Source organism: Peromyscus californicus, unplaced genomic scaffold (genome assembly GCF_007827085.1).
Source record: "Peromyscus californicus insignis strain IS unplaced genomic scaffold, ASM782708v3 Scaffold_11__1_contigs__length_118956290, whole genome shotgun sequence".
NCBI lineage: Eukaryota > Metazoa > Chordata > Mammalia > Rodentia > Cricetidae > Peromyscus > Peromyscus californicus.
The window spans coordinates 44807636-44951814 of record NW_026294402.1 but is presented as its reverse complement, the minus strand read 5'-3'; positions in this window follow the sequence as shown (position 1 = coordinate 44951814).

The window sequence follows — 144179 nt, the reverse complement described above, 5'->3', positions numbered from 1 at the left end:
CTGGAGCAACTCTGAAGTTGAAGCTTTTTGATATTTAAAAATTTTATTGCACTTATTTGCTTATCCTGTATGTATATATGTATCTAGAGGGGCACATAGACCATGGCACAAATGTGGAGGCCAGAGGACAACCTGGAGACTCCATTATCTCCTTGTACTGTATGGGTTCTAGGAATCAAACTCCAGGCATCAGTTTTGGTGGCAGTCAGCTTTACCTGCTGAGCCCAGTCTGTTTGTTTACTTTTGAGATTGTGATTTAAAACATTTCTCCTTTCCCTTTCCTGCCTCAAAACCATCCTGTATACCCATCACCTCTCCTTCAAATTCATGGCCTCTTTTTCATCAACTGTTATTGCATGAAAATACGTATTTGTATATGTATATAATACGTTCCTAAATATAACCTGTTGAGTTTATATGTTACTTGTGTGTTTGTTTTCAGGGTTGACTGTTTGACACTTAACCTCAGTTTTTTATTATTTTTTGACTGAATGTCCTTTTTAAATGAAATCATATCTATTGTAGATGAAAGATTTTCCCTCATTTCAACTGTTTATTTTTTTAATGTCCTTACTTGGAAAAATAAAAAAAAATTGGTGCCATATCTAGATCTTTGATATCCACAGTCTAGACACCAGGAATCTAAAAGGTTTGCCTTGCATTGTGGTGTTTGGAAATGCCCTGTGTTGCTGTGGTGAAAACAGGCATGGGTGGCATTTAAGGAAGATCTTGACCACTGTGTCTCATGAGGAGTATACACTGTCTGAGCATTTTCCCAAGGTTAGACTCCCTGGCCTTCTCTAAAGCAGAAGTTGATTTCATTCATTTTGGGCAGACATTGAAGTGTCGAAGACACTGGTGGTCCAGTGAGAGTGGGTTGGCGGGTGAGGAAGTGAAATAAGACACAAAGAGAAGTCACGGCTCCTGTTTCCCATCTCCAAACAGAAGAGGAAGGAGGAGAGGTGTCTCCCACAGGGGAGTAAGAGCTAGGGTGGGGGTGGGTGCTTGGACACTCCAAGGCCAGTTCCCTGAGATCTCTTCCCTGAGAGGCGAGAATGCAAGAGGAGCCCATTGCCGTGCATTTCCGAATTACTGAAAGCTAAGCAAAATGGGGGGGGGGGCGGTCGGGGACGGGGGAAGGGGCATGGGGGAGGACAGAGATGGGGGGGGTAGGGGGGTGGGGGGGAGGAAGGATGGGGATGGGAAGGGAAAAGCAAGGCTCCTCTTTGTTCCCATTCAGCTGTGCTGAAAGGTATAGTGCTTTATTAAAACATTCTGGAGTATTGTCCCTACTGTTTAAGCTGAAGGCTCCATAGTGAGAAAATACCTGGCAGATCGATCAGCCCGTGTGCATTGGAACTCCCGGGATGAGCTGTGTGTTAGCGGGGTGGTCTGACAAGGTCGCGACAGAGACTCCTCTCCAGGCGCAAAATCAAAAGTGTAGGCTTCTCCTGGGGTTTCCCTTATTCCAATTCTTGAAAAGAATACCGATTCTCTAATACCCTACTCTATTCAGGTAGTGTCCTGCTTAGTTCTATGTCAACTTGACACAAGCTAGAGCCATGTGGGAGGAGGGACTCCCATTTGAGAAAATGCCCCCATAAGATGGGCCTATAGGCAAGTCTATCTGGCATTTTCTTGATTAATGAATGATTGATGTGGAAGGGTCCTGCCCATTGGGGGTGGTGCCACCCCTGGGCAGGGGGGCCTGAGTTGTGTAAGAGAGCTGACTGAGCAAGCCATGAGAGCAAGCCAGTAAGCAGCATTCCTCCACAGCTTCTGCTTCAGTTCTTGCTTCCAGGTTCCTGCCCTGACTTCCCTCAGGGAGCTGTGAGCAGAAATAAACTCTTTCCTCCTCAAGTTGCTTTTAGTCATGGTGGTTTATCACAGAAGCCCTAACTAGGACAGGTGGTGTTTGGCTGTCTTAGAGAAACACCAGATTAAAAAACTACCAAATTAAGGGTGTAGGGAGAAGAAAGGTAGAAAGAATAAGGACACGAGGGAAGGATGGGACTCATCCTGTCAAATGTTTGCCAAGCATCTCTGTGTTTGGTACTATTGTTGGCCCTGGGAGAAGAAGAGAGAGAAGCCCTGGTCCCACGAGGTGAGTGATGTCATGTACACACACTTCCAGGTGGTGGCCCAGTTATTCATAACTTGGCTATGAAAATCAGCCCTGAGCCCAGTCCAAACCATCTCTGCTAAGTATCATTTGATGAACTGAATCAACAGGAGGACCCTGGATTCATTTTATTCCCTCGAGGTGCTGATGTGATACTGGGGAGGAGCATTCAGATGTCATCACTGTGTGTGGTAGCTTATCTTCCCTGGGAGCCAGAACAAAGGACAGCATCTACTCTCCTGATAACAGAGCCATTAGACACTTGCACAGCTGCAATTCTGCTATGTGTGTAATTTGTTATGGATACACCAACTTCAGAATTACTTGTAGGACTGTTTCTCCAAATATTGAGAAAGACATACTTACATTAAAAGTCATATTATGAACGTGTCCTTTGGTTGAAGATTACCACTTAAACAGTAAGTTTTTTGTTTTGTTTTGTTGTTTTTTTTTTTGGTTTTTTCGAGACAGGATTTCTCTTTGTAGCTTTGCGCCTTTCCTGGGTCTCGCTCTATAGACCAGGCTGGCCTTGAACTCACAGAGATCTGCCTGCCTCTGCCTCCCGAGTGCAGTAAGTTTTTTAACAACATAAAATATTTAATAATTTCTTCAAAATAACTATTTATTCAAATTATTCCTTGTAATTTTTTGATGCACTTAAAGCATTACTTTTTAAAGACATTGCCATATAACCTATGTCTATCTTTACTCACTAATGCCATAAGATTTTTGACTAATCATTAAACATTCTGGCTGAGGATATAGCTCAGTTGGTAGAGGGCATTCTTAAGAAGCCCTAGGTTTGATCCTAAGCAAATAAAGAAACTGATCATGGTGGTGCATGCTTATAATCCCAGTACCACTTGGGAGGTAAGGCAAGAGGATCAAAAGTTCAAGGTCATCCTCATGTACACAGGGAATGCATAAGACTATCTATCTATCTATCTATCTATCTATCTATCTATCTATCTATCTATCTCTGTCTATCTATCTATCTATCTATCTATCTATCTATCTATCTATCTATCTCTGTCTATCTATCTATCTATCTATCTATCTATCTATCTATCTATCTATCTTTCTATCCATCCATTCATCCATCCATTCGTCCATCCATCCATCCATCTATCGCCACACAAGTATACAGACATTTTAATGAAATACTTTTAAGAATGTGGTGTACTGATTTACATAGTCCATTTATAATTTGCTAATAGAAAACGATTAATGTTACATCACATTTTTAGAATTAACACAAATATTATACTATCAACTTTTAGCATCAATAAAATTCCATGGAAGATAACATGTTAGCTTATTATGAATGAATAGATCAATTGTTATGCTATGTACCCTCAAGCCAGAGATTCTGACTTAGTTCATGTTCACCTTGCGGGTGGTAGGAAAAGACTCAAACAAGCCAGAAGTTCCTGATGGCCTCAAGAGTCTGGTGACAAATGGGAGGAGGGGAAGAAGCAATTGTTTCCAAGACTTCCTGAGCCAAACTGCACTAAACATTGTATTTACCCACCGTATTTATTGAGGTGAGCTGAGCAAAGCCAGTGGGGACAGGGATGACAGTTAGAGGCTTATTTCTGCTCCACTTCTTTACAGAGAGCGACTTGGGACTATGCACTGGAATTTGAACCCAGGTCTGATTGCCTACACAGTCCCTCTAGCTGGTGACATCTCGTTGTGAAATTCCCTATTTGGTTCCAGACAATAGGAAGGTTTGTCTTGGTTTTCTGAAATTCAGGCTCTGGGACTTAGATGATGGTTCTCACTTATCAACTATGATGAGGGCTATTTGAGCAGAGATAGAAGTCCTTTTCTTGCTGTTTTATTCGATTTATTTATTTACTCTCAAGCAATAGTGCTCAATTGTGAGGGTGATTTTTTTTTTCCACCAATGGGGCATCTGGTAATGTCTGGGGGATATTTGCGGCTGTCATCTATGGGGTGTCTGAGGGTACAACCGACATTTAAGACATAGAGGTCGGGGTGTTTTAGTACACAGAACAATCCTTATGACAAAGACAGATCTGCCCTAAAATGTCAGTAATGCTGAGATTGAGAAACCTTGCTGTAGAGGAAAAATAGTCTTTTTTTTTTTAATCACCTGATGAACTATAATTTTAATAGCAGCCAATCAATCACACTTATTAAATATGCCTCAGTTTGTCTGCATTGTGTTCTTGCTGTCACTCCCAAGACACCATCAGAAAGTGGTTTTCAACCTGGGAGATGCATGCTCTGACGGGAGCGACGAGTTCAGGTAACGGGGGCGCCATCATTGTCCATGCAAAGAAGGAGGACGGCTCCTGAGTGGTTGGTGACAGCCAGATCTCTGAAGTGGAGTGTGTCTGTGTCTCTGTGACTCTGTCTGTTACCTGGGTGGCCTCCAAGCTGCTCACGGTTCTGTTTCCTCTATCAAGTTAGACAATGGGATGTGTGTTGGGAGCTTTTAATGATATAATATATGCAAAGAGAAGACAATGAATGTTTGTTTTTCTTCTTACGACCGACCGGAGAGAGTCAACCACCGAGGTGTTATCTGTGAGCTATCATTCCTTCCCCGGAGGGGGACCCCAGGTTTCCCAGGCTTCTTTCCCTTCTTGAGCAATGAAGGTGAGTCAGGACTGCATGTGCTCCTCACAGACACCCGGATGTGGCTTACCCTGTTGGTGTCCTCTACTGCAGCTGACACGGGGTGTTGCTGGCTAAGGGCAGGTGGAGAAGGAGGACAACAAATTCCATTTCCTTGTGAAACTCTGTCAACAAAAGGCCATTATCTCAGTTTCAGAGGGAAATGGGGGGTGGGCAGGTGTCTGAAGGTCTCCACTGGTGAATGAAGAATGTGAGCAGGGCTGAGGTTGTTTACAGGCTCCAGGAATCTTCTGGTCATTCCCCTTCCCCAGGCAGGAAGCATCTTCCCTGCCCCTGGGACCATGGGTTTTAAAGTGAGACTATGACACAGCTTGAGAGGGTGAGAAGTTGGCTTGGATGCCACTGAATTGAGTAAGGACAGAGGGTGGGATGTTTCTCACCACGGACCTCTGGCTCTTCACCTATGTTTGGCTTGGGGTTTACCAGAGAAGGGGACCTTATCCTTCTCCCTTGTTATCTGCAAACCCCCACCTTCTTTTGTGTTTCATAGACATAAATGCTAGCTTAATTTTCTTTGGAATAATTCCAACCTAATATCCTTGTCTCCTTTACCCAGAAGCAGTCATCTTCCACCTAGGATCTCTGGAGGAAGGAGTGCGGGGAGGGGCCGTGTTTTGATGTGTGCAGGTGTGGGGTCATGGGCTCTAACCACCTCTCTCTTTCCCTGCTGTCTCACAACGTTGCCTGTTTTCTTGGTCTTGGGGCTTCAGCTTTCTTCGGCTTGTCTTCCTCTTGTTGGGGAAGGCTGCTGGGAAGTAGGTAGGAGAGGTATGGAGTCTTCTCAGTAGAGGCTGAGGGACGGCAGCTCCTGTCTGCACATGTCCAAGTGTGTCTCTTCTGTCACCTGGATAATCTGGGGACACTCCCTGCCATGAGCTATACTAGGAATCTCCTGGAAGCTTGTGTCAGAGAGGTGAGGCCTTCTTGCTCAGCAAACAGAGGTTGAGTAAGTGCAAGGGAGAAGCCGGTTGTGATTCAGAGTCGGGGATGTCTATGGGCACACTGGCTGTGCCAGGGCCTGCAGCATCTGTGGTTGGGTGGTGAGTAGGCCTGGTCTGGTAGTTTAGTGTCTTGGGGCTCTACCTAGAAACAGTAAGGTTAGCTGGGTATGGTGGCACGTGCTTGTATCATGTGGCTGAGGCAGGAGGATCACAAATGCCTGGCCTGCTTGGGCTACATGGTAAAAAAATCTGTCTTTAAAAAAGGAAAAAAAAAAAAAAAAAAAGAAACCCACAGTGCCAAGCCCACAAGTCTGTATTCTCTCATTCTCTAGAATCTTCCTTCCTTCATTTCGTTAGATTCCTTGTCAGGGCCATCTTCCTGAGTCGAGGCCCTGGCATCTCAATTTCATTTCTAGCTTGTGCCTGGCTCATGTTTCTCAGGTTAGCCCTGAAAGCACCCTGACCTTCAGAGACCCAGTCTCTTCATGTGTAACACTACCTCGTATCCTTGCCGTAAGAATTACTCGATTTCGTGTTCTTGAGGGCATAAGATAGGTCAGGTACTACAGCAACTCCTGTAAATCCTCCTTTTCAATAGCTTTTAGTGTGATGTTGGAACACAGGTCCAACAAGAGGTAATTTCAAAATAGCAGAGCAACACTGAGGTAGAGGTAAGCAGAGAATGCCTCGGGAGTGCAAGGGAAGGGCTGTGATGCCTTTTAGAACAAACAGTGGATGAGCTGGTTTGAAGGATGGGAGAGAAAGGGTGAGTGTCCCTGAAGAGAGAAGCGCGGCAGCGTTGGAATAGCATGGTGTGAGCGGGGAGTGACTAACGAATATTCGGAACAAAGAGAGACGTGCTGGTGCTGGTGCTGGTGCTGGTGAATGAAATGGTCAATGCCAGAGACTTTGAATCCTATCTACAGACAGTAAGGAGTTTTAAAGCAAGAACATGGCATCTCCAGATCCGGGGTCAGATGGCTATACACCCTAGTGACTGTGTATAGGGAAATAGGTGTCAGAGCGCTAACTCTGGAACCGGGGGTTCTAACGACGAGGTGGTGGCAATACTCCAGAGGAGTGATTACCAAATAGTCAGGGAAGAGCAGAACACTGGGAACTGAGGGAAAAGAATAGGGCTATTCAAAGAGCAGATCTTAGCGGGAGACTGCAGGCCAGAGGGTGCAGCTGAGGAGGACTCAGGGTGTCCGGTTTGCCTGGATGGGTGAGTAGTGAGCAGAGCTGCCGAGTAAGACAGGGATCCCAAGGAGGAGCAGGGTTAGGGCCAGGGTGGAGACGGTGAGTTCATTTTGAGGTGGTTCAGTTTGAGGTGACCTTGGAAAGTACGACAGGGAGGTGCAGCTTGCAGGTGTGTATGCAAATCTGTCATTCAGGAAGGATTTGCAAACTCGATGTGCAAATCTGGGAGTTAGAGGTAACAAGGAAAACTTCAACAAGAAGTGCAATGGTCCAGAAACAAAAATCAGTGGTGTAAGGACTGATTGACAGGAAACCCTGTGACTGTGTAGCAAGTGCATGAAGTGTTCAGAAGGGACCCACAACGACAGAGTAGCATTATAGTTACCAGAGGGTGGACAGTTCCAAGACAGAGAGAGTGAGGAATACGGTTGACTGAAGGGGACTTCCCCAGTGGATCTGACAGTGCTGGGTGTTGGCCTTGCCATGAGTGATTATAAATTCAGACAGCTGTGGATTGAGCTGGTAAGCTGAGATGGGGAAGCAGGGAGAGCCGGTGTGGGTTATAGAAGAGGAATGAGGCAGCCAGTGGAGTGGGGTTGAGGATGTAACAGCCGACAGAAAACTGCAGAGGTTGTAGCTACTGTGACCCCATGACCTCGTCCTGTGGATGATGGAGAACGAGTCCGCAGACTCCAGAGCTGAGTGCTTCAACCAACTCTGTTGAAGCTGTTGAAGTTAATTAGAAATGAAAGGGAAAGAGAAACTCCCAAAGCAGGAGGGGTTCCAAGAGAGAACGCCACTCAAGTGGAAAGGGCTGTGTGTCTTTAAATGGTTACAGAACAAAGAAAACAATAGTGGGTGCCCAGTGACATGCTGATTTGTCTCCTGGTGCACAAGATGAAGTGTACTTACCCGCATTGGAGCTCATATAATTATCGAAAGTCTATTGAGCAGAGGCGCCTTGATCCATGGAGCACCTTAAACAGGGGGCTTTGATCCATGGAACATTTGAAATTGGCGTCAGGGGAGTTTTCCAGATGATTGGGGTCAGAGTCACACTGGGGCCAGTCCCTAAGTGCCTGAACTCCCTTCCTCCCTTCCTGCATTCCATTTCCTTCTTTGGGACCTACAGGAAGGGAAGTTCTGACGTACTTGATCTGCCTGTCTGTCCATTGGCCCATCCATCCATCCATCATCCATCCATCCATCCATCCATCCATCTATCCATCCATCTATCCATCCATTCATTCATTTTTGAGATAGGGTCTTGCTCTCTAGCCCAGGCTGCCCTTACCCTCCCAATCCTCCTGCCTCGGCATTATGAACACTGAGATTGCAAGTGTACTTCACCATGTCCAGTTATACTTGCTTTTTTTTAATGAATTTTTAAAAAAGGTTTATTTATTTTATATGTATGAATATTTTGCCTGAACGTATGTCTGTGCAGTATGTGCATGCTTTCAGATGACAAAAGAGGGCATTGGATCCTCTGGAACTGGAGTTGTAGATGGGTGTAAGTTACCATATGGGTACTGGGAACAAAACCTGGGTTCTCTGCAAGAGCAATAAGTGTTCTTAACTGCTAAGCCAGCTCTCCAGCTCCTGTACTTGATTTTAAGTGTTGTAAGCTGGAGCATATCTCTAGGATACGAGGCAGGAAGCACGAGAGAAGGAGAGATTGAAAGATATGAAATGAAAAGTGATGAAGAGTGATTCAAAGCAGGGAGAACACAGGCCTGACCTGGGTTGGATGGATGCCTAATGATGTCCTATGAGGTCACAAGGATATGGTGCCTAGTGCAGGGCTGGTGTGGTTGAGGGTGGCGATGATATGCACTGGCACCTGGGGAGGTGTGTGAGTGTGTTATCAGTAAGAGAGCTTCATTTTCTGCTGAGACATGTTATGGGATGGAGCATGATATTTCCACACTTTTCACTTTACTCAGGGTCACGCCCCTGGGAACTGGCTTCTGCTCTGGTGGTCTTCACTCTTCGCTCTTCCACAGTCTTCTTAGTGTTGCCTCTGTTGCAAGCTTCTCCAGAAGGGGGGTGTTTACCACACCCAAGAGGGATGATGTCGCATGTGAGGCATGTGTATGCCTGGAACCTCAGGCCCTTTGTCGTCTTCGGAGCGGACCAGGAACTGGACACACAGATCTGCCTGACTCACCTTGCGACCTTCAGTGGACTATTTTGCCAATAGGGGTTGATGCCTTTCCTCTGATGCCGAAGGCCTCTCAGGTAGAAGAGGAAGAAAGGGGTGACAGAACAAAGCTGCTTCTGCTCACATTATTATTTAGCTCTCAATCGTATTTACCTTTAGAAAGTTCTTTGTTTTTAAATTTTATGTGTGTGGGTGTTTTGCCTGTATGTATGTCTGTGTACACATACATGCATGCAGTGCCCTTGGAGGCCAGAAGAGGATGTAGAATCCTCTAGAACTGGAGTTACAGAGGGTTATGAGCCACTAGGTGGGTCCTAGGACCCTGGCTCCCTTAATTGCTGAGCCATCATCATTCCACCCGCTTATTTATACTTTTAAGTCGGGTTCCAATCGGGCCTTAGTGGCCAGTCCTTTCCACCCCACCCTGATCCCCATTTCCCTCTCCCCTCCTTATCCGATGTTTCTGTCATTCTAAGCAGTGGAGCACTCACTGAGCCTGAATTAAATGTTTATTTAGCAGGCTGGTCCTAGAGGCAGCACATTAGTAAGTACCTAAGGGGAAACTTGGGGGAACATCTGTGGTGATGTGAGACATGGTTGAGAGAAAAGAGACCCTGAAGGGGCTGGGCCACAGTGGCTCTGAGAGGACAGAGGGATAGAGCTGGGAGATGCCTGGACAAGCTGAGTGAAGGGGGGATGGGAGGGAAGACATGGGACACTGATACGACACAGGGCAGTGAAATGGACTTGGTCCGAGGGTTCTTTTCCTAAGCACTCTGCTGAGAATCACGTGTTCCAGGAGTCCCAGCAGGGCAGGGAGCTGTGGACATCAACAAATGATAAGAAACAGTCAAAACCAGAACTCTTAATCCCCCGGAATCTGCAGCATCAGCAGCTGTCAGATGGGAATGCCTTAACTCTGCAGGGTGAAGGGTTTAGCCAAACTGAAGGTTAATGCTGTTGATGGTCACTTGATGTCTGTTGCTATCACATAATGTCTGAGTATCTGGTCTGTGCTCCCGGTGCTCTCGGGTGTGCAGTGAGCTAATAATACGGGAGTGGGCAGCAGGGAGTGGGTTGAGGACATGACGACCTGTCCCTCGTGTACATCACTGAGTAATTAGGAAGGCATTAGGAAACCACTCACAGACGTGCTGTGACCTATCTATGAGTAAGATGCCATCCCTGCCCCCGAGCTCCCAGGTGAGGTGAACAGACACATATGGACAACAATAGTGGTTTAAGGTTGATCCAACCCGGCCGGCCATAAAGGAGCTGGAAACTCTGTCCATGATGAGAGGGTAATTAAGCTTAAAACACCTTCTCCTACCACTGTTTTGTTTTGTTTTTCTACTATTTTTTAAATTCTTGGAGCGTAGATGCTGAGTCTCCTTTTTAGTTCCTATGGTATTTAGGGTAAGTGTTCCGTGTACGGTAGGTGCCCAGTATTTGCATGCTTATACTCATTTTAATACCTGAAAAGTTCAGAACATTCCCTGTGTGTTAGGTGGTTGCTTTTTTTTTGTTGTTGTTGTTAGATGAATAAAATTGTCTTTCTCTCAGATCACATTCCCTTAATTTTCCCATCCCTCAAGGATTGTGTGTGAATGCTTATTAAAATGAATTATGAAATGGTCAATGACTTTAGAAAAAAACTTCTGCTTCATCAGGAATCAAGAATTTCATTCATAGCTTCAGTTGTGAATGAATTTCAATACGAATAAGACAATTCTCAACATTCATAGGATTGCAAACAAACGGAACACTTATAAATTGTAAAAGGAAGAACATCCATCTAATTGTGTTGATACTGTTTGTCAGCTGTGTTGAGAATACACAAACCCTTTGACCGACATGTTCAGCCTCTGTGAATTTGCTCTAAAGAAGTAACCACTGCTGAGTAGAGAGAATTACAGGGGAGGAAGATAATCACAGTCCTTTCCACCATAGTGAAGGTGGAAAACATCTCAAATGCGGACCAGTCAGGGACTATGTGGGCAATAGCTAGAAGCCATTTGTAATAATGTGGCATGCAAGTATTTGAAAAGTGAGACTTTGCTGTTCAAGATGACGTCAGCAAATGTTACAAAAGAAGACAGCACAGAAGGCTGGCTGGGGTTCTGGTCTGCCCTTTACTGGTCCTGTGGCTGCAGGTTCCTTAGGCTGTGGTGTTTCAGTCTTCTTTCTTGTCAAATGGAGGCGTGCATCTCTCTGTCCCTTGCAGTGTTGCTGTGAGGGTTGGTGGTATGTTCGTGCAGCACTGTGTTCTGTCTCAGTGGTCACAGATATGCTGGGCTCTGGGGGTTAGTCCCCAATTCTCTGTAGAGCGCGGGGAACAGGACACAAGAATACTTGCACAGTCCAAGGCCAGAGGCAAACGGCAAGCTGTCAGGGTGCCGTCTCTTACTGGTTGTTACTGGGATGCTTTTCAGTCCCTCCCTTGAGCTCTCCCTTGTTACCAATGCTTTACCATTCATACCTGTAATACATCAGAAGAGCACAGTATTTAGAAAAGAAATAGTCCTTACATTTAAGAAAGCAAAAGAATTAAGGCTGAGGATTGTATTAAGTACTTGCCTAAGGGCAAAGCCCTGGGCTTGATCCCCAATCCTGCAAGGGGAAAAAAAAACATTCCAAAAAAAATCAAAGAATCAAAGAGAGAAGTGTCTTATATGTGTGTGTTAGAATTATGGGGACTGTCTGTGGAATTTTGTTGTACAGTTCTACCCACTCGGGGAGGGCAAGTGGCTCGTCTCAGGGAATGATGAGCAGGTTTCGAGCATGTTCCTTGAGCTGGCGTTTCATTTCTCCCACTTCTAGTTTATATCCGAGGACCTGGGGCTGCAGAAGAGGGTCCCTGATAGTCCCAAATCCCTGGAGGCACATCTCTTCCTGCCTCTCCCAGGAAGAAACTTCTGCCTCCTTCCCTCCTCAGGCAGGTCAGTGCTGGATAAAGCCCACAGCTGCAGTCTCTACAGGTTTGAACAAGTTACCTCGGCAATGTCTATTTTAAAAAAATTCATTAAGGGGGGACAGCAGTGACACTGAGAACTGTTTGTGTTGTTTCCAGGCCAGCCCTTTTTCCTGGTGCCAGCCCCACCTGTTCATGTGATGTGGGTGTCCTACGAGCGTGACCAACTTGGTGCGTCTAAAAGGCAGCTACTGACTTCCTTTCCAAACCCGTTTCTCCTCCTGTATTCTGCCTGGGAAAATGCCAGCTCCAGGATTCAGGAGGCCGTCTCCACCCTCCACCTTCTAAGATCTCACAGAGCAGTGAGTAAGTCTTGCAGGTGTTGGCTTCCGGAACCACCTTGGGTTCCCCCACAGCACTTTATGTGGTGTTTGGTGTTTTTAAAGTATTTGGTACTTCTTGCTCAGTCTACATAAGAGTGTCTCCTAACTGGTTTCTCTGCGTCTACTCCCTTCTTGTCTCCCACCCAGACTCAGAAGAGACCATCTTCCAAGGCAACACTGCTGGCACAGGCCCTGTGAATCCTGGAGCCCCACAAGGTCTACAGAACCATCCAGATACTGGATAACGTCAACAGATCCCTTCACCAGCTATCTCTTGCTAGCATCTCCCATCTCCCAGAGATCTCTTCCTCATGCCTGACCTTCAGCTCCCAGCTCAGACATCTCCTCCCCCCCAGAGTTCTTTTGAAATAGGGCAGCTGGATGATAATTCACAGTGTGTTTAGCCAAGCATTAGGGAGCAGGGTGTCTGCTTGTGACATAGACTTTAGTCTTCAGGCCAGCTGCCTCAGCTTCTTATCTGCAAGGATCTCTGCCTCTCTAAGAACAGAAAAAGCAGAGCCATGTTTAAGAGCAGAAAGTAAGGTATGGAAATTATATTTTTATATAATCACTGAGTCATCTTGGGGAACAATCGGCTTTCTCACCCTCATCGTGAGAGTCAGAGTTTGCTTGCTTTGGTGAGTGGCTCCAAGTATGATGTCATTCTCATGGGTATTTCTGTCTTAGCCGATGTTTGCCTCAAGGTAGGTCATCACCAGTGTTCTGAGTGGAGGACGTGTATGGTCATTTCCTGGTTAGGATAGGGGGTAAAGAGGGGCTCTGCTGATGTTATCAAATTTGAGACATGTACAACTCAGCCCTGCTTCCTCCAGCGGGATAAGCTTAGAAGCTAAAGTCTGCCTTTGCACTAACAGGAAGTGGCAGCCAAATAACGAAGCAGAAAAACAACAGAAGAATGCCATGGTTCTTAAAAGCGTAGATGAAATGACTGACCCCTTCGTTTCAATGGTCAACCCAACAGAACTCCCGTGGCTTGACTTCTCGGCCCCTCGTGTGTCAGGCTGATGCAAAAGAAGCTGCAGATGGGGCATAAAGCTAGAGAGGCACATGGAAGGCTGGATGAACGCTCACTCTTGGAGATTCTGATCGATCTGATCAGAAGGAGGTGCCAGCCTCTGAACTCATTTACCCGGCGACTCTAGGTTCCTGGTTCCTTGTTGGCTAGAGTCTTGATGGGCAGACATCGTGTGTGCTACACAGGAGGTGAAATGCCAGGGAACGGATGGGTGCTAAGGAAGTAGTCATGTTTTCGTGGTTCTTCTCCAGTCTGGTTTCAAGTTCCAAAAGTCGGGGGTGCGTGGACCTCAGGCTTTACTGCCTGAGATACTGCCAGCTTCCCTTTGGGCCACCAGCTCAGCTCGGTGATATGTCCCCAAAGCTTTCCCCAGGTCCTGGGTCTATACCAGAGCTCTTTCTCAGTACTTTCCCCAGTTTCCTGGACAAACATGCCTAGCTTGTTATTGTTTTCTGGCACTCAACTTTAAATACAGTAGATCCTCAATAGATAATGTGAAACAAATAAATGGCCAGGCCCTGGAGTAGATCAGTAGGCATTTATTTGCTCATTCTCTCATTCAGCCCTTCCCAGTATTAATGAACGCAAGACTGTCCACATGGCTAGTGGTTAAGGTGGGAGAAAACAGAGAAGCATCAGTGCCTTCCTCAAGGAGCTTGTCCTTGGGAGCGGGACATCTGTATTTAGAGAACCATATCTCAGCACTTGATATTAATTAGCCCAGAGGCCAGGAAGCGATGACTATATCACTGTTTCTGTTCATCTCCTTTATTTTGTATACCTTAATTTCAGAATAACATGAACACAGAAGCACAATGCTCAGCATCCCACCTCATTGTCAAATTTGGAAGGGGACAGGGCTTGAGTTTCTTGCTTCCTGCTTTGGACACAAGGCCAGGAGTTGAAAGCAACACCAATAGCCTCAACAACCACAAAACAAACATCAAAACCTGTCAAACCCATAGACGTGATAGAGAAAGCCCAGTGGGACATGGTGTTCCAGGGTGGACGCAGAAGACGCTATAGAGACCCAAGGTTTCTAAGCAGAACTTCCCAATTGTCTTCATGTGAAATACACCTCCAAATACCAGGGTCCTCCACTGCCACTCTCCTCTGTTACCACCTAAGTCTGACCTGTGGTAGGGTCCTTCACTTGCACCAGGCTTAGGTGTTTTGAATTTGTGATTTTGGAATTTAAGAATTTATTTTATTTTTGACTAACACATATTAACTGTACATATTAGTGAGGTCCAATGTGATAGTCCAGCACATGCACAGATTGATCAAACCTGAAATCTAGCCTCCCTTTGTCTTGTAAGACCCCCATTCCCAAAATCATGACTCCACACCATGTGACTACTTTATATTTTCTTTTTTAGTGCATGTTTGTAGCCCAGGGTGGCCTCAAAATCTTCATCCACCTGCTTCAGCATGCTGTGTGGTAGGTTTACAGGTGTGTGCCATGGCACCTAGCTGGATTTGTAACTGCCACATATGAGAGATCATGTGATATTCATCTTACATGCTTAGTTTATTTTTTTAAAAGATTAAATTATTTATTATGTATACAGTGCTCTGCCTGCATGTTTGCCTACATGCCAGAAGAGGGCACCGGATCTCATTACAGATGGTTGCGAGCCACCATGTGGTTGCTGGGAATTGAACTCAGGACCTCTGGAAGAACAGCCAGTGCTCTTAACCTCTGAGCCATCTCTCCAGTCCCCATCTTAAGCTTATTTCACTTAGCACAATGTCTTTTGATCCCATCCATTTTGCTACAAAAACAAAACAAAACAAAACAGGATTCCATTCTTTATGGCTGAATGCTATGGAATCTTTTTCTGAAGAGAGGAAGGTCCTTTATGTCGATTGGGTACACTTCAGGTCTCATGTCACCTGGATGCTACTGGCTCTGTGAGCTGGAGAGTGAGGCAGCAGGGAGGGACACGCTTTGACAGACCCATCAACACATACGATTTCTCTTTGTCTCCCCATGGCATTCTGCTTGGCAGTGTGAGACACTTTGTTTCTTGTGGCTGGTTAGCCACATGGCTCTTCTCTTGGTTTCTCCGAAGCTCAAGGCCTCCTCACACAGAGTTCTTGGAAGTTCTTCCCTGATCTTCTCAAATAGAAGACTTCTCAGTTTTCAGAGCTCTGGTTCAATGCCACTTCCTCCCAGGAGTGACTGAAGTACTCCAAAGCTTTCTTAATTCTTGGAATTAACAAAGACTTTAATTTTTGGAAACCCTGTGCATAGTAGTATCTCATTATTTAAAGTGAATGTCCTTTACACTAGTGAATACTCTGAATGTTCTCTGCCGTAGGATGTTGCATTTTGGCTTCCTGTTTCACAAGGCACATGCCTTTGTTTATTATTCTACTTGAATGCTAAACACTAAACTTTTATGCGTTATCGCCTTCTTTAAAATGTGGCTAATTCATAGGAGTCAGAGGACCAGGAAGCCTGCTGCCAGTCAACATGCCGATGTGGATGGGGGAAATTTCATTAGGCTCTACCCCTAGATGAAGAGCTGTGGGCAGTAAATGGCTACTTAGAGAGGGATATGAGCCCCCTGATGATTCTCCAATCCCAAGTGGTCAGCCTTAAACACACATGCATCCAAACAACACTAAATGGACTCAGTGGGTTGTGAACACACACACACATACATATACACATACACAAACACACACACACACATATACGTGTGTGTATAACAATACTAATAATTATTAATTAGTTAATAATTAATTAACAGTTAATACTAATAAGGGAGAAGTCATGAATGGAGAAGAACAAGGAAAATAATGTAAAAACTGTTCATACATGAAACTGTAAAAAACTGAATTTATGTGGCTTATTTTTACTTTTCTTTGTGGCATATATTTTTGAATAAGCATTTTAATTCCCACATAACCACATTTTTAACCTTTAATTTTATGGTCAGTGTTGTTTTGGGTTGTACATTTTTTCCTTCAATGTGATTTTAAAAGTTATTTCCTTCTTTACATTTTTTGTACATAGGGTAAAGGTATTTCCTTCTTTACATTTTTTGTGCATAGGGTAAAGGTATTTCCTTCTTTACATTTTTTGTGCATAGGGTAAAGGTATTTCCTTCTTTATGGTTTTTGTACATAGAGTCTTGTGTAGCCCAGGATGACTCTGATGTTTCCCTACCCACTGCTAAGTTTGTAGGTGCACACTGTGGAGCCTGGCTTCTGTGGTGCTGGGAATAGAGCCTTGTGCATTAGTTAAGTACTATATAACTGAGCTATACCCAAGCTTCCTCTCTCCATTTTCTTTAAAACATTTAGAAATTTCACTTTCCAGTTAGACCTTGAACTTACTAGAGATTAACTTTTGTGTTTGGTAACTGTGGGGGAGAAGACGCTAATATTGTCTTCTCTGGGTAGCCAATCAGATCAACAGCATTACTTATGGGACGTTCTGTCTTTTCCTCACGCCAGTGGCAGGGCCTGGGGTGGGCCATTTACACAGGATAGGAAGGCCATTTCTGGTGAAGGGATGTGAAGCCCTTGATGAGGTGAGGGAGTTCATGCAGTGGTTCGGAGGCTATTTCCCTTGGGCAGAGGGAAACCAATGGCAAATACCCTGAGATGGAGTCAATGCAGGCTGGAAACTCAGCCCAGAACTCCGTGCCGCGGAGGAGCTGAGCTCCTGTGGGCTAGTGAGGTGTGGGAATGCTCGCCTTAAGCCAGATCATGAGGGAATTGGGGAGTGTAGCTAGAGTTTTCCTGCCTGGCCCACAGTCAGGACAAATCTCTCTCACCTGCCAGTCCCACAGCCGCTCAGACCCAACCAAGTAAACACAGAGACTTATATTGCTTACAAACTGTATGGCCGTGGCAGGCTTCTTGTTAACTGTTCTTACAGCTTAAATTAATCAATTTCTATAAATCTATACCTTACCACATGGCTCGTGGTTTACTGGCATCTTCATATGCTGTTTGTCATCGTGGCGGCTGGCAGTGTCTCTCTGACTCAGCCTTCCACTTCCCAGCTTTATTCTCCTCCTTGTCCCGCCTATACTTCCTGCCTAGCCACTGGCCAATCAGTGATTTATTTATTGACCAATCAGCAACACACTTGACATACAGACCATCCCACAGCAGGGGAGCATTAGTGGATTAGTTACCTTTGCCTAGCTGTGACCAAATACCTCAGCAAAATGATTAAAATGATTTCTTTGACTCACGGTTCAGTTTACCATGTGGGGGGAGGGGATGGGGCGGATCTGGCAGAGTAGCTTTTACCCCAGCAGACAGGGTTCAGAGAAGAGCAGTAACAGGAAGGGACCAAAGGAAGATGGAGTCCCCAAAGACATGTCCTTGGTGACTGACTTCTTACAACAAAGCCCCCCCACCTTCCAGTTTCATTGGCTCCTACATACATTCACATTTTAAATTTATCAGTGGATTAAACCATTCATCGGGTCAGAGCCTTCTAACGTAGTCATCTCTGGATTTGCCTTTATAGATATGCTACAGCAGCTCTCCATCCAATCAAGGTGATGATCAAGCATCTTAAAACATTTTCTTTTCTTATTTTATTTTGGGCATAGGAGCTTCGCCTGCATGCAGGTCTGTGCACCATGTGTCTGGTGCTTGCCGAGGCCAGAAGAGGGCGTTGGATCCTCTGTAACCGGAGTCACAGACAGTTCTGAGCCGTCACGTGTGAGTGGCTTCCAGGCCCTCTGGAAGACTAGCTATTCCCTTTAACAGCTGAACCATGTCTTCAGTCCCTAAAATCAAAATCTAACTGTCATAAATAGACCCAGACTTTGTTCTAATGTGATGGACAGTGTAAGAGGGCTTAGAGAAGAGAGCTGTGACCAGAATTATGTTTCTAAGCAGCCATGTTGGCTTCTGTGTGGACCCTGGACTGGAAGGGGGCTGGTGACCACGCAGGCAGCAAGATCACTTTGGCAGCTGATGGGGGAGACGTTGTCCAACTTAGAATGCATTTTGAAGGGCGAGGTGAGAACATCTGCCAGTGGGTTGGACATGGTGTGTGAGGATCTTCCACATCCTTTCATCGTCTTCTGGAACTTGTACTGCATGGTTGTAGGAGCCTCTTAGTCCACCCACCACTTTCAGATTTTTCTTTTCTTTGGAAGCTGGGTGTCACTTTGTGCCTCCCACGTGCTGGGATTATAGATGCGACCAATCTTGCCCAGCTTAATCTTTCATACTTTTACCTCCTTGATCCCGTGGTGGCGTTCTGTGTAATTCTATAGTTGCCTATTTTATTTATTCATTTATTTTATGGTTAAAATTGTGTATATGTGTAACATGTTCACATGAGTTTGAACACCCTCAGAAGCCAGAAGAGGGCATCAGATGCCCTGGGGCTGGAGTTATAGGTGATCTTGAGCAGTGGGATGTGGGTTCTGGGATCTGAACCCAGGTCCTCTGGGAGAGCAAGTGTTCACTCGTAACCACTGAGCTATCTCTTAAGCCCTACTTTTAAAATATCAGTTATTTCTTTGATTGTGACCAATTCAGAGTTTTTGTCTTTTTTTTTTTTTGAGACAGAATTTCTGTACATAGAGTCTCTGGTTATCCTGGAACTCACTATGTAGACCAGACTGGCCTCAAACTCACAGAGATCTGCATGCCTCTGCCTCCCAAGGGCTGGGATTGAAGGCGTGCACCAACATCACCTGGTCATTGTAGAAATCTTAACAAACTATTTTGTTTTTAAATTTAATAATAATTTTTTTCTTTTCCAAAATTCATTTAAAAAAATTTTCGCCGGGCGTTGGTGGCGCACGCCTTTAATCCCAGCACTCGGGAGGCAGAGCCAGGAGGATCTCTATGAGTTCGAGGCCAGCCTGGACTACCAAGTGAGTTCCAGGAAAGGCACAAAGCTACACAGAGAAACCCTGTCTCGAAAAATCCAAAAAAAAAAAAAAAAAATTTTCCCAGCCAGTCGGTGGTGGTGCACACCTTTAATCCCAGCACTTAGGAGGCAGAGGCAGGTGGGTGGATCTCTGTGAGTTCGAGGCCAGCCTGGTCTACATAGCGAGTTCCAGGAAAGGCACAAAGCTACACAGAGAAACCCTGTCTCGAAAAACAAAACAAAACAATTTTTTTTCCTGTTTTATTAATGGTTACTAAGCCAGAAGGCTAAACTTGCTTAAGTTTGATCCTTTATAGATGGACCTCCCAGAAAAGGAATTCACTTCTGACAGGGAGCCATAGGAACTGGCACTGTACTGTGGCAGACAACCCTGGATGACAATAAGGACTGTATCCTGCCCTGTGCCCTCCTCAGTTGCCCATCATATCTCGAGGGGAACCAATGCTTCCCTGTGCCGTGCATCCCTGCCACAATGTTGCTACACCATACAGCTGCAACAACAAGGTCGTTCTTTAGTATCTACACTTTGGAGGAAATGTTTGCACTTACCCCGCCCCCCCAAACACTGGGCCCAGTTCTACCATCACCTACAGATGTTGCACCCTACCTCCAATTATTCCAGGAAGAGGCTGATGTTTGCCCAGTCAACAGCTTCAAAAGCCCTCAATCCGAGAGTTAGGGCCATGCTCCACCTCCCCATGCCCCCAATAGAAATGGACCATGGGGACCAGGCCCACCTGTTCCTGGTCCTCTGAGTGGGTGGGTTCAGCCAATGGATGCTGCTCCAGCAGTTAGCTGTGTGTGCTGTTTGCAAGTACATTTGCATGACAGAATTAAGTCTTCATTTATGACCCAAACATCCTCAACACATTTGGATATGTTTGCAGGCTGCTTCCTAGACAGAATTCATTTCATCTGGGTTGGTTCAAGTTCCAACTGCTGATGGCTGTTGGCTGTCACACTCAGCAGGATCCATGTGTTATGTAGGACTAAATTTGTAGGCTCATATTTAGTTATTTATTTTTAGACTTATTCATTTCATGGGTATCAGTGTTTTGCCTGCATGTATGTGTGTACACCACATGCATGCCTGGTGCACACAGAGGTCAGAAGAAGGTGTCTGATCCCTAGACCTGGAGTCGCACCCCCGTGGTTTTAAGCTGCCGTGTATGTGCTGGAAACGGAACTTGGGTCCACTTCAAGAGCAGCCAGTACTCCTAACTGCTGAGCTATCTCTCTAACTCCCTATGGGCTCATTTGAAATGGAAGAATTGTAGATTTTTTTTTCTTTCTTTTCTTATATGTTCAGCTTTACCTGTCTGGAGGTTTTGAGGTTTCTTGGAACTTCAGTCCTCCTAGGCACAGGCCTTCCTGGTGATTAGTGGTTGCGACAGGCAGTGGGAGTGCACTGTGGACAGCTCGGCTCTGTTCCTGGGAAGGACGCTCTGCCCTCTTCCTCCCCAGGCTTCTCAGGGCAGTGAACCCCAGGAGGCACTGGCCGCCCTTTGGTTCACTCTGTCACGTGTATTGGAGGTAACCCCACCCAGAGCTGACATTAAGGAATGCAGTGATCTGCCTTTGTTTGCTTGAGACAAGTTCTCACTCTATAGCGCTGACTGGCCTGGATCTTAAGAGTAATCCTCCTGCCTCTGTGTCCTGAGTGCTGGGGTGACAGGTGTGCCCACCCACTGGGCCCCAGTGGAGTGCTTTTAGATCCTTTCTTTTCTCCCCTGTCATTTTGTCAAAACTGAGCCCGCAGACACTGCTGTGACGTCCAGACCTGCAGCCCAGCCATCCTGCAGCATCAGCCAGTCCGGGTCACTGCTTTGCTTCTCATTGCAGAACCACAAATACATTTTGTTCATTTGCTGTGTGCATGTGTGTGCATGTCCGTGTGGAGGTCAGATGTCAGCCTGGTTTCTCTTTTTTTTTTTTTTTTTTTGAGATAAGATCTCTTTCTTTATTGGCTTGGAGCTCGCTGGTCAGGTTAGGCTGGTTGACTAGCGAGCCCCGGGGACCCACCTCTTCCATCCCACCCACCCAGTGCTGACATTGGGGACTGGAACGCTTTCTTGCATGTCAACCATTTTGCTGGCCAAGCTTACTTCCCAACCCTTTAATTAGCTACTTCTTTACTTTTTTCTCTTTCTTTCTTTCCTCCCTCCCTTCTTTCTTTCTTTCTTTTTTTTTGTTTTTTTCTTTTTCTTTTCTTATTTTTTTTTGTTTTGTTTTTCGAGACTCGGTTTCTCTGTGTAGTTTTGGTGACTGTCCTAGATCTTGCTCTGTAGACCAGGCTAGCTTCAAACTCACAGAGATCCACCTGGCTCTGCCTCCCGGTGCTGGGATTAAAGGTGTGCGCCACCACTACCTGGCTCACTCCTTGCTTCCTTGCTTCCTTCCTTGCTTCCTTCCTTCCTTCCTTCCTTCCTTCCTTCCTTCCTTCCTTCCTTCCTTCCTCCCTCCCTCCCTCCCTCCCTCCCTCTCTCTCTCTCTTCCTTTCTTTCCTTCTTCTCTGTTTATTTATTTAGCATTCATCCACATTTGCAATGTGTTTAGAAAGCAGTAACAGTCAGCTAAGCCGTCTCTTCACAGTGGGTAGTCTTCTGACCGAGGACGGCCACCTGTCTTTCAGATGGGTTGTAAAGCCCCCATAGCTACGGCTTCTTTTGGAGCAGCTGTGCCCCCTGGTGGTAGATGATAGTATGGCCTGTGAAGACCCAAGCAAGAGAGGGCCCAAGGTCACACTCTCCTGTGGCTTCTCAGAGGTCCTGAGAAAAGCCTCCACAATCCAGTCACAGCGCCCTCATGCCCTGTACTGGTTACTTTTGCTTAAGTGGGATGAATACCTGACGGAACAGCTTACAAAGAGGGTTGGTTTATTTTGTCTCGGGGCTTCAGAGGGTTCAGAGAGAGGGGTGCAGCAGGTGGCCGAGCCGAGCTGTTTGTGTCATAGGCAACAGGAAGCAGAGGCAGGGGGATGTCTTTGCAGCTTGCTTGGCTCTTGTCCTCCATTCTTTCCAGGCCTTCAGCTCATGCGATATGCCACCCACATTTAAGGCGAAATTTCCCCCTCAGTTAACTGCTCCCTGGAACCGCCTTCGCAGGCACACCTGGAGGTGTGCGGCCATCACATCCTGATTCAAATCCAACCAAGCCGATCATGATGATTACCATCACATGCCCCCTCTATTCCACGCCCAAACGGCCTGCGCCAGCCTGCTTAGCTCTCGGTTCAACAATGCCTGTGTTGAGCAGCCGAGATCCCCCCTGTATCTCTCGGCTGTAGGTCTAACTGGGCTGCAGCAGCAGCTGTAGGTGACAAGGGACCCCCTCCCTAGGTCCTCTCAGTGGTTTGAAGGCTGACTTCTCGCGGATTTCTCTTTCTTTTCTTTAAAATATACTTTTCTTTTATTTGTGTATGGGCAGTGTGTATGATGTGTGTGTATATGGTGTGTGTGTGTGTGTGTGTGTGTGTGTGTGTGTGTGTGTGTGTGTGTATGTGGTATGTATATGGTATGTATGTGATGTGTGTGTATGGTATGTATGTATGTATGTGTATGTTGTGTGCATATGGTATGTATGTTATGTGTATGTTGTGTGTGTATATGGTGTGTACGTGTGTATATGATGTGTATGTATGGTGTGTGTGTATGTGGCATGTAAGATCATGATGGTATGATGTTCGTATGTAAGGTATGTATGTGCATGTATGGATGTACATGTGTAAATAAGGTATTATGATGTGTGTGTGTGTGTTTAGTCTCATACATGGCAGGCCTTGGTGGTCAAAGGACAACTTTCAGGCATCAGTTCTCTCCTACCTTGTTGTGTCAGAGTGTCTCTTGTTAGCTGGCCCATGAGGTATCAGGAGATCCTCCTGTGTCCACCTTCAATCTTGCCTAAAGAGTGACAGGATTGCAGATGTGAGCCACCCTGTCGGGCTGTGTGGGATTGGGGTTCAGACTCTGGACGCCAGGTCTTTTACCCACTGAGCCAACTCTGGATTCCTCTTTCAGTCCCCTACTCTCCACACAGTGTCCGTTCCTGTGGCCAGGATCTGGGAACCTAGGGTTATTACAGGAATCTTGTGGAACATGGTCTTGCCTCAAAGGAGCCTGTTTTGTTCCAGAGGGAATGCTGGCTTGTCACTCTAAAAGAGACAGAAGAGAAGCAGCCCCCCAAACCCCCATCCCAAGTCTCCCACCCCAAGCCCCCACCCCAAGTCCCCCACTCCAAGTCCCCACACCAAGTCCCCCAAGCCCCCCACCCCAAGCCCCCCACCCAAGCCCCCCACCCCAAGCCCCCCACCTCAAGCCCCCCACCCCAAGTCCCTCACTCCAAGCCCCCACCCCAAGCCCCCCACCCCAAGCCCCCCACCCAAGCCCCCCACCTCAAGCCCCCCACCCCAAGTCCCTCACTCCAAGCCCCCCACCTCAAGTCCTCCCATCTCAAGCCCTCCACCCCAAGCCCCCACCCCAAGTCTCCCACCCCAAGCCTCCCACCCCAAGCCCCCCACCTCAAGCCCCCACCCCAAGCCCCCACCCCAAGCCCCCCACCCCAAGCCTAGTTGTCACACGTGTTGACTTGCCAGGTTCTTACGACACTCGCTCTAAGAAACTGCTCCCATCGCACAGAGAAGGGACTCTTCAGAGTTCGGCAAGGTTAATCAGGAGTTACACACCAGAGCTCCAAACCACATTTATAGACTGTGTTGAATTCGTTAAAAATTCACCAAGTTGGGGCTGGAGAAACAGCTCATCAGTCAAGAGCACACACTGAACTTGCAGAGGACTTGAGTTCAGTTCCTACCACTTCTAACTTCTGTTCGGGGAAACTGATGCCCTCTTGTGGATGCTTCTGACCCTGCACTCACCCACCACAGACACATATTAAAAAGTAAAAATAAATCTGAAAAAATTATTAAGTTTGAGGGAGCATATTTCCCTGAGTTCTCTATTTTTCTCCCAATATTTTCTTGATTTGTGCAAGACTTACACACAGAGTGAGCTCAGTTGCCAAGCAAGCAGTACTAGACCATGCTCATTTAAAGAGCAGATTTGTTACCCTGTAGGTCACTGATGCAAGCCCTCCCTGTTTGTTTCCCAGATGGGACCATTTGTGCCCAACACCTTTTATGGAGCCATAGACACAGATGGTGCTTCGTAGCCTTGTTGGAGAAATAGTGAACAATTTGATGCAGAGAAATGGGAACAATTTGACAAGTGCTAATTGAAGCTTATTTAAATACACATGGGAAAAAAATTACACAGCCAGGTCCCTAGGCAACTGAGAGGACATCAAAGCTGATGCATTTTGACAAATGTTGTAATAGTAAATATATATAATGTATTGCAATGGATAGGATGCATGGAACTCAGTGCTGAGGAGCTAGAGGATGGTGTAGTGAGGGGAAAAAGCTTCAATTATTCTGTGTGTCGCTCCTGGACAGATGTGTTAGAAAAAGCCTATTCTCTCTGGGCAGAATACCTTTCTCTCTGGTGGCTGTGACACAGAGAGCAATGTGGAGAGCTGAGTGTGGGTTCAACTTTAGCACTCACACCTAAGCCTTTCCAAGTGCCTCTGTGTAGTGCACCGACTGCCCAGCGCTTATGGTGACCATGAGCAAAGCTTGTTCTTCAGTGAGGATTTCACTGGGTGGAGATGGTTTGCAAGAGATTTCCTTTTCGAGAGAGGAAATATTCCTTGGACTGTCGCATGCAGTCCTGTGTGTGGCTTGGAGGTAGACTCTGAATGGTACTGGAGACTGGGGTATGCGATAGACACTGTAACGGCCTCATGCAATGGCATCACTTTAATCTCTGGAACATGTGAAGATGTTGGAGGCTAGTGGATTTACCATTGCTAATCAGAGTATCTTAGAGTAGAGTGACCATCTGGATGAACCTAGTGTAATCACCGGCGCCCTAAAATGTGGACGAGAAAGAGAGAAGGAGGTCACAGTCATGTCATGTGAAAGACCCTGACTTCTGCAGCCATCACTGTCTTTAAGGATGGAAGGGGACGCTGGGCCTCCCTGGTGTTTTCCTGTAGCCCCAGCTACTTGGGAGGCTAAAGCAGGTGGATACCTGTGGTGGTGTTTTGTTTGTGCTCTAACGAATAAAGCTTGCCTGAAGATCAGAGGGTGGAGCTGGCCATTAGTTAACCATAGAGGTCTAGAGGTCTGTATAGACAGGAGTCTGGAAGCGATACGGCTGGGTGGAGAGAGGAATATAAGGCAGACAGAGACAGGAGCTCAGCCCCCTTTTCAGTCTGAGGAGTTGTGGAGGTAAGAAGTGACTTTGGCTCCTTTACTTCTCTGATCTTTCAGCATTTACCCTGATATCTGACTCTGAGTTTTTATTATTAAGATCGATTAGAATACCTTGAGATACAGAAACCTTGAGTCCAGGAGTTTGAGGCCAGTCTGGGAAACATAGTAAGGTAGTGAGATCTCTGCTCAGAAAGGGTGGGGTGGTAGGGAAGAACAGGGAGGAGGGAGAAAAAAACACCATGGCCAAGGGAAATGGAAAGGGGAAGGAAATGGAATTTCCCCAGAGTTCCCAGAAAGCACAGGCCTACTGACGCTTTGAATTCAGCTAAGTGAAATGTCTTTTGGACTTGTGACCCGCAGAACTGTAGTTCTGTTTTCTTTGCAGTGAGCACTCATTACAGTAGGGATAGAAAATGTCTACAGAGGCAGGAAGTGCTCAGGGGATTCATCGAGGATCTGAGGGGCCTGGAGGCTGAGAGGCCAGCCAGGACATTCGTGGTCTAGTCTATAGCTTTCTTAAACTGCACAGCTGCATGTGGAGGTGGAGGAACTGCCCAGCTGGAGGAGGGGGTGGAGGAATACTTGGGAACAGTAAAAGGTGTCTGTGTGCACAGCAATCAAAAGTTAACTTAAGAAGCACGCAGTGAATCTCAGTGTTTTTGGCCATGCTGTTCTATGATCATCAAGGGACTGGCCTGCAGCCTTGCTTCTGGACAGACAACACATGCACTTTGCATTGCACGTGGATGGCATCGTTGTACCATGAAGTGCCAGCTAATACTGCCTGTGGCACCTCTGCTCAGACGGGAGTCTCTTTATGCTACCAACTGCAGTGTTTTTACTGTATGTCCAGTTTGTGTTCTTTCAGAAATGCAATGGGTTAGCTTTGGAAACAAAGGCTTTTGCTATCTCCCCGCCATCATCCCTCAGCATTCAGGTATCAGTGAACACATCTTGGGATTGCATCGTGTTAGAATGCTTGATTGGAAAAGTTGCTGCTGGATTCAGTGACTTGAATCTCATTAAAAATCTTCTAATGAATTTTGGCTTGTGGTTAAGACAGGACTTCCAACGGTTTCTGAAATGGCTCTAAACACTTCTGTCATTATTTTCAATATAATGATAATTATTATTGTTTTTATATGAAGCAGAATTTCAGCATTGACAGGTCAATGTCATTGGCAGGTCAAAATGTCAACCAACTTTGGAAAATGTTGACAATACTCTATATCCTGAAGTATCAAGCATCCACTCAATACTTAATTTAATATTCATTTATTTATTTTTGCAACAGGGTCTCATGTAGCATGATGTAGCTGATGAGAACATTGAACTTCTGATTCCCCTGCCTCCCCTTCCTGAGTACTGGGATTATAGGTGTGCCATACCATGTCTGGTCTATGAGATGCTGCAGACAGAACCCAGGATTTCATGTGCACTAGTCAGGCACTCAGCCAACCGAGTTTCATTCCTAATCCCTGAAGAGCAATTTTAAGACCGTTTCTAGCAGGCTGATGACAACTCTGGCTTCGAGGTTGACAGCATTAAACTTTGTAGGAGGCCATCGTTTTGGACTGACTTCCTGCTCTGGGCCAGCAAATCAAACCAATATAGTTTAGTCTTAATAACAGGTTGGGATGCTTACAGAGATCTTTGTAGCCACAGAACTGATTGGACTGTCAACAGCTAACTAATTAGGCTGTACTAACTGACTGGTTGACCAGGCTGTACCCAGCTGGGCCATTTCAATGGCTCGGTTTTATTTTCCTCCATGGGCTGTCTAATCTGGTTGAAGTTCCAAGATCTGCCCTGGTTTTAGAGATGCGTGAATTATACATTGTTTTGCTCAAATAAATGATATCAAATTTAATTGGTCATAGGGCAGTCATAGGGCGGTTACCTCCCCTTACTGTGAAGGATGAATTTTAAGACTGTAGCGGATATATGAGATGTGAAAACCAAGTCCTAAATTCCACATTTTTCTCCTATTTTAGTACATAAACACCTATGATTAAGTTCACTTCTAGAGTAGGTGCAGTAAGAGATCAGCAATAATAAAGGACAACCATCGTAACTGTGTGCTGTGGTAAATGTAGCCACCCGCTTAGGGAGTTGTTCTTGGAGTTTTCTGCAGTATTTCTGGGCCATGGATAAGGGAAACCGTGACTGGGCTAGGGTACTGCAGCAGCTGAGCTCAGGCACCGACTGGGAGCAGCTGAGGGAAAGGAGGACTTTCTGAGTGGTGGGTGGACAGCCAGTATTGCTGGTCAACTCTTGTCCCCGAAGCAGGTGATCTGAGGGGTATATTTCTGAGGCCATCCTATGGCGTGTGTGTGTGTGTGTGTGTGTGTGTGTGTGTGTGTGTGTGTGTGTGTGTGTGTGTTAGAGAGGTAATAATGCAGACCTGGATATTAAGCTTATTGAGGAAGATATATAGCCCCAGGGCCGGAGGTTGTCTCATTGTCTCTAAGAAAGGGATAAAGGAAGGAACAAGCGTGACTTTGTTTGCAGGAACAGAAAAACACTGTCTGCTGTGGTTTTCAAGTATTCTCTGAACAGAATTTTCTAGTGTGGGGACCTTCAAAGGGTCAGAGTCAGCACCAGGCTCTGTGGGATACAGAGCCTGTCACACCTATGACGATGTGTACGTGCCCAGTTGTAGCTGTGCTTTGGTGAGTGCTTTGGAAATCAGGCAGCACATTCATTTTGACCTGTTCAGCCAAGCTTTGCTGAAGCCCATTCTAGGGCATCAGGGCGGCAAAACTTCCTGTTCTTGCCCTGGTATTCTGTTTTAATAGCATTGCATACCACAATGGCTGGCTGTGCCAGAACGATCCTGATTGTTCTGACTGTCCCTCTAAGAGGCTAACAGGCCTTAGGGAGGTGTGCTGAACTTGGCATTTTGATAGCAGTTCCCCCCACCCCCCGCCTGTGTGATATCTGCTGGAGATTACGGAGCTGGCTGCCTATCCTTTCTCCCTTGGGTATCCCATTACTTGAGAAAATAGTTCCTTAGCTGATGGTACCACAAGCACATGGAAGGAGGAATACATGTTGATGTTTGCTTGGAAGGGGATCTGCCGTCGAGGTTCCCTGATAGGATGCTGTGTCATTTGAACAAGCCATTCCTTCGTGTGACTCTACTCTGTTCCGATGGTACTGGTAGGGATGAAACCGATGTAGTAATATTTGTGTTTGTCTTGACTTGAGGTCAATGAGCCAAACTCCTGCCTGAACCAAACTATGGATTGTGGGGAAAGTCACTTGTCACGGTGCATACCTGCACTCCTCACTTTGAGTCTGAAGCAAGGGAATCTCAAGTTCAAGGATAGCCTGGACCATACAGTGAGACGCTTCCCACATCTCAAGGAAAGTTGTGGAGAAGGTAATATTTAGGTTGGACAATGAGATCCAGCTGCCACCCCCGTATCACCTACAGTGTAACTTAACAGATCTTACACATGCGGCTCTTTCCTATCAAGTCACGAGTGACTTGATAGCTTTGCCTCTAGCCTCTGTGATAAATGAATATCTGAAATGAAGTTCAGGACATTCAGTTTTTGCTAAAGAATATTTGTCTGGTATAAAGGTAGAAGGAGAAAAAAATGTTCCCTATGGTGTCTTTAAGCCCAATTGGAACATCTGTGTCATTATGAAGTAATGCTTGTACTGCATAGTGTTTTAGTCAACCTGACACAAGCCAGGGTCATCTGGGAAGAGGGAACCTCAATTGAGAAAATGCCTGAATCAGATTGGCCTGTAGGTCTACAAGTCTTCAGGAGTATTTTCTTCATTACTGATTGATGTGGGAGGGAGCCTACCTTACTTTGGGGTGGTGTGGGTGGTTCTAAGTCATGTAAGAAAGCAAAACTGAGCAAGCCATGGAGAGCAAGCCAGTCAGCAGCACCCCTCCACGGCCTCTGCTTCAGCTCCTGCCTTGGCTTCCGCTCATGATGGATGGTAACCAGGACATGTAAGTCAAACAAACCCTCTCCTCCTCGAGTTGCTTTTGGTTACTTTTTTTTTTTTTTTGACAGCAAAAAGTAAACTAGAACAGTGTCCCTCTTTTAGTATGCTTCAATAAAGAATTAACAAGTTGGGTGTTGGTGCAAGTACTGAATGCATGGTTGGAGCTTTGAGAGGTGTATGCTGTCAGAATTGATTTCTTCAACTAATTCCCGTCTTTTCTCTAATGTGTTGAAACAGAGCTATTCTCATCATGGGCTGTGGTGTGAAGTCACTTTGTCTCTTCTTTTTTTTCTTTACTTTTGAGATTATAATATAATTATATTATTCCTCCCTTCTATTTCTTCCCTGCAAACCCTCCCCTATACCCCACCTTGCTCTCTTTCAATTTCACGGCCTCTTGTTTCATTAATTGTTGTTACATGCATGTATGTATATACATACATATTCCTAAATATAACCTGCTCAGTCTGTATGTCACTTGTCTGCATGTTTTCAGCGCTGACCATTTGGTATTGCACAATCAGTTGGTGTGCCCTTCCCTGGGGAAGGCTGTTTATCCCACTCTCAGCATTCCTTAGTGGGCTGTAGTTCTTTGTGTAGGGCGGAGGCCTCATGGGCTTTCCCCTTCTCTTTGGCATGTCTACTGCTGTCCTTTTTCAACTCAAGTGTCGGCAGTCATGTTGATGAGACTTCACGGGTGTTGCTTCTGACATCACTCGGAGACAATCTCACAGCAAACTCCCTGATTCTCTGGCTCTTACACTCTTTCCGCCTCTCTTCCTCACTGTTCCCTGGGCCTTAGGTGTGGCAGCTTTTTTTATAGACGTCTGCTCTTTCTTCAGCTGGCCCTTGAAGGATGATCCAAGTGAATTTCCCTCCCACAATCAATGTGATGACTTACTATTTTAACATTCTGGAGGTAGAAGATGTTCAAGGCAGTGTAGGCTTTGAATTTTAAAAATAGACTTGTGTATTTTAATTTCAGGTGTGTGAGTATTTTGCTTGCCTTTGTGTGTCTCTATCGATTGTATGTTTGGTGCTGGCAGAGGCTAGAAGAAGGTGTTTGATCCCCTGGAACTGGAGTTGTAGACAGTTGTACCAATTATCTTTTTCTCTGCCAGGGCAGTAGTCACTGATAACCATTGGGTCATTTCTCCAACTTCACAATTGCTTTTAATGATAAAGACATTTAAAAATCTTTCAGCCATTTTCAAGTGTCCAATATATTATAATTAGCTGTGGTCATCATGACATACAATAGATCTTACTCTGTCTAACTGGCCACTCCATGTCTTGATTCCCCTCCCCACCCCACCTTCACCCCTACCTTCTCATAACTACACTTCTACTCTCTGCTCCTGTGAGTTTGGCTCTTTTAGAATCCACACGCCAGTGAGATCATGAGGTTTTTGTCTTTCTGTACCTGGATTATTTCACTTAATATAATGCTCCCTGGGTTCATCTGTACTGTCACCAATGACAAGATGTCCTTTAAGGACAGAGAAGATTGCATTGTCTTATGTACGGACATATGTATGTATGCTCATGTATGTCTGCATCTACATTTCCTCACCTGTTCATTCTCTGATGGGCACAGGTTGATTCTTCATCTTGGATATTATGAGTAGTTACAGTGAACACGGGAGAGTGGATGTCTGTCTAAAAGCACTGATCCCGAGTAGTTAGGATGTCACTGCGTCACACAGGGTGACATGCTGCTTCCTCACATGGTTGCTCCTGTGTGTGTATGTATTCTTGGTGTTTCTTTGTTCAAATGGCTTCTTACAAAGGCATCAATACTGTGGGGTTAGAATCTGCCCTTAGGAATTCACTTTAACTGAACTACACCTTGCAGAGCCCATGTCCAAACAGAGACATCTTCAGTTATCAAGATTCAGAGCTCTAATGTAGCTCTCTCTTTTTCTTTTTCTTTTTGAGACAGGATCTCTCTATGTATTCTTGTACTCACTATGTAGACCAGGCTGGCTTCGAACTCACATAGACCCTCTTGCTTTTGCCTCCCACATGCTGAGATTAAAGGCGTGAGCCACCATGCCTGGCCTTTTCTTTTCCTTTCCTTTCTTCTTCCTTTTTCTTTTCCTCTTTTGAGACAAGGTCTCACTATTTTGTTGAGGTTGCAGCTTGTGATCCCCCTGCCTCAGCCTCTCAAATTCTGGGATTTCAGGCATATTTCACCACCACACCCAGACAATGTAGGGACATTGAGACAGAGAGGCACACAACCTAGCCCGTAGAGGCTTCCTATAGAAAATTTCTCAAATTTGATTCTCCTCTGCCTGCTGCCAGGTTTGCAAGAAGCCCAGTACCGCTTAGTAACAGACACAGAAGCAGACCTTAGGGTTGGCTTTGCAAGGTAAAGATGTGTTTGGAGCTACCAAAACAGGATCTGGCAAGACTTTGGCTTTTCTCATTCCAGTAAGTACATTTATTTTGGATCAGAGCCTCTATTACATAATTTTGTAACATTTTATACCTATGAGGAAACAGATAGTTAAGTAAATAGTTGTTTCGCGTTGGAGTTCCTGGTCAGATAGGAGCCACACACCTATCTTGTTCTTTTCCTGCTCTCATACTCTTTAGCTCTACTGCAGTGCCTTGCCCATGGAAGGCACTCAGTAACTTGTTGCTGTGAATGAGTCAGTATGCTTTTATAAGCTATTGCATTCTGAAGGAGGTGGATAGTCTATCGTGGCAGTGTAGAATGGTCCTACTCTGTCTTTGTGCTTGGCTTATTTCATTTGATATAATTCCCAGGAGACCTGGTGGAGAAAGCTGTTTCTGTTTCCACCCTTGCAAGGCTGCCAGCGGTTTTTACATTCGCCACCTGTCTAAGATAAAGCTGAAAGATGCTCATTTCAAGGGGATTTGTGTGTTTGTTGAGCATTTCCTGAACGTCGGTACTGTTCTTTGTAGAGATGCTTAGAAATTCACTTACATCTCAGTTGCTTCTTTGGTCTGAGGGTTCCCACAAAATCATTGGCCCTGAAAAAATGACAATATTCTCCAGGTGCTACTAACCTATTTTTTTTTTTCCTAAATTCTACTTAAAAAAAAAAAAACAATGCCCTTGTAATTGTTTTAAATTACATTTTTTTGTGGCAGTGTAGGGGTACATGTGTCATGATGTATGTGTAGTGGTCAGAGGATAACTTGTAGGAGCTGATTCTTTCCTTTTACCATTTGGGTCTCAGGGACCCTAGAACTTGCAGTCTCCCTTCAGCCCCCTGAAGGCTGGGGTTACAGGTGTGCCCCACCATACCCAGTCCCATCAGAGCCTTTTAACATTTTTCATGGACACAGTGAGTCCCCAAAGCAGTAGGATGTGGATATAGTATGGAATGTGTGCCTAAATTATGAGGGTACAGAGTCACTGTCTTCAATAGCATGCAGGACTGATGGGAAAACAGTGTATTAAATACACTAACTTGTCACACAATGCCTTTCTGCTTAAAATTGTTCCAGCCAATGCGATTTTGTCTTCCTGTTACTAAAAATTGGAGAGTAAAGTATGTGTGTTTCGGAGATGCAAATGGATAGGGGAAATGGGTTTTAAATTGTGTTTTGATATGAAAACTAGATGTGTGGGTGTGTCTGGTGCGAGTTAATACGGATTAGAAACATAATGGGCTTATTGAGGAAATGTCTTCCAGTGAATTGAAGTTGGAATCTGTGAAGATGTCAGTACTGATTCCAGTCTACCATTGTTTTTCTATTTATTCTTGCTATGAAATGTTAGTCTAAAAAGAAACAGTTATAAAGAAATGAGCTGTGTTATCCTGTTTGAAAGTCTTTAACTGTAGAAACTATGATGTTCAGGCTGCTCCGATCAGGTTGAGTAGATAGGTCTAAGATTTAGGAGGAGCCTGAGGCTGAGCTCCACGTTCCCTAGTGATTTTTTTTTTTTTTTGGTTTTTCGAGACAGGGTTTCTCTGTGTAGCGCCTTTCCTGGAACTGACTTTGGAGACCAGGCTGGCCTCGAACTCACAGAGATCTACCTGGCTCTGCCTCCCGAATGCTGGGATTAAAGGTGTGCACCACCACCGCCCGGCTCCTAGTGATTTTAATAGATAAATCTTGAGGTAGATTTGATGTTTTGTATTATTATTTGGGTGTGGTGTGCATATGTGAGTATGTACGCCATGACACCTGAGTGAAGGTCAGAAGACAACCTTTGTCTACCTTCATGTAGATTCTGGGGATCAAGCTCAGGTCACCAGACTTGTGTGGCAAGTACTTTTTTCCACTGAGCCATTTTGCTGGCCCTCTCATACCCTTTGCTACATGAACCTGGGGATACAGCGGGTAGAGATGCGTGAAGGTATAATTTCTTCCTTGGCTTACTCCTGAGGAGGCTTTGATCTTTCATGTTGTACAGAGATAGTTATTGAAACTTTGTTCCAACTAAAAAATGTAAAGATTATTGAGGTCAGCTAGATAGAGTTACTCAGCATTACCCTGCTCCTGCTGCTATGGATAAGGGAATTGGCTATCTGCAGATCAAAAGATTTTACAAAAATTGGAAGTAAAGACTGATTTTATATTACACGTGACTTGAAAGCTAATTTTATAACTTGTAAAAATGTGGCTTTAAGAAACAACAACAAAACCAAAAAAAACAAAAAACTTGAGAAAGCTGGTGTAGAGTAGATGCTGGGTATGGCTTGAGCCAGCTCAGTCCATTCTACTAAAAGTGACCAAGAAATGATCACTCAAGAGAAGCCTTTAATTGGGCCTAATATTTGCAACAGCAGGAGAGACAGCCCAGGAAGGTGTCTACCAGGTGACTACACAGGAGAGCTGAAGAGCCTGCTGGCGTAGAGGGGTGGGGGTGTTTGCGCCAACCACAGCACACTTGGCATAAAAATGACCTTGTGTTTGCACCAACTGTATCAGTGTCGTTTAGCATCACCCCGCAGTGCTTCTGTGTTAGGCTACCGGGCAGTGCGCTCTCTGGCCAAGTGGAAATGGTAGCATCATTTGGAGTTCACTAAGTCGTGAGAGAGTTAAAAAGACCGGTACGAATGGCTTAAGTCAGTCCCGAGTGGAGCGCCCCCTTCAGGAGGCGAAGCAAGCGGCTGCGATGGGCACGCCCTTTCCTTAAGGGGTCAGAGGAGGGTTCAAAACGGCCCTGTAGTCTTGCTGGCTGTTTGACTGACAGTTGTTTTGTTCAAGACAGCAGCAGAGCAGCTAGGGAGAGTCCAGTAGCTGTTGATTAGGGAGCCATGCCACCTCATTCCCCAACATCATTTACAGGAAAGTGAATTTACCAGGAGGAGGGCTCGCAATAAGAGCGTAGAGAAATCAGCACTGAGTGAATTTTAATGATCCTGACATTGGTGGACCTGCCCAGTGTCCCAGGGAGGAGAGACCGGTCCCCCTGGTTTGTCGAAGAAGTGTTGTAAAGTAGATGCTGTTAAGAACTCTGTGTAATGTTACCATGGACTTTCCACTTTCATAACTTCCTGTTGGTTAACAAAACAAGAAATCAAAACACAGAATATTTTAATCCATTATAGACTATATGTACTCCAATTGTGAAGGGCATGGAAATTTTGACAAGTTTAGGTTTTTCTGAAGTCGTACACCAGGATATACCAGGGAAAATTATACTAGCATATCTTCTTATATTGGCATATGTGGACAAATGGTATATCCAGTCATTTTTTTTTTCAAAGAGAAAAAACATAATTGTTTATGAGTCATAGTAGTTTGTTATGCTTCTCAGTGACTGTGAGTTGAATGGTATGAAGAATTAGGAAAAAATTCACATTGGAGATGTCCGAGCATGCTATCGGCCAGTAGAGATTTAGTATTACATTTAATGTTATTTTGAGACAAACATTCTAAAATGTTCCTGTTTAGTCTTTCTGTGTGTGTGCATGCGTGTGTGCGTGTGTGCGTGCGTGTGTGTGTGTGTGTGTGTGTGTGTGTGTATGTGTATGTGCATATGCATTTGTGTGTGTGTGTGCATATGCATTTGTGTGTATGTACGTAGAGCCAGAAGACAAACTTGGGCATCATTCCTTGAAACGCTGTCTACCTCGTTTTGAGACAAAGGCCTCAGCTTGCGGAGCGGGCTGAGCTAGCTGGCCAATGAGTCCCAGGGGTCTGCCTGTCTCTGCCTCCCCAGTGCTGGGTTCACACATGTGTGTCACTGCATCTATGTTTTTATGTGGGGTCTGGAGGCTTGAACTCAGGTCCTTGTGTTTGTAAGGCAAGCACTTTATTGACTGAGCCCTATCTAAGCCCTCTATGCATGTATGTCTGTGCATCACATGTAAGCCTGGGGGGATTTCTTCAGACTTTACTTAGTGGATGTCAGTGCCTTTGGTGTTTAGAACTCACTGGGCATTTATAGGAGAACAGTATTTATTTCAGAACTCAAGTTTTACAGAAATCACACTCACTTCTACATTTTTTTTTTTGTTTGGAGAGGATTGTATATAGTAATGGATTTCATCATGGCAGAAAATCTTGCAACTAGTCAGATTTGGAAAGATTTCAGATGGTAACAGCAAGAATGCCCCTCCCCACCAATTTCATGGTGGAAATTCATGAACAAAACTGTTCGCAGACTATAACTCTAAATTACATTTTTCTTTTCCTGCTCCAGATATGGATTTTTGTACTTGGTGAGCTTTAGTTTCCTAAGCACACTGTGTGTGTGTGCACGCGCGTGCACACATGCATACGCTGTGCTGTTTCTATCCACAGGCACCAAACCCATCTATGCATTCACACCCACATTTAGCACCTATATGGGACATCCTGCCTGTTCCACCCAGGGATGTCTATCCTCATTCTCTCAACTTCCTGTAATGAAATTTTTGTGATCATGAGAAACCTAAGTTACTCACTCGGTCTCTTTGGGGGAATCTACGCTCACACAATCTGGCTTTCTGTTCTTTCCTCATGAGAGGTACTGAGTAAATAGATAACAATTGATTTGCATTAAAGCTGAGTCTGCCTGGTGAAATATTTGCATTGTATTGTTTCATAATAATTATAGAGCTCAGAAGTGCCTGTAAAATCACCAGAGAACATAAAGATAGAAAAAAAGAAAAGAAAAAAGTCTTGTTTCTTTCAAAATTTGGAAAGTCAATACTGTTAGTCATTTAATTAGAAAAAAAAAATCAATGAAGTCCATCTTTTCACCCAAAATTCTTATTTTTACTTTAAAATCACTACATTTAATGCACTTATATTTCAGTTCCATAAAGCTACACTGTTGGGGCTGGAGAAATGGCCCAGTGGGAAAAGGTGTTTGTTGTGAAAGCCAGGTGACCCGAGTTCCGTCCCCTGAACACACAGAAGGGTGGAAAAACAGAGCCAAACCCACCAAATTGTCCTTTGACCTCCGCACACGAACTGGGACATGTGTGCCACCACACACATCATGTACATGCACACAATATTGAAATAAATAAGTGCAGAATTAAAAGTCACTGTATTGTATACAGTTTGTGGTGGCAGGTTTAGGATGGAATTAGAGAGGAGAATGAGTTTATAAATTGGTACGTGAGGTGAGAAGAAATAGGAGGAATTGGATTTTCAGTCACTTTGTTCTATGGTCTTCATTAATTATAACACATTTTGAATGCAAGTGGGCTTTAATTTGCCCTCATATACACATTACCCCACCCAACAATGATCTTTCCCCCTCCTTATCTTCTCATCCCTTGATTTCTAAATAATATCTCATCTAAATGACAGACATCAAGCCTGTTCATAAATGAGACTGGTAACCGTGGCTAGATTTGCAGTTTTTCAATCTTTTGTTGCTCTTCAGCCCCATGATCCCTCCACCCCACACCCTCCTTTGCTCTTTGACTGCATAGTTTTGATTTTTTTTCTGTCTTAGTCAGTGTTCCGTTGCTGTGAAGAGGTACCATGACCGTGGTGGCTCTTATAAAAGAGAACACTTAAATGGTTTCAAAGGTTTCAAAGGTTTTGTCCGTTGTCCTTATGGCAGGCGCATGGCGGCACACAGGCAGACGTGGTAGCTGAGAATTCAACATCTGGATCCAAAGGCAGCAGGAAGAGAGAGACACTGGGCCTGGCTTGAGCTTTTGAAACTCCAAAGCTTCCTTCAACAAGGCCATGCCTACTCCAAAAGGCCACACCTCTTAATCCCTCTCAAGTAGTGCCACTCCTTAGTGACCAAGCATTCAAATCTATGAGTCCATGGGGGCCATTATTATTCAAACCATCACACTCTTGAACCTAAAGTAGTTTAGATCAAGAAAGCACACTGAAAATGATTTCTTCTTTGAGAATTTCATGCACACATAGTATATTTTGATCATTTCCACCACTCAATCTATTATCCTCTCTTTCCTCCATCTCTCCCTCCCGCCTTTATGTCCTTTCTTTTTCTTAAGTAACGGAGTCCAGTTGATACTGTACATATGAGTATAGGTGTAGGACCATCTGGAGTGCCACCCCTCTGAAGAAAACTGACTTTCCCACCTCCAGCAGCCACCAGTGATTCAGCTGAGGGTGGGGTTCTGTGAGACCCTCCCCTGTTCATGCTGGACTGTTCGCTGTCTTGATCTTGTACAGGCAACCACAGCTGTTGTGAGTTCATGGATTAAACGGTCCTGCCGTGTCAAGAAGACAGTTTCTCAGGCGTCCTTACCACCCTCCCGCTCTTACATTTTAAAACCGAAGTTTCAGACTTTAAAAAACTGTCATTAAAAACAATCCACCATGCACACCTTATTATTGACACACAAACTGTGAGAACTAATAGTATTTTGACATATTTTCTTTGGATCATGTTAAATATAAGAGATGTTAATGAATGTAGTATTTTTCAGAGATTGTCTGGTTCCTGCATGGCTAATAAAAGTAATTATAAATGGATATTCAATAGTGAACTCATAGATTCTATTTGAATTTGTTACTTTCTTATCTTTTAATCAATTTAGCAAAAAGCTATCACATCACTCCTTTATATATATGACCATGTGTGTGTGTGTGTGTGTGTGTGTGTGTGTGTGTGTGTGTATGTGTGCATACAGCTCTAATACATGCCTCTTAAATCTAAAGGCAAAAGCAAAACTAAAGTCCTATAAACTTCAAGTAGATAAATGCATTTTATGGGATGGACTAGTTTGCCATGCTGGTGCCTAGACAGGTGTGCTGGGTTAGGGTCCTCTGTGTGAACCATTGCTCAGTGGGTGCATGGCTCAGACTCAGCCCAAGATTTAGTTGTGATATAGACATCTGCTTGACCCTGAATGTTAAATAAAAGGTATTAGACTGTCACTGACATGAAAACAGAATAAAAAGATTCTTAACGAGGCCTGGGAGCTGGTTCAGTGGGTCAAAGAGCTAGCCTGGAAACCTGACAACCCCAGTTTGACCCAGGAATCCTCATGGAAAGCTGGATGTGATGGCACGGACCTGTAATTCCAGCATTCACACCTTCTGTGAGATGGAGTAGAGACAGGAGAGTCAGCCGGGAACCAGGGGCTGTGCAGCATCTGAAAAGAGACACATGGAGACCACAAATGGATGGCAGCAACCGACTTCCCAACGTTGTCTTCTGACCTCCGTATGTATGCTATGGTGCACGTGCGCGCACACACACACACACACACACACACACACACACACACACACACACACACACACACTGTCACACACTCACACACATACACACTGTCACACACACACAGTCACACACATACACACTGTCTCACACACACTCACACATGCTTACACACTACCTCACACACACATACACATGCTCTAATACATACACATACACACTCATACAACCCTCTCTCTCACATACACACACGGAGAGAGATAGAGACAGAGCTGTTATAGTCAATCTTTAAGACTTTTGAGGCTCTGTGTGGTGGCGCACACCTTTAATCCCAGCTCTCAGGGAGGCAGAGGCAGGCAGATCTCTGTAAGTTCAAGGCCAGCCTGGTCTACAGAGTGAGTTCCAGGACAGCTAGGGCTGTTATACAGAGAAACCCTGTCTTGAAAAACCAAAACCAATCAAACAAAAACAACCTCCCCCAATAAAAACCAAAAGACTTTTGAGATTATGCCTGAGTGCTTTGAAGATTCCAAACTTGGTGAAGTCTAATGTGGGCAGAATTTACTCTGTGCTACATTTCTTCACAGCCCATGGCCCATGAATTCTTTTTGTCTGGTAGCTCAGATTAGAATAACGGTAAAACTGGTTCTAAAATGCTGTCTCGCTGAGGTATCACGGTTTATCAGGAATATTTAGTATTGCAGAAGTACAAGATAAGGAGAAAATTTTATAGGTCTATATGCTTCGGATCCACCCACGCCCAAGCAAACATACTTTGTGTGTATGGAATGTGCTTTTCTTATCCTTGTATGCCCTTGATCTGGTGAAATGTTTCATGAGGAAGCACCGCCCTCTAGTGGCCGCCAGAGTATATAACAAGATGCTTTCCTCCTGTCTCCAAGCCGTTCACTCCACCAGGACTTCCTTTTTCTCTCTATTGTTTGACAGTTTCGTACACATATACAATGCATTGTAATTACATTCACCCTCATTACCCCCTGCCGACCCTTTCCTTTCCCTCTGAATTCCTTCCCACCGAGTCCCCCAGTGGCTACACTATCAGAGAAGCTGATACACTCCCGATTCCAGCAACTATTGACAATCATTAACTTATCAGGATGGTCCCCATGGACATGTCCTCTATCCATGGCCCATTCTTGTGCAGGTGACTACAGGCTTTCTATACAGCTCAAGGGAATGTGCTGAGCTGTTGTCGGGAGAACTGTAAGTGCAGAGCCCACCATCTGGCTTTTTGACTAAAATGAATGATTCCCATGGTGACTGGTTAGAGTGCCCAGCAGTGGAAAAAACACACACACACACACACACACACACACACACACACACACACACACACACACACACACACACACACACACACACACACACACACACCATAGTTCTAAACCAAAATTGTTACATGTCTGTCACTTAGCACAACTCCCAGAAACTCTGGCATGGTTTTCCTTTGGGTGCCTTCCAGTTCTAGTCTCTCCTTCCCCGATTCTCTCTGCCCATCTCTACTTGGCACCTCTTGAGTTCTTACTGTTTTCAATAAACAGTCCCTGGCTTCTCTTTAAACTTTGCATTTCCTGGAGCACTGGACTTTGCTCTGTTCCATTTCCAGGTGCCCCCTTTCTCTTCAAACCATACATTTTGTATGTCTCTTTAGCCAGCCTGCTCCTTTTCATTATAGATCTCTATAAGAGTGATTGCTCAGAACCACAGGACAAATACTAGGCTGTCTTGAAATCTCTGCCAACGCCATTAATCCAAAAGTCTTCAATTTAACTTCAGGTAGATTTTTAGGGCAAGGGCAAAACCACATTCTTTGCCACAGTCCCTTTCACAGCAGCTTAAGTGAAGTCAGGGAGGGAGTAGAAAGGGTAAATGGACAGGAATGCCCATGGAGCCTGTGTCTCAGACCTGAGGTCTTTATGGCAGGAGTCCCAAGTCTTTGCTCTGGTCCTGCCCCAGGCAAGGGATCTGTCTTCTCTATGTGGGTCATGGAGCCTCCTCTTGCCCTGTCTCCTGCTCTTGCCGGCTCTTCTGGTAGCTTCTGCTTCTTCTGAGCTCTGGTTGACCCCAGCTCACCGCGACCTCTCCACCTTTCTCTCTCTCTCTCCCTCAGGACATTTCAGTCTCAGCTTTCACCACCGACGGATTTCCTCACCCACTGAGCCGCCTGCCCCCCCTTTTCATCTTCTCCTGGTGAAGAGACATACTGAGCAGCTCCCGTGTGTGAGGCAGGTATGTCTTGACCGGAGGACTCAAAGTAAGTTCATTTCATTTACCAGATGCAGCAGTGTCTTTGGGGGGCTTTGGGGTGGGGTGAGCAGGCTTAAAAAGAAGGATGAGTCTAGAGTCTGGAGAGAATGAACAGCTTGGGCAGAGGCTTGGAGGTGAGTGGGATGCAGAAAGATTTGACTGTAGCGAAGTCACTGCGGATGGGCTCGAGAGACAGCGTTGGATCGTGAAGTGTGGATGATGAAGCCAAGGGCTGGCAGCTTTGTGGAAAGATTTCACTGGTATCTACGTGGGAAGGGGAACCTCAGTGGGCCTGGGCCTTCAGATATTAACATTTATTTCAATCAGGTTACAAAGAACTCAGACTGCTGGCAACCGAGTGGTTGGGGCTGTGGACTCCAGTCTCAGGTGACCACGGTTTGGGGGATGGAAGCAAAAGGCCTGGGTTTGAAGTCTCCAGTGACGAGGTCTAGAACATTCTGGCTACCTCTCATGGTCCTCTTTCTCTCACGGGCCTCTCACACCCTCGCAACTCTAATTGATGATAAAAACTCATCCAGTCCCTCCGGCCAGACTCACAAGTTCTTTGTTGTTGTTTTGTTTTGTTTTGTTTTGTTTTTGAGACAGAGTTTCTCTGTAGCTTTGGAGCCTGTCCTGGAACTCACTCTGTAGACCAGGCAGGCCTCGAACTCTCAGAGATCCTCCTATCTCTGCCTCCCGAGTGCTGGGACTAAAGGCGTGCGCCGCCGCCACCACCACCCCTTCATCAAGTTCTTCTGTCTCTTCCAAGCTAAAGCCCTTGGCTTCCTCTTCCTCTGTCCCGATCTCTCTCTCTTCTCTCCATGACCTTTCAATGTCCTCTGTGCTTACAGACACTTGGTCATCCAGAGCTCCTGAAACAACTGTTCCCACTCTAACCCCTCTTGAGTTCATCTGTGAGGAAGCAGCGAGTCCTCTGCAGACAGTGGTGGACTCCGTCTGCCAAGCCCCTCAGCCGCAGCTTTCTCTCCCGTGACTGGCTCAGTCTCTTCAGGCCCTAAAACCTGGCATGCTTTCTGCTTATGACGAAACGAGACACCAGGGCAGAGGCTGGTGATTAAGGCCTCCTAGTGCCAGGCTTCTGCACTGGGCAGACAGGGGCCATCTCCTCTGTCCCTGAGTGCTTCTTTTTCTTGCTTCTCAGGCCCGTGTTAAGAGCTGACAAGCTATTTGTGCCCTACAGAAGGCCAGGGTGCTGCAGCATGTGGAGGAGGTGGTCACCATGACCTGATGCAGAGCCGAGATGAGGCTTTTTCTCCAACCTGGGGTAGAAGATAGTGAAGCTGAGTCACGAACAGTTTGTTAACAGTCGTTGATACTGAGAGCTTCAGAATGATGGTGGCCTGGGGGTGGGGGGTGGGGGAGCCGCTAGCTTTTCCTAGGTCTTTGCTATCTTGGTTTCTGTCTTCTTTCAAGCTACTCTTCCCACATCAGGGATCTCTGGATGCCCACATCTCATGTCTTGTATGAGATGACCCCTAAGGTCTGGGATCTTACGGGAATGTCTCCTGCACAGAGGCTGGAACAATGTTGACCGTGTCTCTCACCCACCTGTTCGGTCATGTGAACAGTTCATAGCATCGGCATAGGGACACACCCCACACAGGTCATTATAATGCAGGTAGGCAGGTTCTGGGGTCCAGTTATATGGAGGGTATTTGAAACACAGAGGAATGGGACCCAGCCTGACTTTTGAGTCAGCACAGACTGAGAGACAGACACAGATGCTCATCCATCATAGAACAAGCAGAAGCTAGATGAGCCAGGCAAAGGTAAGTGTGGAGGTCAGGGAGGGAGGTGAATGACCTTCCTTCATGACCTACCCAGTCTAATGGGAATGCGGTCAAAACCAAGCCACGTGAAGAGAAGAAATGACAAAGCCTCCCTTCCTCCCTCCCTCCCTCCCTCCCTCCCTCCCTCCCTCCCTCCTTCCCTCCCTCCCTCCCTCCCTCCCTCTTTACTTGCTTCCCTCTCTGCCTCCCTCCCTCCCTTCTGTCTGTCTTTCTTTCAAATGGCCTCATGAAACCCAGGCTGGCCTTGAATTCACTATGTAGCCCAGGCTGGCCTTGAACCTGATTCTCATGCCTCTATCTCCTAAGTGCTAAAATTACAGGCATGCATGCACTACTACCTCTGGTTTCTACGGTGCTGAGAATCAAACCCAGAGCCTCATGCATGCCAGACAAGTTGGGCCATGCTATCAACTGAGTCCCATTCCCAGTCCCCCAATTTTTAACCTTTATTTTGCGTGAGTGTCACAAACTGTGTTCAGCCACTGAAACCCCGGTATCTCATTTGCAGTTCCTCTCAGAGGACTGAGGCAACCCCAGAGCCCCCTAATGGCCTGCACATGAGGGTCCCTAATCATCCCTATCCCACAGAGGGACTGTTTAAACATGTGACTTCCTAGCGTCTAGTCCAGCAGAGGGCACATAGTTGGTGCCTGCCAAGTCCCTGACTACAGCTGTGCCTGCCAGCCTCCTGCCTGTCAATCAACAGGAACCCATCAGTTAGAGCAGCCATGCCAGTCACATGTGTTATTAAGTTTAAAGGGCAACATGGTCCAGGCCAGAAGACATGGCTGCCAGAGGCTGCCTTGGTACCAGCCCCTTCCAGGGGAGTCAGCAGTGCTAGGCCTTCCCTGGGGTACATCCATGCTGCTCTCCACTGGAGGGGGAGGCTGGGGTGTTAGAAGTCAAATGCCAATCTAAGGACACTGGGTATTAGCCCATTTCCTAATTTTACCTCTGGCCTGTTACAGAAAGTACATGGGAAACACCACCCACAGTTGAAGATATTTTCCTTTTGTGTGTGCATGTCTGTGTGTGGGGGTACACGTTCACGTGCAGGCCAAAGAATGACCTCAGGTGTCATTCCTTATGTTTTATCCATCCTGGTGTTTTTTAGACAGGGTCTCTCACTGGCCTGGGACTCTCAGAGTAGGCTGAGACAGCCAGCCAGTGAGCCCCAGGGATCCACTGGTCTCTACTTCACCAGCACTGGGATTACAAGCACGCACCACCGAGCCTGGCTTTTTAATGTGAGTTTTGGGGTGGACCTCAGGTTCTCACGCTGGCAAGGGAAAAGCTTTCAGATCGGGTTATCTCTCTAGCTCCAATCCAAAATATTTTCTAAAAAAAATTACATTATGTATATGTAAACAACAGCTGGTTAGTATGGTTTTACAAAACACCCTTTGGAATTCAGTAGACCTCATTTGTTCTTAGCCTTCCCAATTCAGCTGCACAGCCCTGCAAGCTTCATGTTTCTGAGTGTTGAGCGCCTTGTCTATTAAGCAGGGTCAATATTTATTTTTAAAATGCTGTTGTGAAGACCGCAGAGGATAAGACACATGATGTACAGTCTTCAAATCTTTGATCTGTCTGAGCTGGGTGGAGTGGCAGCATTCTCTCACGGAGAACCACCTTCTTATTTTGGAGAACTGTCCTGGGCTCCATGGAGTAGTCTTGGCTCTCATAAAACCCACATTCTAGCAGAGAGAGAGAGAGAGAGAGAGAGAGAGAGAGAGAGAGAGAGAGAGAGAGAGAGAGAGAGAGAGAGAGAGATGATAAAGAAGCAGGATCATGGGAGACAGTGAGAGAGCTGCAAGGACAGGCTGATCTGTAGGGAGTGTTTGGGTCCTGGGCCCTAGAGGCTTCAGGGTGGATAGGGTAGTGGTATTTGAACTGAGAACCCAAGGCGAAGAGCTTAGGCCTGCTGAAACCTGGAGAAGTGCCATCTAGACGGAGAAGACTATAGAACAAAGCATTGTGGTGGGAAGATGCCTGGCCAGTTCAAGGGGAGATGGAAGGTCTTCGCAGCAGAGCTGGGGAGCGTGGAGAGAGGTGCAATCATGAGTGGTGATACCCCCAAATTGTTCCTAAACTTGGAACTGAGGTGTTGGGGTCCCGGGGTGAACCCACAGGCCCCACAGAAACCTCATAGGTCTAAGATGACATCTGATGTCTGTCTGACTGCATGCAAATGACTAGCCAGCTTAGAATGTTTTGCAGTATCAGCCTCAGATTCTGTGTGCCTTTTGATAACATCTTCATGAAGCTAGGTTTCCAGGGGTTGCTGGAAGCTAGTGTATTGGTCACTTTTCTCACACCAGACGAAAGCAACTTAAGGAAGAAAGGACTTATGGGTAAAACATGGCAGGGAGAGCATGAAGCATACGGCCATGTTGCATCTGCAGTCAGGAAGCAAAGAGCAGGGTGCTTGGGCTCAGCTCAATTTCTCCTTTAATCCAGCCTCAGAACCCAGACCATGCAATAGTGCCAACTACCATCAGGGAATCTAGAAATTTCCCAGGAGACACCCAGAGGTGTGTTTCCTGGGTGTTGCTAGACTCTGTCAAGTTGACAATATGAAGGATCACAAAGTATCCTGGGAAAGTCAGTATAGGAACAGAGGGCAGCAGTCAGTGTTGAACTTAATGCCAAGGTCTGAGAACTCGTGTAGGACTCTGGCCACACATTTTAAAGTAGTTGTGACTATTTAAGAATGGAATGAAATAAACCATGCTTTCCAGTGTTTTTTTTGTTTGTTTGTTTTTGTTTTTGTTTTTTGCTTGTGGCTACTCAGTGGTTAGGACACAGACTTCTGAGAACTGATGTAACTAGATATGAGGCTGAAAAGAGCTTGGAGACTGCTGGGCAAGTCGGTGAACATCTTTCCTACTCCAAACCTAGACTTTGTTTTTCATAGACTCCGCTGTGTGTGTGTGTGTGTGTGTGTGTGTGTGTGTGTGTGTGTGTGTGTGTACAGTTAAGTTAAAAAGGTCATCTGGATCTATTGATCCCGTGGGTTTCCAAGCTACCTTACTATTGGGGACACCCAAGGGAACTTGTGACATAATAGCGTCTTGGTTTCTGCTCTGGGGATTCTGAAATTTGCATCTGGGTTTTAAAAGATCTTTACCTTCGTGCCTCCAGGATGGCTCACCCAGATTTGTGGGTCCTGGTGGTTATGGGGTACCTGAGAGCCAGGTGTTTGGTCTTTCCGGATCAATTTTTGGTTTAGGAAGGGCGAGGGAGACTTGTCTTGACAGAAGCCCAGGAGAAGACGTCTCCTTTTGTGGGACACTTCTACCAGGAAAGCCCCCACCTGGCAGGGCCAGGGCTTCCTTGAGAATTCTGCAGCCGGCAGTTCTAGGCAGACGGCCGACAGGTGGCAGCAGGGACCCACAAGCAGCCAGGGCACAGCCCCAGGGCGAGGACAACACCAGGGTTGGGGTGGGCGCGGCTCCTCTCGTGGGCACTGGGCTGGCTTAGCAACCCGGAGAGGGAGTCCTGGGGATGAGGATGGTCTCTGGTGCAGCGAAAGGCAGGCAGCTCGATGCCTCTGGGAGGCCTGGCGTGGGAGCTGGAGTTAGATCAATCGCCGGGGCGCGACACACCCCGGTTTAGTCCTTAGGATTTGTCGGGAGCAAACCATGGAGCTAGGTAGCTCCTAGGTGAGCCAGGGTCCCCGGTACATTGCTGCCTCAGTATGAGGTGAAGTGAAGAATTGTTTGGGGTGTGTGTGTCGGGAGGAGGGGGATTAAAAAAATTCCCTTTGTGGATACCAGAAACCCCTGGAGAATTTTTTTTTTTTTTTTTTTTTTAAATCAGAATATTGCCCGTTCTCTAAGACCTCAGCAAAGAGCAGTCCTTTAGAACTTAGATTTCTCAGGGAGAGTCAGTGACTTAATCGGACCACCCTTTTTAGCAAGAGAATGGTCAGCTTAGGTAATGGAGACACTAAGAGGATGGAAGGTCCTTTAATTGGTCCCTGCCAGGCAAACCTGAGACCAGCACATTGCCTGGGCAGGTCGGGATACTTTTTATTAAAAAGCTGGTTGCCCTTGGAGGAGCCCCTATCCAACCCGTGAAGGCTTTAGGGAGAACTGATGAACTCTGAGGACAATATGATTAGTTTGCTGCCTTGCTTTATTCTCGTTATTTTGTGAAAAAGGGAGCCTCTGTTCTCATACTTCAATGAATTATAGAATTTTTCTCTACACTCTTTTCTTGAATTAGGGAAATGGTGTGGTTAAGGCCCAATGAACTTTAAGCCAGAAACTGATTCTTCTCTGCAGTTCATTATCATAATTATGAAAAATAATTTTTTTCTCAGACTCATTTGTAAAACTAGAAGCAAATTTTACCTATTAGGATGGTCCTTGCGCTGTCTGCTACCTGTCCCAATTTCAGGCCTAAGTGATCTCCGTGTGTGACCATACGGAGAGCTATCCCTATGCTCTGAGTCGGCAACCGTAGGGATGACACTGGACAAGATTAATACGGATCACCATGAATCTGGTATCAGGTGGATCTGCCCACAGGGGTGGAGGGGACCACACTGCTGTCTCGATGTCAAGCTTCAGGAATCTTTACCAAGAAGGAATGGACAGAACTGATGGGCGGCAAGGCCTAAACACCATTTGAACATTGGTCCTTTTCAGATTTCTTCAAGGAATCATTTCTTTTCTGTAACAAATAAAAGGGATGTTGTCTGTTGGGTGAAATACCGTGAGGCAGGGGCCAAGTGTTATTTATCCTTTGATGGCTGGCCCCTACTCTCCTGTGTAATGCATGCAAGGGGTGTGGCCATGGTACACTCCATGCTCCAGCGAGCACTGAGCACTGATGGGACTCGGTGGGTCATTTAGAAGAAAAGAAAAGGATGTGAAGTTGGGAGGTGTGTGTGTGTGTGTGTGTGTGTGTATTGGGGTAGATGTGTCTGGGAGGAGTGGGGGTGGATATAATCTAAACACATTGTATTCATGTCTGAAATTACCAAAGAATAAATAGAAATTAAATGTATGCAGTTACTAAACAATAATTCTTATTAAAAAAACAAAGGGGTTTGATAGTCTTTCCTTTTAGGCTCTGAGCTGTGTAGAATGAAGAAACTCATGTGTTTTTACTTTACTCAGTCTCTTTTGCTTGCATGAAGGTTTTGAGTTTGGAGTCTGAGTTACTATTTTTTGGTGTTGCATGGCTTTCCATTCTAGCGTGTTTTTGAGATTACAGAGGTCTTGTAACCATCCTTTAACAAACACATGCATGACTGATCTCTATGTTGAATTGGATCCCATGCTCATTGCTTATCCTTCTACAATCTGCTCCTTTTTAAAAAAATTTCCCAATGTCAGCTCATCACTTGGGAAGTTGAAGTGTAGATTAATGAAGTGCTTTACAGAAAATTTGAGTGGCAGACATTCGGAATGTGGTCCCCTTTGAAACGCTAGAGCCTACTGGAGAGTAAATTCTTGAGTCTGTATCTTTTCCATGTCAGAACTCAGTAGCTTTATTGTTGCAGAAATGAAGACCATGGCTAGTATGATTTTATTCCTTTATGTCTTTTTCTCATTGCATATCTCTCTCTCTCTCTCTCTCTCTCTCTCTCTCTCTCTCTCTCTCTCTCTCTCTCTCTCTCTCAGGGTATAAATAGAGCTGTTTGTTACTGTTGCTGTTTAGAATTAAGAAACTTGCTGGGATATTTCTGGACCTGACTTTCTCCTGACTCCTTGCTGTCTCCTCCTCCTCCACACCTCACCCTTTTTGTTATTTTTTTTGAAGTGGGGTCTACCTGTGTTGCCCAGGCTAGCCCCAAACGCCTTGGCTCAAGCAATCCGTTTTCTTTAGCCTCCTAAGTGTCTAGGACTAAAGGTGGCATGTACCTCTTGCTTTTATTCTTGGGACCTGGTGGACATTTCTTTCTTCACAGCCTCCCTTAATGTTTATTTTGGAATTTTTTCTTTTATTATATCTTCAGTTGTTGTTTCTCTTTCCCATTCTGGATTCTTCTTTAGAAACATAATTCTCAGGCTGAGTTTTTTCTTGATTTAATGTTGCTGTTGTCTTCTGATAACTACTGTTTCTCATGTAAGTAGTGCTTCTAGTACTGGTTATGCTTTTGAAACCACTGTTTGTAATCTCATTTGAATTATTTTAGGATGATGTCTGTGTTGAATTGGTTTTAGCCCAGTCCTCAAACTCCTGTGATCATGTGATCCTCTTGTTATTGCCCTCCTAAGTAGCTGGAACTGTAGGGGTGAGCCACCATACCTGCGTCATGTATGCTTTGACAGCACTTACCTTTGTAACTTGTGCATAAAAATCATAGTGCAATCTCCGACATAATACTGTAATTATAGCCCTGGGAAATTGCTAAATTGATCACACCAGCCTCTCATTTTGATCTGTTTTGTCTGTTCTTGAGGACTTGGCAGTGTCTGTTGTCTTTATTTGCTTTGTTTGACATGTAATGGATATACATATGTATGTATATGTGTATATATATGATATAGAAGCATATGTGAGATATACATACATACATGCATATAGCTCAGTTATAAAACATAATAGCTTCCTTTCTAAGTCTTGTAAAACATGTTCTTTTCTTAAGACAAAAAAAAAAAAAAAACAAAACCAAAAAACCCAAAGAGTGGATTTCAGCCCTGACTCCACTAACAGCTTTTGCTTCAGGAATATCGAATTACATCCCGCTGTTCTAATGCTACACCTTTCTGTGTGCACAGTGACTTCTTGTTTCAATGTCAAACCATAGTGGGATCTTTTAAAAGACATTTTAAGTGGCAATTAAATTCACATGTAATCACAACAAAGTACATAACTCAATTAAAGAGCTCACAACAGGCACAGCTGAGATCAAGTCTACTGGAGCCTGGGCTGTGACAACCTTACCGTGACAGCTCCCTGGAGCATTGTGGTTGTAAGATGCTCCCTACTGCATGCCTCCACCCACTTGTAGAAAACAGATCCTGTAGAGGTCATGACATAAGACTGTTCTGACAATGTTTGTCACCCGTAATATATCATGTCCACTCTACTCATTTATTGCTCCTTACGTACAGTTTTGGATTGTTGAATCAATTCTACTTTTATTTATAGACACCCAATAGATATATGAGAAAGGTAATCAATAGAAATGCAAATTAAAACTTTGATAAGTATTCTAATTTACCTTTTTCTGCTGCTTTAGTAAACATCATGATCAAAAGCCAGCTGGGGAGGAAAGGGTGCATTTCATCTTACAGGCTACAGTCCAGTATCAAGGATGTCAGGGCAGGGATACAGTGGAAACCTGGAGCAGAGACCATGGAGGAACTAGGTTTGCTCCCTGGCTCATATCAGCTACCTTTTTATACAGCCCAGGCCCACCTACCTAAGGATAGCAGTGGACTGTGCCCTCCTCCATCAGTTACTAATCAAAAGGCAGGTCCTCAGGCCAGTCTGATGAAGGCATTTTTTTCAACTGAGGTTCCTTCTCTCCAAACCTGTAAAGCTGAAGATCAGTCATCACAAAAGACACCACCCACATTGTTAGAATAGTTATTATCAAAAAGACAAAAGAAAAGTGTTGATAAAGATGGGAATAAATTAGAATTCATGTATAATGCTGGTGGGAATGTAAATTACTACAGCCATTCTGGAAAACCATGTGGATGTTCTTCAAAAATTAAACACAGAACTATCATATTATTTAGCAATTTCATTCATATCCAAAACCAGCATGCTCAAGAGACATCTATACTCCCACGTTCATTGTGCAGCTTTTTATAATGGTCAAAATAATGAAATTTCTATCAGTGGATGGAAAATGATGTGGCAGGAAATACTATTCAGCCTCCTAAAAGGAGATTCTGTGGCTTGCACTAACATGGATGAAATGGAAGATATGTTAAGTGAAAGGATTCAGGCACAGAATGATGCTCTGAGATCTTGCTTCTTTGTAGGATCTAGAATGGTTGAATTCATAAAGATAGACCCATAGGATGGTGTTGAAAGGGTTTTGGGGAAAGGGAAGAAGTTTGTCAAAGAATGCAGTTCTCAGGAAGAATAAGTTCAAGAGATCTAAATGATGCGACGTAATTCATAAGCTAATTAGAATGATTTAGCAATTCCTAAATGCATGCATGTTGCTAATCATCTTATTTTATTAACTATATTTAACTTTTATTATATTATTATATATCATAATATTATATAACATAATATATTAAATTTTTATTTGTCTTGGATTTTATTCTTCTTGACATTGCCTTTCAGGTAAAGCCCCAAGACTTTGGATAACTTTCTTTTAAGATTTTTAATTAAAAAAGAATATGTATGGGTGTCTTGCTTGCCCCTTGTGTATTCAGTGACTGTGGAGTCCAGAAGAGGGTGTTAGATCCTCTGAAAGTGGAGTTACAGACACTTGTGAGCTAACATGTAGGTGCTGGGACTCGAACCTGGGTCCTCTGGAAGAGGAGCCAGTGCTCTTAACAGTCAAGACACATCTCCAGCCCCAAGGGTAGTTTTCAAAATGGACACAAACCTCAGTTTTAAACCTATAGACGGGTGATAATGTTTTCTTTGTTTACATCTATCATGTAATTTAATACGCGAATTAAAGACATTCCATATTACTTGGCTTTGGGTGGACTATTTGTAACTTTCTAACAAGATTTCAATGGCCACTAGGGATCTGCAGCATGTGACATTAGAAGGCGAGGTAGGAAGAACAGGGAAACAGCCTGGTACTAACATAGGTAAATAAGCTGCAGAGCTGCAGTTAAGAGTTGCATGCAGATTGTCTCCGTGGATCTTTCCAGCATGCATACGCTCCCCCGCTCAGTTCTCAGTTATCTTTCTGGTTTGAATCAAAGGAAGAGACTCTGTCGAAACTGAAGAAGAGCTCTTGGCCCTGGTCCACATGGTGAGTGTGCCAACGGGGATCCTGGACACGAATCGGTAGTTGAAAGCTCCTGGAACATCAGACTGCAAAGCCTGTGAGATCTGACCTGATTGCTTTCTCTTCTTGCCTTCACTGTATCGCACACTACGGGGTGTTAGCAGTGAATGAGCTGAGCTGCCGCAGGCGGGAGACTCACTAAGCACGAAGTGAGGCACATCCAGGAGACGATTCTTTCCTTCTGTGCCTTTAAGGGACATCGTGGACTGAAATAGGATGAAGTTAAATGACAGAGCAGAAAGATACGAGGCCTGTCTTCCTTTCGTTTTGCAGCCACCGAGGAAACGTGACACAGAAAGCCAGCAGAGTAGGTACCACCGTTACGGCGCTTCACAGTTTATGAGGGTGCTTGTGGTTTATGTGGGATAGAAATGGTTATTGCCACTTTTATTCACACAAGGACCCTGGAGCCCCAAGACATGAGGTGACCTGCCCTTGGTGAAATGGTCAGTAAACAGGGTCAGAATTTGAACCCGAGTCCACTTGTCGCCAGATTTCTTTCTCTTTACAGTCACACAGCTGTGCCTGTGACAATGAAGTTTGAAATACTGACCCTAGGTGGCATTCCCACTGACCCTGAGCAAGGAAGCCAGGTTGCAGCTTGGCTGCCAGGGTTTTCAAAGCTTCCCAGGCGATTCCAACCAATCTGGGCACTACTGCTGCCTGCTTTCCCCGCACCAGAGGCTGGGGATCAGCTCCTGCTGATCCACTGCTTCTCTACTGTGACAAGAACCCCTGTGGGTCACGGGAGATAGCAGGTTCTGCTTGGAGGGCTGAGATGCTGCATTTGGAACCAGCTCTCAGGTGATGCGGTGGCTCGGGGGACCAGGAGAAAAGGGAGATAATCTGCCCAGCACACCTCCCTGACACTGACCCCCTGCAGTCACTTAGTGTCACCCCACTTAGCTTCCAGAATGGTATGCATTTTACTAGAAGGTATTTTAGCAAAAACCGCCTCTCCCCTTCCAAGTTTCACGAGGCTCCAGTCCCCCACCAATCATCAGATGGATTCTTTCTCCTGCCACTGAGTCTGCTCCCATGGATCCTGGACCTGGCTGCTTCTGCTTCCAGGATCTAGGGGCTCCAGTTGCTTCATTGGCAATGTCAGCCCTATCCCGGGGAACTAGAAGGCATGAGGGAGCAGGGCTGTGAAGATTAGAAAGCTTGCTGTTTGCAATCAAGATGTCTGAGCTCTGACCTTGCTACCTCCTGGGCCTTTTACCTTGAGCAAGTTTTCTGAACTCTCTGAACCTTACTCTCCTTCCGTATATGGACACAGAGATTGCTGCTACCTTACAGGTCGACGGTGTGACACAGCGAGATGATATAGACTAAATGCCCACACCGGAGACTGCTCTGCTCAACAACCAAGAATTGGATTACCAAGGAAATTGGAAAAAAGTTCTCTCTCTTTTTGAGACAGGGCCTCACCATGTAGCCCTGGCTAGCCTTGGCTAGCTGTGTACACCAGGCTGGCTTTTTTTTTTTTTTAACTTTCATTGTTTCTTTGTGGCTTTCACATCATGCATTCTGATCCCACTTCTACCCCTGTCTCCTCGAATTTACCCTCTACCCTTGCACTCTCCCCCCAAATCAAAACCAAAAAGAAAAGAAAAGAAAAAAACCAACCAACCAAACAAACAAAAAAACAAAAGTAACAATAACAACAACTATACCAAAACAAGAATCTTGTTGTGGAAGCTGTAGTGTGGCCTGTTGAGTTACACAGTTTACCCTTTGGTCTGTTCATCTTTCCTTGCAAGTGTTCATTACATGAGTCATTGGTCTGGCTGGAGGCCTCTGGCTTCTGCTGCACCACCAATAATGGGCTCTCACTGGGGTTCCTCTTGGATATCCTGCTGTTGCCCTGTGTCATGGAGATCCTGCTGTTTTGGATCTGTAGGTTCATCCTCTTCACCAGCTCCAACAGTTCATAGATTCGGTCGGGCTGGGATGGCCCGACTCATAGCTCTGGTTCTGAGCCTGGGGAGTAGCTGGATTGATCAGCTGGCTAGCCTTCCCTCATCCTCATTCCCGGGGCGAGCTCTCCAGCACTCTCTCGCCTAGTTCACCCAAAGCGGCCTGCAGCAAGGAGCAGGGGCCAGCTCTCCTGCTCTCAGGCCCTCAGATCCAGATCTCCCTCACACACATTGAGTAACCAGGCTGGCCTCTAACTCACAGATATCAGCCTTCTTTTGCCTTTTCAGTTCTGGGATTAGAGGTGGGCACCACCACACAGTGTGGAAATAAACGCTCACTGAATATCCGGCATACCACCTGTACTAGATGACTTAGCACTGAGCCTGGGGACAACTTTGCAAGGTTCGTATGGTTTTCTCTATTGTACAAACGAGGCAACGGGAATTAGAGAGTGCAACAACTCATTTACGGATGCACATCTAGTAGGCTTTGGGACCAGAACTTGCGTCTGACTTGTCTGACATTGAAGCCTTTTGGAGCTCTGTCAGACAGAGCTGTGAGGGTCTGGTAGACCATGGAGCACAGGAAGCAGCCGATCAACCTGTCTGTGAGGAGAGAAAGCAGCTCCCAGAGGGCCAGGCAGCAGACTTCCTGTTATCTCTTCAGAGGACAAGCTGGTGGGTGGGAGAGGCAGCAGGTGAAGAAGTCCACAGCCAGGTCGGAAAGGGACTTCAGTGGCCACACAGTAATACACTGCTTGCTTGCCTATGATCCAAGGGGTCTGCAGGAACAGGGGCCTTCTGCCCCTGCTTAGGAACACAGAGCAATTGTGTGTGTGTGTGTGTGTGTGTGTGTGTGTGTGTGTGTGTGTGTGTGTGTGTCTATGAGGGTGAGCAGATGGCAGCAGGTGTGAATGCAGTAGGTAGGGAATGAATGACATCTCCCTCTGGCAGGGGCCTGGGTGGGAATGGTACCTGGAGGGCTCTCAGCCGGTTTCTATGTAAAGGAGCCCTGGGGGTGGGTGGCCCACTTCCCAGCTGCCTCTTCTCTCCGGTTCCCAGGCATGTGCACCCCAAGCCTCTGCCTTGCATGCATGGTGGAATCAGGCTGTTGATGAGAATTGGAAATCATGTCTCCTGCAGCAGCCTGACAGTGGGGGGCATGCTGATGAGTAAGGGGAAGTGGATCAGGAGGCCCGGGGGGAGCTGGTACCTCACAGCCCGGAGCGGTATGACTGTGTCAGCTGTGGGGGGTAGGCTGGGCCTTTATAGAGGGTTCTCAGTTATCCCAGGCTTTGCCCAGTGGGCTGAAAAAATCCTACAGGGAGATAGAGTCTGAACAGAGACTTCACACACACTGTCACAGAGTGTGACTGGTTGCTCAGCTCTCTGACCAGATAAGCACAGTATGGTGGCCATGATGGCCCTCCAGTGCGCCCCAGTCAGGCCTTCTGTGAGTCAGGACAGTGACCGACACTTACCTTACACTGCCCCAGCTTACATCTTGGCTCAGGCACAAGATGAATGTGTTTCATAGATGATGGGAGGGAGCTTCACCATGCAGGTGTTGGCTTGATTTTGCTCAGTGGGAAAACACTTGGTCTCGTCTTCCACCAGCTCTGGAGGCTCTGAAGCTGAGCTGTTTACCTGGAAAAATCTGAATATTTTACGCAAGTAGGGGGAAACAGACCCTGTGATATATGCTTTATTATATAGCTGGATCCACTTTTCTTTCTTTTTTAAGGCAGGGTCTTAGATAGTCCTAGCTGGCTTTGAACTTTTGATCCTCCTGACTTTACATCCTAAGTGCTGAGAGTCTAGATATATGCTGCTACCACATGCTGTTTATGTAATTCTGGGAACTGAACCCAGGGCTTTGTGTATGATGGATAACTACTCTGCCCAGACTGGGAAGGAGGTTTTCGGAGCAAGGATCCCCTCCCTATGTCATTGCTAAATTGAGGTCCTTCTAGCTAGGTAAAATTTTGTGTTAACTTTTCTTGTGTATTTCATGAGGGAATACTACGTAAACATCCCCTTTCTCCTCGTGTTTTGCATGATGAGTTTAGGACTCATTAATGATTCTGCCTGGATCAATGACTACTGTGCAGTTGGATTCACTTATAAAGACAACACAATTATCAACAAAAAACAAACGAACTTTCTAGGGCTTATTTATTGGCAGGAGAGCAGCATCTTGCGCATCCCAAACACTGTTTGCTTGATTCTCTTCATAGCTTTGGTTCTGTTTAGTGCAGCTTAGTCAGTTGTTAAGAACACAGTGTTGACTGTCACATGTACGCGGCTGTGTTTACAGTTAGGGTGACAGTCTCTCAGCGGATGCCGGATCATTCCAGGATCATTCTATCTGATTCATTCCTATCTTCCAGAGCAAACGGTCCCCTCGCGGCTGAACACCACCTCCTAAATTTGATCTGAACTTAAGCTCTGTCTCCTTCTATTTAGAGCGAGGATATGTGGTGTTACTCTTCGCACCCCAGTGGTTCTAATTTCCACTCAGGACGGAGCCTTTCTTTGCGAGTGACTCAGCATTTTATGGCCTGACATTTTAAGAGAACCGCTTGGCTATTAAACTGAAGCCGTATATTAAAGTTAAACCCTGAAGCAAGCATGGGTCCAGCAAAGGTTAGACAAAGATAAGACAATTTGTCACACCTCCTAGCCCATGGTGCAGGGCAGAAATGAAATGAGGCTTTGGAATCAGGGTGCACTATGGCCTCTGACCTCAATGTCTTCTCTCTCTCTCTCTGCTTCCTTCTTCCCTCCCTCTTTCTCTTTCTTTCTTTCTTTCTTTCTTTCTTTCTTTCTTTCTTTCTTTCTTTCTTTCTTTCTTTCTTTCTTTCTTTCTTTCTTTCTTTCTTTCTTTCTTTCTTTCTTTTCTTGAGACAAGATCTCACCATGTAGCCCAGGCTGGCCTGGAACTTCCTATGCAGCCCAGGCTAGCCTTGCACAGGAAGCATTCCTCTTGTCTTAGCCTCTTCCTGGTTTTAGATTCTACCCTGGAGAAGCATCTGGATTCAGCCAGGCCCTCTCATCGCTGCATTTACAGACTAGAACATTCTGTGCTCAGATTTGGGGCCCTGGGACAGAATATATAAGGCAGGCTTAAAAGCTGAACTTCCAAATTGGGAAGGTTGTAAATTTGAAGTGAGTTGTTATTGATTTTTGTCTCGTACTGAGGAAGAATGGATGAGCTCGGGAAGAAAGCCTTCCTGTCTGAGCATCTAGCAGCAGCCTGTCAATCGAGCCACTGTTCTTCCTCCATCATCTATTTCTAGCTCGCAGAAGTGTCGAAGCTTTCTCTGCCCCAGAATGCCGGCCGGCGAAGCAGCAGCAGCAGCTCTTTTAGTGGAAGCCTTTTCTGTCTGTGTCTACCCACACAGAAAGAGTGACCCAGGGCACTTTCTTTCTCAAGCCTTGCTGTGTCTTGTTCTTTCTGAGATGGAAGGGGAGGCAGAGGTAACCAGGGAGGAGAGAGCTGAAGCTGCAGTCGGGTCGGGAGGAAAACTGATGGCAGCTGCTTCCATCTCTGTTCCTTTCCAGTGCCTCCTCGATCCTGTTATTTTGGGAACCCCAGTTACTCTAAGGAGGCCCCAGCTCTCCTGCAGATTCTGCTCACTTCTCCCAGTCCATCACAAGCTTGTTTGCTCCTTATCAGTCTTAATTAAAGTCAACATTATCCACAGCCCTTGGACCATCTCTCTCTTCTGCAGGCTTGTATAACATTGCGTGCAGAGCTAAAGTTAGTACCATTCTTATCCATCCATCCATCCATCCATCCATCCATCCATCCATCCACCCATCCATCCATCCATCCATCCGTCCGTCCATCTGTCCGTCACTTAATGCCTCTTCTAAGCCAGGTTAGGTGTTGTGTTCAGCACCTATCACTGGGACACCTCTACAGCTCCTTGCCTAGGCCAGTCTGATCTCTCAGACAGGGGGACAGCTTTAGGGGATGTCTCCAGTCTCATGTTACTCTGTAATGTAGGGATGTGATGCCTGTGTTTATCTTTCCTGGAACCACATGACATCTGCCTACACAAACCAGTGCTCACCAGTGAACTGCTAGAGGGCACCACTCAGGTATGCAGCATACAGGATTGTGTTGACTGACCCCTGGTGGACGGGCAGCCCCACCCATAGGAAACAAGTCCTTATTGGCCACTCTGAAGAAGTGCCAAGCACAGTCATTTCCCAACCGTGACAAGAGCATTCCAGGGGAAACAGACTGCATAAGGCAAACACAGGGGTGTCTTCTGAGCATTGGGGAGGTGCAATGTGGCTTGCCTCCTGGAGGGAGAGGATGTGGGAGCGGGAGAGGCAGGAAAGGGTCCGGAAGTGGGAAAATCAAGCTGCTACCTGAAGCATAGTAATGATGTCATCAGATTTGAAGTTTAGAATTATTTCTCTCTCTTTTTCTCTTCTGGCAAGAACAACTTACTGTGTAATTTACTTCAGGTTGGGGCTGGGCTGGGTGCTCTAGAGAGTGCCTTATGGGATGATGTGTCACGTGGGACAATATAGCCCAGAGGCACATAGGACAAGATATCTCTCCCATTTCACCTTGGTACTTGGTCCCAGCCAAGTGAAGAGCAGAGTGGGAGAGGCCATACCTTAGGATGTGTGAATCATGAAGCTCAGTCCCAAAGGGTGAAGTATTAATGTTGTATCCTCCTGCTTGGAAAACCCCAAAGAATGAGCTTTAGAAGACGTCTGCCCAGAATTCTTAGCAGAAGAGGAGAGAGTAGACCTCAGGCTTTCCATTGCCCGTCTTCCCCCCACCCCCAGTCTCTGCCTGATTAGAACCAGCTTCAAGGGTGCAGAGCTCCTTCTGTGAACCATAAAGACAGTGACCCCCCTGGTTCTCAAATGACCCCAAAGGCAGAGAGACTGGGAGCCACTCTGGCTTCAGAAAGCCAGAGCTGAGTAATGAGTTGAGAGGGAAATGTACCCGGCCGTGACACCAAATGGGATTTATTTTCATCATCTCAGGCTCCCTTTTGTGTGGCACCCTCATTCACTACCTGCGCATACAGCCATATTTTAGGATACAACTCGGAGGGTTTCAGGCTCTCAGAAATAATGGCACTACGCTGTCACTGCATAGATGTGCCCTTTCCAAAGGCACAAAACAGGAAGGTGACCTGCCGATTCAGAGGAAGGCAATAAACCACACATTCAATTAGGATGACGTACATTTAATCACAATTGTTTAATGGTATTTGAGATTTCTTATTTAATCAGTAATGAGACTACCTAGCAATTAATGTTCATGGAATCACGCTGCCCTTACCAGCTCAGTGTTGATTTTAAACTAATCTTTCTGTTTTATATCCTCTTTCTATTTCTGCCGTTAATAAAGGTGCCATAATGAGTTGTATTAAAACATCAATTTCTTCTTTTGTTGAACCCACACGTTTATCAAGGGTTTTAATCAAGACGCAAAGTGAGAAGACAGAACCTGGGAGAGTGGTTTGAAAGTAAAGAATGCGTGCATAGCATCTGGCCTGGCGCCCGACGCTGGAACCAGTTAACTGTAAGCTCGTTTCTCTGTTCTCTTAAAAACGTCCATCTAAGCATATGAGCTTTCTCACTCTCGCTCTTCTGTCTTCTGCAAGGTCTCTCTGTGTAGTGTAGGCTGGCCTTGAACTCTTAATTCTGTCTCTCAGGTCCTGGAATCATAGGCATGAGTCATCATGTCCAGTCAAGGATGTCTGTTTTGATTATCCCACACGTGTTCATCACGGGGAAAGCAAGGTTCAGTGACTCTATTGCTGTACACTATAGTAGCCTAAAAATAGAGACTTTAAATCACATGTACTATTATGTCACCGTTTTGAGGTCAGGGATCCAGATGTGGTTTAACTGGATTTCTGGCTCAGGTTCTTTAATAAGACCACAGTCAAAGTGTCTCTTGGGGCCATGGTCATCTCAAGTTCCAACTGGGTCCAGGATCCACTAGTTTATCCATGTGGTCATTGGAAGAAACGATGCATGGAGGGCTGGAGATCACCCTAGGTGACCTTCATTAGGATAATGAAGGGAGGGGAAAGGAGAGAGGAAGGAGGAGCGAGTGTTGCTTTTGCTGTAGTCTGTACCTTATGCACTAGCCACCAGGTCCAGCCCACACTCAAGGAGAGGAGACCACACAAGTGGGCAGATGCCAGGAGGCAAGGGTCAAGGACACATCCTAGGTATCTACTGTAGGTTCTGTAAGCTCCCACCATCTCTCGGTGCCCAGCAGGGGTGAGACACTGTTAGCTCTAGAGAAGCAGAGAAATACAATCGTGCCCCATGCCTGGAAGGTGAACTGGGTTATTTGTGAACAGCTCTGATGGTACACGTGTTCCCATGGCATAGTGACTTACTTACCTAATGAGAGGGTCTCTGGAGAGTTTTAATCAAGCCAAAGTTAACAAATCAAGTTGGGGTTTAAGAGCTTAACCGACTTGAAGGAAATGGGCAATCATTGAATATTTTTGAGCAGGGAAGTAATTTAACCAGTGATTCTTAAAATGATTATTATTAACTGGCTTTTAAATTGAAAAGGAGAAATTCATATGCAAGGTTAAAATTAAGGGTCCAGAGGGATATGTAAATAAAAAACAAGGTTTTTCACTTTCCCTAGGACCTCTCTCATAATTATTTTTTCAGTCTCTTAGATATCTTGGAAATATTGAGGAACACAGACAGATAGGCAGGCAGACAGACAGACAGATACACACACATACACAAGAAGGAGAGGCTCAGGAATATTGAGTGTGTATGTGTGTGTGTGTGTGTGTGTGTGTGTGTGTGTGTGTGTGTGTGTGTGTATGCTATATCTCTCCCCTCATTCTAAATCAATTATCTATGTCTTTAGCACACACTACTCTGTATCTTTTTTTAACCTTTCCATATATTTTAAGGATAATTTCGTAGCATAGATAGATCTGTCTTACTGAAGGTTTTGAAAAGATTTAAGTTGGTGACCCAGTGGAACACAGCGGAAGCAGCAGAGGAAGCCAGACGAACTAAGAGACTCTGAATAATTCCGATTATTTTTATTCATTTATTCACCAAACATTGATTTAGTTCGTTGCTGGGCCCTGGCTTATCAAGTTACATAAGAAATGGTCTCTGCTTTCAAAGAGCTCGAGGGAGTGAAAACATGCAAACACATAAATCGTGGTACAATGGGTTTGGGTGTTGTCGCCGGGCGAGGTGACAAGTGTCTAGACTGGGATGTCTCCATGAGATAAAAAGCACAGAGTAGTGGGAATACTCTTTCTTTGGAAAGAACATTAATGGGTGCGGCGTGATGAAGGGTTGCTTCGGGCCCTCTTGAAACATCTCTCATTCATTTTATATGCTCACGTTGCCTCCTGCACATACTGATGGGAGGCGTGCACGGGGGTGGGAGGGGGGTCTGACATAGACCAGTGTCACCCCACAGACTGAGCGGCTTATGATACTAGTAGTTTCCCTGTCATTTCTCAACCTTTGCTGATAGCATCCCCAACTCCTGCCTGGCTTTTGCACAAACAGTGAGCAAGTTCTTGATTATGCGGGAAGATGAGCCTCTGATTCATTTTTGATGCTCAGTGTTATGAGGCAAGCTCCCCGGCCATCTGTTCAGAGGAGGAACATGGTACATATTTTGATTATTTTATTTTTATCTTAATCAAGTGGCAAGTTTCCATCTTGATGCATCTTAACCTGAGCAGTTGTGGCTGGGAGGTGGCGGGCTGGCACAGACCTGGTGAGGGAGGGGAGAAGGAGGGACCACCTGGTGCCAGGCTGGAGCTGGATGTGGGTGAAGGCTGCTCTGTGCAGCCCTTTCACCTCCTTCGTTAGTGAGAGAGTTACCAGCCCTCTGAGGGCCACTGCAAGGCCTTGAGCGCTAGCCTCCTGGAGCCTGTTACACAAAACAGAGTAGGGGAGAGGGGTGGTCAGGACCGGCTGCTTACAGCTGAGGGCCCTGGGCAATCCCAGCTGGAGGACTTGCATGGACCAAGTGGAAACCTGCAGTTTCCTGAAGTGGCAAGGAGAATTAGCTGCAACCTCCTAATTAGAAACAGCCAAAGTGCCTTAGCCTCATTACTGACATTAAGAAGTTTCAGTTTTTCCAGCCAGTGGCATTTGATGGAAAGGTCCAATTATGTTCCGAGAGCTGGTTCTCAGGATGCAAGGGCTGAGTGAGTTGGAGTAGTAAGGAGTAATCCAGCTGTGTGTTTTAGCTGATGTTTTCTTGGAGGCTGAGCCTAAAATAAGGGCGTGAGATCAGCGGATTTAATCTGTGGGAAGAGCTGGGGGAAGCCAGGCAGCATGTGGCTGGTCACTCAAGTGATACAGGGCCCAGGCCTGCTGGGGACCTGTTGCGAGTTCCCAGTACCCCACTGGGGAGCTGGTGTGTTTGCTCCTCTCTTTCTCTCCCTGTTTGTTTTTATTTCTATTTATTTTACACCTGTGGGTAACTCCCTTCTCTGTATACATGTGCCCCATGTGCATGCAGTAGCCATAGCAGGCAGAGGAGGGCATCAGATCTCCCAGAACTGGTTACAGACAGTTGTTAGCCACTATGTGGGTGCTGGAGATTGAACTCAGGTCCCCTGAAAGAGCAGCCAGTGCTCTTAGCTGATGAGACATCTCTCCAGACGGCAACCCCTTCTATTTCGTGATTCTGATGGTTGAGGGCTGCTCTCTACTTTTAGAGTAGTTGAGTTCTTAGCTCCTAGAACTGAGGGGAAAAGGCCCAGAGGTAGACAAGCAAGACAAAGAGGATGCTTCAAGTGGCCAGCTGGACTTTGCGTGGGAACCATCTCTCAGAGCTGGGGCTGAAGCTTTTGGTGGGCTGAGAAGTGGTCTAAGTCATAAGCTGCTCTACTCCCGGAGCGAGGAGTAGGAGGAGGGATCTATGCAGTCATCAGGAGTAACTCAGGGTGAGTTTTGAGACAGTGAGCACCAATCTCAATCCTCAAACATAAGCGAGTAAGAAAACCCCAAGTTTGGCTTGCTCATCAATCCCCAGCATTGACTCTGTTCTCATTGTCCAATGTCCGTGTGGAGTTAATCTCAGGCACGTCTCTTGCTTTGCCCTCGCTTCTTCCCTAACTCCATACTTGCCTCTAGGTCTCGGGAAATCACTGGAAGCCTTTGGGCAGGTATGTATACAAAACAGACCATAATGCTTACATTATCCTTTTTTGGGGGGTGGGAAGGTTGATGGGAGAATTATTCTGATCAGCTAGTTAGAGTGAAAAGCAGCATTTTTTCTTTTTCCTTTTCTCTTTCGCTGGTTAATTTTGTTCACTTTGGAAGTCTCCCACGAATCGCCATGTCCAGCGAATGCCCCAGAACAGGAAGTCGGAGCTCTTGTGATTTACTCTTGCCTGACTGCGTCCAGTGGCCTGCTCCCCCTGCGCCCGCCCCCTTAACCTAAGCACTCGTTTCCATAGCCATCTCTGAATGACACAGCGGTCTCTGTGGGTACAGGTATCAGCATACAGAACCTAGAAGGAGCAGTGACAGATCCCTTGTTTGTTTTGCAATGAACTACCCTATGGGCCTGCTTGTTTTTTGATTCCTTAGAAGAAACTTTTTGAAATTTAACTCAAGTTACCATTTTGTGGACTCGGGCTTCTGATGTCTGGGTTTTTATCACACATCCATGGAATCACACCACCACAAGGAGGTTACCGAACTGTCTTTTTCAACCCCACAAACTCTCTCATGGTGCCGCCTTGGAGCCATACCTTCCTTCACCTGAGGCCCCTAGGAACAAATAATGTGTTTTCCAAAACCACGGCTTTGTCTTTTCAAGAATGAAAAGATGGGGACGAAAGTCAGCTCTTAAAATAGCTGTAGTTTTGTGTTTATACATATAGCTCATCTTTCGATTAATTGAAGCAGGGATTCCATAGTGCTTGCCCTGTGCTATGTGGTTCTAAGGGGCGGCTCAACCTCCAGCCATTGTTTCCATTAGCAAGTGTCTTAACCCACTGAGTCACCTTGCCAGCCCTTATTTTTTCTTTTGATTTTGCCTCTTTTCCATACCTATTAGCAGGCATACTGAGAAATATGGTCTCTATTCCACACACCCATTTTCCTGGGCAAAGATTAGAGAATATACATAGTCCAAAGCGAGGGTGTGGAAGTCTATGTCACATCCTGCTGAGGTGGCCATGGGACTTCTAGCACAGAAGAATTGAAAGAAGAATATCTGGATTCAAGTGAAAGGGAAAAGTTTGGCCCTAGAAACACCTTTCTGCCCAGGGTCTCATCCTCAGTCTCTCCTGGGGGTACAAAGCTTCCATTTGAAATTTAGATCCAGGTAACATAGCAGCTTCCTGTCTCTGTCCTTTCTAGGAATGGGACTTTGAATTTTTTTTTTTTTTTAATTAAAGAGATGTAGAAAAAAGAAAATAAAGACTACTGGAGGTTGGGAAGAGACCTCAAATGGCCAAGTGTTTTCTGCATATAAATGATGACCTGAGTTCAATTCTCAGCACCTGAATAAAAAGATGGAATTGGTGGTACCCACCTGAAATCCCAGCACTGAGCAGGTGGAGACAGGTGGACCCCTGGGGTTTCCTGGCCAGCTAGCCTAGCCTAGTCATAAGTCTCAGAGGTTAGTGAGAGACCGTGTCTCAAACACCAGGAGGTGGGCTGGAGTGGAAAGCTCTGGTAGGTCTTCCAGAGGCCTCGATTGGTTCCCAGCACTCACAACTGCCTGTAACTACAGGTGATCTGATGTCTCTTCTGGTCTCTGAGTGTGTCTGTACACACATTGCACACATGTGGGTGAACTCTCTCTCTCTCTCTCACACACACACACACACACACACACGACGAGAGAGAGAGAGAGAGAGAGAGAGAGAGAGAGAGAGAGAGAGAGAGAGAGAGAAAGAGAGAGAGATACACACACATCTACATAAATAAGTAAACAAGTATATAGAAACAAATCTTATAAAAACCAAGGTGATGGCGCTCAAGGATATGACACAAGGTTGTCATGTGCCTTCACACACAGGCACACACATGAACATATGTAGTCGTCCCCACCTCCCAAAGATGTCATTTGCTTAGAAACTTCTAGCTTTGATCTCAAGTCAACAGCCTCCTATCCCCCAAGAAGCATAAATACACACAAAAATTGTGCCTGCCTTTATTCTTTTCAACTGTGGTCAGGTTTCTGTTCAGAAGCAAATAGCTTTGATTTTTCCTGGAACAAAACTGTTCCCAAAGTCTGTCCCACTGTGCTTAACCATTTGGATCTGGCTGTCAGCCGAGGGGCAGGCTCTGCCAGCGCTAGTTCTGGTGATTAATCGGTAGCTCTTCCTTGCTAGGCAGGGGATGACCTTGTCCCCATAGGGCAACTGGACTTTTGCCACAAGCTAAATAGTATATCCTGGAGATTATTTTTGTCTCAGCTCCACCGATCTGATTCATCCTTTTGATACTCCACATCTATTCTGTTATATGCATTACGCTAATTCTTTTAGGGGACTTTGATTCCTAAACGTTTTAGGAATTGATATTTCTATGGTACAATTACATTTTTTTTTCTGGTTGTTAAATATAAAGACAACTGTATTGCAATGAACTCACCAATCGAAACATCATACAGCTAGATTAACTTAGCCACTCAAACAAACACTTGCCCAGTCCCCAACTCTATACATCTCAACGAACTCCTATACAGTTAGAATGGTCATTCTGAAGTCATGGTGTTTCACTTGGGGGTGTACACTCTATTAATTATATGTTTATGCGCTTATCCATCTTGAAAAAGAAAAAAAAACCCACCAGAGTTAAAACTAGAAAAACAAGGATACCTGAGCCATGAAAGAGGATGTATGTTCATTGTTTGTTTTTACTGACTCTTTTTTCAAATGATTTTACAGAGAACATACTGGAAAGAGAAGATACTGGGTCCCTGGGCTGGGTTGGACAATTTATCCCACTTCACAGTACTTCAAAGGATGGCCTTACTTGAGAGACTTGATGGAGAATGGTTCCACACATAGTGGGTGAGAAAGGGGTTCTTTAAGTCTGCTGAAGCTGGGACCAGGTCCCAAGGCGTCCTTGTGATCAGGGAAAGGATTAGTGATTAAGTCCAAAGCTGGGTCCATAGAAACAACAGGTGGGCTGGTGCACCAACTTTAAAACTTCCTACCTCAGATCAGACCCCTGGTTTCTAATGCTCAGGTTGCTTGATGCAGTTTGCAGAAGCTGATGAATGGCAAAAAAACCCTAATGCTTCAGAAGGCAGCTCTGCTGAGAGCCAATGGATGCTCCGCTTCTCTATCAAATTCCCCATCCCAATGTGGTTGCTTCCTTTCTTTGTTGACCCCTCCCTCCTTCCAGCAAGGTGTCTCCATATAGCCTGGGTTGACCTCAAACTTACACCACCATGCCTGACTGGTTTTCCTTAAACAGAATCAGCTTCAACACTGTGTAATGCAAGCACGCTCCCATGAACTCCCGCAGCAGGTCCTTCTCACCCCTTTCTTCTTTACCTGGGGACCTTCTCTTGCTCACTGAGGATTTAGCTAATTCTTCTTTTCCCCCTCCCTCCCCTCCCTCCCCTCCCTCCCTCCCTCCCCTCCCTCCCCTCCCTCCCTCCCCTCCCTCCCTCCCCTCCCTCCCCTCCCTCCCTCCCTCCCTCCCCTCCCTCCCTCCCTCCCTCCCCTCCCTCCCTCCCTCCCTCCCTCCCTCCCTCCATCCCTCCTTTCTCACTGGGAATGGAACACAGGGCCTTGGAAAGGCCAGGCAAGCATTCTACCATTGAGCGGCAGCCCAGCCTCATTTTTTTCCTTTATTATAAAAACTTTCTCTTCAAAGCAATGCCTAAACTTGTTTATAATATAGCTGAATTGCACACACACACACACACACACACACACACACACACACACACACAGCCTTCACAATCCTCATGTATGTATCACCATGTTCAGCTGCTAATAACTGCTTTAGAATGATGTCAGGTAGAAAGCCAGCATATACATACTTTGTAGGTATATGTATATTCCCACCCACATGTGTATGTATTCTGATTTAAAATTTAAATTAAATTTCCAATATGAAATTATATATAAATACATTTGTTTCCTCAGAAGCAGAGAGATAACAGTGTAACAAGTCTGTACAACCCATCAATTTGAATATTTATTGACAACTGGCCGTATCTCTTCCATCACTCATATTTTCTGGGTTGTTTTGTTTTATTTAATTCTTTTAAGACAGGGTCTTCTGTAAAGGAGACTGACCTTGACCTCTCCATGTAACCAAGGACGACCTTGAGCTTCTGCTCCTCCTGTCTCCACTTCTGGAGTGGTGGGGTGGCAGGCCTGTGTTCCTGGCTGGTGTGAAGCTGGGATAGACCCCGGGGTGTTATACATGCCAGGCAAGGACTCCATCAACTGTACCACATCCCCAGGCCCCCTTTCAGGGTTGTTTGAAAGGATTCCTCACGTTCAAGGGATTCATGGGCCGAAACCTCACAGGAAGTGCAGAGAACAATGGCTGACTGGGAAGGGCTGCGGAGGGAGGGAGGGAGAGGCAGGGGGAGTTACTGGGTTGCACAGCGGCAGTGGTGAGGAGGAGGAGGAGGAGGAGGAGGCAGTGGTGTGTACTTTGTGCCTTCAGGTAGAGCAGCTGAACTCTTTCCCCGGGGACAGGATGTTTTAGAGGGACGGAGGGCTCCTATTCCCATCACCCCAGCAGGCTCTTGCGTATTACTCCACTTTTCACTTTTCACCTGCTCAGCTCCTTCGTGTGGCACCTGTGTCAGTGGAACACATGCCTGTGAAGCCGCGGAAGGGAACAAAGGCCAGCAAGGCTTCAGGTGACAGCCTGCAGGCTGCTGCAGGTGGTGGTGGGGGGCGGCAGAAGCTGCCATTTGGAGGGACTGTGGGATCCGGGCCTCCTGCTGGAGGGCCTGCAGCTGTTGAATGAAGATGTCACAGAGACAGAAGGCAACGCCAGGCATGCCCTTTGATTTGCTAGTTTTGTGCCCCAAAGTCTTTTCTGTTAAATCCTGTGCAGGCCAAGAGCAGCTTGAAAAAAAAAAAGTTTAGTTCCTGAAACCACGAGGAAGTTCTATGCATGAGTGGGGTGTGGGTAGGTGTGGGTGCAGGTCAAAGTTGGGCTAATTAGCCAGTAGTGATGTTAGAAGTCATTGCTAAAGCCATCTCCGTGTGGCAGGCTGTGTTTCAGATGTTTCTGCAGGGTTAGTTGGCTATTTGAGAGCCGGTGTTCTTGGATTCCCCAGCACAGGTCAGATTCAAGGATGGGATGCCCCATTCAATGCTGACTCTGACACGCTGTCAGGAGTCCGAAGGGTTTCAGCAGGGCTCACAGGCTGCAAAGGTAGTTCCATTGCATCCTAGGCTCTGGAAGATTCTGCCATATGTGTGCTACCCATGAAATGTTAATGACATTTGGCAGAGAACTGGTTGTTCACAGGTCCATGGTTGGACACTTGGGCCTTGCTCATATCTGGAGAACTATATTTCAGCGAAGGAACCAATGAAGACTCTTAACTGTGGCTTGAGGCAAACTGAATCCACAGTTCTTGTTCTCCAGCCTTTCCTAGAATTCAGTGGCGTCCGGGGTGGGAGACGGGGAATGTCTTAGAGGAGTTGTGGGTGAGAGTGGGCAATGTACATGGGGGATTCATGGGTTGAAGCAGGTCTATTTGCTGCAGGACTTCTCAGGGCCTTCATTGCATTAACACGCACTATGACCGGCAGGACTGTCCTAGACTGTGTTCCTGTTACTTGTTCAGCTATGGAACGAGATGTAAGCAAGTGCTGAGTCCCTGCCCACACTGCTGCCACTATGGAATGGGCCGCCACCATGTTTCCTCCTCTATGACAGAATGTATCCCTTCAAACTGTAAACTCAAATTAACCTTTCTTTTTGTGAGTTGTTTCTTGTCAGAGCAACAAGACAAGTAAGTGACACGCGGGCTGAGCTCGTAGACAATCAGAAAGACCCTCCACTGGGATTCCAGACACCGGGAAATCCTGCCCACATCTGGGAAGAACTGTGATTTTCTCAGATGCAGGTGAGATGGAGCCTTGAAGCCTCCCTTTTCAGTGGCCTCTATGGCAGCTCCCTTACCTGCTCCAGGTCTCTAATTTGGGGAAGGGGACTCTTTGCTTAGAACAACGACTCTGGTCTCGCTGTGGCCCTGAAGGGATGCTGTCTGCTATCAGTATGACTTAATTCATTGTGACTTTTTTTTTCCTCTGTTCTCAGTGTTTGTATGAATGACTCCCCTTGTAGTGTGTGTGTGTGTGTGTGTGTGTGTGTGTGTGTGTGTGTGTGTGTGTGTGTCTGTCTGTGTGTGTCTGTGCATGCATACATGTACATGTGCATGTGGATGCAGCAGTGAGCCTTGGGTATGACTACTCAGTCACTGCCTACCTTGGTTTTTAAAATAATTTGTTGTGTGCATGCACAATGTGTATGTGTGGGTATGCCTGCCACAGCACACGTCAGAGGACAACTCTGTGGGGTAGGTTCTCTCTTTTTCCATGGGTCTCTGGGATCAGAGTCAAGTCGCCAGGTTTGTGCATCAAGCCTGAGCATCCCTCACACCTGAGTTTTCCCTCCAGCTCTGTCTGCTTGCTTGTTTATTTGATACGGGATTTTTCTCTGGGATGTGAGGCTTGGTGAGTAGGTGAGGCTGGCTGGCGAGGGAGCCTCAGGGGGTCTCTTGTCTCCACCTCCCTGATGCGGGTGGGGGGGGTTTACAAATGTACAGGCTTTCTTATGTGGGTGCTGGGGACCCAACCAAGATCCCCAGGCTTGTGCAGCAAGCACTTTACTCATGGAACCATTTTCTCAGCTCTCTTTTACTTTATAAAGAGGTTTTGTTTTGGTAACCGCTGGGGTGGTCTGCTGTGCTAGCCACCTTTTAACAGACCCAGCTTTTTTTGTTCTTTGTTCATTGTCTCAGAATAGAAATATAACAAAGCTTCCATGAGCAGAGGCAAAGCAGTACATCTCCTACTTCATCATCCTTCCTGGAAAGCACCTTCTCAGCCACAGAGAACACTGTGTAAAGAGGCAGTGGTGAGCAGGAGCGGAGTCCTGTTACGCTTCACTGTGCCCATGTGACAAAGTAACCAGGGAGCAGCCACCTCCATAGTCCACCTGAGACCCTGGGAGATTTGTTGGGTTCTGCCCTGTTCTCTTTGTCCTAGGAGTTGGCCAACAATGTTATATAGAGCTGAAGTTGTTTGAAAGGACACACACGATTTATTTCACTCTCCCTTATATTCTTGACCCCAGGAGAAGCCAGAGTTATGATAGCCTCATATTGTAATAACAAGATACATGTTCACCAAGCAATTTTAAATACAGTTAGAAACAATGGCCGAGAAGTGGAAAAAGAACCCTATTGTAAAGATGCCTTGCTTATTTTATGCTGTGGGCTCATGAACCACAGATCTTGTGCTTTGCCTATGTAACTGAGTTGATACTTACCTTAGATTATGAGGTTCATGTCATTATCCCCATTCTCATATAGGAGGAAACGGAAGCCCTAAGAAACTCAGACAGGTTAAGACCTTTGCCATGCTACTCAGCTTCCCATTGCTATAAGCAAATACCCAAGATAATGAATTCATGAAGATAAAAGGCTCACAGTTTTGGAGGTACTAATCTAAGGTGGATTCACGTCAGGGATCGTACCTGTGGGGAGGCACAGCATCATGGCTGGAGCACATGGAAGGGCAAACAGCTCATTCTACAGCAGGGAAGTGGAAGAGACATACAGGAAGAGGCTGGAGTCCCACAACTCCCTTCAAGGGTTTATTTTCAATGACTCAAGGACTTGCTACATGGTTTCTCCTTCTGGATACCTACAGTACCCCTTGATAACACCTCCCTTTAACCAGGGACTTTGGGGGGGGCATTCAACATCTAGACTATAGCTCATGTCCCAGGTCATGCAGTTGGCAGGGACAGAAAGAGAACAGAAGTCAGTTGTGTCTGACTCCAAGTTTCACTTAATGCTTACCACTTCTTAGAACAGGTGCATTCGACTCATCCTGCACTAAGGGGAGTCCCTGGGAGAACTGGAGGCATGCCTTGCTCCTGTTTCATGCAAGAGGCGTCACTGGACAGGTTTCTGGAAGCAGGCACTCACCCTGCTGGGAGCCAGGTTGGCCCAGTTTGACTGCTGCTGGGCTCCAGCAGGACATAGAGCTGATGCCCTCAAGGTCAATTCTAGCCACCTCAATCTGTGAATCTGTGGCTCAAAAGCTGTCAAACAACCTCAAAGGAGTAAGTAAATGAGGGAGCAAAGTATTTCTTCTTCCCTGTTAAGCCTTGGCCTGGAGTCTCTCTTCTACACTCCCCATGAGAAAAGAGGAGTTTTCAAGAGCAGATTAACATTTCAAACTGTTTCGTGCAATTAGACCAGAACACCTGGCTTTGCAATAACTCTCATTTTGGTGTGTGCTAAGGGGTCCTTGAAATTCCCATGCTTGGTGGCTTACTCTAATGGCTGGTCACCAGCTGCTATGTTGGCATGTTGCACAACAATTTATTGCCCATCCCCACTGGCCTTTGGCAGAAGTCCCAGCAGAAGCAGGTAGCGAGTTAATGCTGACACCTTCTCTTCCTCCTGTCTCATGGGTCCTGGATCTTCTGTGACAAGCAGCTGAGTTTCAGGAGCTGAAGACCTCATTGGTTAGCAAAATAATCCTTTGTGCCTCAGCACCTTGGCCGATTCATCAAAGGCAAAGGTGTAAGCAAGGGACAGAGGGAGGCGGGGCAGCTCAGAGCAGCACCATCTGTGAATCGATATATTGGTATATTGCTTTGGGAAACCCTTAGATACACATTGTCACTTGTGAATTTTATATCAATGTCGTGAATTAAGTGCAAATTATTTAAGCACAATACTGAAGAAGAAGCAAAAATCTAGGCTCTAGATAGGAAGCTGTGGCAGACCTTCCCCCACCCTCTCTCTGACATAAGCTCTCTTCACCCTGTGAATAATATTGGTGGGATGTGGAGGACTGCTTCATTCCTAGGATGCCAACATAGGGATATCTTCCTGTTCTGGACTCAAGAACATGCCCTGGGATGGCCAATCAGACACTTAGGGATCTGAATCCACAGGCATGCTTGAAGATGAAGGCACAGGTAAGGGAAGGCTTGGTTCGCCTTGTCCGTGGGGACATGGAGTGATCTGCCAAGGTTTGGTCCTGGGGGGCATCCTGACTGATGACTATTCAGGAGCACAGGTGTGTTACCTACTTTCACATGTGTGCCCTTGGGTGCTTTCTAAGATCCAGGGAGTTTCAGAAGACAGTCGTGAGTCTGAGATCCCTCAGGGTCATCCCATGGCCAGCACAGGTCATTGGTACCTGTGGTTGTTAAATAAAATGCAGCCTTGGGCATTATTTGAAGAATTATTGTAAGGATTTGGCATGAGGATGGAGAGGGCCTACCGCTACAGGGAGGACACTCTGACACACAAGAGTCTCAGAAGTTAGGCAAAATGACATTTCTTTTACAGAGGCGTGAACAAGGCTAGACGGAGCTGGCTGTGTGCTCAGAGGATCAGGACAGTGGCTTAGACATGATCTGCCTAGAGAACACACTGTCTTTGAAGGGCTGTCGGCTGGCTCAGGCTGAGGATTGCCTAAGTTCAAGGGCCTGGGAAAAGGGAAAAAAAAACTTCTTAATTCAAGTTTTTCTTTTTCTGAGATGGTCTTGTGTAGCTCAAGCTGGCCCTGAATTCATTAGATAGCCAGGAACGACCTTGCATTTCTGATCCTCTTGCCTCTGCCTCCTGAATGGTGAGATTACAGGTGCATACCACCATGGCTGGTTTATGAGGTGCTGGGGGTTGAGCCCAGGGCTTTGTACATGCTGGGCAAGCATGTTACCAACTAAGTCACATCCCTTGATATAACTCAGGTTTCTCTAACAAGCATTTTGTTGCTATCATAATTGAACAGTCGGGGATGAAACAGTTCAGTGGCTCATGTATGAAGCAAAGAATGGGACCTGGGGGGGGGGGGTCTTCATCTGATCTTGCCATAGACAAAAAGGGAGGCCTCAGAGCTCTCATGGACGCCATATAGGGAAGGGCGGCTCTTTGCAATATGTTATTTACCACAACACAAACTATGGTGTCAGTTTCCCCTGGTTAACAGCAGTCTGAACGATTAAAAGGAGAATACTAGAAAGAAATAGTACATTTTAAATCGTGTGACATCTGATAAAATGTCATGTTGTCTCACTCCATCTTACCTGATATGAGACTTATCTTTTGTCCAGTGTATCTGTGGTATATGTGCTGCCTAGTTAGTCACTTAGCGGTGTGTCATGGTATCACAGGCCTGGGTTCAAGTTATTTTACCTAATGATGGCCATTTCAATATAATATTAATATTGTTTTAGTTTATTACTTGTTGTTTGTTTAATTATAAGTGGATAATAGTTATCTATGTACACAAGCATAACACACAGAGTTTGACACTATGTGCTAATTTAGACATCCCCTGGGAGTCTTGGAATATGTCCCCTGTGGACAGCGAGCGATTATTGTATCACAAACCTGGCATACTTTTAAGACACTAGCACAATTATTTGATGTTGCAAATGCTTCATATGTATTTGTGAAAATTTTCATGATAATTATATTACAGCAATCTCCAACAGAATATGAAAATGGAGATCAATTACAACTTCAGTCTTCCAGGCTGAAATTTCACTATAATTTCTATGCAGTCATCAGCACTTACTCTGGTGAACAGGCCCGTGTCCTAATGCAAACAGACTGTTGGTGCAGCCAGCAAGCCCTGCATGCACCCAGCATCGCAATCAGCTCTCTCTCGAGCCTTTTCTACTGCAATGACAGTTCTTTTTTGAGGCGTGGAAAGGGGTGTAAATTCTAAACCTTTTTCTTGATAGGCTTTCAGACACTTTGCCAAATAACCTCCTCAGACAAAAACAAGAAGAGTTTTGTGTAGCATGAAGATGGAATTAAAAACCAAGGGTGTGTGTGTGTGTGTGTGTGTGTGTGTGTGTGTACACATGTGGAAGCCAAAGTCAACCTCAGGTCTCATTTCTCAGGAGCCATCTACCTTGTCTTTTAGACAAGTTCTCTCACTGGGGCTTGCTGATTAGGCTAAGCTGATTGGCCAGGGAACTCCAGGGGTCTTCTTGTCTCAGCTCCCTTCCCGCCCTAACCATGCTGAAACTATAAGTGCATGTAGTCCCCCGATCCAGGCCTTTGCTTCTTTGTGAGTGTTGGGGATCATATTCAGGTCTCCATGCTTGTGTTTGCTGGACTGCACTGCTCAAGCTTTGCCCCTGGCTCTGAGGCTAGTTTTGGTCTTGAGAACCCCACAGCTCTGAGAGAGTTCTGCTCGCACACGATAGTGACTATTTGAGATGAGCAATAGATGAAGCCACGATGCTGAAGATATGAGTCAAAAGGACTCAGGACTCGGCCTCCAGATGCTGCTGGTCCTTCAGAGACCCCTGGGTTACAAGCTAATGCCAGAATGCTTTCTTTCTCTTGTTCTGCTTCCTCTAAACTCTCTAGGGCTGACACTTGACCACCCTTCTTTATCCAGGACTTCTCTGTCTTCCGTGGGAGGTGTTCTTTCACACTCACCCAATGTCCTGAGCCCATGTTGGGACCTCAGAGCCACTCAGGGTGCTGACTAAGGGAATCCTCTCTGGGGTTGTGTCCGCAGACCCAGGTTCCAGAGGTAGCAACCATGGGTTTCACTTTTGTCCTTCTGCTGGTTCGCTGTGAAGCTTGGCGAAAGTTGTTGCAGCCTTCTGTGTCTTAGTCTCCGGTCGAAGGTAGGTTGGTGACACCCCTTACTGGTTGTTGTGAGGATTAAATTAGGTAAACCAGGGCTGGAGAGATGACTGTGCAAACATGAGCATCTGAGTTTGAATCTCTAGCACCTATGCAAAATCTAGGCATGGCCAGGTGTGCCTAGAACACATGCCGTGGGGGAGGAGACAGGTGAATTCTGGGAGCGCACTGGCCAGTCAGCCTAGACAAAGAGGTGAGTTTCAGGTTTTGTAGGAGATTCCACCTCAAAAGAATGAGGTAGAGAGTGATAGAAGACACCCAAGCCCTCCTCTGGAATGCAGCTGTGCTCACCACTGTACCAATGATCCGTGCCCTCCTATGACTTCTGCATGCATGTACCACCCCCGTGTGCAAATGCACACACACACACACACACACACACACACACACACAAGATAACCCAATCACATACGTCACATCCAACAGGTACAGAGTGAATGTTATTTGCGAACGATGTTGGTGGTGGTGGTGGAGGTAAAGTCTGTCTGTTGGCTCCTCTCTCCTTTCTCACAGCACCACGTGGTCGCTTTCCAAGCTAATGGCTACAGCTTTGTCAGATAACCCGCTGTTCTCCACTAACCTGCTCCTCCATCTTACCCGTGGACGCAGCACTTGGGATGGGTCAGAGTCTGGTAAACGTTGCTAATGTCTTTTAAAAAACATTTTATTATTTTTATATTATGTGTTTCCCTGCATGTATCTGTGAACCTGAGTGCAGGGGCCCAAGAAAGCCAGACAGAGGCTTGGAGTGCCCCTGGAGCTGGAGTTACAGGTGGATGTAGGCCATCTGATGTGGGTGTTGGGAGCTGAGCTTGGATCCTCTGCAAGAGCAGTGTGTGCCCCTACCTGCCGAGTCTTCTCTCCAGCCCTGTGGTGATTAGTAATCATCAGTAGTCTTAGTAATCAATTAGTAGTCTCCCTCAGTGTTCAGTTTCTTCTGCAGTGTGCCAAGCTTCCCTCTGCTGATCTCCTTGACTTCCTACAGTCCAGGAGGGACTCATTCTCATTCTACTGTTTGGGGAAACACTCCTTGTCTCAACACAGCAAGGTGTATTAAAAAAAATACTTGTCTTTAGTGTGAACAGTATGTAGATTCCAATCTCAACTATACTCCTTCCATTTGTGTGGCTTTAGGAATACTAATTCAAGGTATTTAATCTCTCTGAGCCCCACTTTCCCTGTCTTTTTTTAAAAAATTATTCAACTTTATTTTATGTGCATTCATCAGATCCCCTGAAACTGGACTTACAGACAGCTGTGAGCAGCCATGGAGGCGCTGAGAATTGAATCTGAGTCCCCTGGAAGAGCAGCCAGTGCTCTTAACTGCTGAGTCATCTCTCCAGCCCCCGGTTTTCCTTTTTTTAAAAATAGAAGTAACAGTGGTAATTTACTCAATGGAATTGTTGTGTGTGTTCAATGAGGTAAGAGTTATATAGTTCTTGGCACAAAATACGAGCCTTTGTCAAAGTTAGTTTTTACTTTTGGTTAAACAGAAAGTATACATGTATCTCATACCTCTAGCAATCTGACTTTCTCTTAAATGTCCTAGCCCTACTAGTTGCAGCATGTGGGACTAAGCCTTAATACATGAGCCTTTGGAGGACACTTAAGATGAAATGAAAGCAGTGGGGAGGGCGATTAAGGCAGGAAACAGGAAAAGTCCCTGATGCTGACAGCAGGGGGCGGGGTTTGTAGTAGGAGGTACTGGGCCTCATGGCATGATGTTGCCAGGGCTGATCTGAGGCTGTTCCTGTGTCCTTCTTTGGGGATTCAGTTGAGAGCTTGCACACGATGTATTCTGTGATGGGCCTGACCTTTTGAGATCCTTCCCTGCAGCCCTTAGCTCTGCCTTTCACCTGATTCCCACTCAGATCATGTAATAGTGCACTGTAATTTGGGGTTGGGAGTAGGTGGAAGGCCTGCATCTCCTGATGCCTGCCATTCAGGGGGTGGTTAGAGGCCTGTGGGGAGGGGGTTTGGATGCAGTCTTAGGGCTTCTTCTGTATTAGTCAGTCAGAAGTATTGAATAGGTGCTGTGTGGAAAGTTATTGCCATAGACGCTGTAGAGAAGGAATTACTGCATCTCTGTTGCTGAAGACCATTGGACAGTCAGGGCACATGTCTGAAGGCTGTACCAGGACTGATGCGACCGAGTAAGTCCTCTTGAAGTATTTTGCTGTAGGAACAGGGCACTGAGCTGGGGTTGAAGTGGACATGTTGCTTAGATTTGGATGAGGCTCATCAGGGAAAATGGATTTGGGCAGGGTGTAGGGGTAAGCAGGGTCCTAGAATACTGGAGAGGAGGGGGTGGGTATTGTAGAAGGGACAAACCATTTGCAAAGATATAGAAGCAAGATGTGCATGGCAGATGGTTCTGTCACTGCTATGGCTAGGAGCTGACTGTGGCAATACCACCGATGATCTCTGTGATACCATCGTTTTAGGGAAGAGAGGCAGACAAGTATGGGGAGCAATGAGGCTATTTCAAGACCACTTGACAAAGCATTCCTGTATGTTTCCTGGAAAAGAGAGAACCAGTAATCTGGGCAGGGCTTCAGGAGGCCCAGTGTAGTTTAGGTGCCAAAAAGAGCAAGCCCGAGAAAATTGGAAGAGGCATGCGACTTCCCAGAGCAGGAGTCAGGGAGGAAATGGTATAGGGGAGAATAGCAATGGATCAGAGAGACAGCAGGCAGGTCCGTGGTGGGTGGCTGAGGCTGGCGCTCGATGCTAAGAACACTTTCCTAGCTGCTTGAGTCCCTGGGTTTGAACTCTAGAGCCACAAAACAACAATAGAAAAAAAACCCAAACCATAAACTGGGTGTGGTGGTGCACATCTGCAGTTTCAGCTCTTGTGGGGCAGAGGCAGGAGGATCAGGAGTTCAAGGCCATCTTCTGCTACATAAGGAGTTGGAGGCCAGCCTGGACTACTTGAGACCCTGTCACAAACAAACAAAGAACGGAGTGAAAGATAAAACACCCCACAAAACCAACCAACCAACCAACCAACCATCCCAAGATGAATCTCCCCAAATCAAAACCAAAACACTAAAAACTACAACAGCAACAACAAAAATCTCAAACCAAATCATACCCAAAGTAACCCCAATCAAACAAAATAACCAGGCAGTGAGGCAAGAAAATAATAAACAAACAAGAAAGTAGCTTGGGAGCTGTTCTGGCTAATTTTATGTCAACTTGACACAAGCTCAAGTCATCTGAGAAGAGGGAGCATCAATTAAGAAAATGCCTACATAAGATTAGGTTGCAGGCAAGCCTGTAGAACATCTTCTTGATTAGTGACCGATATGGGAGGGCCCAGCACACTGTGGGTGGGGCTATCTCTGGGCTGTTGGTCCTGGGTGTTGTGGAATATTCCTTTACCCTGTGTGAAGATGTGTCTGTCACTGTGATTGGTTTAATAAAGAGCTGAATGGCCAATAGCTAGGCAGGAAGAGGTTAGGTGGAACTTCTGGGGACACAGAGATCTGGGGAAGAAGAAAGGTGGGGTCACCAGCTGAACACAGAGGGAGCAAGACATGCAGGAGGAGAGGTAAAAGCCATGAGTCACATGACAGCATGTAGATGAATAGAAATGGGTTAATTTAAGTTATAAGAGCCTAAGCTATAGGCTGAGCTTTCATAATTAATAGTAAGTCTCCATTTTTTGTGAGCTGGCTGCCCAAAGAAAAATCTGGCTAAACCTGGGTTCTATAAGAAAACAGGTTGAGCAAGCCATAGGAAGCAAGCCAGTAAGTAGCCATCCCTCTATGGCCTCTGCATCAGCTCCTGTCTCCAGGTTCCTGTCCTGTTTGAGTTCCTGTCCTGATTTCCTTTGATGATGAACTGTGATGTGGACATGTAAGTCAAATGAACCCTTTCCTCCCCAGCTTGCTTTTTGGTCATGATATTTTATTGTAGCAATAGAAACCCTGACTAAGACAGAGACTAATGGGATTGGTTGATTCACAAGATTCTCTCTCTATCTCTCTCTTTCTCTGTCTCTGTCTCTCTCCTTTCCTTTGTTGGAATATTGTGTTCATCTTTTATATTGTTTAGGTCCATCTTACTAATCTTTCTGAAACAACAGTTAAAAGAATAGAAGACTAAATGGGTCTGGTGGTACACAGCTGTCATCCCAGCACATAGGAGGCAGAGTCCAGTGGATTTCTGGGAGTTTGAAACCAGCATGGTCTACAAAGTGGGTTCCAGATCAGCCAGGGCTACATAGTGAGACCCTGTCTCAAAAAACAAAAGTTCCTTAAAAAAAGAAAAAGGTACAGGGCCCTCTCCTTTCATTTGAAATTCTTGTTCCTATGATATCTATGCCGAGGGCCAGCCTTCAGGATCCAAGTCCTGGTTAATGGAGGCTTAGGTTAACAATGTCCCTTTCCCAGTGGGGTGAAGATATTGGAAATTCTTGTCACTAACTGGTGCTGCAGAGGACCTTGAGGGGACATAATCTGCCTTAATTGGATTTGCCTGTTGGATCAGTCTGTTCTTTATACCTCTGAGGAGGAGGAGGCTGGAATGCGGCAGTCAGCAGCATCAGGCACACATCTGCCCATGGCAAGGTGAATGAATCTACCTGGCAGTCAAAGAATCATGGATTGAGCTATTTTTTTTTTTTTGCCTGCATTCAAGTAGGAGACCTCACTTGTAGTCTGCAGAAGCACTCCAGGGGTCCCCTCATTTAGAATGCACAAGGCATCCTCTGTGATCCAGGGATCTGCCATGTACATGGTAGGAAGCTGGTTTGGCTTGGAGCTGATTCAGTCTCTGTGGCTGGATTGACTTGTGCTACAAGATCCGGGAACTCAGAGGTAGAAGTGGGTCTTCCTGAAGACTGCAAGGTTAGCGGGAAGCTGGCCTCAGTGCCCTGCAGCACAGAGCACCTTCACTTTGATCATGGCTGAAGGGACCTTTCCAAAACAGCCTGTTCCCACTGTCCTCTTGTTTAGCTGCCCACAGGATACATTTTCTAATGAAATCCTTCTACTACACGATTTAGGTTCATTTATATAAATTATACACTGATTTATTTAATGACCTACTTGGAGCACTATAAATTCTACAACATCCGTGCAATTTATTATTGAAACCCCACATAAATCATGTAAGATGAGAATCGTGGCCTTGGTTTAAGTTGCCAACGGAAGCCCGAGGGGCATTTGCTGTAAGTCTGTAAAAGAAACATATATGTGAACACATTGGCTATTTGGGGGTGGTGATGTGTCATGGATATCAGAAACTTCTGTTTCTTGGCTGAAAAGGGGAGGGGTCCCACGTGGGATCCACCACTGTCCAGCTGTCTGGGCCATAGGGCGACCTTGCCGAGGCTGCTGCTTTTGGGGGGAGTCCATGGGTTCTGCACGGCAGGGACCATGCATTTGGTTCTTTGACATTTCTGAGCACGAAGAAGCAAGCTATGTTTCATGTGGAAGTGACAGATTAGGCCCTTGGGGTTTTGTTTAAGCTCTAGCACCTTTGCTTAAAAATATCCTTTCTTGTGTGAAACCGCCAGCCCCTTCATCTTCGTTAGGCTGGCAAATTCCTTCTTCATATTTTTTCTCCAGGCAGTAATGGAAACCTATGGCTATTTATAAGCAGGCCTGTTCTTCCCTCTTCCTCTCTATGTCTGGGAACAGCAAGGACCTAGAAGTATAGTGAGCTGGCTGTTGTGGGATCGGCTGCATTCACTCACTTCTTCATTCGTTCAAAAAGCATCACTGAGTTCTTCCTAAATTTCCAGGTACCGTGTGTAGGGTGCTGAGGGGGTTGGGAGAATGAGCAATGGTGCAAGGCAGTTAAGGGCGACTTGAAGCAGCTGGAACTGGAGTCAAATAGTCTTGGGATCAGACAGCATCTCCAGCCTGCAGCTAGTGGCCTTAGGAGTGACACTTAGGAGGGTCCTGATGGGTACTCTTAGTGTTCCCTCTCCACCTATGAAACGGGCTTTAACTGTCTCTACCATAAGAGGTCACAGAGAAACAAGTGAAATAATGCACGTAAAGTATTAAGGATGGGGATTGGCCCAAGATAAGTATTCAAGCATGTTAGTTATGTGTTATATGAATCCTGCACTCACAAACTGTGAAATGTAGAAAATACTGTAAATTGTTCATAAATTATGATGCCATAGGTAGAAAGGATACGTATCATTTAGAAAGGTCTGGATGCAGGACTGGGCTAAGCTTTCCATTATTTATTACTTGGGTGCTTTATAGTAAGTAAAATACATATTTAGTGCAAGGTTCAAAGGCACAAAAAGTGAGAGAATAAAAATGCAGTCTCCTGTCCACAGCTGAGTCAGACAGGCAGGCCCCCGGCATGCAGACTCACAGTGGTCTCTTGTACGTTTTTCCAGAGTCTCTGCACATTGAATCCATGTGCATATGTGTTTTCTTTCTACACAATTCGCAGCATACTACCACTGTCGTGCGCATTTTCCAAGTGTGCATCATTTAGCAATGCATATTGACAGTTGTGTTATATATGGGTTCACATGAAGAGCTATTCTGCTGTTCTATTGCACGGGGGTGGGTGTAGGAGCTGCTGAGTTAAATAGTTCTGCATTGTAGACTTTTGGCTTGCCTTTAGAGTTGTGCTGATACAAAACAAACAAACAAACAAACAAACAAACAAACAAACAACCCCCATGTCCTAGTTATGGTTACTATTGCTGCAAGGAAACATCATAAGCAAAAGCAAGTTGGGGAGGAAAGGGTTTATTTTGCTTACACTTCCACATCATAGTCTGTCCTGAAGGAAGTCAGGACAGGAACTCAAGCAGGGCAGGATCATGGAAGCAGGAACTGATGCAGAGGTCATGGAGAACTGCTGCTTACTGGCTTGCTCAGCCTGCTTTCTTATAGAACCCAAGACAACCAGCCTAGGAATAGCACTACCCACAATAGGCTGCACCCTCCCACGTCATTAAGAAACCAATTATCTAATTAAGAAAATGCTCTACAGCCTTGCCTACTGTCTGATCTTCTGGAGACATTTTCTCAACTGGGATTTCTTCCTTTCAGATAACTCTAGCCTGTGTTAAGTTGATAAAAAACTAGCTAGTACCCTCTCTCTCAAAAACAGAGCAAAAACAAAACAAAACCCCCCAAACCTCTATAATATTATTCTTTCGTAATGAAGTTTTCTCAAAGTTCTATAATTAGATGTGGAATTGCCAGGTTCAAGTCTGTTTTAATGTGCTTTTCTGTTGCTATGATAAAACACTGAACAAAAGCAATCTGGGGAAGGAAAAGGATTTTTGGCTGACAGATTGCAGACCATCATTGAGGAAAGCCAAGGCAGAAACCCAAGGCAGGAACCTGGAGGTAGGAACTGAAGCAGAGACCATGGGGGAATGGTTTTTACCAGCTTTCCTTCCCCCACCTAGTCAGCAACCTTTCCTATATAGCCCAGGCCTTCATGCCTGGCACCACCCATATGGCCTGGGCCCTGCTGCATCAATTATCAATTAAGAAAATACCTTAAAGACATGCCCACATGCTCCATTCCCAGCCCTGAATTTGGAAGCTTTCTGGAAGTTTCCAAACTGCTTCTGAGGGTATAGATTACGTTCCTTCCCACTAGAATTTGGATGATGTGGCTGTTTCTTACATTCTCATTAGTAAAATGTTCCAGCAAGCTTTGGACCTATTTCTTTTTAAATCATTTTTTAAGTTATCATGTAAAAACATCAAATTTCTTTATGACATTTCATACATACGCATCATTGTACTTTGCTCATGTTTGGTGGTCCCATTACTTTCCTCTGTTCTTCACTATAGTCCTCTCTCTACTTTCATATGACATATGATATGATACATATGCTGTATCATTTATATATGATATATACAATATACAATATATATACAGTATGCTTATCAAGCATGTATACATATAAGTTTAAATCTAGATTCCATATATGAGAGAAAGCCATGTAATACCTTTGACTTTGGCTTATTTTCTTTCACATGGTGATGCCCAGTTCCATGTATTTTCCTTCAAATGACACAATTCTGTTCTTTTTTTATGGCTGTGTGAAACTCCAGCATATATACACAACACATTTTCTTTATCCATTTGTTTGTTGGAAGACTGTCAATTAGCCCAGCGGGGATGATCTTCTCAAGGGGGCCCAGATGAACTCCCCTAGATGACAGTTGCTTGGCTCAGAGGACAGTCAGTCGTGACAGTAACCTCATTTTGATTAGCTGATGAAATCCATATTCTTATTTTACAGACCAGGCAACAGAGGCCAGTGCAGTCCAGTGACTTGCTAGAAGGCAATTGGCTTCCCTACTGTTTCTGTCCCCATGACACCTGCACTAATAACGGCTGCTGTAAAAACTCTCAAACACCAGTTCCTCATTTCTTGATCCACACAGATACTGAGCAGTCTCTAGAGAGCATAGACATGGTTTCTAATGCAGGGGCCGGTCCAGATTTCCCTCATGAGTGGCACTGGCTTCTGGGTAGGCTCACTGTAAGTACATCTCTTAACAGTACATCTCCAGTCTCCTGTGTGATCATCTGGAAGCTCATGCGTCAGAGAGCTGGAATGATGCCATAAAAAATATTTACATTGGTGTGGAGTTGTTTGCTATCCTAACAGCACAGTGGCAAACATGACATTTCCTGAGTAATTACAGAATCCAAAAGTCGTTTACAGGGAGGGGGGGTGTTCATTGACATGGGGAGCACAGCCTCGGGACTAGGGATTCTGGAATCCTGGGAGCACGGCTTTTCAACCTGGCTGGTGCTCCTTCCTGGCAGCAAGCAGAGGCCCAGCAGAAAGCCAGGTATTAGCCTCAAGCTTGGGAAGCATCCTGTGGTGGTTTGAAAGAAAATGGCCCCCATAGGGAGTGGCACTATTAGGAGGCGTGGCTTTGTTGGTGTGGGCGTGGCTTTGTTGGAGGAAGTGTGTCACTGTGGGGGTGGGCTTTGAGGTATTCTGTGCTGATGCTATCTATGCTCAGTGTGGCACACAGCTGGTTTTGTTGGATCAAGATGCAGAACTCTCAGCTCTTTTTCCAGCACCACCATGTCTGCCTGCAAACCTCTGAAACTTTAAGCCAGCCCCAATTAAATGTTTTCCTTTAAAAAGTTGCCTTGGTCATGGTGTCTCTTCACAGCAACGGAATCCCTAACTAAGACACATCCCTAGGTCAGAGACCCTCAGAGCCTCCTCAAGTGAGTCTAAGTCACTGCTCATATTAGCAGAGGGATAAAATACTTGGACCAAAAGCAACTTGAGGGAGAAAGGGTTTGTTTTAGCTTATGAATCCTGAGGGAGAACATTCATAGCCTGAAAGGCATGGCATGGTGGCAGGAACAGGAAACTGGCCAATCACGTTTCATCCACACACAGGAAGGAAGGATGGGAGGGAGGGAAGGATGGGGGAAGGAGAGAGAGAGTCAGTGTCAGTTCACCATCAAGGGATGTCAGTCTGCATTTGGCTGCTGGTGGACCAGTTTGTACTCCTCAGGGCTTCCTTATTCCTCTTAGAGTTGAGAGGTGGGATCGTCTCTACTGGAATGCTGTCCTATCCCCAGACTATCTTGGTCCCCTGGGGCCATGCTTACGTCTTGACCCCTACCTCTGTCTTATAGTCATTGTGTCTGCCAGGATGCAGTCAGGAAGAGAAACCACACTGGATACCTCAAACAGAGAGGGGATTTAACCCTCGTAATGGGATGGATGGGAGCAGATGCCTGGGATGGCAACATGAAGTTTTAAAGTGACCCAGAGCTTATTTCCCACAGAAAGTGGCGACAATAGCTATGACTGAGTAGCAAGAGGAGGAAGAGACCGAGACCAGACCAGACCCTGTAGGCTATGTTCACAGTTTTGTTGCTGTGAAGAGACACCATGATCATGGAAGCTTTCATAAAGGAAAACATTTAATTGAGGTGGACTTACAGTTCAGAGTTTTGTTCATTCTTATCATGGTGGGAAGCATGATGACATGCACGCAGACATGGTGCTGGAGAAGTATCTAAGAGTTCTACATCCAGATCAGCAGGCAGCAGGAAGACACAGAGACACTGGGCCTGGCTTGAGCATTTGAAACTTCAAAGCCCACCTCCAGTGACACACTTCTTCCAACAAGGCTACCCTTCCTCCAAAAAGGCCACACCTCCTAATAGTGCCACTTCCTATGAGCCTATGGGGGCCATTTTCATTCAAACTACCATACTATGGAAATTCATTGTGTTGATTTCAGCTTTTATGATAAGTGAGATGGAGAGTCACACTCACCTCCTGCTCTGCTCAGTGTCCACTTTCTCCTTCTGTGTTCCAAATAAAGAATGGAGGTCTTGACCCTCAAGGAATCTTGACCCTCAGCTCAATAACTGGGTCTTCCTTCCCCAGTCTTAGAATATATATTTTCTGCTCATCTTTAGGCTCTTTGAAGATGGGACCCCCCATGTCCCAAGCCTCTTTTATGTATGTGGTATCTGTCTGACCAAAGCAAGTTATCCAGGAAAGGTTTTGTGAACACTTGGTGAATGAATAGGCCATTACATAGACTCTCATGTCTCAGCCTCATCACTAACTCAATGATAGATTTACTCAGCTGGCTCAGTCAAAGTCATTGCCAGTTGGGTTTAGTTTGAGTCAGTTAAAACAAAACAAAACAAAGAAGTTGCATGGTTGAAATTTTGAACTGATAGCATAGTCTTAGTTTTTTAGTTTGGGGCCAAGGTGTTACTATACCAATGTGTCCACCCCATTGCTTTCTGATAATGATGGAGTTTCCCCCACCTCTTTTTATTAGTGATGAAAGGTTTGTTGGAGATAATTGTATTTTTAGCAGCACAGTTAATGAACTAGCTAAGCATCAATAGATGGAATCATAAAACCATTAAACACCAAGAGCAATAATGGGAAACTGTGTCTGGTGGTAATGAAATTAAGTGTCTTTATGAGGTCACTTTATCCCTTTTCTCCTCATCTCTCCTGCCCTCCCGAGTATGTGGTGGCTGCTGCTCCTAATTGCTGTCGCACTAAAATGCACAGTGCTGTCCGTTTTTGTCTTTTAATTCAGTGTATTTCCCGGGCTTTCAGGCCCATTAAACCCTCCACCAAGACAGTGTACTGGAAGGGGCAGTGATGAGGGCTTCTGGAAGTGGCCTTGTGGTGTGAGACAGCAGAAGAGGTGGAGACAGAATAGACATGCTGAACTTGGTGTTGAGGCCCACAGGCTGAGCCTGTGTGGCCTTTGTTATAGCTGCTGCAGCCATGGCGGGGTCACTTAGAGACTAGGAGACCATGGATACACTCAGACAGAAATCACAATAATTGGGAAACATGTTACTATGTACACTCCCCCTTGAGCTTGTGACAGACCCATATGATGTATCTTTATCCTCCTTTTTCAGTGGAAGAACCCGAGCCTCATGGAAGGACCGAAGTCCCATTGCTGCATTGTCAGAGCTGGTTTCTCCCCTCCAGCTGATGTCTCATGGCATTGAGCCAAACAATTTGCCAGTGAATTAAACCTTGCCCAATCAAGTCCACAGTTCCTTTATTGAACTCAATAATTCGAGAAATACATATTGAGTAGCTCTTATATGTTGGAGCTATTATGAGCGAGGCAGACTCTTTCCCTATCCCCATATCATTTAGATGTAGCTGGGAAGCAAGAGTGGCCAAGCAGACAGCATGAGGAGTTTGGGGACATGACAGAGCTGGTGGAGGAGGCCCTGACTTAAAACTACAGAGCAGGGAAGCCTTCCTGAAGGATATACGGTTTAAGTGGAGGTCTAAGGCTGGGAGGGCAGTAGGTGAAGGAGGGAAGGATGCAGGAGGCCAGGGAACTGTGTGCAAAGGTGAGACTGTTTGGAAAGGGGCAATGGCCAGAGACAAAATTAACTTAGGATGCAGCGTCAATGGGCGAGACACGGCAACTGAAGTCCAGCTGCGGGGCTAAGAGGGACGCAGAATCAGGAATGCCTCTCTGGCTCAGTCTCTTTTGGGATGAAGGCGCCGTTTCCTGAAACAGGAAGGATGGTGCAAGGAGCCGGGACGAGATAATAAATATTTACTAGGCATGGCTGCTACTTCTAAAAATGAGCCTCAAAGGCAGTCAGTTGCCAGACCTCAAAGATCTTAGAGAAAAGAGTTAAAGGCCCGGGGGGATATAGCTAAGTGGTAGAGGACTGGAGCAGCAATCTTAAAGTCCTTGGTTCAGTTTCAGGAAAAAAAAAAAGAAAGCCCTAATGGAGACAGTTTTGATTCTTTTCTTGAAGCCACCCAGAGAGGGTCGAGGTAGCTGAGATCGTACTTGCCTGGGGGAGTCTCCTGAAAATGAGAAGAGGAAGAACCCGGTGTGTCCTATGTTGTATGCTACCTTTGTGTTGTCTTGACACACCTCCCTCCAGGAAGTGCAGGGGGTGGCAAGGAGGCAGATCCTCTTGGACAAGTCCCTGTACTTTCCAGGGGGGTGGGAAGTTTAGGATTCCCTTCCTTCCTTCCCTCCCGTCTTGCTGCGGTCTCCATGGGCACCCGACGTTCATGCACTAGAAAACTCCTCAAGCCAACCTTGTTGGGAACAGGACCTAACTGGAGATGTCTAGGCCATGAAGGCTTTGCCCTCAAGAATGGATTAACGTCCCCATAAAAGGACTTTGGAGAGAGTCTTCTCTCATGCCCTTCTGCCTTCTGCCATGGACACAGCCTACATGACACCGTCATGGAAGAGGACAATGGCTTGATCAGACACCACATCTGAAAGTGCCTTGACTTTAGATTTTTCCAGCTCTAGAGCTCTGAGGGAACGCATTTCTCTGTGTAATTACCCGCTACAGCAGCAGAGAGAGGACTAAGATTGTCCCTTCTCCACCTCCTCCCATCAGTGACGGGGCACCAGCTGCATGGCAGGTGCTCTTCTGAGGGGCAGAGATACACAGAGGACTAAAATACAGTTCCTGCTCCCTGGGAGCTTGCAGTCAAAAGACACGTGAAACACACTTGTTTGATTTGAAGGTGTGCTCTTAACATAATAACAGCTTTTTAGAAGGGGAAAAAAAATCACAAACACTACCACACTCAACATACACATTATTTTCAAAACAACCTGATTTTAGAAATGTTCGCATATGAAGAAACTGTTTTAAAATGGAGCAATACGGACAGAGTGATCATTATCACAATAGGGTGGGGATCTAGCCTTATCAGAACACAAAAATTCATGAAAAAAAATGTTTGGAAGGGGTAGTTAGAACAGTGTGATCATTGTCACAATAGGAGAGGGGACAAGGCACCATTGGAACCCACTGGGGAAAGCTCTTACTACTTCTGGAGGGGCACAGACATGACTTCCTGTAGGAGATGGTATTGGAGACTGCCTCTGAGGCTGATGGTGGTGGAGAGGGTTGGATAGGGAGGCTAGGAAAGGGGGAGGAGGGCTCCGGGCAGATGGAGGGGGTAGCTTCTGCAGAAGAATGAGACAAAGGAGAGTGATGCATTGTGGGAGCAGCTGCTTGTTGTCATCATGATTACTATTATCAGCAGTGGGGCATTCTTCTGAAGGAGTTTGGAGGAAACTCATCAGAAAGACCACAGGGAGGGAGATATGAGCGCCGCAGAGTGATGGAATGAGATATCTTTGCTAAAGTCCCCCATCTCCGAAAAGTTTTTGGGTTTTCTATTTACCTAAGTCATAAACCAATTGCCTAATGCAAAAATGATGTGTTGTTCTCAAATAGGAAGAAAATGCAACAAATTTCAATCAATATACTCTGAAAAATTTCCATTAAGTCTGTGTGCTTATTTCCTTAAACCTGTTCTCCGGGGGAAGTGTGCCCTTTAGAAGTGATTGATTGAGTTGGCCAGTTAGTATGCTCACAACTTACGCTTTTTCTTTCTCTTCCTCTTGGTTGTGGTTAAGTAGCAGCTCTCAGCAAAATACCAGGCAGGCATCAAGAAGACATTGCTGTTCCTGTTGTTCAAATATATGCACCTTGTGAAGCTGTTTCTGAACTGTATCCTTGCAAGCCAATCTTTGATCATCAGCCTCATGAGGATGCCATGAAATTCATCAGTCTGGAGTCCCAGGATAGGGAGAAAGCTGCCACGGTGTTGAAAGAAATCCCATGGAGGCTGGGATGCGACTCAGTGGCAGAGGGCTTGCCTGGCATGTCCAAAGCCATTGGTCTACAGCAGTGCAAACACGTGCACACCTCACAACACACTGTGCATTCTGGATGTCCTTTGCAGGAATGACTGTTGAAAGAGATGGGTGCTACTGGAATGGTTGGGACTTCCCTCTGGGCTATGCCTCTGTTCCTGGAGCAATGGATGTCCTTGTGGAGCTTAGAAACAGGTTCTTTCTGCGGTCACAAGTAGCTCAACTCACCATTAGCCCCAAGCGGGGGAGGGGGGAATGTCTAGTGCTACATTTTCTGAGACTAGAGGGGTCCAGAGAACCAGAGTGTGCATAGGATGTGATGGAAACCAGCACCCATGGGTGCTGCCTGGCCTCTTCCTGCTCCCTCCGCCTCCAGAGACTCCTTAGACTAGTTTCATCATCTCTGAAATCAGATCGCTCACTCACTGATCTGGAAGGTTGGTTTCAGCTGTGCCGCGGGAATCCAGGTGGGAATAAACACCCTCATGGCTGGAGGCTTACACTGTATGTCAGGCTGGTTGCTCAGGATTTTAGATCCGGTGTCTCATTTAATCTTCACAGCAACTCCGTGTGGTTCGTGCTCTCGGTATCCCATTTAATGGATGAGGCACTGGGGCTGAGAGCTGTAATAGGCCTAGCTGGCAAGTGGCGGCACTGGAACGATACAGAGCCGGCAAGAGCAACAGTAAAAGAGTTTCTGATTCCGCAGCCCACACTCTTTGTGCTCTGGCTTAGTTTAAGTAAGATGTGTGGTTTCTTGAATGAGAAGTGCCCCCCCTAGGCTCATGTATTGAAATGCCTGGTTCCCAGCTGGTGGCGCTATTTGGAAGATGTTAGGGAACTTTTAGTTAGGATAGGAGTCTTGCTGGAGGAAGTATGTCACTGGGGGTGGGCTCTGAGAGTTTATAGCCTTGTTCCCACTGCTAGTTGGTCTCTCTGTTTGCTGTGTACAGTTGAGACATGATCTTTTGGCTTCCTGCTTCTGCCTCCATGCCTTCCTGATATTGTAGACATCTACTCCTCTGAATTAGAAATGAGAATAAACTCTTCCTTAAGTTGCCTTAGCCAGTGTATTTTATCACAGCAACAGAGAAGTGACTAATATGGGCTGCTATATCGAAATACCTAGTCTAGTAGTTTCATCAACAAACATTCATTTTCTCACAGTTGTGGAGGCTGAAAGGTCCAAGATCAAGTGAGAGAGAGAGAGAGAGAGAGAGAGAGAGAGAGAGAGAGAGAGAGAGAAAGAGAGAGACCCTAGATTTTTTTCTCTTTAGAAGGACAGTGATCTCATCATGGGGACTTCATCTGCTTACCCCTAAATATCCTCATTACATCTATACCTAATTACTTTTAAAGACTCTACCTCCTAGTACCTCTACAGTGGGTAGGGGATAAGGACTTCAACGTAAAAACTTCGAGGGATACACCCATTCAGTATATAATGTTCACTGTGCAATATTTCCTCCTTCAATGATTTGGAGAGAAAGTGAAGCTTGCTTTAGGCCACTGTTGGAACCACACTGGGAGGTAAGTAGCTCCTTCTCCTTCAGTACTCTGATAGAGGGAGTGTCAGGTTCAAGCTGCTGTGTTTGTGAACAGGACACATGGAGCTGATGAATAGGAATTCTGGAAGCTAGATCTTTGGGGACAAGCTCTTCTAAGGGGTGCATCTGATTCATTATCTGTGAGCATTTATCTGTTTCTTACACAAGTATGTTTTGAATGTCTGCTCATCCAATAGTGAGTGAAAAGGCTGTCCTGAATCATTGGGAAGACTCTGTGGAGTGTTGTGAGAATACACACTAGGAGCTAGGTAATGGGGTGACCATGAGAGGATTTCCTGAGAAAGTGAAGGCTAAGCTGTGATCCAAGATCTGGATGCTTTATCTGGACATGGGGATGGGGTGGAAGTGGGAGGGAGCATGGTGGGAGCTGAGAACTACATATAGGGCTAGATTTCTATATATTTTTGTAGACATTTACGCAGTTTTCTCCATATTCTACATGCAATAGAAAACCATGGCAAAAATTTAAAGAGGAAAGTCACATGACCTGATCTTTGTCACAAGAAATTTCCTGTCTTCTGTTTAGAAAAGTCCCCAGTAGAAGGGGAGCTGATGACTTAGACCAGAGAAGAGCTGGCAGTTAGTGGGATGGAGCCATCAGTACAGACAGAACAGCAGGAAGGATTGGTGGCATGGTTAGAGGGTAAATAAAGCAGGACATGGTGAAGTGTGTGGGTTGAGCTGGGGTTATAGGAGAGGTGATCTGTATGTACTGAGATGGTCTAACACATTTAGTACTTGGTGCAGGAAGGCATTTGAAAAGGCAGGGGCTGCTTCTTAATGTTTCCCAAGGGGCCCAGCTGTGTAAGGTATGATGACATTCACCTGTACTATAAAGAATTCCCTCAAAGTACAGAGGTTCTACCAACAATTGAAACCAGAATTACTTTCGTACTGCTTTGACAGACACCAAGGCCAAGGCAACTTACAAAAAACATTTACTTGGTCTTATGGTTTCAGAGGGTCAGAGTCTCTGATGGCAGAGTAAAGGCATGATGGCAGGAACAGCTGAGAGCTCACATCTTGATTCACAGGTATGAGGCACTGAGAGGACACTGGAAATGGGGTCATTTGAAACCTCAAAGTTCACACCCAGTGACACACTTCCTCTAACAAGGCCACACTTCCTAATCCTTTGGAACAGTTTCACCAAATGGGGACCAAGTATTCAAAACATATGATCCCATGGGGGTCATTCTTTTCAAACCACCATACCATCTGATTCAGGAATCCTGCTGTTGGGTGTATAGCCAGAGGAAATAAAGTCAGTACGTTGTAGATGCCTTCGCTCCTGTGTTCACTGCCGCAAGACCCAGATAGCCCAGATGGGGAACTGACCTAAGTGCATTATCTGACAAGCAGATGAAGAAAACATGGTATGCAGCATGAATACTATTCAGCCATAATGAAGTTTGAAATCCTATCATTTGTGACATGGATAGACCTCAAGAACATTAAAGTAAATAAAAACAAGGCAGGTACCAAAAGACAAATATTATATCATTTTATAGCATGTGAGGAATCCATAAAGATTTGTCTCATAGATATTGAGAGTAAAATGGTAATTGTCACAAACTTGGGCCTAACTATAATTAGATAGGAGGAAGAGTAAGTTTTTTCTTATTCTCTGGCACAGTAGGATGAAGGCAGTTAACAATAACACAATGAGTACTTCAAATTAGCTGGAAGATTCTGATATTTCATCAGAAAGAAATAACAAATGTTTGGAGTAAGAATATGCTAATTACCCTAATTTGGCAATTTCACAGAGTGTATATGAATTGACACATGACATGGTACACCTTAAATACATATAATTATCATGTGTCAATCAAAAAACTCAATGGTCATAAACAATTGGCCATCATCTTACACGGCAAGAAATCCAGTTGTGGCATGGCTCCTGGTCGGATCAGCCCTGTAGTGTCCCCAAGGACCCAGGGTCCCTCAGTCTTCACTGTGCTATCTTAATCTGGGAGTCAGCTTCCCCTGTGGTAGCAGATGATCTCAGCATTTCCAGACACCAGACACAATCTCATCCTTTCCAGGTGCAGCTGGGTAGATTGAATTCTCATCTTACACATCCATCTTTGGCAAGAGAAGGAGTGTGGTTGCTCGAAATGGCTTAGAGCTCCCAGGCCTTCACTCTGTTCTAGGGAGGGGCCGCTTTCTCAGAAGAGTGGGAAAGTGCACTCATTATGTCTTATTGTGGGGAGTAGACAATGGAGTTTGGGGGGTTCATTATGGAGTTCAGGGGCAGTCCTAGTTTTTTAGACCAGTGCTGGGCATGGCTCAGCGGCAGAATGTTTTCTTAGTATGTGCGAGGCCTGAGTTCCACCCACAGCACCAAAAGGGGAAAAGTGTGTGTGTGTGTGTGTGTGTGTGTGTGTGTGTGTGTGTGTGTGTGTGTGTGTTTGTGTGGAACTGATGGGACCATTGACTTCTCATGTTTATCTAGCAAAGTCATTTAAAAATTTATCTACTACTCTCATTCCTTCAAAATAACATTTTAAAAGCAAAGAAAAAAATATCCAAATTTAGCATTATAAAAGCTTACTTTTTCTCTTATTTGAAATATGGAAATGATTCCACAAACTATGAAGAAGCACATAACAGTGATTCTTTTTTTTTTTTTTTTTTTTTGGTTTTTCGAGACAGGGTTTCTCTGTGTAGCTTTGCGCCTTTCCTGGATCTCGCGCTGTAGACCAGGCTGGCCCATAACAGTGATTCTTAATTGGGGTTCCTGGATCTCCTCTCCAATGGGCTAGTGGACCGGGAGTCAGAGAGCCCGTGAAATTTCAAGCTTGCCTATTTGTTTCCTGTCCCCTTCTTTCTTAATAAAAGGAAGCACTTAATTTGGGTCTTACAGTTTCAGAGGATGAGTCCATGTGGACATTTGAATGAGTATATCCCCTATAGACTCATATGTTTGAATGCTTAGTCATGTGGGGGAGTGGAAACTCTTTGAAAGGATTAGAAGGATTAGGGGGCGTGGCCTTATTGGAGGAAGTGTGTCATTGGGGGTGGGCTTTGAGGTTTCAAAAGCCCATGCTGTGTCTAGACCCTCTTTCTCCTTCTGCCTGAAGATCAGGATGTAAAACTCTCAGCTCCTTCTCCAGCACCATATGGGTTGCTATGCCACCATCCTCCCCATCATGATGGTAATGGACTAACTTTGGAAACTGTAAGCAAGCCTGGAATTAAATGATTTCTTTTGTAAGAATTGCCATGATCATAGTGTCTCTTCACAGCAACAGAACAGTGACTAAGACAGTCCATGACTGCCGAGGCAGGGAGAAGGGCAGCATGCAGAGAGGCATAGTGCTGGAGCAGTAACTGAGAGCTTATATCTTGATCCACAAGTAGGAGGTAGAGAGAGCTTTTTTAAAGAAAGAGTTATGTTATTTTATTTTAATTTTGTTTTTTTGAGACATGGTTTCTCTGTGTAGTCCAGGCTGTCCTGGAACTCATTTTAAAGACTAGGCTGGCCTTGAATTCACAGAGAGCCACCTGCCTCTGCCTCCCGAGTGCTGGGATTAAAGGCGTGCACCACTACCGCCCATTGAGTTATTTTTTCTTGTGTGTTTCTGTGCATCTCTCTCTGTGTGTGTATGTGTGTGTGAATGCAGGTGTTTCTGGGGCCAGGGACATCAGATCCCCTGGAACTGGAGTTATAGGTGCTTATGAGCAGCTTCATGTGAGTCCTGGGAACCAAACCCAGGTCCTCTGTAAGGGCAGTTGGTGCTCTTAACCACTGAGCCATCTCTCTAGGCCCTCCAGCTTTCTTTTTTACCAACCTCTCTGTGAAAAGTGGTGTTTCCTTCAATTTACAAGTGTAGAAACAAACCAGTAGGATTAGCATGGCCTGTGATCCTATCATCAATAGACAGCACAAATATTTTCATATCACATCACAGTTGGTGTGGATATCTGGAATGTTATTTACACCTACCAGTATTTTGAAATTGTAACAGCTAAGAGACTGGCTGGGAGGCAGCTGGAGATCACTCGGCCTCTTAGACTTTCCTAGGCATGGCTGGCTGGCCCTTACCTGGCAGCTTTGTGTACCAGTGGGGCAGCCAGAGAGCAGATGTATTGGGTGGTTTTGTGTGTCAACTTGACACAAGCTAGAGCCATCAGAGAGGAAGGAGCCTCAGCCGAGGAAATGCCTCCTTGAGATCCAGATGTAAGGCATTTTCTCAATTAGTGATCAATGGGGGAGGGCCCAGCCCATGGTGGGTGGTGCCATCGCTGGGCTGGTAGTCCTGGGTTCTATAAGGTGGGCTGACAAGTCACAAAAAAACAAGCCAGAAAGCAGCTCTCCTCCATGGCTTCTGCATCAGCTCCTGCCTCTGGGATCCTGCCCTGTTTGTGTTCCTGTCCTGACGTCCTTCAGTGATGAACAGCAATGCTGAAGGGTAAGCCGAATAAACCCTTTCCTTCCCAGCTTGCCTTTTGGTCATGGTGTTTCGCTGGAGCAATAGAAACCTTAACTGAGACAGCAGTGAACTCAGATCTTGCAACATTCCTTCTCTGAAGTTGTTTATAGTTCAACACGTGGGGTGGGTAGAGTCATTTTTCAAGTTCCCTAAAGTTCTGCAAATCATATTCATTGTGACTCGAATTTTTAACTCTCAGTGGGCAGTGTAGCCTCGAGTTAATCAGACTGACGGTTATGTTTCTGACCGCTGGGCTGTCAGCGTGACATTTAAAGCCACGCTTTGCGATTGCTGACAGATGGCACAGTGATCCGGGACACACACAGTGTAATAAGCCCTAAGTGAAGTGGAAGTCCTTTCTCTGCTTTTTTCCCCCTCTTTTGCTCTTTATTTATACAGCATCTGTGTTATGTTGTATAGTCTTACAGACACAGTATGCTATTGATGTTCTTATGCTATTATTTGGTGAAAATACTACATATTTACGAGACACCTTTGTGAGAGACGCTGACAATATCAGAAATGGCAATATGATTTCTAGAAAGTCAGGTGGTCACTTGCCACGAAAGCTGGATTCCAGAGGAGACAGGGCCCTTTTGCAATTGCTCTGATCTTCCATCTTACCAAGACTAAACAATAATAACAGTGCTGAACTCCTGACTCGTAAAACCTGCCTTCCTTTACTCACTTGTTACAGAATTTAATGAATATTTTACACTTTACTGAACATATAAATTATTCCCTCCTATGTAAATTTATCAAACAAATTACTTTATGAACCACAAACAAAGTATTAGGCTCCATAGAACGTCAGTGGAATAAAATATTTTGTCTCAGCCTTATTTATTATTTATTTTTTACAGACCTGATTTATCTTGTGTGGGCAAAGAAAAGGAAGGTCTTGTGGAAAAAGTGTCTGGTTTCATTTACATTAATGAAGTGATAGGGCCCAAAAGGAAAAAAAGTAGCCAAAATGACTTTTTTCTTCTTTCATGGAAAAGTCTTGAGAATGGAATTTTGAAAGCAAGAAGACACAGAGACCAGATGTCTCTGGCTTGTTTAGAAAAGTACACCCAAGTCAAAGGACAGGTTAGAAGCACGTGTGTGTGATGGAAAAGCCACATGACTCCAACATGTAGTTGCGACTTCATGAAAACCTTTTTGGGCAGACTCTTGAAACTTGCTACCAGATGCCACACAAAAAGGTTCCCATACCACTAAAGAAATTTGACCACAAGCAACACGCACAGGAAGTTGTGCGTGGATTTGTCAGCCTAAACAAGGGGAAAAACCCAAAGTGGTTTCCCAGTCAAAGGTCATGGTGTATGAAGAATGGCTGGTGTACCTGGAGTGTGTTGTGGTTTGGTTAAGTGTCCACAAAAGGCTCGTGTGCTTACAGAGTTGGTCCCCATCCCGTTGGGAGACGGTGGGACGTTTAGGAGATGGAGTCTCCTGGGATGCCCTCGAATGGATTGTTGGGGATAGTTTCGAATGAACATTGGTTATTGCCTCTCCCAAAAATCCCAAGAGAAAGTTTTTTTCAAAAAGTCATTGATTTTCTCAAAAGTTGGTCTTGAATAATACTGTTTAAGGATTTTGTCAGGATACAATAGCAGGAAATGAAGGGCTTCGTGTAGCAACAGTTAAATCGCAGGGAACGCCCTTCACACGTCTCTTTCTTCCTTCCTACTCTGTGCATGGGTATGTTTTTCCTGCATGTATATTTCTGTACCAGGTATGCCTGCTGCCCACAGAGTCAGAATAAGGCCTTGGGTCCTCTGGAACTGGATTTACAGAAGATTGTGGGACCCGGGACCAGAGCCTGGGGATAGGATCCCTTTACAATTGCTAAGAATTCCCAACCGAGAAGCAGTTCGTTGTCTGTAAAGAGGACCTTTTACTTTTTTTTTTTATTTAAAGATTTATTTATTTATTATGTATACAGTGTTCTGTCTGCACATATCCCTGCAGGCCAGAAGAGGGCGCCAGATCTCATTACAGATGGTTGTGAGCCACCATGTGGTTGCTGGGAATTGAACTCAGGACCTTTGGAAGAGCAAGCAGTGCTCTTAACCTCTGAGCCATCTCTCTAGCCCCTACTTTTTTTTTTTTTTTTTTTTTGGTTTTTCGAGACAGGGTTTCTCTGTGTAGCTTTGCGCCTTTCCTGGAACTCACTTGGTAGCCCAGGCTGGCCTCGAACTCACAGAGATCCGCCTGGCTCTGCCTCCCGAGTGCTGGGATTAAAGGCGTGCGCCACCACCGCCCGGCTTTTTTTTTTTTTTAAATGAAAGAAGAAAACCAAAGACTAGGACACTTTGAATGGCAGAAGTATGTCTCCCGGTTGACTGACAGGCAGATATTTTTGATTATTTGTGGGAGATGAATCTTGATCTGAGGCTCTGGTGTAGCCATTATGGAGCCTCCTAAAAGCATTTCTAGATTTCCTGGCCAAGCTGCTGGCATGAAAGAGGATTGACCCAGCACTCGGGAGGCAGAGGCAGGCGGATCTCTGTGAGTTCGAGGCCAGCCTGGGCTACAGAGTGAGTTCCAGGAAAGGCGCAAAGCTACACAGAGAAACCATGTCTCGAAAAACTTTAAAAAAAAAAGAAAAGAAAGAAAGAAAGAAAGAGTGTTGAGACAGACATCCTTGAAAACTTGGGAAGGCTGGAAGATGCACTCTGCTCATCAGAGCTGAGTTACAAGATTCTGTCAGGTTGTTCAAAAGCAAAGACCCACAACCACCCTGAAAACCAGAACTCTTTCAAGAAGCATTTGTCTCCTCATAGCATTGAACCTGAACCACAGCATCACATTCTCTTACTGATACAAACTCTTAAAGGTGTGGACCTCGCCACACATAAGCTCACTGATCGGCTGACGAAAACCGACTTGGTGGCTGGTGAGACGGCTCAGTAGGTACCTGACTCTCAAGTCTGAGGACCTGAGTTCATTCCCTGGAAGCAATGTGAAGGTGGAAAAGAACCAGCTCTATCAAGTTGTCCTCTGACCCTTACATGGATATGCCCCCCTCCCCAATCAGGTGCACACACATACAGTAATAATAAATAAACAGATTCGACTAGAGTTTAACTAAAAAGTTTGGGAGAATTTTTGTGCTCCATCTCTATTTAATTTGTAAAAATCACGAAAGCCTTAATTCTGTTTGCAATAATGTATCTTTAAGGATTGAATTTTTAGCATGGTTCGGGCACTCACAAAGTCAAAATCAATTGGATTGTACAAAATGGCAAATGTATTACCTCCCACCGTTTCTTGTTCATATTCAAGCTGGGCAAAACAGCCCTTATGTCTTTTAAAAATAAAACTTAATTGCTTGTTTTTCAAGGGCAGTTTTTATTTAAATGTGTTTCAAAGAAGCAAATCTATTCCTGTATAATACATATGTTTGAAACATAATATTTCAAGATTGTACTTCAATGTAAGTAGTTTTCCTTGGGATCCTATGTATTTGTTTTATGCATTGAAAAATATTATTCTAAGACAGGTCCACAGGCTTTGCCTTTTGCCTGAGGTATGTGGGGCAGAAAAATAGTGGAGACTGCCTGCCAAGTCCTCAAGCTGCCTGAGGTGAGGTGGGAAAACCCAGATTAGTTGTCTACTTTGTGGAGTTTGGGGGAAGGAATTCTCCAGGAACCCCCGGATGCTCTAGCTAGCTTCTAGAGACAGAGACATAACTTTCGAAGAGGAGGGTTTGTTTTGGTTCACAGTTGGGCGGGTTCCATTGTCATCAGGCTTGTGGCTGGGGAGAAGACATGGTGGAAGCAAAGAGCTGCTTACCTCTCAGCAGACAGGGAAGCCGAGTGGGAGAGGGAATGCTGCAGGGAAGAGAAAGGGCAGACGGAGAGAGGGGCAGACAGGGAGAGAAAGGGCAGAGGGAGAGAGGGGCAGACAGGGAGGGAAAGGGCAGACGGAGAGAGGGGCAGTCGGGGAGGGAAAGGGCAGACAGGGAGAGGGGCAGGGACAGGATACCTCTTAAAGACACATTTCAGGGGACCTGCCCCCTCCAGCAGGCCCGTCTCCCTCCCATGTCTCCAGCACCTCCCAGTAGTTCATGGGTCCAGTCACTTGTCAGTAGTGCCACCTGCTGGAGACTAACTCTTCAACACCCGAGTTTTGGAGTAGGGTGTATGTGTGAAAGGATTTGATATCCAAACCGTAACTCCACCGCAGGTTGTGGCGTTGAATGAATATCTAACCCCGTCACTTCCATGTCAACGGAGGGAGGGGGCAACACAGGAATAAACCAGCATGAGGATGCATCTCTCATCTGCTCTTCCTGTGTTAACTGGTAGGAAACCGGACATGGGCAAACGGCATCCGATTGTTATTAAGATAAAATCTGTTGCTGAATTTTTGTCAAATGTAAGGGGTATAATGTTATCGGGCACCAGAGAAGGGGACCACATGGTTCCTTCCCGTGGGGAGTGAATGAGTTAAAGGTACAGAAGAAAGCTGTGCAAAAAATGGTTAAGAGAAGTTCAATGCCAGGCTAGAGGGCATCTTGAGAAGATCGTGCCTGTTAAGTTTCTCAACATAGTATATCCAGAGTCTGAAATATTGCTTGACTTACACTGTGTGCTAAAAAAACCTTTGTTGAATAAGCAAATTGGTATCTGAATTTTTAGAAACACATGTATTGTTATGAGAATAATAGAGATGTATTAGAGAAAACTTGTAAATGCAGAAGAATAAGAAAGAGAAGTATAAAAGGAAGGATTGCCAATCAATATTTCACTGTATTTTCCCTTAGTTCCTTTTTCTAGATGCAGGCACAACACACACACACACACACACACACAATTCTTTTCTTTTAAGAACAGAATTAAGACCTGAGTTTTATAGCCTCATTTTTTTCTCTTAAAATTATATTGTGATCATTTTTCTGTGCCATTAAATATTCTTCAGAGCATTATTTTAATGGCTGTATTATACAGCATTCTATAAATAAATCATGGCATATATAGCTTAACTTATTAGCCACGTCCTTATTGTTGAGAATTACTACTGGAAACATTTTTATACTGCCAGGAGCTACATTTGCCTCTTTGATCTATTCCAAAGATTATGTGGAATTTTCCCTCTGTGTGCATAGTCTCTTTCAATCCAGTGAGGTAGAAATCATTATATAGATTTAGTTTTTCCTTTCTTTTTTCTTTGTGTGTGTGTGTGCACTTGTGATTGTGCGTATGTATGCAGGTGCACAAGCACATATGTGTGCACTTAGGTGGAGGCCAGAGGCCACCCTTGGGTGTTGTACTTCAAGCGTTGTTCAGCTTGTTTTATAGTGACAAGATCTCTCTCCTTGGCTTGGAGTTTATGGAGTAGACTAGGCTAGCTGGTCAACGAGCCCCAGGGATACACCTGTCTCTGCCTCCCTTGGGAGGAGGTAGCATTGGGATTACAAGTGTGCATCATCATGCCTGGCTCTCCTCTCCTCTCCTCTCCCTTCCCCTCTGCTGTCCTCCCCTCTTTGTGTGTGTGTGTGTGTGTGTGTGTGTGTGTGTGTGTGTGGCCCAGGGCCTTGCAAATACTAGATACCACTGCGATGTAACCCTAATCTCAATCCATAGATTTTACAGAGGAGAAACCTGAAGGTCAGAGGACAACTGTGTCAAAGGCTGCTGTCAGAAAGTGATGAGATCCTGGTCCTGTTTTAAGGCTAAAGTGAGAGCAGGCACATGATCACTAGGGCACAAAAGAGATCGAGACACATACCAGAGAGGCAGGAATGTGCTGGAAACTAAAGGAGAGCTCTCAAGAGGGAAGTAAGAACTGGGTATGTCGGTATAGACCTATAATCCTAGCACCTGAGAAGCTGAGGCAGGGGGTCATGTGTTCCAGGCTAGCCTGGGCTACATAGTAAGACCCTGTCTCAAAAGAAGTAAAGTAAGGAAGAAAGGAAGGAAGGTAGGAAGGAAAGAAGGAAAAAGGGAAAAAAATCCTCCCAACAAATCAAAGAGGAGGAGGAAGTACCTTTCTAGACTGAAAGTTGTGACGTCACACAGTGGGATTGGAATGTGTGCTCAACTTGATGCTGATACTGAGTTCTGGTGTTGAGTCCAATTACAGAAGGTGACGTCAAAGGCAGAGAGTCCTCTGTTAAACACTCCCGTATCTCATCCATGGGTAGTTTCAGAAAAGAGCTCTGAGGCTGGGAGGAGGTGGGAACCTGGCTAAAGTTCCGTGTCTGGGGAGGTCACAGGCACTAGGGGTGAAGCCACCACCTCTGCTTTGCTAAACGCCATGGTGCCAAACTGCCTCGTACATGTTTATGCCCACAGACGAGTGCTTCCCTAAACCCTGATCAAAGAAGTTGCTGTTTTCAGAGATTGATGGTTGACGCAGAGACTCACGGATGGTCAAGGTGCTGAGTGCAAGTGACTGTGCGTGGTCACCATCTACCCTGTTCTTAGGCTCAGGGAACATTGTGTAAGGGGGGATCAAAGGGATGTAAGAGTTGAATAATGAGGAGCAGATGGTGTGGCACTAGCTTCTGGGCATAGCATAGTCTTGACACTCACAGCTACGATTTCTTACTGAGTGCCTGTACAAGACTGAGTCACAGGTCCACACACAGGTTTTCCTTAAGTGTAAGTTTCATTTCATTTGGATAAATGCCTGGGGGTGGGAAGGCTGAGTTGTTTGATAGAGTCATGTTTCTCCTTATGAGAAGCCACCAAACTGTTTTCCAGTGTGGTCGTGTCACTTTGCATTTGAGCTAGACACACGTCTGTATATCTTCCAGTTGCTCTTTGTTCTCACTAGCACTTGTAGAAGTCAACTAAATATCATTTTAGCCACTGCACTAGCTGTGAAATAGTGTCTTATCGCAGCTTGAATTTGTGTCTCCTTGGTGGCTAATGATGTTGTTGGCTATCTTTTTTGTTTGTGTTTCTTACCACACAAATTGTCTACTCCATTCTTTTGTTTATTTTAAAAACAGGATGCAGAGAAATGAATCTTGATCTGACTAGGAAACTCCCCTGATGGCTAGCTTTCCTAGCACTGAAAGGTACTATGCAGGTTGCTGGAGGAGAAGAGAGATCAGTGGTCTTACCCAGCACTGGATCCTTCCACTATTACAATACAGGTCTGCCAAGCAAGATGTAGACTGGTCCAAAAATGAAAGAATTTTCAGGAGGGGTTTACTGAGGGGAGAAGACCCTCTCCTAGAGTGGCTGCCACTGGCAGCCAAGAGGTAAAAAGTTCCAAAGAAACAGCAGTGCTGTGTGCCTGCCTTTGCTTCCTGCTGGTGAGTGCGCCTGGGTCTATCATGTTGTTGCCACCACTGCCATTGTTCATGGATGTCAGAACACAGCTTCTCCAGCTTTCCAATGTGAGCCAAAGGACCAGCAACTCCTGAGGAATCCTCCAGACTTTCAGCATCAGATTGGGACTGCTGAGGGATGCAGCTCCCTGGACTGAGCAGCTCCCGGGCTCTCTCTCCCCACTGTGCAGACGGCTGTTGTTAGACTACTCAGTCCTTACTGTGTATGCCAATCTAATAAATTCCATCCTGTTTACATCACTCTAAAGGAATGGACAGAACCTGAACTAAATCGGTATTGTGTCCACGGATCTTGATAGTAAGACAGCCTCAATGGTCCTTTCCTCAGGGGCAGGGGATCTCTAATGGCCAAGGCTGAGGACGTTTCCCTGCTCCTCCTTCAAGGCTAAAGGTTTGTCTCTCTTTCATTACAGGCTGAATCATGCCACCTCTATCCTAAGTTTGAACCTCTCAGCACAACAGAATGTGAATGTAGTTGAGAATGGTCTTTTAAAAAGACCATTAAGATGAGAAACTTGAGGAGCCCTAATGAAATTGGGCTTATATAAGAGATTTGGATCCAAAGAGACACCAGGGATTCATGTGTGCAAACACACACACACACACACACACACACACAGACACACACACACACACACACCCACTATGTGATGCCACAGTAAAAACTCATGACCTTCAAGTTGAGGAGAGATCTCAGACCAAACTTCTAGACTCCACAACTGTGGGAAAGTAAATGTTGTTTAAACCATCTAGCCTGTGGAGTGTTGCTATAGCAACCCTAGTGGGCTAGTACATCTTTCCCTAGCTGTATTGGAGGTCTGCCCAGGGCCCCAGAGTAACAGGAAAGGCTTTGCCTACCGGCTGGAGACATCTGTTCCGTTGGGAAGACGGGAATGATGAGTCCAGGTGGGGCTTCATGTAAGCCTCTCATCAGGTTCAAGTTGTTTCACCAAAGAACTCAGCTCTGTCATAGGTTCAAAAACAGTTGTCAGAATATGGGTTGCTACTACCCACTTTGGGAGGCGTCTTCTCACCTCTGTTAATTGTCTTTGGGACCATGACCATCCTCATAGACACACCCAGAACCATGTCTCCAACACTGAGTCTAAGTCATACCTAGTTGACAGTTATTACCAACCGTACCTCAACCTTCCAGACACAGAGCCAGAAGCTTGGGAAGAACCCTGTCACCCTTACAGCCTGTCACTCATCAGGTCCTGCCAATTTTGCTTCTCAAAGATCCCCTCACATATGTCCATGCCTGCTCACTCTAGTCAAGCCATTGCAGTCTCTCTCTGTCCCTATTTCTTCCTGAAACACAATGTGGCCGGGCCCTCTGTCTTCATAAACCCTTCCAAAGGCTGCATTGGCTGCAGCAAGAATGGTCCGAATCCTCCCAGCCTTACCCTCTCTGTCTCGCCTCCTTTAAGGCAGCTGTGCTAACCTTGCCATAGCCTACACTTACTTACCACCTGGGCTAGAACTTGGGGAGTAGACAGCCCATCAGAGAACTTCCAGCATTTCCCTCTCCACCTGTGGCTCTGCTTCCAGGCCCTCTGTATCCCAGGGCAATTCCAGTAGAAAGAAAAAAGTCTCAACCTTTGGAGGAGGGGAAAGCTGTCTCCAAGAGAGATTTCAGGCTCCATTTTACTCTGAGTTTGTGGCATTTTCTTGGAGATCTTCCATTCTATCTCTGCTTCCCTGTGCTAATTGTTGGGATCGATGCTGTAGCAATTATATAATGTTGACTGCAGCCACCACACTTCCAAGGCTTAAGTGTTGCTAAATGTCACTTTCACGCTCCCCAGTGTACGGGGTGTAATTATAACTGGTTCACTAGCTTCCCTGTGAAGGAGGAGGATGCTTTTAGCTTGAAAAGGAGAATGGAAATGCATTTTCTCTAAACTTTCAAGAGCACTCATTTCTGGAGAGACCCTGCCCTGGAGAGAGAGGGCATGACATGGGCTCTCCATCATGCACAGCATTACTTGCTGGGAATGCAGCTGGGACCCGCTTCTAAAACGCGTAGGATCTTTGACTCCTTGTCTATGCTGCTGGAGAGCCTGAGATCAAACGCCGAGGCAAAGAGACAGAGACACTGGGGGTCGTCGAGATAGCCAATGCCACTGTGAAGCGGGAATGTCGGCAGGTATTAAAAGCAGCAGGCGACCCAGGATGGAGCAGAGGCCGGTAGTAACCCAGCTTGAGGCTTGTACTTAGCTATGTGCTTTGGATAAATCACTTCAGTTCTCTGATATTATTTCTGTCACTTCTCAAGTGGACATAATAAATCTCGCTTGACCTCCTTCAGTTAAACCAAATCCGACAAATACTTACCCCGTGTCTGCTGTGTTTTAGGGGGGATGTAGCTTTGGTATATGAAGTAGACCTGGCCCCGCCCTCTTCGAGCTTAGGCTCTACAGCAGGAATTAGCAGATGGAACAATGCTAGTTCATGACCTCTTTTTGTACAACTCCTTAGCTAATGAAAGATTTTGCATTTATAATGGGTTAGAAAAAAAGAAGAAAGAAAAAGGAAAAAAAAATGCAATACAGGATGTATGTGGCCTGAAAACCCAAGGTATCTGAGTCTTACGAAATGATGTGACACCTGGTCTAGATGTGTCCAATGTGGTGGCCTCCATGGCTATTGAACACTTGAAATGTGGCTCGTATTGAGACCTGTCAGATTTAAAAGTCACATTAGGAGGATAAGAATCAGTTACAAGTTGGATTTCAAGTACTATATGCAAAGACAATGAAAAATATCCTCCTTTACATGATATGCTAAAGTGACAACGTTTTTGTATACATGGGGTTAAATTAGAGGGAATTAGGGGGACAGAGGGAGACTGATTAGTGGGTGAAAATGCTCGCTGCACAAGTCCGATGGCCTGGCTTTGATCTTTGGAACTCATGTAAAATGGCGATTACAGTGGCACACGTCTGTAACCCTAGCACTCCTGTATGAGATGTGAGGCAGAGACTGGAGAACTGGCTAGAGGCAGGTAGGCTGCCAGGCTGGGATATGCTGCACAGTGGCAGAAGCCACAAGAGAGACCCTGCCTCAAACAAATGGGGACGTAAGAAGCAACACTTGAAAATTCCTTTTTTGACCTCCTTACGTGCATCATGGCACATGTGCACCCATACTCATATATGAAATTTTGAAAATTTTAACAAGAAGATTAAATCAGTTGTACTTGTTTCTTACTGTTTAAAGACGTGGTGGTCAGGCAATTGAAAGTCACAGTTGTGGTTCGTACTTCATTTCTTTTGGGTAGTGATGGTTGAGACTTAGGCTGAGTCTAAACTAGGATCTATTGCTTATTAGTGTAACATCTGTGCAGATGGTTTAACTAAGCCTTGGGGGCAGTAGTAACAGCTAACTGAAGGGTTCTTTTAGGGCTCAAGTGAAGCAATGTGTTGGAAGCACTTTGTGAGGTGTAAGTTGTGTTGTGAACAGGACCATTTATTGTGGTTTGCCTGCACCCTGAGTACGGAGAGCATCTTCTCCTTTACAGACCTGGGAAAGATTCACATCATTCGACACTCCAGACCCCCAACTTCTCGTCTGTTGCCAGAGTCCTTTCCCTTACCGTCTGACTTTCAGGTCTGAATGATATGGGTTGTGACATTTAGAACCTCCCATCCTTCCTAAGGAATCTACATTTGATCTTGGAAGGAAAAAAAAACCCTCCCAAATACTCATAATTGCAGTATAGGAACCAGGATGCTATTAACCTCACAGGAGCTAGCATGAAGATCTTGCTATGTGTTGTAACGTATTACTTCAGTTATTCAGAGGGTAACAGTGTGAAGACCGTGACTGTCAACCTGATGGAGTTTGAAATCACCCAGGAGACCTCTGGATGTGTCTGTGAGGACATTTCCAGGAGGCGTAAATGAGGTAGAATCACCCATCCTGAGTGTGCGTGACACTATCCCATGGGCTAGGGAAAAGAAAAAAACTTCCTGACGACAGATGCAATGTGACCTCATCCTCCTGTTGCTACGTCTCCCCCATCATGATAGACTGTATCCTCCAACTGTGAAGCAAGCAACACAAAAGACAAAACACCAAAACAAAACAAAAACCCAAACCAGACCAAACCAAACCAAACCAAAAACCAAACAAACAATACCACCACCACCACCACCACCACCAAATCCTGCGTTCCTTAAGTCTCCTTTGTCAGGTGTTCTTGTTGTCATGGTGATGTTGCTAATTCAAGGACCCAAAGTTTCTGTTTCACCAACGGGGGAAACTGAAGCTCAGTGAGGCAGTGACTTCCACCGTGGTGCTGGAGGGTGGCAGAGTTTAGGCTTGACGCATCTTCTGGCACTAAGTGTGGCCCTTTCCCCACAGCCTCAGGAGTCATTCAGGGGCCTTTGTCCATCCTCGAGTGAGGAGTGTAGGAGACAAACACGTGGGCTGTCAATGTGGGCGGTAGTTACAGTTCTGCCTCTGTAGTACCTGGAATAGAGCCTGGCATGTTGACACGACTATAAACTATTTGCTGAATGAATGAGAGACCCTTACGTGCCCAAACAGCTTATCATCTACCTCTTGTGATCTAACCTGTTCCTTTTTGGGTTTGAGTGTCTCCTAGCTCAGGCTGCTCTGTGGTGGGTGGCCTGCTTTCACTCAAGACCTAGGGAATTATCTTTCTGGAAATCAGAACACAGAGTGCATATTGCTATCGCACCATATTTGTGTACACTAATGAATTACGTGGAGGAGTAAATATTTCTAGAGATACAAGTTGCCCAGACAGATCTTTTATTTTTCTTGTCAGGAGCGGGAGGGTATTCATTACCCTCTCTTTCGCTTACAATACTGCTGGCAGAGGGCAGTTGTTGCCACCGAGGCCTTCCTCAAACCCCTGAGTTCTCATATGATCAATAAATCCATCCTTGGAACCTGGCCATCTGTATTGAATGTATCCAGGGAGTGAGCTAATTAAACCTTGAGTTAGATGGCCTCTTCCTTGGCAGCTTATGGGCTGGCATTTTCCTCTGTGACCCACAGAAATTCTACCCATAGGAAATACATCCAAGCTTAGTTCCTTGAGCATCGAGAGAGCAGATGCCACCATTCATATTCTTGGTTCTTTCCTGCACTCAAGCCAGCTTCCTAGCCCCCTTTCCCATGATCGATTCCTTCAGGCTGTTGTTTAAGTCCATTGAAAACCTTTGCTGTTAAAACCAAGATCATCTCATGGGTCTATCTCATGGTTTTGATCAAGATTCAAGGTATGTCAAGGATTTTGCTAAGTCCTTATCACATGTGTTTCACAAGGTGAGAGGGACAGACACCTCTCTGCCTATGGGCTAAAGCTAGTAACGGTGCTTGTGGGGTGCTGGAGAAGTTGCTGGAATGTGCCTCTCCTGCCTAGCTCCCTGGATGAGTTGGAAGACACCAAATGATAAAGGCTCTAGTGCATGTCAGCTTTGGCTCCTTGTTCACCTGTCCGACCTCCTGTGACCGTCTGACCCACTCTGCCCACCGAGCCCTCCCCCTGACACCAACGCTACTTTGTTTGGACAGGTAGGTTTGCTGCTCCATGTAGACTCTGGGGCTTTGGGCTCCTCCTGCAGCAAGTCCGTGTGTTCCTTGTCCTGGCACTGAGTGCTGTTAACCTGGCATGCAAATGTCCAGGCTCATGTGGGCTCATGGACAAGAACAGGCTCTCCTTGTTCAAGTCCCCTTCACAAAGCTTTATCCTCAGTCTTCTTAACAAAATATCCAGCCTCCCTTTGCCCGCTCCCCCTTGCCAAAACGCTACTCCATCTAGGGCAAGTTATGCCAACAGTTGACCTCAGTGCGCCAGGAGTTCAGGGGAAGGTAGCCCACGTAGGGTCACGTGATAAAGAGTTAGCTGGAGCTGGGGAGATGCCTCAGTCAGTAAAGTGCTTGCTCTGCAAACATGAGAAACTGAGTTTGATTCCCTCGAACATATAAAAAAAATGGGGTGTACTGTTGGTAATTTCAGTGCTCTGGAAGTGGTGACTGGAGGGTCCCTGCGGCTCATCTAGCTCAGTCTATAAGCCTCAGCTTCAGTAAGAAATGCTGTGTCCAAAAAATATGGAGGACTGTGGAGAGGGCTCAGTGCATGAAATGCTTGCTACATGCATGTGAGGATCTGGTTTTGGATCCTCAGGACCCATGTAAAACCACAGTGCACATGTATAATTCCAGTGTTCCTACAGTGAGAAGGCAGGTAGAGACAAGAGAACACTCCAAAGTTCAAAGGTGACTCAGTTAGGGTTTCTGTTGCTGTGAAGAGACACCATGACCACAGCAACTCTTTTTTTTTTTTTTTTTTTTTTTTTGGTTTTTCGAGACAGGGTTTCTCTGTGTAGCTTTGCGCCTTTCCTGGGACTCACTTGGTAGCCCAGGCTGGCCTCGAACTCACAGAGATCCGCCTGGCTCTGCCTCCCGAGTGCTGGGATTAAAGGCGTGCGCCACCACCGCCCAGCTCACAGCAACTCTTTTAAAGGAAAACATTTAATTGGGGCTGGCTTACAGTTTCAGAGGTTTAGTCTATTATCATCATGGTGGGACATGGTGGTGTGCAGGCAGACACGGTGCTGGTGAGATAGCCGAGTTCTACATCTTGATCCACAGGCAGCAGAAGGAGAGACTGAGTACTGGGTGTAGCTTGAGCATAGGAGACCTCAAAGCCTGCCCCCACAGTGACACATTTCCTTCAATAATGACATACCTACTCCAACAAGGCCACACCTAATAGTGCCATTCCCTATGGGTCAAGCATTCAAACACATGAGTCTATTGGGGTCACACCTATTCAAGCCACCACAGTCAGCTAACCTAGCATATGCAGTGGTGAGTAACAAGAGACCTTGTTTCAAACAAGGTAGAAGATGAGGACTTATATCTGTTGTCATCTGATGTCATGTGTGTGTGCTCATACTCATATATATGTGCATACACATATCTTACATATCTTACACACACACACACACACACACACACACACACACACACACACTTATGATGATTAATCAAAGGCACCTGACATCAACTTCTGTCTTCCACGTCCACATACATATGTGCATATACACCTGTAAACACACATAAGCATGCACACGGACACATAAACACACAATAATCAAAGAAAAATGGGTTAGGTAGATCTTGGAGCTGGCTGTGCCAGCTGCACCATGCAAGAGCTGATGTTTCCTTTAGTATGAAATGGATGTTACTGGTGAGGATCGATCCAAATGCCAACCCCAGAGTGTGTAACCTAGGGCCTGCTAAATTGTGGGTGGGCAAACACATTGTCTGGTCGCACTATTTTGGTCTCTTCCATGAGCATTAGTATGGAGGTAAGAGCATGGACCTGGAGCCAAGTCAGGAGCAGGTCTGAGTTCATGTGCTTTTTCTGCTACCAAATAGCTGTGGGATTTTTCATGAGTTACAAATGTTTCTGAGCTCAATGTCAGGAACAGAGAGTCCCCTTGCCCCCATGCTTCTCTTATGGTGTTTGTGATAGTATTAAATGCTGTGAAGGGTGACAAGCACTGAGGACTGTGAATGCTCTACAATGTGCTGTCCCTGATACTCATTCCTTCATCTTCGTGGATGAGTAGTTTGTGGCCACAGTGACTGACAAGGAATCCCAGATGCATTCACCTGAGTAAGAAGTACGTTTCCTTTTTGTTTTTCAACCTGGCACAAGGCACCACAGGAAACAGAAGTGTTGGAGAACTGCCTTGCTTTTAGAAACATTAGATAAATTAGGTTACATATTTTAGTGTGCCTGAATACTGTGCAATAATTTATCTCTCTTCTTTGAAGACAGCCAGAGTGTCTGTTCCAACACCCCAAAGCAATGCTTCTGTGTTGTTCATGCTTCATGTGATCCGCTCACCCAATTTATGCCTTGTTCAAATGAACTTTCTTTAATACAATTTTAATTGTTTTTAATACCTAAATTAATTATAGCCATTTCAGTGGCTCTGTCTTTGCTGTTTCTCTGTTTCATCTCCATGGCAACCTTCTTTACAAAGAGCTGTGTGTGTGTGTGTGTGTGTGTGTGTGTGTGTGTGTGTGTGTATGCACAAGTATGCCTTTTCTGATCCAGATGTTGACTTCAGTTTTCTTTTAAATTCCGTATCATCAACTCCAGGGAGAAGGATGTTGAGCAAGGGAAGTGGAAGTCGATCATTGTTTGGCTCTGTGACAATGTCTGCTTTTCACTGTTGGGCTGTAGCCTCTGCTCTCCTCTTGCCTTCTTCAGCTTCTAGCCCTTCAGCAAATCAGAAGGGAGGTGTGGAGTTCATGCCAAGACAAGTTAGTGAAATGTCTGGAATTAATGAACTAATATTCATTGCTGCCACTGTGTGCGGGATGTGGTTCTTCACCAGTGTTAGCTGATTTGGTCCCTGTGGCCACCTTGTGACCCTGGGGCCATGATGATTAGTTTAGTGCCGAATTAAAGGCACACAGGTTAAAGGACTTGGCTATAATTACTCAACTGGTGAGCGGGACGGCCAGACTTTGACCTCAGGTGTTTCTGATTCGAAAGAGCAGGTTCTGGGAGGGAGAACAAAGAACAAAGACATGTATGTATGAAAATGCCATCGTGAAGCCATTCCTTCATACGCTAACCTAAACGATAAGAAAAGGAAGCGCAAGATAACCAGTTCTTTCAAGTCTATTACAAGTAAGTCTCTGCTTCCACTAATAGGAGCCCTTAACTTTGGTCTGTCTTTTTGGGCTGACCCCCAAATGTCCCCACCCTCATGAGGAAGTCCAGATACGCCAGCATGTCCCATCTGTCTCCTCCTTATCCCGTACAGCCTTTTATTTTTATTATTAATTTTGTCTGTCTTGCTTCCTTTCATCCACATTCCCCCATTCTTGCCCTAGAAGCACCTCAAGAGCAGGCGGGTGGGTTCCCATCTTTGCATGCTCTTTGGACCCAGCACAACACTTCTCACACTGATGTTTAGTAAATATTGAGCCAACTTGGAGAAGACGGCAGAAGGAAAAGCAAGGAGCTTCGAGTGGCTGTGATGTCGTGTGTACATGGTAGTGAAGAACTACTGTGTTTACTAAGCTGGGTAGGTGCCACATTTTATGTTTGGAAATGCATCAGGAAGTAGGGTAAAAATCAATTAGTCCAGTTGTAGAACTAGCTAATTTCCTGCGTATGGGGACTTGGAGGCTCCTGCATTTGAAGTATGAAGACTTGTCACATGCCACCTCATGGGGGATGGCAAAACTTGGTAGTCAGGAATAACAGGAGGCCAAGTTTTTCAGCTTGGGCTGAGATGGGGGAAGGAAGTCTGTATGAAAACACACTACCTTTTCTGCAGAAGCATGAACAAGTCCATACACACAAACACATACATGGAGCATAGACACAAGTACACACTAGTGCATAAACGTAGCTTATAAACTAGCACACACACACAAGCAAACATGAACACCCACTGTTATGTTTTTGATTTGAAGTGTTCCCTACAGGCTCACATGTTGAGAGTTTGGTCCCCAACTGGTGGCACTCCTTTAAAAAATGGTGGAAAAATCAGAAGTGGGACCAGTTGGAGGAAGTAGGTCCCCGGGCTGTTGCCTGGAAATACTGTTTTGTCCCTGACCGCTTCCCGTCTGTGTTTCTTCAGTTGTTCTCAGCTAGATCCACCCTTCCTTGATGTTCAGACTTAACTCAGGCCCACAGCAATGGTGCCAGCTCACCATGGACCCAAACCTCTGAGATAATGATCTAAAACCACCTCTTTGCCCTTTAGAGCTGTTTTCCCCAGGCGTTTGTAGCAAGGATAAAAACCATTCACACGTCGATCCTCAATCACAAGCATAATGCTACGCTGACATGTATAGACACACAGTAGCCCATACGTAAGCACATAAACACAAGCACACTTACAACAGCAAATAAGTGCACACATAGGCACACATGCAAACACACTGGCATACTATTATACACACAAGTGAACACACACACACACAAGCACACATACAAACATACAAGCATGCACACTATTAGACCTGTAACTGAACGCAAGGTTAGCCATGGCTACATAGTGAGTTGGAGGCTAGCCTGGGCTCTATGAAACCCTGTCTAAAAATATCAAACACAAAAAAAATACAAAAAGCATGGTCTGTCTGCCCAACTTGCTTTTATACTTCCTCAGGAAAGCCTGTCTAAAAGGCTGCTTTGAAAACCACCTGTCTAGGGCTGGGGTGCAGCTGAGGTAGGGAAGGTAGAGAGTGGGTGCTAGTGAACCTGGGGCATCCTGGTAGACCATCCCTGGCTCTCTTTTAGGGGCTCTCTGTATGGAGGGTATTTATGTTTTCATTAGTATTCTTTGCTGTTGTTAGTGGTGGTGGTAGTTCGTGTGTGTGGTGTATGCACATGTACAGATGAGTGAGTGTGTGCGTGTCCATGCATGCACATATGGAGGTCAGAGGCCGATGTTGGATACCTTTGCCTACCACTCTCCACATTATTTTTTGCTGAACCTGGAGCTCACTGCTCCAGCTAGACTGGCTGGACAGAGAGCCTCAGGGATCTCTCTGTCTCTACTACCCTCTGCCCACCCAGTGCTGTGTTACAGGAGTATGCTGCCACACCCAGTGAGGGATCTGAACTCAGGTAATCATGTCTGTGTAGCAAGCTCTTTACTTACTCAGTAGAGCCACCTCTTCAGCCTCTCATAGAAAAATCTTTAAGAACTCTATCTGGCTCTCAAGTCCCCGGGCATGTAGCTGGCATCAGGAAACTTATACTGGCAATGAGCTGTTCCGGGCACAGTCTCTTGACCCACTTGGCTTCTCTGAGCAGCCAGCATCTATCTGAGGGCCGCCTGTGTGGGAGTACATTTGCAGGCGACTCAGACTCCTGGGGTTTGGAGTCCTGACCTCTGTGAGGAGTGCTGGGCCCAGCTGGGGCTGCTGCCGGTGGAGTTCAGGATCTCTACAGAGCAGCCAGACAGTTAATTTCCGCCATAATTCACAGTTTTGCAGCAGCAGGGCCGTCTGCTCTACCGTATTAATAGAAAACAAGCTCTTTGTTTGGTTGTGTTTGATTTCCGTGTTAGGCTGGAATCTTTGAGGCCTGTTTAAAATTTAATAAGTGTGAATAAAATAAGGAAGAAGAAAATATCCCTTTGGGGCATCTGGTTGCTCCAGCTCTGTATTTCCAGCAGCAGAGCGCTTACCTAGTGGGTGTGGCCTGTGCCCACCCTTTATTCTTCACGCTTCTAACACCTCCTCCTCCGGAGGGCCACACAGTCATGGTTTGGGTGGGAGCCAACGCCTCTGAGGATCACTTGTGGTCCATCAAATTCATGTACCAGACTTACTGAACACTTACTGTGTGCCAGGCAGTGTTAGGTGCTGAGGCTAGAGAGAAAAAGAAAAAAATGCAAACTGAACTCGGAGAACTCGCTTAGACTTCTGCCATTAGAGGAGCGAGTACCAGGCAGGCAGGACCAAACAACAGCATCTCCAGGAGCGTCTACACCACAGAGCCCTCTTTAGAAGGAGAAATTTAGTGCGCAGCTGCTGGGGGTGCTTCTGGCAGGACAGATGGCGGGTCTTCAGCCCCCCAGGATCTGGTGAAGACTTCCTCCTTCTTCCTGGGCTGCCCCGTGACTGGGGACACAGTGTAGAAGGCCACCCTTCCTTTTTCAATTTGGGGTCTGAGAGTTAACTGAAGACTTAGAACCCTCACGAGGGGGCAGGCTACACCACAGTTTACACCCCCCACTTTATTTTTTTGCAGTTAATCCTGCTTCCTTCCTCCCACTGGTGTTGATTGCAAGAGCACTCCCTATTGACTCTTGTACACGCCCATATCAGGCTCTGCTTCCTGAGGAACCCAACTTGCAGCAGGGCTTGATGTAGTTCAGGGATGACTTGCTTGAGGAAGTGCCCCTCAGGCTGAAATCCAAAGGACCAGTGAGAATCAGTCTGGTGATAGCCAGGTGTCTGGGGGCGGTGGAGGGGAGGGTGTTTGTTCCAAGGGAGAGAAAGAAAACTTATATAGTTCAGCAGGTAGAGAAGTGAGCCAGCATGTACAGGCAGGGCATGAGGAAACAGAGCAAGAGGCTGTTTTTTTTTTTTTTTTTTTTTTTTTTTTTTTTTTTAATCAACTACTGTGGGCTTGAGCTTTACTTTAAAGACATTGTGATATCGTGGAAGGGCTTCACACAGGGAAGGAGGTGACACACTTGATTTATTTTCTTATTCAAACCATCCTGATAAGAGGGAGGTAACAGCAGAGGCTTTGTAGTAATGTGAGAGAGATGTCAATGGCCTGACTCAAGCATGAGGAGAAATGTGGGTGGATTTGAGACATTGGCTTAGCAGGGAGACTCAGCTGGTGGTTAGGATTTGGGGGTAAAGGAAGGAAGCAAGGGTGGGGTTTGAGTTTCTGGCTTTGGTAAAAGGGAAGCTGCTGCTGCTGCTATTCAGTGAGATAGGGAGCGAGTGCAAGAACACGTGTGGGAAGGGGCCATGGAGGGCAGAGTGCATTTAGTTCAGAAGTGCCAGATTTGATCAGTCTTTGAGATATTCAAGTGCAGAAATGAGACAGTCAGATAGATAGCTGGATATAAAGCTCATGAAAAATGGGTATTGATTTTGTTATATATTAGTTATAGTGCATTTCTCTTAAAACTGGTGACTTAGAGCAACAATAAATACTTTTATTTCACAGTGCCTAGGAATGAGGAATTGAGGGATGCTTTAGGCTCAGCACTCTCATGAGATTCCAATCAAAATGCTGGTCAGTCTACGCACACCCCAGTGAGATTACATGGCATAATGGAGTTGTTATGAATTATTGTGTGGGTGGGGGCGAGGGTATCCCACACATTCAGGGAAACATGCTGGACAGATGCAGCAGTGGATGCATGTCGTATGGGCATGGCGGCAGCAGTGGCAGCCAGTAATTCACAACTCAGATGCTGCATTCACGTGGAGAGTTTATTATAATATAGAGATGATGAGAAAGATAGGAAAGAGAAAGAGAAAGAGAGAGAGAGAGAGAGAGAGAGAGAGAGAGAGAGAGAGAGAGAGAGAGAGAGAGCATATCTTGTGGGAAGAAAAGCAGAAGAAAAGGCGAGAGAGAAAGGGGAGGACTTTTTCCTTAGAATGAGGTTTTTACATCAGGAGGCAGGGCGGAGCCAAGGGGTAGGATTTCAAGGTACAGATCAGAATATTAACATTCCTGTTTTGATTATTATAAAAAGAGGTGAGTTATCGGAGCAAGTGGGGGAACAAGGCACTGAATTCTCGAGGCTACTTCAAGTTGACAAGGGGCAAAGTGGGGAGGAGGGAACCGGGAGTCACACACGGCAGAAGATCTCAGGAATGTTCCTTGAGGGAGCTGAGGAGGCAGGTTGCAGCAGTGGTGTTCCAGGAGCTTGAGGGGAAATGGCACAGCAAATCAGGAGTAGAGAAGCCATGGCATCTGCTGTTTCTCTAGAGGTCAGGCGGGAATAAAGAATCTGCAAAATATGCTCAAAAATAGACGAGGTCAGAAATGGGCTCTAGAGATTGTTAGTTTTCTTCAGACCAGATTTCTTGATGCAGTAGCAAAACTTTTCCCAGGAGCCTGTATGTATCTTTAAGACAGCTGGAATGGATTTACATCATGGCAAAAGGGTTAAAAATCCATTTAAGGACTCTTAAAAACTCTTTGTAGTCAATGTGCTATCAGTTTATCAAAGCTGCATTTATCAATATTAAAACTTTGAACCTCTGGAGTTATATCTGAAACCAGTCTATCCTGTACCATGAAGTTTGTGAATGAGGCATGCCTATCTGTAATTGGAGAGCATACACACACACACACACACACACACACACACACACACACACACACACATATATATATGCCATATATACATATATGGCTGTTAAACTGATATCCTAGTTATCAAACATCATCAGATCTAAGGATAAATTTAAGAAGAAGTGATACAGCTTTCTAGCTACCTAGGCAGCAATCCCAAGTCGCTCTGTGGTTGTTGAGGGGGTCAGAAGTCCCAAAGGCAACACTTGTTCAGCTGATAGGCCCAGAAGATCTGACAGATTTTTTCTGTGGAGTAGAAATTTGGGGAGACTGACCCACCTTGACTTTGCAGTATGGGGCAATCGGTCCTCCGTTGTTCCACTTATTAACAGTCTGGACAGGATCTCAGCTTTTTGCTGTGTGGCCAGCCTTGCCATAAGCTTCTGGGTGGAAGTTCTTCTGCGGCCATCCATCTTCTTGGAGGAGATACAGAATACTACCAGGAACTGACATGTCTCTTTATCATAAAAAGGCTTTTATATTAAATGCCATATTCTCAGATCTCTCCAGGTGTTTGAGGACTGGGGAAATAAAATCTGTTAGATATATTTATAACTTTGAGAGCATATATATGACTTAAATATGAATATACGGGCTTTCCAGTTAGTTACAGCTTAATGAAGTCAGCAAGGACGGGGCGGGGGGAGGACTGATCTTTGAGTACAGCCAGATTATAATCCTGAATGACTTATATAGAAATAATTATTTCTTAAGCTGTCTCCCGAGAAGGCAAAGAAGAGTGACAGGGGAAAGATCCCAAGACCGAATGAGAACAGGAGAAAGGGGCTTATGAGTCAGGATGCAGCCCAGCTCTGAGAAAAGGACCCTCTGAGAAAAGATCACAATATTAACATTCCTCTGTGATGCCTGTGTCTTCCATCTGACAAATCAGTGCCCTTGAAGCATGGATGAGGAGGCAGGGCAGATGAGAAGGTAGATTCCCAATGAGATGAAATGCTCCTAATCTGAGAGACTGGGAGGCCAGTTTTCTGGATTCCTCTCCTCACACAGCCCTTCATGTGTGCGGTGGTTCACGTGAGGTATGTCTCCTTTAGGTTAATGTATTTGACACTTGGTCCCCAGTTGGTGGCGCTGTTTGGGGAAGGCTATGGAACCTTTAGGAGGTAGAGCCTGGCTGGAGGAAGTGTGTTATTTGGGTGAGCTTTGAGGTTTTATGTCTTGGCCTTATTTTCTGATTTCTCTTTCTGCTTCCCGGGTGTGAATGAAATGTGGTTCCTCTGCCTCCTGCCGGGCTGACCCGATGCTCCTCCTCCTCCGTTGCCATGCTTCCCTGCCCTGAAGGGGATAGCCCTTTGTAACCATAAGTCAAAGCAAACCCCTTTGTTTTTGGAGTTTCTTTGGTTGTGATATTTTTATCACAGTCACTGGCAAGTAACTAACACAATGTGCTCAAATCTAAACACCAATCTTCTCCTGTGGCCCCAGCAAACATGAAGCCCTCCCCAACAGCCTGGCAGGAACACTTAGCTAAATGTTTGAGAAAACACTAGCAACTTGCACACACGCCGGGAAGAGGCGTTGCCGGGCATTGGGAGATTCAGGGTCTTTTTGGGATGGGTGAGGGGCCAATTCTCCTGCTCTGCTTAGCTTGGGCTGTGCATGCAGTCATATGCCTCCTTTACCCTGTGTCCTGAGCCTGGCCAACATGGGGATCTTACCACATCTCATAGTGGCCACCCCAGAGTACCATGCAGCATAGTTTTGGCAAGAAGGCAATGCTTTCTGACAGCCTAATAATTTAAAAACAAGCCGATATGCTATAATTGTAAAAGTCTGGACTGTTTGGCCTGGACAGGAACTATCTGAAGGCAAACAGTTTGGTCCAGCTTGGGGGAGGTTTGTTCCCTGACAAATGTCCTCTGCTAATACAAGATGCCTTTGAATCCCAAGTCCTTCCCATTTTATGGCAGGATATAAATTCCTCATGGGGGTGGGTTGTTATTATTTTCTTTTATGATTCCTTTTCTTGATGCTTGAATTCTGAATTTCATTCCTCCCTAAAGAGGTGCTGGAATCATCCAGCCATCCTCCTCGTCAAAGTTATGGGTAATTTGACCTGCCATTTAGCTGTTTCCTGGGGCCGGTTGAGTGGTTCTTTGGGCTGCTCCTGCCTGGAAGACAACACGAGGTGTGTTATCGCCCATGCAGATGAGGACGGCATTGGGACCACTGGCTTGAGAGTCGTTATCCTTGTGAATGTTAATTTCTTATCCACTGGACTGCTGAAGCTTTTGCCTAGTCTACAAGTCCTAAGTGGGCTACAGGATCCTCCCCCTAAGTGATTGATTTGATTTTAAAGAGCCAAGGGGCTAACAGACAAATCAAGGAGAGGACAGAGCACCAAGAACATTATGCACAGAGAAATTTCCAAAGTCTGGGTGGGTTCCATGGGCCTCTTATGAGCCCATACTGATGGCATGATCTGACCCTTTAGCATGCTCTCCACTGTGATTATTTGCCAAACACTTATTGAGTACCCAGTGTAATGAGTTCAGAGTTGGAGGCAAGGCTTTTCTGTGCAGAGCCAAAATGGACATCTGTCAGATTATCTGAAGAGTGTGGTAAGTGTTTGAGCCATGTGCATAGCTCAGTGTTTTGTGGGAGTTGGGGTGGGAGGGAGGCAGTTCAAACATAGTTGCTGATAGTCACCGAATTCTTGCCTCTCACATTGGATGCTCCCATTTACAAATAACAAAGCTGGGATTTAGAGAGGCTAACTAATGGTTGAGGGGACATGGGCAGTGTGATGGTTAATCTGATTGTCAACTTGACACAGTCTAGAATCACCCAGGAGACAGACCATAGGCATGTCTGCTGCAACCTGCTCCCCTTTAGGACTGACCTGATGGGGGTGACTGGGAATGAAGAAAGGAGAAACGCACTACAGAAAAGTTGGGTTGGGTGGGCCATGTTCTCTCATGGAAGTACATCAGCAGCTGAGAAACTCAGCACTTTACTACAGACAATTGAATGAGGAGGCCAGTTGGCTAATCTTGGTAGGGGTAGGGGGTCTCTGCAGGGGAGCATCTCAGACTGCAGTTATCTGGGCAGAGGAAGTTGTGGTTGATATTTTCTGCACACACTGTCAACACCTGATCTAGGACCAGGGGACAGTCTTGCCATTCCCATGAGTCTGAGGCCCTGGTGTCCTTGACATGACTGTGTTCATGTCATAGATGCTCATTCACACAATGGTACAGTCACTCTCGAAAAACATTAGTGAGGGATTGTCTGGATAGGTTCATTGGGGTGAGAAGATCTGTATTTTCCATGGGCTGGGGTCCTGGACTGAGTGAAGAGGAGGACTAACATCTGTTGCTCTCTGCTTCCTGACTGTGTCGCAATGTGCAGCCTCTCAGCCTCCTGCTGCCTTGACTTTCTCTCTGTGATGAAGTATATCCCCTTAGATTGTGAGCAGAAAGAAACCATTCCTCTCTTAAGTCGCTTCTTATCGCTTAAGTAGGCGGTCACAGTAACGGGGACAGGAACTACCACAGGAAGTAGAAGCAGAGCGGGGATCCAAAGTCAGTTCTTTGAGTGTGGGGGTCCCCTTTATCCTCCTGGCCTGTTGGCCACCAGTCCACAAGGACAAGGGACAGAAGCAACGACAGAGAGTTTTGTATGGCCCGTGAGCACGATGGAGACAGTTCTTTGGGAGACAGCTTTGGTGACTTCCAGAGAACAGGGGATAGATAGGATTGGGGGGACAGTAGCTGGGGAATCACCTAATTTGCATTGAACATCACTCTCCTATTATAAAGCTCCTAGTACAAGTCTTAGTTATCATCTGTGGAAGCATGGTCCTATCGTAATGTTCTTAGCACAATGTCTAATTACCACATGGGCAGCAGGGGGAAAACTTCTGAAGAAAACTGTGTCCAGGGTCACACTAGAGATATGTCAGGCATCCGGGCCCAGAGACAGTCTCCAAATAAGGTCAGGTAGGGAACAGGGTGCCTTCCAGGGGGTTGGTGTGTGTGTGTGTGTGTGTGTGTGTGTGTGTGTGTGTGTGTGTGTGTGTGTGTGTGTTGGGGGGAGCAGTCATCCACGGTGGGGAGCTCAGAGAGAGCCGCCGAGTAGGCTGTGATGGACGGCAACCTCCAACCAGCAGGGCCTCTCAGCATTTGAGAATGCTGCCCTTTCCTTCTACCTGGCCAGCAAGGTCTAGAAAGAGGCCCCCCCCCGGATCCTGAAGAATACTTTGTCAGCAGGTGGTAATACCTGAGAGGTGTCTGCCCAGGCTGTGTGGAATTGGATTTGACCTTAGTTCCCAGGGCTCCTGGCCTCCTCTCAGCAGCCAGATGCCTCATCAGGAGAGTGCAAATTGGTGGAAATTTAATTGAGGAGTATGCCGAGATTGGAACCAGCTGGAAAGGAGCGAGCTAAGAGACCATCTTGGGCTGGAGCTGAGGAGAAGCCTCCCCCACCATTTTGTTGTTGACTTTGAAGGAGCGGTGCTCCCTGGAGGACACGTGTTTTGGCTGGAGAAATAGGGTTTCTCTTCAGTTTGTCTTCTGTGTAAATAAGAGGAACACGGAGCACAAATGTTACACTGGTGCTTATTGATTAAAGTACTAACAAGTTAAACAGCTGCACAGTGAGGCAGCTTAGTCTCTCACGGCTGCTGTGCAGCTAATCACGGGGAGGCCATGCCTGAAGTGAACTAAGCTGGTCTTGGTCCTAGCTCCCCATGGATAGCCATCTCCTCCTCATCCCCCAACTCTGGCTTTCTTCGTAAGCCTATGTCTTTGTCTTCATCTATCCCTCCCCCTCTTAAAGTCAAAATTTCCTCAAGTACTGGTCCTTCATTCTGATTTTCATTTGGGTCCCTACAGCAAACAAAACCAACACACACCTCAAGCTCCAGGAATTTACAATCGGGTCTTTCCGTGTTGTTCAATTTATGCTCGTGGCTGGCAACTCCAAAGGTCTAGGAAAAAAGGGAGACAATGCCTTTTATGGCCCATCCTCTCAGGAATACTTGGTGGTGTCCAGGGAGTTGCTTTGCACATACTATGTTACATTGTCAGACGTTATCATGTGCCTGACATTGCAGAATGTTTGGCTTCTACTAGATAGATGTTGCTGTCATTGATCTATTCCTTGCTGTATTCCCAGCACTGCCAAGGTGGAATGCATTTACTAATTCTTGGGTTCCATTTATAGCCGTTACCCTTGTTGCCTTATCCAGAATCTTCTGTATAACACTCCTATCCCAAGACCATGTAGCCTGTTCCCTGGGCATAGGATGTTTTGTTCATTCATACAGCCATTCACCTATACCCCTCAAATGTCTACACTAGAAACTCCACTCTAGAGTCTTGGTGGTGAACAGATAAACAAGGTGTTTGCCTTTAGGTGAAAAACAGAAACCTGTAAAACAGAAACCCAGAAGGGCAAATGTCACACATGCCCATGCAATGTTAAATCAGGAAGAGCTCTGGGGCTAATGGAGGGTCTCCTGTTTATGGGTGTCAGTGCTCATGGGACGTGTTCCAAAAGCAGGGACATCCACGCTGAGCTGGAGGATGTGTGTGAACTAGTGAGATGAAGGGAGATTGAATGGGGAGGGTGGGGCAGGTAGAGGGTCTAAGTATGGAAGAGGACAAGGACGTACTGCAGGAAATGAGAGCAGACTAATGTGTTTCAAACAAACAACTAAACAACAGAGTGAAAAGAATGGTGGTTTCTGTGGCTGCCCAGTTTGATTTCTGATAGCTTCAAATCAGAAATTTGTCCCTGACGACTCTTCTTTTAACATTATATAGATGACTTTTAACCTATCCAACTATGGCCTGTATTCTCATACAATCAAAAGTCTTATGAGATTTATGCATGTGAGGGTACACACACACACACACACACACACACACACACACACACACACACACACACAGCCCTGTTGACTCAGTAGTTATCTTTTGAGACCCAGCTCAGGGTTTTTTTGTAAGTAGGATTTTACTTGATTACCTCCCCCTAACAGACTGTGCACTCCAGAAGGGTAAGGGACCAGAGCTGATTCCCTTGGGGGCTATGTGCAGAACCTAGCACACAGCAGGTACTCAGCTGGTACTTTGTGGTTCAGGAGTGAATGGATGAATGACTTATATGCTAATCAGTGATGAATCCAACATCACTGTGAAGCAGAGAAACAAGCAGGGAAGCCAGAGCAGCCACAGCAGGACCTGTCATGGTTGTTGCAGGAAATTGAGGTTCTTTGAATGCTGCCTATTTCATGGATGCTGTGGCTACATTTCCCAGTATACATTTCTCTCCTCCAAATTATAGTAATTCCCCTGGTTGCATAATATTTGACTTACACAAATTTACTATCAGAAAAAATGGTTGCATAAGTATTATAATTAGATCTTTAAAGTTCCAGGAAAGTTTGCATTATCAGCCTACAAAGCAGTCCAGCGTGACGAATACCTCGACAGAAGAATGAAAGATTGGAAATAACATCCTCAGAGAAGGCTTTTGTCCTGTGTTCTGTGCTCTGTTCTTTTGACTTGCCAATGTTTTGGGTCATGTTGTCTCACTATTCTATTATAGTAATTATATTATGTATTGGTAGACAGCCTCCAGGCAATCTCCAGTGATCACTGCGTCTTGATATCATGCTATTTTCTAATAGCCATTTTGAGAAGGAACTGGACTTTGTGTCTCACTGTTAACTAATAGGATATGGCAAAATGATAACACCAGCTTAGGTCATATAAACAAGACGATGGCTCTGTCTGAAGCCCCCCCCCTCTTTTATTCTCTAATTCACTACCATGCTTTGAGCTACCCACTGGAGAAACTCAATTTGCAGGGAGCCAGAGACCCACCCCACCAGCCGCAGGCAAATAACAGAGAACTTTCTTGCTTCGATAGTTCATGAAATGTCAATTCTACCAACAACTGTATGAGAAAGCTTCAATGGGATCTCCCCAATCTAGCTTTACAATGGAAACATTGCTTTAGCTGATTTTAGCCTTGTGAGAGACCTGAGGCAGAGATAGCCAGAAAATTAGAATCTAGATTCTGGACTCAAAGGCATGGCTTCATAGTAAGTGTTTGATGTCTTAAGAAGCTAAATTTAGGAGAGTGTTTTATATAGCAATAAATACCAAATATAAGTTTTGTTTCCACCAGTGGGTGATACTGTAAAAGTATCTAACGATGGAGTACTTTACGTGGTTAGGAGATGAAGACAGAGAAGAGAAAACTGAAGTTGAACAGACTGCTAGTAGAAATATAAGGCTCTGCTGCTCGGGGCCTCTGATAGGGAGTTAGAAATACGTTATGGAAGCTGCAGGAAGGGTAAGATTTGTTATGTCATGGCATTTTGCCCAAAGTAAAGTGGAAAGTAGAAGATGTGCCTAATGAACTGGGTAATCAGGATAAGGAGATTCCCAGGCAGCTGGAGGTGCGGCCCAGGTTTATCTTGCTTATAGCCAAATTAGAAAGAGGAGAGAGAGACATAGAAGTACTGATGAACAGAGAGGAGCCAGGACTTCGTGAACTTGGAAACTGGCTCTATCTCCAGATGGCAAACGATTCTATCTTTTCAGAAATAACTTCTGAACAAAATCAAATCCGGGGCATTGCTAGGGTCTTCTCCCAGCTGAGGCTTCAGGTAAGACTACATCCACAGGGACAACCTGTCGTGTTTGTGAGAAACTTGAGGCAGAGGCAGGCAGCTAAGCTGTGTCTAGATAGCCCATTCTGCTCTGAGATGATGTTCATTGTTTTAAGTTGTAAAATTTTGGGGTAATTTATTATTCCGTAGTAGATAACTAATGTAATTGTTATAGGCATCGGCATGAGCACTATTTTTTAAATTGTCATTGTTATTACATCGTCTCTGCAGACAGAAAAGTGCCCACCACAGTAAGATGACACAATTGTTACATCAAGGACCCGAGGAGTTGAAGGTAGCACTATGGACTTGAATTCCAGGACCAAATAAAAGTTAATAGGCTGAGTGCGGTACCCCTGAGAAACCTGGCCAGTCCAAGGGGAAAGACCTAACAAGACCAGTCTCAGCCGCTCTGCAAGGACAATACCGGGCAGTATTGATTATACACTTATTGCACAAACCAGGGCCATTGGGTCCCAGCCATAAACCCAGATCCTTGAACTAATGATGTAGCATTCCACTTTAGAATATGAGCAGTGTATTAGTCCTTTTTCTGTCACTATAATAAAATACTGAGGCTGGATACTTCATAAGGAAAAGAGGTTTATTTAGCTCCCAGTACTGAGCCAAATAAAGGCCAAGGTAAGGTATTCCACCTCCTTGATGGCTTCAGATGGGGATCTCATGGCACACAGCATCACAGTTGGGGGAGAATATGTTGTGAAGCAGGAAGTCAAGAGGATCCAGGGAGCAGGCTAGCTCTTCCTTCCTTCCTTCCTTCCTTCCTTCCTTCCTTCCTTCCTTCCTCCCCTTTCCTTCCTTTCTTTCATATAACAACTTATGCTTGCAGGAACTAACTTCCCCTGCATTAATCCCTCCTGAGACTGATGACATAATTACTTATAATGAGGCTCCACCCCTTAAGGGTTCCATCACCTCTTCATGTCACTACACTTGGGACCAAGTTTCTATCTAGCACAAGACCTTTTGGGGTGATGCATTCAAGTCAAGTCCAAACAGATACCCATATATTTGAGGAAAGTAAAATGAATATGTGAACCAAAATAAGCAAAGCTAACTTACAGAAATTGGAACTTGTGTAGGATGACAGTAACTCCAAAGAAATCTGTCCAAACATCCAGAGGAGAGAGCTATGAGAAGACAGGGAAACTAAGAACAGGATGCTATGAAGAAAGGATACATAGAGGCCCCAAATAATTCCTGGAAATTCAAAATTTAGCAGCAGAAATTAGTTTCTCAGTAGTTGAATCCAAAGCCTGGCAGATCAGTGATGGTAGTTTTGATTTTGTCTTTCTTCTGAAGTGGCGTTTTTTTAGGACCTTGGACATTGTCTGGCACATAACAGATGCTCAAAAACTTACTAAATAAATGAGTGAGTGTATTATAATGAGTCACTCTCTTTCATGTTCCTGGAATAGAGCAAAAAGAAAGAGATGAAAAATAGAAAAGGGGGGAAAAAAGCAGAGCTAAGCAAATGGCCTCCGGGAAATCTAACATTCAAAAACGGGGGACTCCAGAAGAGAGGGATAGAGAAATCAAGTGGGAAAAATAATGATGAAAACCATGTTGTAAAACCTCCCCAGGATGAATGACTTGAGTTTCTAGGACCAGCATACTGGAGGAAAGATGCAGCTTCCCCAAGGCACATCAATGATAATATTGCAAACATTAAGGAAACTGGAAGCCAGATAGTGATGGAGCAATACTTTCAAAATCCGCGGGGAAAGTGATTCTCAACTAAGAATTCTGCCTCCAAACAACCAACTGTGAAGGCAGAAGAGAGATATTTTAAGATGAGATCTCAAGCAATTTGTTTGCTAGGCATATCCTTCTTGATGTTTTGTACCAACACGAGAGGACGTAAGTCAAGGGAAGGAAAGACTTAGTATCTGAGGAAACAGCTCGAACAGCAGCCTGAGGTGGAGGAAACGCGTAGAATTTTGAGGAGAAGAAGTTCCCACAAATGACCATTGTGTAGCTCTGAGAGTATCTTGTCTAAACCAGAGTAGGCCAGGAGACTCCAGAGAGACTTTCTCAAATCAAAATCAATGAACACCTAGTGTGTCTGGCTGAATGGAGAAGAGATTTATATAACCAAGGTGTGTTTGGGGCTAAAAAAGTCTAAGTATTTGTGATAAGTATATAGAAGCCAAGAAGACCATTATTAAACACAGGGGAAACAAAAATGTGCAAGAATAGAAAAGCAATAAAGTCATAGCAGTGGTTTGCCGTGATGGGCATTTGCATAATAACAGTCTTGTAGAAACTGTGTATTGAGCTAACTGGGTTTGCTCTCTGGCATTATGGGGACAGGGAGATGGGAAAGTGGTATGCATATGGTAGGGGAGGAAGGGGAGGGTTACTTCTTTGCCTTCCAGGCATGCCAAGAAAATACATTTTTTTTTTAAAAGTAGAAACACAAGCATGTTATTTCCTGACATAGAAAAAGAAAATCAGCTTAGGGGTTGGACAGTGCTCACCTCCAGGGAGCGGGAGATGGCGTGGGGACTACAGTGGAGGCGGGGCCACGCTGATTGTCATGTTCAGCTTTATAGAACTACTTCCTCCTTACACCGTGTGTGTCTACGTCTTCAATTAAAAAAATAGACTAAATTAAAAAAAAGCAGGAAAATAAACCAGGTGGTGGCAAAAAAAAGACCAGTTTATAAATAGTGGGGCATTGATTTAGCATGAAAAGAGGTTTTAAAACTATGAGACAAACCTCTCTTCCATTCTTCACAAAACAGATTTTTTTCCTGCTTGAATTGAGGAAGTTACATTGGATAACCAAAAGTTTATGAAGGAGCTTATACAGGTTCAGTGTTGTTATGTTAAAAGAAGTAGCTCTTTGACTTGGGGAAAAATATGGGAGATCTTTCTAGTCTAGAACAAAAGGTGGAAAGTTCTGGAATATTTCTCTCTTGGCAGAATGTTGTCAAGGGAGACTTTAAACTTCCTTTGAAAGGATGCTTCAAAGTGATTGCTCTCCTGTCTCAAAACCAATTTAAGACGTTTATTTATTCAGCACCCAATGCATGCCAAGTGCTGCCAAAAGCTTTGGCATTAACTATTGATGGTTAATATTGACTCTCAACTTGACAGAGTCTAGAATCACAGAAGAGCTGAGCTGCTAGGCATACCTGTGAGGGATTAACTTGATTTGGTCAATTGAGAGGAGAAGATGAACCCTTAGAGTGGGCCCCAGACTTGGTCCTGCACTATATCAAAAGGATAAAGCAAGCTAATCATGAGCATCTATTGCTTTCTGCTCCCTGACTGTGGACGTATTGTGACCAGCCCCCTCAAGTTCCTACCACCATGCCTTCCTTGCTCTTGTGTCCTCTTGAAGTGTGAGCAAAGACAAACCCTCCTTCCCTGAAGTTGCTTTTGTCAGAGTATTTCATCACAGCAAGAGGAAGCAACTAATAACTCAACTAAGATCAACCCCCTGATACATGTAGGTAAGTCATTTGAGGCACAGAGAGCTTACCTCACTAGTACCATGTCACTAGACATGTAGATGGCATTAAGTGACTGTGAGCCTGGGCCTGACTCCAAAGCCATGGCTGGGAAAAAGAAAAAGTTCCTTTCTGTGACATTTGTGCATGGCACAAGTATGTTAATTTAATGAAGTCCAGGATAATGGCATCACCTCTAACATCACAAAAGACCATTCATACAGAAGATGGACCAATGGTCCATTTGGCAGGTGACTAGGTTGCAGCATCTGCTCCTTAGATGCTTGTGGCCCTGGCATAAGTTACATCATTTTTCTGAGTCATCCTCAAAACAAGGAGGTGGTACCAAATGGTCTCATCATTTCTTTTTTCCCCCCCGAACATTGGGCTACCCTGTAATACATCTGCAATGCGTGGGAAATTCGACAGTGATGTGAGAAGTCAGAGGCAGGGACACTAGAGTTAGCTGCACCTTTGGTGCCATTGGGTTTTTAGGACTTTGATACTCTCAGCAGAGGCTGGTGAGCATTTGGGGGGAAACAGCAGTGGTGTCTTCTTGCTTGGCTGTTCTCTGCAGTCTCTGGCATCCCAGCTCAAGGGCACTGAGGGAAAGACCATGGAATCCTCATGAGAAGATTCTCACGGGACTCCTTTATCACATTCTTGCCTTCATCATTGCTGCTTTTATTTATTCAGTGAGTATTGATCATAAGTGTATTATATGTGGGGCACTGCTAGGGAACACAGTGATGGGTAGGCTACAATCTTTGCCTTCTATAAGTGTCTAATATGGTAGAAGAGAAGAGGCTTATCAGCAAATGACTGTGATGGAATGTTTAGTTTGTTTATCCAATCAATCTGCACAGGTCATGACATTTGCAGGAAAATGGATGAACCAGAAACCATTATGTGAAACAAAATAAATGAGACTCAGAAATAGATATCACATTTCTTTCTTTCTTTCTTCCTTCCTTCCTTCCTTCCTTCCTCCCTCCCTCCCTCCCTCCCTCCCTCCCTCCCTCCCTCCCTCCCTCTCTCTCTCTCTCTCTTTCTTTCTTTCTTTCTTTTTTTAAGACAGGGTTTCTCTGTGTAGCCCTGGCTGTCTGGAACTCTCTCTGTAGACCAGGCTGACCTTGAATGTAGAGATTCACCTGCCTCTGCCTTCCAAGTGCTGGGACTAAAGGCATGTGTCACTGACGCCCAGTCACATTTTTTCTTATCTGTGAAATGTAGTGGGGGGGGGAGGCATGAAAGCAGAAGAGAGATTATTAGGGAAGAGAGAAGAGGCCATGGGGAGAGGGAAAGGAGACAAGAAAGTAATGTAGGGTAAATATGATCCAAGTATGTTATACACATGTATTGGAGTCACAATGAAACCGTTTATTCCCCATAATTAACATGGGGACATACATAAACATGTATGACAATACAAATGTTTAAAAAGATAAAAAAGAGAAAGGAGTGTAGCTGGAGTTTTTCTGTGTCCCAGCCTGCTGGTAGTCAGGACAAATCTCTCTCACCTGCCAGTCCTGCAGCCACTCAGATCCAAGTAAACACATGGAGACTTACATTACTTATAAACTGTATGGCTGTGGCAGGCTTCTTGTTAGCTAGATCTTACATCTTAAATTAACCCATTTCTGTAAATCTATACCTTGCCACGTGGCTTGTGGCTTACCAGTCTCTTTACATATTGCTTCTCATGGTGGCAGCCTTTCTGTTCCCAGAAATCTCCACTATCTTTGTCCTGCCTATACTTCCTGCCTAGCGACTGGCCAATCAGCACTTTATTTATTAGAGCAATCAGAGCAACATATTCATAGTATACATATATCCACAGCACTTCCCCTTTTCTTTTTTTTTCAAAAAGGAAGGTTTTAACTTTAACATAGTAAAATTACGTATAACAGAACAATTATCAAGCAAGAATTACAGTTATAATATCTAGTCTATTTATAATATCTAGTCTATTTGTATTTGGCAAAATTAAAGAAGATATCCTATCTATCTTATATTTGTGAGTCTAAAGTTTCATATCTAACTTATCTTTTATCATAACTAAGGAAATTATAACTATCTAGTCTTCAACTACATCAAAGACCTCAGAAGGATATAATATTACCTGAGAAATGGGAGAAGGATGCAAGCAACTTTTGGGAGTCTTATGAGAGTAGACAGAGACAGCTGGCAGCCTGGACAGTCATCCAAAGTTCCTCTGTAAAGTTGAGGCATCTGTCTTTAGTCCACAGGCCTAGCTACAAAGGAGGTACCCAGAGAAGAGACACAATTCACTTGACAGAGGAATTGGTGCTTTCAGGAAGGTGGGATTAGAGCTGGGATGAGTACTGTAGACATTTGTAGGTGCCCTGGAACAGCAGACTATGTTTAGAAAGCAAGAGATTGGGCTTATGCCTCTCTATGATGGGGAATCATCTTCCAAAGAAGAACACATTTAGGCGCTGTGAAGATGAGGAGACATCAAAGGGTTTGGATTTTCACCATGGAACAAAGGCTCAGAAGACCAGACTTGTAGGAGGCTGGCTGCAGAAGGAAGGGGAAAGGCTGAAGACGCACGGGACATGAGGCGACTGAGAGCTGCATTTTAGTCAGAGCTGAACATGGAGAGGTAGAACTGGGTAAGTGGGATTCAGCTGTGTCTGCTTTCCAGGCTGGCCTAGGGCATCCCCCAGAGTGGATGCTGGAGCTGCCAGTCTGTGGTCTTGCTGCTGCTGTTGGCTTTTGCTTAGGGTTCCACATGGCATGTATGAGACAGGTTTCAGTATCGGAAGGATTTTTTTTTTCTTTTTTTGGGAGGACTTTCCTGCCCAGGTGGCTTGGGGAGGCTCTGGTTGCCACAAAAGGTGTCTCTCTCTGGTTCAAAGTTGTTGATCACTCGGAACCTATTTCTTGTCCACAAAGTGGAGATGATGACCACCCCAGTGTCTGGTTCTTTGGGTTGTGTTAAGGAGGACCAAAATGAAGCATGTGGCAGTGTGGGGCAGATGGTAGAATGAGCTGTGCAGACCAGAGTTATTTTCAATTTCCCTGTACTCTGGTACTTTTCCATCCGTGCTCCCACCATGTCTTTAAGGAGGTGGTGCACTTGATTTAATGCTGAAATTAAGTTTGGGTTAAACTTGGGCCTTCCAGTTTCCAAACAGACTTTCAGGGCTCTGTGTGCTCTGTGTTGTATCGCACAGCTGTGCACAGGCAGATGAAGCATTCATTTTCCTGAGGACTTAAAACCTCATGCCTTCACTTTTTTTTTTTTTTGAAACAGGACATGCTTAGAATGACCCAAACATTTGAGATTTGATAATTATCCTTTTTGAACTCATCTGTTCACTTACTGTGTTTCACTCCACATCTGTGTAGATACCAGCCATTTGATCTTCAGAAAGCTGAAAGAGCAAAGTAGGACCCTAGGGTTTTGTTTTGGGCTAGGTCATAACGGCATCACCTCCACCCATTCTGTACCACTCTGCTCCCCCCCTCCAAGATGTAGATTTCTGCCCTCGAGAGCAGTGTGGCCGTCACCCAATTCCCAAGAATGGTATCAAAAGAGTAGTATGCTCAGCGAGTTTTACTAGAGCCAGAACCCACTCCTGGACTCTATTTTTTTCTGCAACAAATATCTTTTCACTCCATTGTGACGATGATAGTTCCTAGGTTTTGTGGTTTAACCTCCTTTTTTTTTTTTACTCCCCTAAAGTAGATATAGTTTGAGAAGGCTGACATTGCTGTGGGGCTCCCTTGGACTGCATCAGGGGCTGGGGATGTAGTTCAGGTAGTACCTTAGCATCCATGAGACTGTGGGTTTGATCCCCGTCACCACATGAATCCCATGTGCTAGCACACACCTGGGATTGCAGCACTCAGGAAGTGGAGAAAGGCAGACATTCAGGGTTATCATTGACTACATCGTAAGTGTAAGCTAGCCTGAGCATTTGGGTGTGGGCTTCTTGTGAAAGAGCCGTGCTGGCGCGAGCTGACAGAGCTCTGGTTTCATAGGGTGGAGTTCTGATAGTCAAAAAACCATCATCTACGTTACAGTAAACTGTAGTAGCAGGGCAAGACTATCATTGTCATCTCCAGCACGGATGAAATCTTTCCTTGAGACAGAAAAATGCATAAGAAGAATTGCAGAGCGCCCTTCCAACCAGAACCCTAGGATTAAACATCTTAATAAATTGACAACTAAATCCAGACTCCTTGGTCAGAATGAATGCAGGTAGCTGGCTTTTATATTTATTTTGCATTAATATTTAATGGCCATTGGATTATACTGCAGGTACTAATAGTCTCCAAAGCAGCTAGGCAGAAAGAAAGCATCTGCAGACATCACGTCAGTAGCTGCTCTGTAAATAGGCCTCTGGGTTCTCAGTTGCTCCCTTGCTGTAGGGCATCTGGACCACCTCAGATCCCAAGTGCAGACTTGCCAGAGTAGCTCATGAGATGAAAGTCTCTGCCAATAGAAGGAACCCATCCGTCAAAGACTCCCAGATACAGAGGTAATTTCTAGCAAAGGTTTTTGTGGCATTAATTTGTTTTACTCTGACAACTTGATTAATCAGTTTTATTGTGACAACTTGTTTTGCTGCTATGCTGCCTAATCAGGGAGCTGTCACCAAAATACTTTATGGCTTCCCTATTTTCCATCACAAATCAAAAACTCCGGCAACAGCTCACCAACATAAGAAGTGGCGATAATTAAAATGCATTCCGACAGAATTAGGAGGCATTCAGTTGGATGATGCTATTAGGAGAGATTGCACTTGCAGAGAAAGGGACAATCAGACGGGGCACTTTCTCAGTAATCATGCAGCTTTTCCTGGTGAATCCCAAGTGCCACACCTGTGTGAAAGTTCAGGGTGGAAGAGGAGGGCTGTGAACACACCCCTGTTGGATGCTCAGGGCTTTCTGGGATGGATATACACAAAGTGATGCCTCTGCCTCAGGCGCTCATTAGGACCAGGTCTGCTAGGATTCAGCCAACCAGCAACACAGAGTGGAAGAACCTTGGCAGGGACAGAGGGCTCTGTGATAGCAGGAATTCAGGAGGCTCACATCCTTATGCCAGCACGCTCTTAGGAGCTGAGTGGGGAGGAGAGGAAGGGGAGGGGAAGAATGGTGTAGAGTTTAGGGAGTGAAGAGGAGGGTATCGGGGCGTGCATCTGTTAGCGGGACCATAGTAAGCTCTCATTTGTAAAATGTATCTATCTGCCTTTTTCTAAATCTACTTAGAGCAGCGGGGGTTTGAGATGACACATTAAAAGGCCAGTCCTCTACAGCTGGAAAACAGAAAAGTCGTTGATATTTATAAAATGAAAATCATATTGGTATTGGTCATTTCTCAAGTTCTTACAACATACAGGTTACTGTACAAGCAGCTCCTCCCGTCCCCCCACCCCATCATTTAGTTGTCACAGCAAACCTATTGGCATGATTCATTCCATTTTTTTTTCTAAGAGAGGGAAAGTGAAGCTCAGGGAAGTTAAATAATTCATCCAGCATCTTAGCAAGACAGAGAGCGTAGCTTCAAACTTAGGTCAGTCAGACTCAAGTGCACTAACTAGTCTTTCCACGGCTTCATTGGGATCCCTCTGGCCATCTCCCTGCCTGAAGCAATCCCGGTGGCAGCCTGATTTCCTTCTCACAGAGAATGGCTTGCCACATGGGATGGTTGCCATCTGTTCAGATGCAGGTGGAGACCATCCTGACTCCAGGTCACGTGGATGCATGCAGCAGGTCCAGCCATGTGTGCAGGAGTGTGAGGGCATGAGGGACCAGGCCCCCCGCCTCCAGTACGCAGCCTGTTTCCTTCTCATCTTGAGTTATGAATGGGCCATGGCTGCTCTCCCAGGGAGGGTCCTGATTTGCAAGAGCTATGGAGATGAGTATTATGATAAGCAGGGCATTTATGGTCCCCAGATGCCACGGGGCACAGAAGTCAATATGTTACATGCTCATTTAGCATGTTTGGCTCTAATGGAACAGGTTGGAAATAATTGGCTTTTCCAGAAATGCTGCATTTCATTTCATTTTAGTCAGAAGGCATGCCTGCTGGGCAGTTGTAACTTCAGCCTTCACAAATTTACCTCATTCTGAGGTCAACAAGTTGGGGCTGCTGGGGGAGATAGAGGCATATGTGTGGGGGCAAGATGGCAAAGTTGTCCCAGGAAGGAAGGTGGAAACTTGGACATTTTTGTGCTCATGGACAATTCCCAATAAGTCAGTAGTTCTTTGTCAGCGGACAAACTGCCCCCTCCCCATTGGTCCGTCCGTCCATCTATCCGTGTGTGTGTGTGTGTGTGTGTGTGTGTGTGTGTGTGTGTGTGTGTGTGTGTGTGTGTGTTGAGGCAGAGTATCTCACTGGCCTGGAACTCACCTAGTAGGCTGGGCTTGATGACCAGCAAGCCCCAGGACCTGCCTATATCCATCCCCCACAAGTGCTGGGATTATAAGCATGTACCCCCATGGTCAGCTTTTTACAGGGTATCCTGGTTAGCTTTTTTGTCAACATGACATAAGCAAGAGTCATCTGGGAAGAGGAACCATGAATGAGAAATACCTCCATCTGACTTGCCTATCTGACAGAGCAAGTCTGTGAGGGCTTTTTTTTTTTTTTTTGATTAATGGTTAATATGGAAAGGCCCAGCCCACTGTGGGCAGTGCCATTCCTAGGCAGGTGGTCCTGGATTATGTAAGAAAGCAGGCTGAGCAAGTCATTAGGCAATATTCCTCCATGGCCTCTGCTTCAGCTGGCTCCTCAGCTAGGCATTGCCTTTGACAGGTGGTCAGTTACTTCCCTACCAGTTGATCAGTATCTATTATCTCTGGTTTGGGATGACAGAAATAGTTTTTCTTTTTCTCCTTCATTGATCCTCAGCTCAACTCTATGAAATGGTGAGTGGCATAATGCTTGATGAGGGTGAATCTTGGAAACCAACAGCTTTTAAGGCAGTGTTGAGCTGGGACAGCAGAAGCTATACTAGTTATTTCTATAGGGAGAGGTGGATGTAGGAATTGATTAAACATGTGTTAGAGGGCTGAAAACAATAAGAGACTGCTGGAGCAACACAGAGGCAGAGATAACGTGAAGTACACAGCATCCTAGGGCTGGGGAAGCAGAGGAAGTGGTTGGGGCTCTCTGGACCCAGAAGCCCTGGGAATATGCATTTTGAGACTCAGATTTCTGGAGGAGGGGACTCTGGCTACCTGGTGCCAATAATTTAGGTCAGTGGTTCTCAACCTTCCTAATGCTTCAACCCTTGAATACAGTTCTTCATGTTGTGGTGATGCCCCCCCACCATAAAATTATTTTTGTTGCTACTTCATAACTGCAATTTTGCTACTGTTATAAATAGTAATGTAAATATCTAATATGCAAAGCAATCGTGACCCACAGGTTGAGAACCATAGCTTTAGGAGGTCTTAAGAATAGCCTCTGTCTGCCTTGCAAATTGAGCTCAGACTTCTAGAAAAGCAGTTGTGTCCAAGTGGTGATGGTACCTTTGAGCGGTGTGGTGTGGTGAGGTGGACTTGGGGAAGTTGAAAAGTGGATCTGGCCGCTCGTACTGCAACCAGCTACTTGTTCACCTGGGGAAGTTTCGCCCCTGGGGTAACTTGGAAAAGAATTGGAAATGGACAGGAAGGATCCTTGCCTTCCTCCTCCCACCTTTCAGAGTCCCTCTAGCTCCCCCTGTTGGCAAAACCAAACAGGTGCTAGATGGTATCGCTCAATTTTCCATGGGGAGATAAGGACAAACATGTTCGCCCAAGATAAGGCACCAAGGACAGGCCAAAGAGACAATCCCACTCAAGTCTAGCTTGGTAAACCTGGAGTTTGTTTGGCTTGCCTATGGATGTCTGGATGACCCCAAACAGCTGCATCCCCTACAATCTGTCTCAGTATTGATGATGATCTGCTGAATCCTACACACTGTAGTCTCTCTTCATTTAAACCTCCGATGCCCATAAAGTCTATCACCTCCTGACACTACGTGTATCTGGGGCAGGATTTACATGCAGCTGGGCCATGCAGGGGAAACAGAGTGACTGAAATCCCACATGGAGGTCTAATGCCCCCCCCCACTCCCGCCCCCCAGTCTATGAGGGGATGTAATAGGCTTGGTTGTGTGAGCATCTCATTAGGGCATTCACAGCTGTTCTGATTTCAAGATGGCAACAACCATGCCACTCCCAGAGTACAGTGTTCCACATCTGGCAGAGCAGAGATGTGCTTTGCAGGGCCTCAGTCCCAATACAAAGTAGAATTTAGAAGGGCAGATGTGCAACTGAGAGACAACAACTTACTAATAGGCACGGACTGTCAGAAAAAATACATCACAGTATCTGAAAGGAAGCGAGAGAAAAGCCTTTCACATCTAACAAGACTCCTAGCTGGAGTGTTTTCATGTCATTGCTCATTAAAGACATAGGAAGGCAAAGAAAACCAGGCTGACATTTGCTGTACTTGTTTCGTCTCTGTGTGGCCACTTCTGATGTGATTCGGTACCCTCAGTTAGATATGTTGAGATACTTGAATCTAACTGTACTGTGATGTGATTTCTAGTTTTGAGCCCATCTCTAGCCCCTAACACTAACAGTATAGGGCTGGGGAGATGGCGCAGTGAGGACTTCAGTTGGGATGTCTAGAACCCGTTTAAATTCTGGGTGGGTGTCTTAGTTATTTTTCTACTACTGTGAAGAGATACCATGACCAAGGCAACTTATAAATGAAAGCATTTAATTGGGGGCTTGCTTCCAGTTTTGGAGGGTGAATCCATGATCATTATGGTTGGGAGTGTGGCAGTAGGCAGACAGGCATATTGCTGGAGCAGTAGTTAAGAGCTTTCATCTTGATCTGCAGGTTGGAGGAAATGTGTGTGTGTGTGTGTGTGTGTGTGTGTGTGTGTGTGTGTGTGTGAGAGAGAGAGAGAGAGAGAGAGAGAGAGAGACAGACAGACAGACAGACAGACAGACAGAGACATACACAGAAACACAGAGAGAGGTTTTTATCTAAGTCTCTGTAGTTCTATTTTATCAATAAAGACTTGGGAGTCAAATGCTGGGGTGAAAACCTGCTAGCTCAGAGAGGCAGAGAAAGCATCCAGCTACTTCCCCCTCATCCCAGAAAGAACTTTCTCCTACCCCATCTCAAACAAAACTCCCCCAACTGATGTCCCTCTTTTCTACTTCCTGTGCATCTCTCTTGCATCTCCCTCTCAGTCCTCCTGACTTCCTCTAACTCTCTATGGTTATTTCCTGCCAACCAGTTGCTTGCTCCACCTCTTGACTTATGGTTGATTTTATTTATTATTCCTGTTTACAACATTCAACAGAAAGCTCTTGGATTAAAGGTGTATACCAGGGTTGAGTCACACCACAACTAGAAACAAATTTTCCAGTAAATAACACAATCTCAGGGTCCACAGTGTGATCAAATAGCCTGCAGCAGAAAGCAAATTGGAATGATAAGGGCTTTTGAAACCTCAAAGCCTACACACCTCTTCTAACAAAGTCATACCTTCTCCAGCAAGGCCACATCTCTTAATCCTGCCCAAACAGTTCCACCAAGTGTGGACAAAGAGTACAAATATATGAGCCTATGGGGGCCTGGCAGCCTGTATATAATTATGGTGTATGGGAAGAGAAAGGGATTCTCCTGAGCTGACTGGCTAACCAGACTAACCTAGCCACTGAGCACCAGGTTCAGTGAGAGACTCTGTCTCAATATCTAAGATGGAGAGTGAACAAGGAAGACACCTGATGCCAACCTTAAGCCTTTGTGTGCGTGCACACACATGTATGTGCATGCACACACATGTATGTGCACATACACCTATACATACATGTACACCTCCACATACATGTAAATGTACATACACACAGCATACACACATATACATATACAAAAGGTACAGAAAGTGCCAGAAATACGACCAAATAACCACCACAAGGCTTAGATTTTGGAAGTAGAAAGCTCAGCCCTGAAGATATTGAATCAAAACCACTGCACTGAGCTGTAGGAACAGCTTAAGATGGGGAGTTGACTTCAAAGAGAAACATGAATGTCTAGTGTTGTGTTATCACTTTAACATGTGTGAGTTAATCTTTGTTTTTATAGAAACCCTCTTTTGAGAGCCGTGACCTTGGCTTTTACTGTTCACACAAGCCAAATGAGCTTTTTTAAAAATTGCTTCCAGAGGAAAAAAATCCAAGGGATAATTTCATATTTCAGAAAGGTGACTTTTAAGTCAAATATTAAAAATTTCAAATCAAAACAGTCTTACAATCATTCAGAAAAAGTCTTGAGTAATTTCCTTTGGCCATTAGTTGGTTAGGAAAAGATGAGCATTCTACCCAGAAGAGCAGTAGGGGATGACCACAGCCTGGACCAGTTCATTGCTTGGCTGAGAGGTGTGGGGAAGGTCGTGTGCACCCCTCTTTATTTAGGCCACTTTAAAACCTCAGCTCGAGGCCATGCCGTCTGTAACTTCTGTACTTACTGGAGATCGCAGCTCTCCTGGGCACATTCTGTCAGGCTTGCAGCAGACAACTGTCACTCCACAGCCTGGTCTAGAGGAAGTGAAAGAGGCAAAGGGATGGGACACAGCGGTGGCTTTGGTGAGGGGCTGCTCAGAAAGTTGAGGCCTGACAAGGGGAGGCTGAATATGCCCCAGAGGTGGCCAGAAGCCTCTACAGATCAGTGGGTCACTTCCTCTTTGAGGCACCGGTGGATACTTGTGGAGGTGATACATGATAAGCAAGTGCTTATCTTTACTTACAGCTTCTTGATTATGAAAAATTGGATGTTATACCATTATTAGCCTCTTAGAACAGTGGTTCTCAATCTTCCTAATGCTGTGACCCCTTATACAGTTCCTCATGCTGTGGTGACCCCCCAACCATAAAGTTATTCTCGTTGCTATTTCATAACTCTAATTTTGCTACTGTTATGAATTGTGATACAAATATTTGATATGCAGATGGTCTTTGATAACGCTTGTGCAAGGGTCATTCAACCCTCAAAGGAGTTGCGACCCATGGGTTGAGAACTGCTATCCTAGGAGATGGTTTATCTGAAATAATAAAGTATCCAGGCATCACATGGATGCAGATGCTCCTAAAAACAATGCCGAGGGGATTGAATCTCATCCAAGCAGACAATGGAATACCTGATGGGCTTGTTTGGATTTGGCCAAACAGTACCCCAGACATTGTGGATCTATTTAGTCCTTGCTGAAGAAAGTGCTCAAATTCCTTCTCTTTGGTGGGTGATTGGTTCTGAAGAAAAGCAAACTGCCTGTAAGGTACTGGCATGCTTGCTGTAAAGACAAAATGGACCAGATGTATTTTGATTGTTACTGAAACTGACAGTAGGTGTTATGAGAATGGAATGTGACTATAACACAGGAATGGAGATCAGCTCTAAATATCTTGTTGGGTCTGCCCTTGAGGGATTCAGTGGACACTGCACACCTGTGAACGCTCAGCACGTCGCTCCACTCAACCCTTTGGGAAACGTCTAAAAGTTAGTTGTGATTCTTCGTTATTTTGTAGTTTTCATTTTATAATATTATTGTGAAGTTTTTCATTTATTTCCTGTTATTCTTGAATCGTTGGACTGGCACAGAAGAGAAAAAAAAGGAACACCTATTTATGCAAAGGAAATTATAATTCAAAACCTAAACTACCCCGTGATAAAAATTCAACACTGACTCTGGTTATGATGAAAATGAAGAGTTAGGGCTGGGGATGTAGACTCATGTATAGAGTATTTGTTAGCACGTATGAGAACTTTGGTTCTTTATTCTCTTCTATTCATTTGTATTATACATATTTTAATTATGTATTTTACTCCTTGACAGTTTCATGCACACTTACAATTAATTTTAGTCATTTTCACCCCTATTTCCTCATATGGAAACTCTTCTCAACCGTTCCCTCTTCTACTTTTGCATCTTTTTTGTTTGTGTGACCCAAGTTTGATTAGGGTTGCTTGTATGGACATGGGTGGGGCGTTATTTACTGGATCCTGGGTAACTTATCAGTGGCTATGTCACTGAAGGAAGTGACATCCCTTTCCCCTGCCATTAACTGTCAGTAGTCCCTCAGGGAGGGATGGTGTCTCACGTACCCTTTCATCTGTCATTGGAAGTTTTCCTGTGTCCTGCCTGGCCTGCAATTGGGACAAATCTCTCACCCATGGTCCCACAGTCTTTTATAAAATAATCACACAGAGGCTTAATATTAACTCTAACTTCTTGGCCATTAGCTCAGGCTTTTTACTGACGAGCTCTTATACTTAAATTAACCCATAATTCTTATCTATGTTTAGCCATGTGGCTTGGTACCTTTTCTCAGTTCTGCCTTGCCATCTTGCTTCCTCTTTCTGGCTGGTGACTCCTGACTCTGTCCTTCCTCATCCCAGAATTCTCAGTGAGACACGTCTGCTCCTGGCAACACTGATTTACTTCAAAGAGAAAGACAGGCATTGAAGACACTCTATATTGAGTTTATCTTCTTCTTGGCAAAAATGGCCATTTGGGCAAGAAACTGTTCTTGCCTGGACTGCTGATAATATGTTATACAAACTGGACAAGCACGACCCATAGGAAGGTGACCACTGAACTTTGCAAGGTGAAATGGTTCTTCAGATTCCTGCTTCACAGAGGAGATTGCCAGACATTCTGCAGGACACAGGGAGAAGCAACTGAGAGACTCTATGCCTATAGGCTGAAGATGGATGCCCCAACATTACAGAGGAACTTTGGATGACTGTCCAGGCAGCCAGCTGTCTCTGTCATTCTAGATTTTTGGAAGTTGCTGACAATGCACTTCCTGTTTACTTGGGTAATATTATATCCTTCTGAGGTCTTTGATGTAGTTGAAGATTACCTACCTAATTGAATTATATCTATGTATACCTAGAAAACTTAACTAACATGACTATAAGTTTGACTATCATAGAAGACTAATTATTAATCTGTATTTCTTTTTTTTCCTTTTTTTAGAATTATTTATTTATTTATTTATTTATTTATTTTTTTTTTTGGTTTTTTTGAGACAGGGTTTCTCTGTGTAGCTTTGCGCCTTTTCCTGGATCTCGCTCTGTAGACCAGGCTGGCCTCGAACTCACAAAGATCCACCTGCCTCTGCCTCCCGAGTGCTGGGATTAAAGGCGTGCGCCACCACCGCCCGGCTTAGAATTATTTATTTATTATATATACAGCATGTATGACTGTAGGCCAGAAGAGGGCACCAGATCTTGTTACAGATGGTTGTGAGCTACCATGTGTGCTGTGGGATGTTCTGTGTGGCAAATGTGTTGCTGATTGGTCAATAAATAAAACACTGATTGGCCATTGGCTAGGCAGTAAGTATAGGCGGGACAAGGAGGAGAAAAAACTGGGAAGTGGAAGGCTGAGTGAGAGAGACACTGCCAGCCGCCATGATGACAAACAGCATGTGAAGATGCCGGTAAGCCACGAGCCATGTGGCAAGGTATAGATTAATAGAAATGGATTAATTTAAGCTATAAGAACAGTTAGCAAGAAGCCTGCCACAGCCATACAGTTTGTAACCAATATAAGTCTCTGTGTTTACTTGGTTGGGTCTGAGCTGCTGTGGGACTGGTGGGTGAGAGAGATTTGTCCTGACTGTGGGCCAGGCAGGAAAACTCTAGCTACAAATGGCATCCAACGTGGTGGCAAGAGTTTCCACCTAAAAACTGAGAAAAAAGATTCTAAATCGGAGCTAAAAACAGTTCCTAATTGTCTCTCTCAAATGAGTGGCAGCTGCCCGTTTGAGCTACTGGCGGGTTCCTAGAGTGCGCGCTAGACCTGCAGTATGTCAGGAATGAGGCCTCTGCAAGAGGCACATTAAGCTGCATGGTGGATTTAGCCTTTGCTAGTACAAAACAAAAAAAGAGGTTTCTGGGCTACATGCTGCTTGGATAAAAGCATAGACCCACGATAGCTCCCAGAGCTGGTGGTAAACGTAGCCATGTTGGGAAGCTGAGGTGGGCAGAGCCAGCAGCCATAGCTGCTGCAGCTTAAAGCAATAGATTCACAATAAGACAGATTCAGATGTAATAGTTTAAAATGTGTGTAAAATATACGTAGGCTTGAAAGAGACAAAAAAGGTGATCTATACAGTTATATAAACAAATATATAGTTTTAAAAAATAAAGTCTTTAAAGAGACAGTAAAATTAATATAAAAAATAAGCCATGTGAAGATGAATATTACACAGAGAATCTGGATTGTGTTGTTTTGGGGATTTTTAACTGCAGAAAAACATTTGATTGTAAAAGCTGTTGAGTGATGCCAAAATGTATATTTTAAAGGTACCTTGACTTCAAAATTTGGATATAAGGATATGTTGCTTTGGAAAGGAGATTCTGCTTTTGTTCCCACAGAAAGTCAGAGGCTATGGATTTGTTTCAGATTAAGATACATCAGGTTTGACCAGCCAAGACCCCCTGAAAGGTGACACCAAGGCCCAGATGATCCAACATCCAGAATGGTTTCAAGGCAACTGGCTCAGACAATACAGCCTCACGGACTACTCCATGATCCTAAAATTTTCTTTGTTTCCCCAGAAGATACAGCGCCCCCCTCCAGCAGGAAGTAGTAAGAGAAGCTACGCCCAAATTCCCAAATATACCAAGCTGACTTTGGAGATGTGTAAAGGTTAAAACCTTCCTTTTTAAGAAAAGAAAAGGGGAAGTGCTGTGGGATGGTCTGTATGTCAAATGTGTTGCTGATTGGTCAATAAATAAATCACTGATTGGTCAGTGGCCAGGCAGGAAGTATAGGCGGGACAAGGAGGAGAAAAAACTGGGAAGTGGAAGGCTGAGTGAGAGAGACACTGCCAGCTGCCATGATAACAAACAGCATGTGAAGATGCCGGTAAGCCACGAGCCATGTGGCAAGGTATAGATTAATAGAAATGGATTAATTTAAGCTATAAGAACAGTTAGCAAGAAGCCTGCCACGGCCATACAGTTTGTAACCAATATAAGTCTCTGTGTTTACTTGGTTGGGTCTGAGCTGCTGTGGGACTGGTGGGTGAGAGAGATTTGTCCTGACTGTGGGCCAGGCAGGAAAACTCTAGCTACAAATGGCATCCAACGTGGTGGCAAGAGTTTCCACCTAAAAACTGAGAAAAAAGATTCTAAATCGGAGCTAAAAACAGTTCCTAATTGTCTCTCTCAAATGAGTGGCAGCTGCCCGTTTGAGCTACTGGCGGGTTCCTAGAGTGCGCGCTAGACCTGCAGTATGTCAGGAATGAGGCCTCTGCAAGAGGCACATTAAGCTGCATGGTGGATTTAGCCTTTGCTAGTACAAAACAAAAAAAGAGGTTTCTGGGCTACATGCTGCTTGGATAAAAGCATAGACCCACGATAGCTCCCAGAGCTGGTGGTAAACGTAGCCATGTTGGGAAGCTGAGGTGGGCAGAGCCAGCAGCCATAGCTGCTGCAGCTTAAAGCAATAGATTCACAATAAGACAGATTCAGATGTAATAGTTTAAAATGTGTGTAAAATATACGTAGGCTTGAAAGAGACAAAAAAGGTGATCTATACAGTTATATAAACAAATATATAGTTTTAAAAAATAAAGTCTTTAAAGAGACAGTAAAATTAATATAAAAAATAAGCCATGTGAAGATGAATATTACACAGAGAATCTGGATTGTGTTGTTTTGGGGATTTTTAACTGCAGAAAAACATTTGATTGTAAAAGCTGTTGAGTGATGCCAAAATGTATATTTTAAAGGTACCTTGACTTCAAAATTTGGATATAAGGATATGTTGCTTTGGAAAGGAGATTCTGCTTTTGTTCCCACAGAAAGTCAGAGGCTATGGATTTGTTTCAGATTAAGATACATCAGGTTTGACCAGCCAAGACCCCCTGAAAGGTGACACCAAGGCCCAGATGATCCAACATCCAGAATGGTTTCAAGGCAACTGGCTCAGACAATACAGCCTCACGGACTACTCCATGATCCTAAAATTTTCTTTGTTTCCCCAGAAGATACAGCGCCCCCCTCCAGCAGGAAGTAGTAAGAGAAGCTACGCCCAAATTCCCAAATATACCAAGCTGACTTTGGAGATGTGTAAAGGTTAAAACCTTCCTTTTTAAGAAAAGAAAAGGGGAAGTGCTGTGGGATGGTCTGTATGTCAAATGTGTTGCTGATTGGTCAATAAATAAATCACTGATTGGTCAGTGGCCAGGCAGGAAGTATAGGCGGGACAAGGAGGAGAAAAAACTGGGAAGTGGAAGGCTGAGTGAGAGAGACACTGCCAGCTGCCATGATAACAAACAGCATGTGAAGATGCCGGTAAGCCACGAGCCATGTGGCAAGGTATAGATTAATAGAAATGGATTAATTTAAGCTATAAGAACAGTTAGCAAGAAGCCTGCCACGGCCATACAGTTTGTAACCAATATAAGTCTCTGTGTTTACTTGGTTGGGTCTGAGCTGCTGTGGAACTGGTGGGTGAGAGAGATTTGTCCTGACTGTGGGCCAGGCAGGAAAACTCTAGCTACACATGTGGTTGCTGGGAATTGAACTCAGGACCTCTGGAAGAGCAGTCAGTGCTCTTAACCTCTGAGCCATCTCTCCAGCCCCTAATCTGTATTTCTTAATTATCTTATTACAATTTAAATGAGTTACATAAACATAATACCTTAAATGAGAGTAGAAAAATACATATAGTATAACAAAATTAACTTTAAATTTGTATCAATAAACTAAAATCCACAGCAATGTAAAACATTTTTTAAA